We start from the raw sequence: 144179 nt of genomic DNA on the forward strand, positions 1-144179 counted from the left end.
GCTGTCTGGCCCTGAGTAGCAAGGCTTCTAGCTGGCTTTGCCAACATTTGTTACCAAGTCCAAGCTGGTACTGCTTGCCACAGGACAGGCCAATAAATTGAGAGACGAGTTGACATTATTCCTTTTTGAGGCAAAGGAATATAGCAACTTTCATCAGACAGCTAGCAGACCCAGTCACGTCTCAAAGAACCATCTTGCCTGCGTTAGAATTCGGGCATCTTTTATACCAAAAGGGGAGGGAGTAAAGTCAAACATTTCCTGGTTCCCATCAGCCTCCACATGTGATGTGTTTAATTCTTCCTCCCTGCAGTCATTCACAGGTGGGCCTGGTCAGGATGTTTGCTGTGAGCTAAACAAAGGTATTTTAGCTTAATGCTCATTACCTGGGAGGCAGGGTTCCCAGATACCGGTCACGATGTGTAATTAAAGCATATAGGCAACATCCCTTTAGTGATTAACTTGTAATAGAATACAAATGTTCTTCACTATTACACTTTTAATTGAATGCCCAACAGATATTTCTAGACATATGTCCAGGTCTTCCAAGAAATAGATGACAAGTTGGGATTAAACATACAAGGATGTGAATAACGAAGTGCTATGAAAGAAAACTGGGAAGGAGGCAGGAGAGGCTGGGAGATCCATCAGACTGCAGTGTAAGTCTGACCCCAGTGAAGCAGAAAGGGAAGTAAGGTGGGGTGAAAGCATCCCAACTGCCGTGCTGTCTAAGAAAGGTTCAGCTGGACAAATGGGAAGTCCTTGTGTCAAAGTTGCCCAGGGAAGTGTGAATCCACGGCACAAATGCAGCGATGGAATTCAGAGTGCAGCTACTGGGGCTCCGGTCTAGGTTCCCTGTAGATGGAGTTCTTCAAGCCCCATTCTCATGGCTACAATGACATGCTTAAGAGTTTGGGGCTTTATTTTAATCATGAGGTCAAGGTAACACTTCTGCTTACACGATTGCCATTGATTCTAATCGCTTGATGTATACATTGTTAGGAATGCTGACTGGCCGTCCCTGAATAATTTTCTCTGCCTATCTCAGTTGTTTTTAATGCATGATATGTGACCCAGTATACAAGGATCTATATGATCCTACGGAAGGAAATGTGGAGCATGACGACAATTCTGCCAATAGTAGCTAAGCTATGAAAACTGTAACCTAATTGTTAGAATTAATTGGTACCAATAAAATGTATTCAGCTTCTGAAGCCAAATGTCATAATCACCTGGTAAGAGAGTTTTCCATTATCACAGATAGGTAATGGGTGATTCATTGAAAATCTTGAAAGTAGTTCTATATATGCCATATTTCACAGCAAGCTTTGAAATCGTTAGGGGTGTTGCCTTGAATTAATTTTTTACATGAAAGAGGTCATCAACCAGAAGACTGCAGACAGGCAATGTAGGCAAAGTGGCTCCACTGAACATAAAACAGAAATATCAGATTCCAACTTCATAAACAGAGCTTTTCAGCCTGAGAAACATTATTATTATTATTTTTTTCACTCAGTGTCGATGCCTGCTGTGGTGTGCAAAAGCCAGACATTTTATTTTGGAAACATGAAGGCTTATAATAAATAACTTTAATGTGCTGGATATTGGCAATACCAAAACTCAGATAATGGCTTATCTATAAACTTAACATTCATTTCAGTCAAAACTTTAAAAGAAGCTACCCTCTGGGTCACCCTTTTCATAATTCTTATTATTTGAGAGGAAAGTTAAGAGAGACACAATTTTCCTTGAATTTTGAGAAAAATAATTTTCTCTTACTTGTAAGAGAAATTACCTAGGAGTAATTCTCCTAGGTAATTTCTCCTAGGTAATTTCTCCTAGAAATTACCTAGGAGTTAGATAACAAATATATTAATTAGTTGATCTCTAATTAAATCAAGTTTCTTTTCATTTAGAAGAATGGTTAAAATGTCTTATATTACAAATGAAATTTTATTTGGGGACATTTCATATGACTCAGGCTTTTTGGCATAGTATATATTGTTACAGTTACAAATATAGATTTTAACTTTTGTCACTAAGGAGCAGCTGGAAAATGTCAAAAGACATAAGGTTATATCATCTGCTCACTTCCTATTTACTTCTCCCTATTTTACTTACTATTTTACCTAATGTCAGTTTTTTTCCCCCCAAATCTAAGAAATGCTATTTTTTTACTCGTTTGACAGAAATCATTGAAATATTGCTAGAAAAAAGAAGGAGCCATTCCATTTAACTAAGTCTTAGTCATTCTCATCACTTTTTGATCTATTTTATCTTTAAACTCTATTTTATGTTTTATTTTAAATTCTTTTATTTTCCCCAGACTTATTAAAGTATAATTAACAAATAAAAATTGTATATATTTAAGGTGTACAACATGATAGTTTGATATACACACTGTGAAATGATTACCACAAATTTGCTCATACGTCCATCACCTCACATAGTTATCTTTTTCTTTCTTTGTTTTTGGCGTGGTGAGAACAGTAAAGATCTACTCTCTTAGCAAATTTCAAGTATACAACACAATATTATTAAGTAGAACCACCATGCTCTATGTGAGGTCCCCAGAACTTAGTCATCTCATAAATGAAAGTTTGTACCCTTTGACCAACCTCTCCCCATTCCCACCTCCTCCGCAGCTCCTGGAAACCACCACTCGACTGTCTGAGTTTGACTTTTTTAGATTCCACATGTAATAAGTGAGATCATACAGTATTTATCTTTCTTCCTCTGTCTTATTTCACTTAGCATAATGTCCGCCAGTTTCATCCATGTTGTCACAAATGGCAGGATTTCCTTCTTTTTGGTGGCTGAATAATAGCCCCTGGTATATAGGTACCATATTTGCTTTATCCATCCGTTGATGGGCACTTACGCTGTTTCCATATCTTGGCTATTGTGAATAATACTGCAATTAACATGGGGGGGGGTGCAGATATCTCTTTGAGATAATAATTTCATTTCCTTTGGATATATACCCAGAAATGGGATTTCTGGAACACGTGGTAGTTCTGTTTTTAATTTTTTGAGGAAGCTCCATACTGCTAAACTCTATTTTAAAGATGCAATCACCTCCATAGTAATAACATTTGTGCCATCAATCATGTTTCACAGTCCATTGTATACCAGTTGTATAATGTGCTTATATAGCATGCATATACATGTGCTCGTAGCGGCATTCTGAGGTATAAACATCCAAATATCTGTGAAATAGATTGCATGTATTGTATGCAAGTGTATACATGGATATCACATTTTTGTTTAACAAATAAGGAGCCTGAATGCTCTCTAATATCTTTTATTCCTACATGTTTGGTGGCTGCTTTCTTCCTACGTTCTTTGGCTGTTTCTTCATACGACTGTAATTCTGTAATACTTCCAAGATTTACTCATGTTTTACACAAGGTATAACCCATTCATTTCCACTTACGTATAATATTTATTGTGTGAACATCACAATTGAACCATTCTGTTTGCCATTAGACATGGTGGTTGTTTCCAGCCTTTTGTTGTTATTAACAACCCTGCTACGGACATCATTTCCTGTGTTTGCTTTTGTCCCTTGACAACCCATCCCCTGCACTGTTGCTGGTGGTGTGCGTGTGTGTGCGTGTGTGTGTGTTCAGTAAATCCAATTCTGATGTTACTCTTTCACTTAAAAATCCTTCAACCTAGAGGCTTAGCAGAACCACCTGGAATAATATTCCAGATGACCTGGAATGATCTCGAGATAACTCCAGTAACTGAAGCAATTCCTTTTAAGGATAAACATCAAAGAACGACGTTGCTCAGGTTGCTACTCCTCTTTCTTTCTGGCAGCGGAACCGACCCTGTCCCTTTGTACTCTGGCACTACAGATGCTCTAAATCTGATCAGAGGTGAAAATGAATCTCTTATCACCAAAGTTTTCCAGGAAGAATCAAAAGGAAATCTTTCTTTGGGAGGCTGTCCCAGAAAAAGCTACGATGGTGAAAAGAGCCCAGGGGAGTCAGATGTTCCTAGTCTGGAACATGCACTGCCATTTATGAACTGTAAAGTCACTCGACTTTCTGGATCTCTTTGCACATCTAAAAACAAGGCAGTTACGATTTCTGAATGGCCCTGCCTTCTAGACTGGTGTAGAGGATCAAATAAAACCTCCATTCATTCCACAAACACCTACTGCGTCTCAGTCACTGTGCTAGGTCCAGAAGCATGGATGGCCCCCCTTGTCCTAAAAGACCTCACAAGCCACACAGTGATTCTCAATCATGGCTGCATACGGGAATCACCGGGAGTGTAAGTTTAAAAAATATGGACGCCTGAGTCCCCTGCATCCTGGCCATGCGAGATGAGACACATTTCTTAAGCTCTTAGCCTATGCTGCATGTGTATGATGGGAATAACAGAAGCTCTTTCATAGGGTGGTTGTAAGTATTAAATAATTCATAATACCTGCTTAGCCCCGTGCCTGGTACAAAGTAGCAGGTGATGAACTGCTGGGAGTGGGGTGGGGAAAACCGGTAACTACGTAACTGGAGTAGCGATGTTTGCTACAATGGAGAGAAACATGCAGGTGCTCTGAGGGTCGTCTCACTCTGCTGGCTGGGATGGCAGTCCTGGAGGATGTGATGTTAGAGGCGACTTTTTAACACAAAGGTGGTAAATTAGCCAGATAAGCCTGGTAGGCATTGGGGGTGGGGAACATCGCAGAGAAGGAGTCTGGAATTCTTCTGGAGCGCGCGAGGAGAAGGAGGGGTGAGATTGCGGAGAGCACAGGGGTCAGATCTTGAGGGGCCTTGAAACCACGCAAGGGGGGTGGCTAATGCTGCTGGCCACCAGGAGCCACCAAAAGGTTTTAAGCTGGGAAGAAGGCGATCAGAGTTTGGGTCACTGCATCCTGGCGTGGCTTTGCGGTGATTTGAGACCGGAGGAGGGTGATCAGTAGGGACGGTGGCTTGGGATCAGGCAGCTGCAATAGAAACGGAGTAAAAGGCCTGAGAAGAAAGGGCGCAAAAGAGGCAAAAACCACGGCCCTTGCCGGCGTTAGGAGGGTGAAGGATGCGGAGGACACGAAGGCCATCCTGACCTTTTGCGCGAACAGTGGGCAAAGCAGGGAAATGGCACGGCCTAGGGCTGGGGGTCTCAGCACGAGCCGGGGGCTCTGGGTGGACTACGGCAGATCCCGCCGAGGGCCGGTGAGTCTGAAACGCCGGAGGCCTGCAGGCCGAGGTCGCGCTGGCGCGGCGCCTGGGAGCGCGAACGACCGGGCGGAGCGCGGGGTCCCAGCGCAGCGCGCCCCCAGCAGCCCTGCCCACAGAGCGCCCGCCCGGGGAGCCGACCGCGGGGACGGAGCGCGTCGCCCCGGGGGCTGATCCCAGCCCGGGAGGGGCTCTCCCGGCGCGCCGGCCGGGATCCCGGCTTCCCCGGGGGACAGGCCCGCGCCGCTCCGTGTGGATGGAGAGCCCGCGTCGCAGCGCGGGGACGCCGGGGACGAAGCGCGGGCGGGGCCTGGGCCTCCGCTCCGGGACTGCTGGACGGTAACCGGATTGAGGCGGAACCAGGGCGAGGGCGGCTCCTTCTCCTTCGCCTTGCGTCATTTTAGGTGTTTTGGGGTCGAGGAAGAAGGACCTGGGGGAGGGCAAGTGTTTGTCGAGGTTAGTTTTGGTTTGGTTTGTCCTTTGTCGTCTGCATCTTTCTCTCTCTTTTGTTTGATGTCATGTTTCCTCCTTTGCTATCACCCATTCTTCACTTTCTTTAGGTATCTTGGAGATGTTACACAACCTGTCTACCCCTGTATATTTATGATTCTTCAAACAGTAACTATTGACTTTACCAGAAGTGGATTTTTTTTTTTTTCTGTCAAATGTTGTCACCAAACTAACTACTTTACATGAATAGTTTACTCAGGCGATTATGTTCTGATGCTGATTCATGAGCTAAATTCTGGGATTTGTATTTCTCTAGAATGTTCCATAATGCCCAGGAGTGTGGTAGGCACACAGTTGCCTTTCAATATATTCTTGATAATCTGTCACTTTTTAAAATTCATAATGTAATTCTTTTATTTTTATTTATCTCAAAAGATTCTGTGTTCTGACTCAACATACCATTTTACCTTAGAAGTTTTCAACACTATTAATGAAAATCTTTTATATTCCTTCACATGCAGTCATCTGCAGCAGCTAGCGATTAAGATAATGAAGTTAAGTTGGTTTAACAAACCTATCTCAATGAATAGGTGAAGATCATTTTAATTGATCTGTCACTTTTGTATGCAGAGAGAAAGCAGTATCCTCTTCTCATTCCTCTTGTGACCTGATTAGAAAGCCCCCACCCCCAAGCATGCCCTCATGCCCTCTCACAGATCCTGCCCTGCCTCCTAACTGGCAACTCCAGTTTCTCGCATTATGGTCTAGCAACCCCTCTCCCGAGAAACTCCTCAGTCCCATCCTTAGTAGCACTTGGATAAATGTCAAGGTTTTGGCACCTGGCTTTTCAGCCTGCCTTTCAGACTCTGCATGTCCATCGTTTGTGACCCACCCAAGCCTTCACATTCTTTTCGTTCTCTTCTCTTGTGTTGTTACTGGAAACAGCATGCAGTAATGGAAAGATGCCATTTCAAACAACCATAGTATGAAAAAGAGCAAACACATAGAAATAACATCAAACATCTGGTCAGTATTTAAATTTCCAAATGTCTCCCGCTCTAGTTTTGTTTAGTTTGTTTGAATCAGGATCCAAATAAGCTCCAAATAATTGGTTAATATATCTTAAGAAATTCCTAAGTTCCCCTCCATCTGGACTTCATCTCAGCCTCTGGACCACTTTCTGCCGTTACTGAAGTAAATTATTAGCTTTTTAAGGACCTTTTCCTAGAGAGTGAAATGGACTCACCAGTGATGTCTGGACTTCGAGTTGTGGAATTCCTCGGCATTTTGTATGCCTTTAAAAGCCCAGCATTTTGGCTTGGAATCAGAAAGTGGAAGAGAGCATACAGAGACAAACCTCATTCAGCGGCATCCTTGATGTACTTGAAAAACATACACATGTGGGACTTCCCTGGTCCAGTGGTTAAGAACGCGCCTTCCAATGGAGGGGACGCGGGTTCAACCTCTGGTGGGGGACCTACGATCCCGTATGCCCAGGGGCAACTAAGCCCGCGCGATTTATAGCCTGAGCGTCACAACTAAGACCCGATGCAGCCAAGTAAATAAAAACAAAAACAAAACACACACACACACACACACAGTGGATTTGCTGCGAGAAGCTAGGTTAGAATCTTTACATTGCAAGGATGTGCAACCCCTCAGCCAGTGTGTTACTTGACTGCTTCCCCTTCTTAAGTCAGTAGTTTTCCTCCTCTTCAATATACACTTTTCCCTCTTCCCATTTCATACTTTCTCTCTCGTCCCCAAACTGGCCTTCATGCTATCATTCTTTCTAATTTTCTACCAATGCCCTAATACCAAAGACTGGCTGACCACTCATCAGAGATGCTGTAGAAGAAGATTGGGTTTAGGTAGAAAGCGGACCCAGAGTTGACCTCTATGGTCCAGCTCTAGAGTGCAGGTAAATCAGGAAACAAACCTGATGCGGGGAAAGAAATTGAAAGGAAGAAAAACCAGTCAGACCTCTGTCGGTGAAGAGTCAGCAGATGGCGGCTTAAAAATTTAGTGCACATTGTTTCTGCCCCACGACGTGTCGAAATCCAGAAGTTCTTCTGGTAGATGTACACACTGCAGTGGTAACGTAGGCACCTGCATTCCACTGATCAACAAGTGCTAACTAACTCAGACTGAGAATAGCCCAATTCAGCAAAAAAGTCCAAATTAGGCTATCTCAATATTCTTTTTTCTGTATGTGTGTGTTCTACACATACACAAAAGAAACATTCTCAGTGCCAACTTCTAACCTTTTATTGTTTTAACTGTGGATTACATTGGTCTTAGGAATTTCAATTTACCCTTAAGAAAGGATATTCTTTTCCTACTGAAGGAAGCTTTTCTTGCAGTCTAAGATTTCTCTTTAAGCTACTTGTACCAAGTTTATCATGTGAGCTTTTATCTGGGCTCACAAATGTAAGAAACCTGTTAAATGAACCCAAGTTTTGTGGAAAGTCGGGTGCTTGAATTAGGGGAAATACATTATGCTATTTATCATTCATTTTCAGAAGAGTAGTTGTAGCTGGCAAGAAACCTAATGACCTGGTAATGCTTCTAGCTAGCTTTCAATCCAATATCCCAAAATAAAAAGTAGTAAGTTATTGAGTTCAGAGGTGGTAATTAAAAAACATCTAGTGTTTCATATGTAAATCTTGCTAAAGGAGTTTGCACAGTGAAGGTGAATGAACATAGTTTTCTTTTTGCCTGATATACTACATAGAGAAGCATCCTGGCAGACTTCTCACTGTGGAGATTCCTGAAGATGGTGTACTGATGGTTCTGTAGGCTGAACGCCACTAGAAACTCTACTGACTCAGGTATGCCAAGGGTCCTGCTTAGAGTCTTCAAGGAATCAGAGGGTTGTACTGTACTGTAATTCTTGTATTTTCTTTCATCCTTAAAAAAAATAGCTACCGTCCTTGAGGGGAGAACTTTACACATCATTTAAGATAATATTTTGGGATTGTGGGAGCAGAAAATGGGTTACTCAATGTAGTGTCTTTTGGCAAATAAAAGATATTAAACAACATGTGCACAAAAGTGTTGAAAAGTAAAGTCCAAGAATAGAAATCCCTTAACACAATGATATAGTCATCCTTCTGTAAATATTAAAAAAAACCAAAAATGAATAAAGATCAGTACGCATTCTCCTTTTGTAGTGGAAGCTCCGTAATTAAATCTTCCCTCCTTATCTTCTTCTTGGAGGGGGGGATTGGGAGGGTGGCTTAATAAATTATAACACTACCTCTACTTATTGAGATTAGCACGGTACTTTTCAATAACATTTGGTTGATAAGAATACTTGAAAATTGCAATTAGCTTTAAGAACAAACAGGAACTCTTCTTAAAATCTTTTTTGAAAACTAGCTTGAGCACGGATGGGCAAATGGGGGCTCAAAACAATTTTGGAGAAAAATAAAGTCAGGTGGTTACCTTGGATGACAAAGTGTAACTTCTGAAAAGTATTTACTTGTTAGCTTTATCTCAAGGAAAATGAAGCAAGACTATGAGGGTAATGGAAACATGATCTTAGTCTGTTCTTTGCCCACTTTCTTTCACATATTTCCCTATATAGTTGGGAAAGAAACCAGATTATTCAGTAAAAAAAGAATATTTAGCATTCCATATACTCGAGGGTAGTTTATTGCAGCACACATGTCTTACTCTCAGCTTTTTATTGGTGTATACTCTCCTTACCTTTTGGGGGAAAGAAATTACTGAGTTACTCTCCCTATTTCAGACAGACCCTGTATGTCACATCAGTGAGGGCTGAGGTGGGGATTGCAGTCAGTTTTTTGGCCTCGCCAAATCTGGATTTTACCCTGAGTTTTCTTTTGCTTTCTTTCTTTCTTTTTTTTTCTTTTTTTTTTTTCCAGTTTTGTGAACTCTTGGGACATCAAAGAACTGTAGTAAAATATTATTATAAAATCACATATCAATGCTGAATATTGGTATATAAGACTTTAGAATTCCTTTTTACTGTTAGCTCAATTTTGACCCTACAGGGTGAAAAGTTCCACAGTATTCCAGAGGTGACTGATTGCCCCATAAGGTATATTACACTTTTTAAAAATAGTGTGCTCATAAAAGTTTTTTTCTAAACAATAACTTTTGTCTGATGTATATTCCTTTTAAACATGTACAAAATGAGAAAAAGATCCTTTGTGGAAAAGAGAAATTGGCTCTAATGAATAAAAAAACTGTAATAAAAATGCAGAAAAAGACTATGTAGCTAGATTATACTTTTCTGATTAAAAAATTACATTCTTAAGATAAAATAACCTATAGTTCTGACACCTGATTTCTCACACAACAGAAAACTTACTGGGCATGATATGGACTGTGTGTGTGTGTGTGTGTGTGTGTGTGTGTGTGTGTGTGTTTTATGTATTTTAATACTCTCGTTTCATGGAAGAGGTCTATTTTCTCTAACTTTTATACAGATAAACTCAACATGGTTGGATAAAAGACAAGTTCCTCTCTCAGACGTGATAGCTAGACTTGGGTAACAAGAAACGTCATTTGCTATATATTAATATGCATGATGCCATTTGTTGTTTTAAAAGCATTTTCTTTCTTTCTTTTTAAGGCTTTCTGACTGTTGGAATGGTTTTAGATGGTCATCCCAGAGAATGAAGGCATGGATGGCTCACATGAAGCGCTGGTTGTTAAAGGCAAGGTGGGAGCATTTATAAATCTGCTTTCAAAGTTTGCCTAATCTGACTCCTGATTTGCACATACTCTTTCCAAAATATATTTTGGACTAAGATGCCGTGTATAAAATAAAGGAAGTTAGGAATGGTCTTTTCTGACCATCTAGAAGATTCACCAGGCTTCTAGTAATCTATGTAAAACTTATTAATTCCATGTTATTCCTGAATAAATATTTTAAAGGCCGGGGAGCTAAGAGTAGGGATAATTACTCCCTATTTAAAAAGAGGAGGCACATTCATTTTTAAAATAAATTTATGTATTTTATTTACTTTTATTTTTGGCTGTGTTGGGTCTTTGTTGCCGTGCGCGGGCTTTCTCTAGTTGCAGCGAGCGGGGGCTACTCTTCATTGCGGTGCGTGGGCTTCTCATTGGGTGGCTTCTGTTGTTGCAGAGCACGGGCTCTAGGCACGCAGGCTTCAGTAGTTGTGGGACTTGGGCTCAGTAGTTGTGGCTCATGGGCGCTAGAGTGCAGGCTCAGTAGTTATGGGCGCACGGGCTTAGTTGCTCTGCGGCATGTGGGATCTTCCCGGACCAGGGCTCGAACCCGTGTCCCCTGCATTGGCAGGCGGATTCTTAACCACTGCACCACCAGGGAAGCCCCTCATTTTTAAAAAAACTATACTGTTAGTAGTAATAGGGAAGTGGCAAAGGAGTAGTCCCTTTTATTTTGATAATTTATATATCTATGCATCTACATCTATATATACAAATGTTTATAAGATTTTTCAGATAACAGTGTAAAACCATGAATTTAAAAGCATCAAGGCCACTTGAGAATAAGAAGTGTTCTAAAAATAGTAATTGCCATAGGGATATAACTGACCACAGACATCTAGCAAACAGAATGGTTTAAGGGATTCTACAGGTGTAAGAAGATTATCCAAAGTTCATTTCAAACCTTGAAAATAAAAGTCATTTATTTTTGACATTTTCATGCTGATTCAATACTGATTTTTTTTTTTAATGAAAAAGAATAAGAAAAACTGTAAGAAATAATTGTAACTTGACATTTATTCGAACATTTGTCCTGGATTATTTTAGGCTTGGCTGGAAAGGGGATATATTTTGGACAGGGTATGAAAAAAGAATTATGATGCAGGTAGCAAAAGATACCCTAATACAACTGTTATTAAGACTTGATAAAAGTTTTTTTAACACAGAATCCACTTTTCCCCAAATAAGTCATGAAAACCTCACCATCCATGATAATTCGTCTTCTCAGTAGCAAAAATGAAAAGATGTCAGGCTTTATTTGCGATACGCAGACTCAGTTAAGGGCACTTATGTGCAAGATTTTGGGCTGTTTATCCTGACTACGTATGACTGGAGAGAAAGCATTCATGAGAAATAGCAGTTTGTATGTGAGACAGGGTAGGGAGGGGAGAAGAGTATTCAGAATTCTTTTTTTTTTTAATAGATAAAAACCTAAACAAAACTTTGATTTCTTATATGTTTTATTAATTTCAAGCATTTTAATTTTAGCTTTTGTCCCTTCTTCTTAAATGATGTTGCTTGCAAGTGTAGCATTACAACTACACACATTCCTGATCATGATTTTAAAAAATTCTTTGTATTCAGACTTTACATGTTTCTTTCTCGTCGTAATAAGCTCTGGCAGGTAGCAGGCTGCAAACTGCAAACTAAGCATTGAAGGAACTGCCTCCACATATACTTCTGGGAGTGATGGGACAGCCTCTATCATGCCTGCTATCTTCCAAGAAGTTCATTATTCTCTCAACCCCCATATTCCCTTCCTGAACACATAGAGAAGCAGTAGTTGGGTGGCTCTATAGATACTGCTGGGGTTTCTGCTCTTCTTGCCATCAGGGCTGCGGTGATGGAGTGAGGGCTAGAATCTCTCCAAGTCTCAGAGCTGCAGGTGTTCTCATATTTATTCAGTCGTGTGGTTATTGCAGGGTTATGTTTCCAGAGTTGTCACCAAATAATATGAAAAACCATTAGTTAATATTGGACAATGAAATGTCTAATCATTTAGATAAACATGTCTAAAGTGTTGGATCTAATGTTAGTGAGATCATCAATTCTCTGTTTCTTATTCAAACGAACAGTTGAATATTTTATTTATTTACTAAAATAAGTTTTATTTATTTATTTGGGTGCACTGGGACTTTGTTGCAGCATGAGGGATCTTCGTTGCCGCGTGCGGGATCCTCATTGCAGCATGCGAGTTCTTTTAGTTGCAGCATGCATGATCTTTTTAGTTGCACATGCAGGATCTTTAGTTGCAGCATGTGTGATCTTTTAGTTGTGGCATGCGGGATCTTTTAGTTGCAGCATGCAGGATCTTTAGTTGCAGCATGCGGAATCTTTAGTTGCAGCATGAGAACTCTTAGTTGTGGCATATGGGATCTAGTTCCCTGGCCAGGGATAGAACCCGGGCCCCCTGCATTGGGAGTGTGGAGTGTTAGCCACTGGACCACCAAGGAAGTCCCTGAATACTTTAAATGAATGTAACGTTTAAGAGTAGTAACATTTGGGGATGCTATGAATTCTCAACATTCCTACAGAATGAAACAAATATAGTCATTCCTCAAATATATGCCGATCTCTGTGGTTTGCAAAATTTTCAAAGGTTTCAGCTGCATATTCATAATGGATTCTTTGCAGAACACAACAGTCTATATCACTGCATCTTTATCATTTTAGGAATAGGTACAATGAAGAAGAAATCTGTGCTTTCCTTGCAGGTATTGAGCTAGTGGAACATTTGCTATATTAAAATAATTTTGTATTGTATTTGATTGACATTCAACTTTAAGTTAATTATACCTCACCTCCTACTCCAATATAGAATGTAATACTTTAGACCTTTCATCATTAGTTTAGCATAAACTAAGAAAAATTTTCTTTTGATGCTATTTACTTACTTGGGCTAGACTTGATTTATCTGAATCATTACACTCACTCTTTTTTTTTTTTTAACATCTTTATTGGAGTATAATTGCTTTACAATGGTGTGTTAGTTTCTGCTTTATAACAAAGTGAATCAGTTATACATACACACATGTTCCCATATCTCTTCCCTCCTGCGTCTCCCTCCCTCCCACCCTCCCTGTCCCACTACAATAAACATGGCTGATTTGGTAAAAAGAAAAAGCATAAAAACTGTTTTTGTATGAGATAAAAATTCATTATTGCTATCAAGTACAAATATAACCTTCTAAAATAGGTTTTGAAAGTAAAATTAATGGAAACATTCAATTTAAGCATCTGTTTATTAGAAGTTGTAAGTTAACTGAATTTATTAGATGCAGTTTTATAGTGGTTGCAGTCAGAATTTCAAAGAAAGCAACTTTCCCTGAGAGTTTGTCATGGCCTGTTGGTGAGCAATGTGTGGCACAAGTATAATCACTCTCAGTGGTGACAGGAGGGTAGGGCAAAGGTCCTCACTTAGAGCTGATCCAGTAGAAAATATGCAAACACAGCATGAACTCCATGTGGTAACTGGCCACTGAGAAGACCCTCCGCGGAAGAATATTGAACAGGATGGTCACCAACAAGGCATCTTTGCCTTAAGTTTTTGCTAATGTTGCTTGTCTGGGAGAAAGGTGGTTATGTAAATAAAAACAGTGAACTAGAGCCAAACAACAACAGAAAACAAAAAAACAGCCCATAGCACACTCTCAGGGAAAGTTGCTTTTGAAATTCTGACTGTAACCACTATAAAACTGCATCTAATAAATTCAGTTAAAACTTTTAATAAATAGATGTTTAAATTGAATGTTTCCATTACCATTAATTTTCAAAGCCTGTTATAGAAAATCATATTTGTACTTGACTCTGGAATCAGTGCCCTGCATTTCCCTTCCCCACGTCCATGTGTACCAACATTGAGGTACTCCGCTATGAATGCTATCCTTCTGATTTGGGAATAAAGCAGAATCACTGACAACCAGCTTTTCCTCCTCTTAGCCTTTTATTAGCCAGGTACTAGGAAAAGAAATGTTTAAGACATAGCCCTACCCTTGAGGAGTTCATAGTCTTGTATAGAAACTGATGAAAAATTAGGATGTAATGAATGTGATTAGTGTAGATTTTTCTGTTTGAAGTATTGGAACTATTTACCTGTTTTTGGGTCTTTTGTGCAAAATCGTTTGTAGAAGGGAAGGAGCAGAGAGGATGACAGAATCTCTATATTTAAAAAAATGGACACACACGCACACCCCCCCACTGTCACCAGATGGCAACGTGATATTTGGAGGATTTTTTTAAAATTCAGGGATTACTGCCTTGTTTCAGGATCATTTAGATTAGTACTTTCTCCTGCCACCTAGGCTTTTAATCTCTTAGTGTGGAAACTGATTTTAGTTTTTGGTTCACTTATTTGCCTTACTAATTGTATCAAGCATATGAAACCCTAATAAATCAAACTCTGTGTAGCAAATAATATGTTTTTGATTAGCTGTTTTGTTTTTTCACTGTTACGACAGTACCAACTTACATCTGAAGTCCAAAGCCAGCATTTGCTCACTCTGAGGTGGGACTGGTGAGCGTCCATAAGTGGCATGGCTGTTTGGGAGTACTTTTGGTTGGGACACTGAAGCCAGAGCTCCAGAGTATATCCCCCTGCTAAACAGGTTATAAAAGGATGTTATTCTTTTTAATAAAATAGTACAAATAATTCCTCTTGAAAAGTATCTATTACCTCACCCTGAGAAGTGTTTGACTTGGATAAGCCACTGTCAATTCTAGTCTTTTAACATAACTGAACATGTTAAAGTGATTTAGGCCACAGGAGATTTTATGGCTATTAGAAACCATTTGGCTGCAAATATAATATGAATAAAATAATAAATGTTTTTCATTTTGATTAAACCGATTTATATAGTTTTTTTCTGGAATGAATCATAATACATTTGTCTCCCACATAATTTTGTAATGTAGATAATACGTTAACTCCCACTTTTGACCTCATAATTCATGTTTTTATTGTTTGTAGGCCAGTGAGAAGAATTCCTCATTATCAAATTCTCATCAACAAGTCTGACAGAATTTGCATCTCCTAAACCTACATTTCCAAGGAGGTCATAACAATATTTATGGAATATGAGGCACAGAATCTTAAGTTAAAAAATATTTTTCCAGGTCTTATTTGCATTGAACTCAAATTAACTGTCAAATAAGAATACTGATATAAGTAAGGTAAATACTACAAAAAATGTAATCTTTAGCGTGTAGCTGAATGGAATCCTAAATTTTATCAGTAATATTCAGAAACCTTATTTTAATAGTATTTCCTTCTAAAAAGGAGCTTGGAACATAGTGGGTTTGTTTCAAACATCCTAATTAGAAAGAAATTTTCTTTCAGAAAACAGCAATTACAATTTTTTGCTTTCTTGAAAGATTTTCTTTAAAAAGGGGTTCAGAAGAAAGAAATTGTCAGGATTAAGGATTAAGTTCGGGATAGGTTTATTCTAGCAGGCTTTGTGGCACAGGTCCCCTAAGTAATTCATTGTGATACTCCAGTATCTGCCATGTGTCAGAAATTAACTTGCCATTAACTGACAACTAAATTTGATACCCTTAGTCTTAAAGTACACAGGATGTCATACATTAAACCAGTCCAATCTTTGAAGGATTACTTCTCTTAGATGCTCTACAGAATTGTAGGACTGTCCATTTTATAGGTTTTTTTTGAGGCAACATCTTTAAAAATGCCTGTAAATTCTAAAAAGTGTTTGCTAACTTAAAATTTGTTTTTAGGTATTTATTGCTAAGTTGAAAACCTTCTTTACCAAATGTGACGGAACCAAAGATACAACGAAGCCATGGCTAAGAAAAATCAGCCCCCGTGATTAAATTTTATTGAGTATGAACAATTTTTTTCTTGATGTACAGACTCAATAGTACTTTTCTACCCAACTGGATAAATAAAAGCTAAAATATAATTTATTTAACTCTTTTTGGAAATAAAACTTCAACATACCTTAAACTGGTTTTCTGATAAGTTTATTTTTAATATGACTATTTAAAAATTCATCTTAATGATAGATTTGGAAAAGCCAACTTTTACTTGGGTTGACAATAATCAAAGAATGCAGCTGGTATAGTGGCTACCATTTACCAAGTAACTGCTATGTGCTAGGCATTATTCTTGTGGTCTTACAGTTATCAACTTTAATCCTTATAGTAACACTGCAGGGTAGGTATTATTAGCCTCATTTCATTGGTGAGGAAAGAGAAGCTTAAAGAAATTAAAGTGCCTTGCCAAGTTTCTATAACCAGTACATTGCTCAGCAGATATTTGAGAGCCTACTCTGTGTTGGCCCTGTCACTATGCTAAGACTGAGAATGCAGCTGTGAATGAGAAAGACAAGATCTCCATTCTAAAGGAGCTTACGTTCTAGTAGTAAAATCAGGATTTTAAAATAGCGGTGTTGGATTCTAAAATTTTTCTTCTTAGCTTCCACACTCCTTCCCACCAAGGATACTGCAGAAGAGATGGATTAAGCGGTTTTAGTGCCACTTAAGAAAGTGGGTGGGGATGAAAACTACATACTGGAATACGTTATAGGAAAGAAACATTGGTATATGAGTGTCAAGCTCTATCAAAGGAAAAACCCTAGGGCTTAGCTGTATGGCAGGGAATGGAAAGCCTGTGCTGCATAACAGACTTGGCTTATGTAGACACACCTGCAGATGGTGTATAATGCAATAGCAATGATATGTACTTGCTCAGATAGCCTTAAGGATCAGTATTTTCTCCGTGTATGGCCCTGCACTGTCCAACACGGTAGCCATTGCCTACTTATGGCTTTCGAGTCCTTGAAATGTGGCTAGTGCAACTAAGGAACTGAATTTTAAATTAAAAAAACATTTTTAATTTAAAAACTGACACGTGATCCAGTTACTAGATCTTTCAAGAATGTCTGGAACAACTGGGTGTGTGAATCTATTTTTTCCACCTATATTTTAAGAAACTTAAATACAGATCAAGTATTTCTGATGAAAATTTAGCATCTGAATTGAGATGTGCTGTAATATAAAATACACACTGGATTTTGAAAACTTAGTATAAAAAAGAATATACAATATCCATTAATTATTTTAAGAATAATTACGTGCTGAAATGATAATATTTTGGATATACTGGGTTAAGTAAAATATTAAAATTAGCTTCAACTGTTTTTCACTTTTTAAAAAATGTATCTACTAGGAAATTTTAAATTACATATATGGATTGCATTATATATATTTGTACTGGAGAGTGCTGGTATAATCAAAGGAGCCCTAGTGAAGAGAGTCTGGTCAATATATTATCTTTTATTTCTGTCATCAAAATATTTTCTTAGTATATCTCATTACCCTTTTATCAAGAGTTATGTATTGCTCATCATTCTTTCTATGAATGTTAACAATCATGTTAATAACTGTGTCAATATTTTGTCCTGTAGTAGGAATATAAAATTATTTACACATACACTTATATGAACTGTCACTATGCAAGTGTGCACATATAACACATTTATTCCCAAAGAGTATTTCCCATAGTAAGTTTTCAAAAACAGAAAGTAAACATAAGTATTCTGTGGAACTATATTCAAGGATTGACAGGCTTGAGGGAGAAACACCTTATATACTACACAATATACATATATTCAGGACAAAAGCAAACATTATAAAAAGTATAAAAATAGACAAAAAGAAACAAACACAATATATTTTGGTCAGAATTTCAGGTATGTTTTTTTTTCTTCTCTCTCCCCTTTACTTCAAAAGTTACAAATACTTTGGAAGCAGCGTGTATTGTTGCACTTTTGATTTTTTGTTGTACAGTTAACGAACCTGAGAGTCTGGATGACTGGTGATCATCTATTTGGCCTTCCCATTCTTTCATTTCTTCTTCTTTGATTAATAAAGGTTTTCCTAGAGTTTGGCCAACAAGATTACAGACTTCTTGAGCTTTGCGCCATGCATTTTCTACAGCAACGACACAGGCTTGCCGTCTTAGGAATTAAATGCAGAGCTTATTAATACGACAGTCAACAAACCGCAGCACTGAATAGTGTTGTTTAATTGGTTGATAATTAATTTAAAGATGTGCTTAACTTACCGAAGATTCTCAATAGAACCTGGAGTATGATAGAACTGGGGTTGGCTGATGACAACAGAGCTATCTAGCTTTTCAACAAGAAAGTTACAAATATTTTGCATTTTTCCAAATTCAGTAAATGTAATGCAGACCTGTAAATGAAATGACAATTGAAATTATTTTCATGTCTGATGCATTATTTCAAATCTTTCTCTAAATGTGAGTTAAAAAAAGTAAAGCCAGGTTACAATGAGGTCATTTTATAGTATGTAACAGATATGAAAGACCTACTTGGTACTTATAACTAAATTTTGTTATTAAATTTATTTTTGCTTATGAATTTTGTAATTTATCTAATGTTGACTTGAACATTTAAAACTTCATTTTAAATCAGTCAGAGACTTTTTATGAAAGAGAACTGGAGGGTTTCCTCTTCAACTTTATTATTCAGCTAAATTCTAACCCTGATAAATGTTTCATGACTCTTTAGTCATCTATGCCATTAGTTAGCTTCCTGATTAGCGGTAATTACTTCATACTTCACTGCTGTCATTTGAGGTATGTTTCTTCTTCCAAAAGTTATTTTCAGATCTACATGCAGAATTTCATCTATTTCACTATGTCCTCTGCCTTTAAATATGTGGAAGCAGCAAAGAGAAAGAGAGGGATGAGGTAACCTCCTGAGTCATCTTATACACTGAAGAACAGTTGCCTTTAATCATAAATGTTATCCAGGGAAGACTGATGTTCTATCTGGTTTCAATACTAAGTGAATAATGTCTTTTATAATCAGTTTGTCAATTTCATTTTTTTTTTTTAAAGCTGACTGGGATTTTGAGTGGGATTGCAATGACTCTAAATATAGATTAAGGAAGACCTGATACCTTAATGATACTGAGTCTTCCAAATCAGGAACAAGGTATGTTTCTTCGTTTATTTAGGTCTTCTTTAATTTCTCTTAGCAATATTTTGTAGTTTTCAGCATACACAGTTAAAAGATCAGATTTATCCCTAGGTATTTTATATTTTTGATGTTTATTAGTTCTAATAGTTTTTTTGTAGATTCCTTTAGATTTTCTACACTGATGGTCATACTGTCCATGAATAAAGACAGTTTTACTTCTTACTTTCCAGTATGGATGCCCTTTATTTCTTTTTCATGCCTCACTGCACTGGCTAGAACTTCAAGTACAATGTTGGATAGAAGTTGTGAGAGTAGATACGTTTGTCTTGTTCCTGATCTTAGGCACAAAGCAATCAGTGTTTCATCAATAAATATGATGGTAACTGTAGATTTTTCATAGGTTCCCTTCATCATTTTGAGGAAGTTTCCTACTATTTCTAGTTTGCTGAGAATTTTTATTAGGAATGGATGTTGGACTTTGTTAAATGTTTTTCTTCATCTACTGAGATCATCATGTTTCTTTCTTGTTAATATGATAAACTAGATTGACCAGTTTTTGAATGTTGAAACAACCTTTCATTCCAGGGATGAACCATACTTGGTCATTATATATTATCCTTTTTATATATCACTGGATTTGATTTGCTAAAGTTTTGCTTATAATTTCTGCACATAAGTTTATGATGGAGACTCGTCTGTAGTTTTCTTTGCTTGTAATGTCCCCCTGCCCTCCTCCCACCCCCACCGGTTTTGTTATCTTCTGGTTCCAAATAATGAGTTGGAAAGTATTCCAGCTTCTTCATTTTCTGGAAAAGTTTGTACAGAATTGGCATAAATTCTCCCTTAAATGTATGCACTTTTTAATTTCTCTTTTAACTTCTCCTTTGACCCATGGGTTATTGAGAAGTATGTTATTTAAATTTCAAATATTTCAGTTCTATCATTTTTGCCTTAAGTATTTTGAAGCTTTAATATTAAATGTATAAATGTTTAAGACTGTTATATTCTTGATTGACCCATTTATCATTATAAAATCATCTTTATCTGGGTAATACTCTTTGCTTTGAAATCTACTCTGTCTGATATTATCATAGCCACTACAACTTTCTTTTGGTTATTGTTAGCATGGTATATCTTTATGCACCCCTTTGATTTTTTTTTTTTTTTTTGCGGTACACGGGCCTCTCACTGTTGTGGCCTCTCCCGTTGCGGAGCACAGGCTCCGGATGCGCAGGCCCAGCGGCCATGGCTCACGGGCCCAGCCGCTCCGCGGCATGTGGGATCTTCCTGGACCAGGGCACGAACCCGTGTCCCCTGCATCGGCAGGCAGACTCTCAACCACTGCGCCACCAGGGAAGCCCTGGTTTTTTTTAAAGTCAGGTTTATTAAGGCATAACTTATAGAGAGCAAAATACACTCCTTTTAGTATATGTCCTATGAATTTTGACAGATGCATTTACTCATGTAGCTACCATTATGATCAGTCCCATCAACTTCCTCAAATTCCCCTGTGCTCTCCACATCCCAGCCCCTGAAAGCCACTGATCTGTTTTTTTTAAAATAGTTGCACTTAATTTTTTAATTTAATTTTTTATTTTTTGGACAACTTAAAAGGTTACTTTCCACTTACAGTTACTACAAAATATTGGCTCTATTCCTCGTGTTGTAACTCTATGTCCTTGAGCCTATCTTATACCCAATAGTCTGTACCTTCCACTCTCCCACTCCTATATTGCCCCTGCCCCCCAACACTGCTAACCATTAGTTTGTTCTCTATATCTGTGAGTCTGCTTCTTTTTTGTTTTATTCACTAGCTTTTTATACTTTTTAGACTTCACATGTAAGTGATATACAGTATTTGCCTTTCTTTGTCTGACTTATTTCACTAAGCATAATGCCCTCCAAGTCCATCCATGTTGCTGCAAATGGCAAAATTTCATTCTTTTTTTTATGGCTCAGTAGTATTCCATTGTGTACACACACACACACACACACACACACACACACACACATATACACCATAGCTTCTTTATTCACTCATCTGTTGATGGACACTTAGGTTGCTTCCGTATCTTGGCAGTTACAAATAATGCTGGATGAACACTGGGGTGCACGTATCGTTTTGAATTAGTGTTTTTGTTTTTTCCAGATATATACCCAGGAGTGGAATTGCTAGGTCATATGGTAGTTTTATCATTTGCAAATATTTTCTCCCATTCAGTAGGTTGTCTTTTCATTTTTTTCAATGGTTACCTTTGCTGTGCAAAAGCTTTTAAGTTTAATTTGGTCTCATTTGTTTATTTTTACCTTTATTTCCTTTACTTTAGGAGACGGATCAAAAAATATTGCTGTGATTTATGTCAAAGAGTTTTCTGCCTATGTTTTCCTCTAGGAGTTTTATGCTATCCAGTCCTACATTTAGGTCTTTAATCAATTTTGAGTTTATTTTTGTACATGGTGTTAGAGAATGTTCTAATTTCATTCTTTTATATGTAGCTGCCAGTTTTCCCAGCACCACTTATTGAAGAGACTGTCTTTTTTCCACTGTATATTTTTGCCTCCTTTGTTGTAGGTTAATTGACTATAAGTGCATGGGTTTATTTCTGGGCTGTCTATCCTGTTTCATGGATGTGTCTGTTTTTGTGCCAGAACCATACTATTTTGATTACTGTAGCTTTGTAGTATAGTCTGAAGTCAGGGAGCATGATTCCTCCAGCTCTGTTCCTCATTCTCAAGATTGTTTTGGCTATTAGGGATCTTCTGTGTTTCCATATAAATTTTAAAATTATTTGTTCTAGTTCTGTGAAAAACGCCATTGGTATCTTGATAGGGATTGCATTGAATCTGTAGATTGCCTTGGGTAGTACAGTCATTTTCACAATATTGATTCTTCCAATTCAAGAACATGGTATATCTTTCCATCTGTTTGTGTTGTCTTCAATTTGTTTCATCACTGTCATATGGTTTTCAGAGTATAGGTGTTTTTCCTCCTTAGGTAGATTTATTCCTAGGTATTTTATTCTTTTTGATGAGATGGTAAATAGGACTGTTTCCTTAATTCCCCTTTCTGATATGTCATTGTTAGTGTATAGAAATGCAACAGATTTCTGTGTATTAATTTTGTATCCTGTAACTTTACTAAATTAATTGATGAACTCTAGTAGTTTTCTGATGGCATCTTTAGGATTTACTATGTATAGTATCATGTCATCTGCAAACAGTGACAGTTTTACTTCCTCGTTTCCAACATGGATTCCTTTTATTTCTTTATCTTCTCTGATTGCTGTGGCTAGGGCTTCCAAAACTGTGTTGAATAAAAGTGACAAGAGTGGACGTCCTTGTCTTATTCCTGATCCTAGAGGAAATGTTTTCAGCTTTTCACTGTTGAGAATGATGTTAGTGGTGGGTTTGTCATATATGGCCTTTATCATGTTGAGGTGTGTTTCCTCTATGCCTGCTTTCTGGAGGGTTTTTAATATAAATCGATGCTGAATTTTATCAAAAGCTTTTCCTGCACCTATTGAGATGATTATGTGGTTTTTTTATTTATTTTTTTTTATTTTTTATTTTATTTTTTTTTGCGTTATGTGGGCCTCTCACTGTCGTGGCCTCTCTCGTTGCGGAGCACAGGCTCCGGACGTGCTGGCCCAGCGGCCATGGCTCACGGGCCCAGCCGCTCCGCGGCATGTGGGATCTTCCCGGACCGGGGCACGAACCCGTGTCCCCTGCATCGGCAGGTGGACTCTCAACCACTGCGCCACCAGGGAAGCCCGATTATGTGGTTTTTATTCTCCAATTTGTTAATGTGGTGTGTCACATGGATTGATTTGCAGATATTGAAAAATCCTTGCATCCCTGGGATAAGTTCCACTTGATCATGGTATATGATCTTTTTGATGTACTGTTGGATTCGGTTTGCTAATATTTTGTTGGGGATTTTTGAATTTATGTTAATTAGTGATATTGGCCTGTAATTTTCTTTTTTTGTGTGTGATATCTTTATCTGGTTTTGGTATCAGAGTGATGCTAGCCTCACAGAATGAGTTCTGAAGTGTTCACTCCTCTGCAATTTTTTGGAATAGTTTCAGAGGACAGGTGTTAACTCTTCTCTAAATGTTTGGTAGAATTCACCTGTGAAGCCACCTGGTCCTGGACTTTTGTTTGTTGTTAGTTTTTAAATTACTGATTCAAGCTCGTTACTGTAATTGGTCTGTTTATATTTTCTATTTCTTCCTGGTTCAGTCTTGGGAGATTGTGCCTTTCTAAGAATTTGTCCATTTCTTCTAGGTTGTCCATTTTATTGGCATATAGTTGTTCACAGTAGTCTCTTATGATCCTTTGTATTTCTGTGGTATCAGTTGTAACTTCTTTTTCATTTCTGATTTTATTGATTTGGGCCCTCTCCTTTCTTTTCTTGATGAGTGCGGCTAAAGGTTTATCAATTTTGTTTATTTTTTCAAAGAACCAGCTTTTAGTTTCATTGATCTTTTCTATTGTTTTCTTCATTTCTATTTCATTTATTCCTGCTCTGATCTTTATGACTTCTTTCCTTCTACTAACTTTGGGTTTTGTTAGTTCTTTTGCTTTAGATGTAAGGTTAGGTTGTTTACTTGAGAGTTTTCTTGTTTACTGAGGTAAGCTTGTATTGCTGTAAACTTCCCTCTTAGAACTGCTTTTGCTGTGTCCCATAAGTTTTGGACTGTCATGTTTTCATTTTCATTTGTCTCTAGGTATATTTTGACTTCCTCTTTGATTTCTTCGGTGATCCACTGCTTGTTTAGTAGCATATTGTTTAGCCTCCACGTTTGTGTTTTTTTGCAGTTTTTCTAAATAGTTGATTTCCAGTCATATAGCATTGTGGTCAGAAAAGATGCCTGATACAATTTCAATTTTCTTAAATTTACTGAGACTTGTTTTGTGGCCTAGCATGTGATTTATCCTGGAGAATGTGCACATGGAACCATGTGCACTTGAAAAGAATGTGTATTTTGCTGCTTTCTACTGGAATGCTCTGTATATATCAATTAAGTCCATTTGGACTAATGTGTTGGAGAAGATATAACAATTGTAAATATATATGCACTCAACATAGGAGTACCTATATATATAAGGCAAATACTAACAGACATAAAAGGAGAAATCAGTGGTAACACAATAATTGTAGGGGACTTTAAAATCCCACTTACATCAATGGACAGATAATCCAGACTGAAAATGAATAAGGAAACACAGGCCTTAAATAACACATTGATCTGTTTTTCTAAAACTTTATTTTTTTAGAGAAGTTTTAGGCACACAGCAAAATTGACAGGAAGGAACAGAGGTTTTCCATATATACACTTCTACCCCCCACACACATAGTCCCCCCCCCACCATAATCAACATTCCCCACCAGACTGGTACATTTGTTACAATATGTGTACCTACTGGGTTGACCAAAAAGTTCTTTCAGGTTTTTCCATAACACCTTTGGCCAACCCAATACACTGACACAGCATAATGACCAGAAGTCCACAGTTTACATTAGAGTTCATTCTTGGTGTTTTATATTCACTGGGTTTGTACAAATGTATGCTGACATGCATCTATCATTATAGTTTCATACAGAATACTCTCACTGCCCTAAAATTCCACTGTGCACCCCCTATTCATCCCACCCTCCCCCTAACTGCTGGCACCATTGATCCTTTTACTGTCTCCATAGTTTTTCTTCTCCCAGAATGTCATATAGTTGGAATCATACAGTTTGTAGCCTTTTCTGATTGTCTTAGTAATAGGCATTTAAGGTTCATACCTATTTTCATGGCTTGAGAGCTTATTTCTTTTTAGTGATGAATAATATTCCATTTTCTGGATGTACCAGTTTATGTATCCATTCACCTACTGAAGGACATCTTTGTTGCTTCCAAATTTTGCGATTATGAATGAAGCTGCTATAAATATCCATGTGCACGTTTCTATGTGAGCATACATTTTCACCTCCTTTGGGTACATACTAAGGAGCATGATTGCTGCATCATGTGGTAGGAATATGTTTAGTTTTATAGGAAACTTTGTCTCCCAAAATGACTGCACCATTTTGCATTCCCACCAGGAATGAGTGAGAGCTCCTCTTGTTCCACGACCTTGTCAGCATTTGGTGGTGTCAGCATTCCAGACTTTGGCCATTCTAATAAGTGTGCAGTGACATTTCATTTTTGTTTTAATTTGCAGCTGCCTAATAACATATGATGTGGATCAGCTTTTCATATGCTTATTTACCATCTATATATCTTTTTTAGTGAGGCATCTGTTAAGGTCTTTGGTTTATTTTTAATTTTTTTTTTTCTTACTGTTGAGGTTAAGAGTTCTTTGTGTATTTTGGATAGCAGTCCTTTAAAATAAGTGTGTTTTGCAAATATTTTCTCTGGGTCTGTGACTTCTCTTATTATTCTCCTGACATTGTCTTTCACAGAGCAGAAGTTTTTAACTATAATGAAGTCCAGCTTACCAATTATTTCTTTCATGGATCAATGCCTTTGGTGTTGTATCTACAAAGTCAGTGTGATACTCAAGGCCATCTAGGTTTTCTCATATGTTTATAGTTTTGTGTTTTACCTTTAGGTCTATGATACATTCTGAGTTAATTTTTTGAAGGGTGCAAGGTCTGTATCTAGATACTTTTTTTTTTGTATGTGGATGTCTTGTTGTTCCAGCACCAATTGTTGAAAAGATGATTGTGCCCCATTGTACTGCCTTTGTTCCTTTCTCAAAAATCAGTTGATTATACAGGAGTCTATTTCTTGGCTCTCTATTCTGTTCCATTGACCTGTTTGTCTGTTCTTCAAACACTACTACACTATCTTGATTTTTGATGCCTTTTAGTAAGCCTTGAAGTCAGGGAATGTCATTTCTCCAACTTTGTTCTTCTCCTTCAATACTGTATTGGCTATTCTGGTTCTTTTGCGTCTCCATATAAACTTGAATTATTTTTTTTTCAATATCCCCAAAATAACTTACTGGGAGTTTGGTTGAGACTGCATCAAATCTATAGATAGATCTATAGATCTATAGACCTATAGAAGAAGAACTGACATCCGGACCATATTGAGTCTTTCTATCCATGAACATGGAATATCTCTCCATTTATTTGGCTCTTCTTTAATCTAATTCATCAGAGTGTCAAAGTTTTCCTCATATAAATCTTGTACATATATGTTGTTAGATATACACCCAAGTAGTTCATGTTTTGGGGTGCTATGGAAAATTGTTTTTAATTTCAAATTCTACTTGTTTGTTGCTGGTATATGTAGGAAATATTTTGTTGAAGATTTTTGCCTCTATATTCATGAGAGATTGGTCTGTAGTTTTCTTATCTTGTAATGCATTTCCATAGGATTTGTGGTGATGTCTCCTTTTTCAGTTCTGATATTAGTAATTTGTTCTTTCTCTTTTTTCCCCCCTTTAGTTTGGCCAGAAGCTTATCGATCTTATTGATATTTTCAGAGAACTAGCTTTTGGTTTCACTAATTTTCTCTATTGATTTCCTGTTTTCAGTTTCACTGATTTCTGCTCTAATTCTTATTATTTTTCTTCTGCTTACTTTGGACTTAATTTGCTCTTCTTTTTCTAGTTTCCTAAGGTGGAAACATTATTTATTTTAGATTTTTCTTCTTTTTACTATATGCATTCAATGCTAAAATTTCTCTCTAAGCTGCTTTCACTGTATCTCACACATTTTGATAAACTGTATTTTCACTTTCATTTAGTTCTAAATATTTTAAAATTTCTCTTGAGATTTCTTCATTGACCCATGTTATTCAGAAGTGTGTTGTTTAATCTCCATGTATTTTGGGATTTTCCAATTACGTTTCTGTTATTGATTTCTAGGTTAATGCCACTGTGGTCAGAGAGCAGACATTATATGATCTATCCTTTTAAATTTGTTAAGGTATAAGTTTTGGCCTAAAATGTATTTTTTGGTTGGGGGGGCACGGGAAGTAAAGGTTTACTGCAGGGCCAAGCAATGAGAATGGGTGGATTGTGCTCAAAAGACCCAAACTCCAAATGTGTTCTATCTTGGTGAATGCTCCATGAGAGCTTGAGAAGAAGAATACTGTTTTTGGAGGAAGTAATTTATAGATGTCCATTCTATCCAGTGAATTGATGGTACTGTTAAGTTCAACTAGGTCCTTACTGATTTTATGCCTGCTGAATCTGTCCCTTCTTGATAAAGGGAGTTGGAGACTCCAACTATGATAGCAGACTCATCTATTTCTCCTAGCAGTTCTATTAGTTTTTGCCTCATGTAGTTGGGGAATGCACGTTAAGGAGTTTTTTTTTTTTTTGGCTGTGCCACCACGCAGCATGTGGGATCTTAGTTCCCCAACCAGGGATCGAACCCATGCTCCCTGCACTGGAAGTGCAGAGTCTTAACCACAGGACTGCCAGGGAAGTCCCCAAGGATTGTTATGGCTCTGGGAAAATTGCCCCTGTATCGTTACCTAATGCCCTTCTGTATCCCTGATAACTCCTTGTTATGAAGTCTGTTGTGTCTGAAATTACAACAGTGACTCTTGCTTTCTTTTGATTAGTGTTAGCATGATTAATTTTTCTCCATGGATTTACTTTTAATCTATATATGTCTTTATATTTAAAATGGATTTCTCACAGATAACATATAGTTGGGTAGTGTTTTTTGATGCACTTTGACAATCTCTGTTTTTTAATAGCTGCGTTTAGACCACTGATGTTCAAAGCATTACTGATATAGTTGGATTAATATCCACCATATTCTTTACTGTTTATTTGTTGCCCTTGTTCCTTTTTCTAAGTTCTGTCTTCTGCCTTTTGTGATTAAAAAAAATTTTTCATTTATTTATTTATTTAGGCTGTGTTGGGTCTTCATTGCTGTGTGTGGGCTTTCTCTAGTTGCTGCAAGCGGGGACTACTCTTTGTTGCAGTGCATGGGCTTCTCATTGCAGTGGCTACTCTTGTTGCAGAGCACAGGCTCTAGGTGCACGGGTTTCAGTAATTATGGCACACGGGCTCAGTAGATGTGGCTTGTGGGCTCTAGAGCGCAGGCTCAGTAGCTGTGGCACACAGGCTTAGTTGCTCCGCGGCATGTGGGATCTTCCTGGATCAGGGCTGGAACCCATTTCCCCTGCACTGGCAAGTGGATTCTTAACCACTGTGCCACCAGGGAAGCCCTTGTGATTTTAACTGAGCATTTCATGGTTCCCTTTTTTCTCCTTTCTTAGCATATCAGTTATATATTTTTAAGCTTTTTTAGTGGTTTCTCTAAAGTATGCAATACATATTTACAGCTAATCCAAGTCCACTTTTAAATAACACTATACCACTTTATGGGTTGTGTGAGTACCTTATAATAACAAAATAATCCTAATTCCTCCATCCCATCTCTTGTATCATTACAGTCATTCATTTCACTTATATATCAGCATACACAAGTATATATATAAGAAACATGCATAAGCATACAAAATTGAATATATTGTTGCTATTACTTTAAACAAACTGGTATTCACTAGATTGATTAAGAATAAGAAAAATATCTATAACACAGGGAACTCTGCTCCATATTATGTAACAACCTAAATGGGAAAAGAATTTGAAAAAGAAGAGATACATGTATATGTATAACTGAATCACTTTGCTGTACACCTGAAACTAATGCAACATTGTTAATCAACTATAATATAAAATAAGAAGTTAAGAAAAAGAATAAGAAAAATAAAAGTATTTTACCTTCACTTACTCCTTTTTTGATGTTCTTCTTTTCTTTACATAGATCCAGGTTTCTGATCTATATTATTTTCCTTCTTTCCAAAGAACTTCTTCTAACAGTTGTTGCAAGGCAGCCCTAATGGTAACAAATTCCCTCAATTTTTGGACTTCCCTGCTGGCCTAGTGGTTAGGAGTCCAGGCTTTCACTGCAGTGGCCTTGGTTCAATCCCTGGTTGGGAAAGATCCTGCAGATTGCATGGTGCGGCCAGAAAACAAAAAACACCCCCACCCCCCGAAAAAACAGTCTTAGTCAAATTCCCTCAATTTTTGTCTGAGAAAGTCTTTATTTCTCCTTCAATTTTGAAGGATACTGTGTAGAGAACTCTAGGTTGGAGTTTTTTTTTCTCTCAACACTTTAAGTGTTTAAACTCCACTCTCTCTTTTCTTGTATGGTTTCAGAGGAAAAGTCAGATATAATTCTTGTTTTTCTTCCTCTATAGGTAAAGTGTTTTTACCTCTGGCTTCTTTCACGTTTTCTTCTTTATCTCTGATTTTTTGTAGTTTGAAAATAATATGCTCACCAGTAGGGGTCTTTTTGGGCATTTATTGGGGAAATTCTCTGTCATTATTGCTTCAAATATTTCTTCTGTTCCTTTCTCTCTTCTCCTTCTGGTACTCTCATTATGTGTATGTTATACCTTCTGTAGTTGTCCCATAGTCCTTGGATATTCTGGTTTTTTTTTTCCCCCAGTTTTTGTTCTCTTTGCTTTTCAGTTTTTGAGGTTTCTATTGAGATACCCTCAAGCCTAGAGATTCTTTCCTCTACTGCATCCAGTCTTCTGCATCCATCAGAAGCATTCTTCATTTCTGTTACAGTGTTTTTGATCTCTAGTATTACTTTTTGGGTCTTAGGATTTCAATCTCTCTGCTTATGTTGCTCATCTGTTCTTGCATGGTGTCTACTTATCCATTAGAGCTCTTAGCACATTAATCATATTTGTTTGAAATTCTCAGTCTGATAGTTCCAACATCCCTACCATCTCTAGTTCTGATGCTTGCACTGTCTCATCAAACTGCATTTTTTGCCTTTTGGTGTGCCTTGTAATTTTTTTCCTTGATAACTGGACATGATATATTGAGTAAAAGGAACTGCTGTAAATAAGTCTTTAGTAATGTGGTGGTAAGATATAGGGAGAGGGAAAGTGTTCTACTGTTTTATGATTCTCAGTTTTTTAGTGAGCCAGTGCCTCCAGACTGAACTTCACAAGTATTTCTGAGTTGTTGTTGTTTTCTCCTCCTCTTTAGGTAGAAGAAGATGGCTAGAGTGGATTGGATTTCGGTATTTCCCTTCCCTCTGGTTAGTTAGGCTCTGATAATATACCAGCAGGTTAGGGTCTGCTTAACTAGTTTCTCCTAAGGACAGACTTTCTTAAGAAGAACAGAGTACTCTGGCATATTTCAAAATGGTTCCTTTTCCCCTCCCTCTGCCAGACACACTAGGGAAGTTTTTTCCCATCTTCACAGTGAGAACCTAGTCGAGCACGTGGAGGTAAATCTCACAAAACTGTGGGTCCCCCTCTATGACTGGATCCTCTAGAGTTTTAATTCTCAGAGTTGTCCACACTGAGCCTCCAGGAATTTGTCAATGATAGTTCAGAGTTTCCTATCCGGGCACCGTTTCTGGAGGTGGTTTCTGTTGTCTCTGCTCTAGTAAGCTGTGACTCACTGTGTCTGCCTGTCTGTCTCTCCAGTTTGGGGGGTAGCAGTGTGCCCTGTATGCTCACCTCTCTTATGGATCCTAGAAGAGTTGTTGATTTTTCAGTTTTCTTTCAGCTTTTTACTTGTTAGGATGCAGTGGTGACTTCTAAGCTCCTAACACGTAGACTAAGAAACTGAAAGTCTGCCATTACTTTTAACCAGTTGGTGCCCTCATATTTAAAGTACATTTGTCCTATGCGGCAGCTTCCCACTAGCCATCCATTTTACATTTGGTAGTGCATATATGTTAATGCTACTCTCTCACTTCATTGCAGCATAGCACAGGCAGATCAGCTCGGTGCTTTGTGACCACCTAGATGGGTGGGATAGGGAGGGTGGGAGGGAGATGCAAGAGGGAGGAGATATGGGGATATATGTATATGTATAGCTGATTCACTGTGTTATACAGCAGAAACTAACACACCACTGTAAAGCAATTATACTCCAATAAAGATATAAAAAAATAAATTCTATTAATAAAAGAAAAAAAATAAAGTATGTTTGTTGCAAGCAGCTTACAGGTGAGGTGTGTTTTTTAATACAATCTGAAATATAAGCCTTCTAATGGAGGTATTTAGAATATTTATATTTAATTTGATTATTGATATGGTTACATTTAAACCTCTGATCTTGCTATACTATTTGTCTCATATTTTCTTTTCTCCCCCTCCCCACTTTCTGCCTTTTTTTGGGGGGATTGAGTATATTTTTATTATTCTATTTGATATCCTTCATTGGCTTCTTTGCTATAACTCTTGTTGTTGTTGTTAATTTAGTGTCTGCTTTAGAGTTTATAGTATATACATGTTTATCACAATCTACCTTCAGGAGATATACCATTTCATATATAAGAAACCTACAATATTCTACTTCTATTTCTCCCTTCTTGACCTTCCTGCTATTGCTGTTGTATGTTTTACTTTTACATATGTTAGAATTCCTGAAGTTCGTCATTGTCATTTTTGTTCAAACAATTATCTTTTATATAGATGTAGAGAAATAGAGATGATATAAGAAAAATATCATATCTACCTGTGTAGTTACCATTTTCAGTGCTCTTCATTCCTTTGTGTAGATTCCTATTCCTTTTTAGTACCATTTCATTCCACCTACCTAATTTCATTTAGCATTTCTTGTATTGCAAGTCTACAGGTAATGAATTCTTTCAGCTTTCTGAAAAAGTCTATAGTTGGCCTTCAATTTTGAGCAGTATTTTTGCTGAACACAGGGTGATAATAACAAACTATAAGATAGGAGAAATATGATTTAAAAGCCCCAAGTGAGAAAGACACTTTTTTAGTTGTAATCATTGTTTATGACTGTAAGCTCAACAGAAGGGAACAATGTGATGCAAGTGCCAAAATGTTCAGGCGTATATGTGTTATTAGAAATAAACATTCCAGAATAAGGAAGATAATCATCTTTCTCTAATATGGAATCACAATTAGGACACTATAGTTGTAGATGCTTTAGGAGGAAATTGGTTAACAAAAGAGAGAGCTTGTCATCTAAGAAATGACCAAAGAAACTGGGGATCCTTACACTTGGAGAAGAAAAAAGTAGCATTAATATGATACTGAACCTCAAGTATATACTTCTAGGAAGAAATATTTGTTTTGTCCTTGGAGAGGTACATAATTAAAATGGATAAGTACTAGTAAGTCAATTCTTGGTTTAATGTTAGAAAATTGTATATTGATTAGATGTCTGAAAATGGAATTGGCCTTTTATATTCATACCTATCTATGTATAAAATATTTCACAACAAAGATGAAGAGTTAAAAGAAAATTAGATGAGATAACGTATGGACAACACCTGACACACGGAAACATGCAAGGAAAAGGAGGGGGGCAACTGGTTATACTATTTTTTCTATTTAATAGACTTTTATTGAATGCCTACTATATCCCAGGTTTTTAAAATCCCTCCAACACTGAAATTGTAACAGGAAAACAACATGAGAAGTGGAAAGAGTAGAGATATAAGAATTGCAAAGCCAAGGTTTTACTCCAACCCCAAACATACAAACACCCACCCACCCTTAAAGAACTCACTTAGATAATTTCTAACTTTCAATATCTTATCTTTAAAATAAGCTGAAGCAGCAGGGTAGGCGGGAGGTTAGAAAAAGAATCTCTGAAGTGCCTTTCAGGATGAAGATTTCAGATATTATGTGAAAAGTCATGTTCTACCATCTAATCTTAGTCTGTATAACTATCTGAGAGAATATTGGTATACATCAGATATTAGGTTTTGGTGTTCACTATAGCCATAGCCATAAAGCCACACATTGTTCTTTATGCACAGGTTGGCATACTTCATACCTCATGACCCTACCATCCTGGTCTCTGCTGATGCTGACTTAAGGGCAATCATGTATTAGACTACACTATGTGAGAGTTCTGGCTACTGGGGAGCCCTGTACAAAATATAATCAGATTCTCTCTTAAGAAATTCAAATACAAGACATTGAAAAGGTAAGTACAGCAAAAGGACGAGGAGTAGAGTTTAGCCAAGTCCTCACTTAGCCGTGTCTTACAACAAAATAAGCAGCTCTAAAGCACACTCTGTATGTGGCGGGTCAGTCCCTAGAATAAATCAGTCTGAAAAACTGGCCAGTTTTCCATGAAGCCTGGCTGAATGTTTGCTGGGACTGTTCCTTTTCCTGCTCGTGTACTTACTAGTGTACCCTCACAACAAACCCCATTAACTAAGATAACCAGAGCCCATCTATGTTCACTACAACCTGAAGTCCAAACAGGTAATAACTACTGGAGGATGCTAGAACAACTCCCAGTCTTTGACTTCCATAATATGGAATCTTACCAGACCACTCTTCATCCTGTTTTGAAAGGTATGTTTTGGTCCCCACTACTACAGAATAACATTTGCCAAATGGATCCCTAAAATCATCATAAGATGGTTAAATTTTAAGTGAAGAAATTATAAATTTATTAAAGTAAGTATAGGGACAGCAGTGTGTTATGGAAATTACTATCTCAAGAGGTAAGAAGCCAGGATCCTAATTTCCATTCTAATTCTTATAATATGATCTTTGAAAAATCTGAGCCTAAGCTATCTAAGCCTAAGGTCACACCCTTAAAATTAGAAAAAATAATTTATCATCTGCCTGAAGGTAGGACTAGTTGATTTCTTGAGGTATTTTACACCTCTAATGGCAAAGATTCTCTGATTAGGTAAACAATATTCCATTCAAATCTCATTCCTGTTTGTTTCCTGGGGCAAAGGAGGCAGCCTGACTGCCCCAAAGTACCCCAAGATGTTTGGAGCCAGGAAGAGAGAGCAGTCTTGTAACCTAGCCACAAGTACATATAACATACTCTGGTGTCATAAAATCCTGATCATACAATCTTTAAAGATAAGTAAAAAGCTCGACAGTTTTAGGAACTAAATGTTTTCATTAATTGAGTGTACAAAAATATTTTGTTCTTTTTAATTTGTGCAAAGGTTGAGTAGTTTTTATTTTTAAATAAACGTGAACACAAAACAATAAAATTACATTGTGAAACAAAAGAATGTTGAAAAGTCTTTCAATCCTTTATTCTATGACTATTAATTTGCTATTTATCAGAGGAGAAGAAATTTTTCTTTTGTAGTGCTTCCTGCTCACTAGATGATAACATTACTAAAATTTTATTCACGTGGCAATTAAATGCTACTTCCCTCTGCTATTTTTATTCCACTTCAAAACAATTTCTCTTAAATCTCATTAAATTTATTTTAAAAGCTCACCCAGACATGTAACACCAAAAATGATTGAGAAAAATGATCTTTTATCAATACCATGAGAAGCATTTCTCATATACACTGAGTTTCAAGAATAAAATTAAATGCAAACTGTCCCCACAAGTCGTGCTGTTTCCAATTATTTAAGATAAGTACATACCTCTGCTTCCATGTGATAAGCATTTTCTACCCTTTGAAAATCCTTTGTCACAGTTACATTTTCTGACTGAAACAGAAAGTACAAGAGTATGATTACTAAATGTTTGGTTACTAAATGCAATTACTCTAAAACATAAAGCATAAACCTGAACTTATTAAAATCAGAATGACAAAATATGCAGAAAGAACTGGTTTGCCTGGTGTTTTAATACTTTCCTAAAAGTAACATATTGCTGAAATTTCATTATAATTGTTTCATCATAATTGTCACTACACTTGTAGTAATTTTTACATTAGCTAGTACAAAAAGTATGAACTTAGGGTAGTGTATACATATATATATGAAGAATTATTTGTACATAAAGCATTCTGAATGTTGTAGGAATGTTAGAGTTTTAAAAATGTTTAATTTACAAATAATACAAATTTACTGAACATATCGTACACAACTTTGGGCAAGTTACTCAACATTTTTGAGATTTAGTTTCCACATTTATAAAATTAGGTTACACTACATGTGAGGTAGGAGGTCCCAGGCTGAGCAGCTGGAGTGTGTCAGACTGAGCAATTGGAGCTTGTCTCCCTACCACACCCTGGCCCCTGACGACATTTCAAGGAAAAAGATAACAGCAGGAGCAGAGAGGAACTAAGCTCTGCTGCAGTAAAAGGATAAGATGACCACGTCTTCATTCTTCAGGTCAAGGAGACCTCCCCAACTTCACATGTACAGAAAAGTTCCTAGGGGATCAAAAAGGGAGGGGGGGGCTAACCCATAATATGTTCTGCCAGTCTCCTAGAGACCCTCACACTGGAATCCATCTTGGCCAAAAGATGCGCATGCACATTAGACAAGACCCTGAGTCAGATCGGATATGGGGAACAAGCAAGATGATTGGCCAGAGGAAAACAAAGACCTGGAAGATGGCCCCTACATAAGCAATTTAAACCACGCCTTTAGCGCTCTTTATTAGCGAAGATGCCCACACTCTTCTCTGAGTGTGTAGCTCTGCTTTGCTTCTGTCCTAAATAAACTGCTTTTCTTTGTGCTCTACCACACGTGCTGTGCTTCTAATAAACTCTGTGTCTGCTTTACAACCTTGGTCTCTGTAAAATTCGTTTTTCAAAGAGGTCAAGAGCGAGGGCTCTGCTTCTAGCCACTAGCCCCTGGTGGTCTAGTGGTTAGGATTCCTCGTTTTCACCCAGGCAGCCCAGGTTCGATTCCCAGGCAAGGAACTAAGATCTTGCTTCAAGCTGCCATTCACTGCTGTTACCCCAAGATCACATGGGACTGTTTTGAGGATTTAATGAAAAGTTGTAAATAAAATGCTTGACACAGAAGGCACTCAGCAAACACACATGCTATACCATTATGATATAAATATTTCCTGAAATACTGGACCCAAGCCAGTCTGTTCTTAGAAAAGTAATATTAATGCTTTTTGATTCTTTGGGTAAGTATAGGTTATATAATTCTGGTTAAAAAGTTAAATTTCTTATTTACATTTCAAAAGGGTTTTAAAATTTAGCGAAATGAATTCTTGACCTACTCCCATCCTTGGGGATAGACAGAACTTATATTTTATAAATTTTTGCATCTTTTTTTTTTTCCCACTATTGCATTGCTTTATTTGCTGACCCCTAATAAATTGAACAGGTTATGATATTTGCTACAATCATACAATGTTGGAACTTCAGGGATGGAGCTATGGTCAACTCCTGGGCCCCACTGGTCTTTAAATGCAGTTTGTTTCTTAGATCATGGGTCCTTTGTGGCATTGGTAAGGTCACTGCCAAGAGTGACACATAGGAATTATTCAGTGCATGTTGGCCAACCAATTTCCGCTTAGGTGGATTATTTTTTTGGCTTAATCATATCAAATACATAAAATACATATCAAAAGTTACATAGAAAATACATTAAAAATAGATACGCCCCTCAATATTATTGCCAATGGTTGTCATGAAGCTTTCCCTTATGTTTTCTTTTAGTAGTTTTATAGTTTCAGGTCTTACATTTAAGTCTCTAATGCATTTTGAGTTGATTTTTGTATATGGTATGAGATAAGGGTCCAGTTTCATTCTTCTGCATGCGACTATTCACCGTTGTGAACATTCGATAAAGAATCCACTGTTGAAGAGCCTATCCTTTTTTTTTTTTTAACATCTTTATTGGGGTATAATTGCTTTACAATGGTGTGCTAGTTTCTGCTTCATAACAAAGTGAGTCAGTCATACATATACATACGTTCCCATATCTCTTCCCTCCTGCGTCTCCCTCCCTCCCACCCTCCCTATCCCACCCCTCCAGGCGGCCACAAAGCACCGAGCGGATATCCCTGTGCCATGCGGCTGCTTCCCACTAGCTATCCACCTTACGTTTGTTAGTGTATATATGTCCATGACTCTCTCTCACCCTGTCACAGCTCACCCTTCCCCCCAATTTTTGTATCTTTAAAAATATATGCTAAATAAAGAATATTATGCCCAATAATGATTTAATTATAAGTTATTTGGTAAGGGATTTAGCTGCACCTGAATTTTAAGGTATACACTAATTTCAAGCCATTATATGACCTAGAAAATTCTAAAAAGCTTTAACCTGAAAATGTGAACTTAAGTTCTAATTATAGCTCTGATGTCTGTTACCATGAAAATATTCATTTTTTATGATGAACGTAATATTTACTCATTGTAGAAAAATTACAATATGGATATAGATAAAATAAACCAGTACTGTATACATTGCTTGAAGTTGAAAACATGAAACATGAAACATAAAGCATTTCTGTCATTTAATATTCTCTTATGACATGTAAACATATCTTCTATTTTCTTGGATGTCTTTTTTTCATTTTTTCCCCCACTTCACTTAATAAATACATATAAAACTTCTGATTAAAAAATTATTAGAGAAATAATTTTAGGAAAGGTAGCTGAAAAGAAAGTAGCTTTTACTGTTGCACTTAACAATGTTATTGCTTTTATAAAAATAATATATGCTAATTAATGAATATCTAATACTAGAGAAAAGAACAAAGTAATGTCTCTAAACCCAGTAGTATTAAAGTTTCAGGGCTTCCCTGGTGGCGCAGTGGTTGAGAGTCCGCCTGCCGATGCAGGGGACACGGGTTCGTGCCCCGGTCCGGGAAGATCCCACATGCCGCAGAGCGGCTGGGCCCGTGAGCCATGGCCGCTGAGCCTGCGCGTCCGGAGCCTGTGCTCCACAACGGGAGAGGCCACAACAGTGAGAGGCCCGCGTACCGCAAAAAAAAAAAAAAAATTTCAGTAAACATTTTAAGTCATCTATCAATGCATATAAACATATCTATGTATAGTCTATCTATGTATAGACTTTTCCATAAATGAAATTATACTCTACATGCTGTTCTGTAACCTTTTAATAACCTTTATTTTAGAAAAAATTAAAATCTACAGAAAAGTTGCTAAGATAGTATACAGTTCCATATAGCTCAGTTTCAGATTTCTCTGATGTTATCATCTTTTATTACCATGGTGCATCTGTCAAACTAAAAAACCATCATTGGTATATAACCATTAACTAAATTCCAAACTTTACTTGCATTTCACCAATTTTTCTATTAATGTTCTTTTACTATTTCAGAATCCAATCCGTGATACCACATTGCATTAATTCATCATGTCTCCTTAGTCTCCTGTAATCTAAGAGAATTTCTCAGTCTTCTCTTGTTTTCATAACCTTGAAGGTTTTGATCAGGTATTTTGCAGGATGTCCCTCAATTTGGGTTTGTTTGGTAGCTCTTCCTCATGGTCAGACCACGGTTATAGGCTTTAGGAAAGAATATCACAGAGGTGAAGCGACCTTCTCATTGCAGCATATCGGGGGTACATGATATCCATGTGACATTACTCATGATGTTAACCTTGATCACTTGGTTAAGGTACTGTCTGATAGGGTCCTTTACTGTAAAGTTACTATTTTTCCCTTTCCATGCTTTATTCATAGAAGGCAAGTCACTAGGTCTAGCCCATATTCACTCAATAAATACTACATTATTTATTTTGTTGCTCAAATTGTTCTAGCTTTGGCTATTGAGACTTCTTTCAGGTTGGATCTTATATCCCTTTGACATCCATCCATCCTTTTATTTTTTGAGCACTTCCTTACTTTCTGGTTCAAGATGCTATAGGCTCATGTTGTGGTTTCCCTCCCCAGCCCTAGAATCAGCCACTTCACTAAGAAGCTTACCATCTTTTCTTTGAGATTGCTATTTAGAACCAAGACCTGGGTGTTGAGACTGCTCATCACTACTCAAGTGTCATTCTGTGTAGGCCCTCTCAGTGGACAGAGTTTGATAATACATTTATGTGTACAAACTCACATATACACATATATCTACAATTGTTTCTGTATCTATCCATCTGCACATATTCCAAGCTAAACACGAGTTCATCCTGATGTTTCCAACTCTCATTAAGAACCACAGAGTTCATTCTAACCTTCCTTTCTTATCTGTAACTTTCCTCTACAATAGTGAGAAACCTGGCTCCCATCACCCACCAACCACTTACTATTTTTCAAGCCTACTATACATATAAAGCAGTTTCAGAACTGTTAACCAGCATCCCCTTGGAAAACAAATTTACTAACTGGAGGATAGTATTTACGTATCTTTCATCTTTATCCTTAGTTTCTAGTAAAAAGCAATTTTCCAGACTTACTTAGGATACTCCTCTCACCTCCCACCCCCATGTTCAGTGCAGTTATTTCACTCATTTGTAATAGAGTTAGGTTCATCTGTCACAGTCTGGATTTTGTCCTGGAACTAATCTTTTTTCGATGTCTTTCTTTTTTTCAATTTGCATACATTCATGTTCACTCTTTGTGATTTACAGTTTTATGGGTTTTGACAAATGTATTCACCACCCCAGAACCACAAAGAATAGTTCTTTCCCTTGAAAAGTTCCTCTGTGCATCTCCTTTATAGTCAACAACTTTGCCATCCAACAACCCCTGTCCACTGATTTATGTCCCTATCGTTTTCCCTTTTCCAGAATGTCACATGAATGGATCATAAAATATAAACCTTTTGGATCTGGCTCCTTTCACTTACAATATCTAAGATTTGCCCATGTTCTTCTGTCAATCAATAGCCTGTACCTCTTTACTGCTGAAAAATTTTCCAATGCACGGATGTAACAGTTATCCATTCCCCTGTTGAAGACATCTTGGTCGCTTCCAAGTTCTAAAGTTTTAGTTTTAGCAATTGATGAATAAAGCCGCTATAAACTGCTTGCACAAATTTATATGTGAACATAAGTCTTTGATTCTCTTGTGGGTTAATTGTTCCCATGGTAGTCTAACTTTATAAGGAACTGTAAGACTCTTTCGAAGTGGCTGTACCATTTTGCAATCTCACCAGAAATGAATGAAAATTTCTGTTGTTCTACATCTTTGCCCGCATTTGCTATCATCAATGATGTTGGATTTCAGTCATTCTAATAGGTGCATAGTGCCATCTCATTGTGGTTTTAATTTGCATTTCTTTAATGACAATGTCGAGGATCTTCTCATGTGTTTACTTGCCATCTGTATATATTCTTTGGTGAAGTATATGTTCAGATATTTTGTGCTTTTTAATTGAGCTACTTGTTTTTTTATTATTGAATTGAGTTCTTTATATATTCTTGATGCAAGTCCTTTATCAGATATGTAATTTACAAATTATTTTCTCCCAGTCTGTAGAATGTCTTTTTTAAGACTTTATTTTTTTGGCGCAGTTTTAGGTTCACAGCAAAATTAAGTGGAAAGTACAGAGATTTCGCATACGCCCCCTGCCCCCCACATGCACAGCCTCCCCATTATCAACATCCCCACTAGAGTGGCGCAGTGGTCACAACTGATGAACCTACACTGACACATCATGATCACCCAAAGTCCATAGTTTACATTAGGGTTCACTCTTGGTGTTGTATATTCTGTGGGTTTGGACAAATGTATCATAATATGTATCCACCACTATTGCAGCAAACAGAGTATTTTCACCATCCTAAAAATTCTCTGTGCTCTGACTCTTTATTCCTCCCTCTCTCCCAAACCCTGATCTTTTGAATGTCTCTATAGTTTGCCTTTTGTAGACATGTCATATAGTTGAAACATTACCATAGGTAGCCTTTTCAGATTGGCTTCTTTCACTCAGTAACATCCATTTAAATTTCTCCCATGTCTTTTCATGGCTTGATACCTCATTGCATTTTGGCACTGAAAAATACTCCATTGTCAGTTTATTTATCCAGTCAGCTTCAGAAGGACATCTTTGTTGCTTCCAAGTTTTGGTAACTGGATTGTCTTTTCATTTTCTTAACAATTTCTTTCACAAAGCAAAAGTTTTTAATTTTGATAAAGTTCAATTTACATTTTTGTTTTTTCATGGATTGTGCTTTTGGTAATGTAACTAAAAAGTCATTTTCAAACCCAAGGTCACATAGATTTTCTCCTTTACTTTCTTCTTCTTTATGTTTTACATTTAGGCCTATGATCCATTTTGAACACATTTTTGTGTAAGATGTGAAGTACTTGTTGAGGTTCACTTTTTGCATATGGACATTCAACTGTTATGACACCATTTGTTGAAAAGACTCTCCTAACTCTACTGAATTGCATTTATACCCCTAGTGTTTTCCTCTCTGAGGAGGAAAAAATTCTTAGAAGCAATTTCGTTTAGTTTATCCCAGTGACTCTTAAAGCAAATGTGTGTAGTTTAAAAGCAATATATGTAAGATAGTTACCTTGCTTATAAATGTAGTAACATATTTAATAAACATTGAAATTCCAAATATTATAGGGAATGAGGAAATAAAAATTGCCTCTTGGCAATCAGACTGAGAAGTTCTAAGCAGAATATAAACAGTTTTCAACAGGACACAGACAGAACCAAAGTTTCTAACAGAAACTAACTGAACTGCAACAGCAAAAGTGATTAACATTCTTTCTCTGCTTGATTGCTGCCTTTACAGAAGCCAACTCTATCCTAACTTTAATCCTCTGGGTTTCCTGTGAAAAAAATAGCCAATCACCAAACTGCCCCTTCTTCACTGATCCTTCCTTAGAACCACTCACAGCACAAGTCCAAAACCTATAAGAGGTCTCTCCTTACTCCCCCTTTTTGAAACACTCTTAAGGTCCTTTGAGATGCATTCTTGTTTGCTACATCACGCTAAATAAACCTAAATTTGTTTCGCTACAGACATATTCCTGATGTGTTTAGCTGGTGGAATCCCACACAAAGCATGAGATTTTTTTGTTTATCTATAGGGCAGTGGAACTCAACCAGAGGGTGTTTTGCTCCCCACAGGACATTTGCTATATCTGGAGATATACTTGATTGTCACAATGGGTTGGGAGAGTACATGGCTGTGATGCACTGATTAGACAAAGTGAACAAGTATCCTTGTTTACCAGGAACTGAGGAGATTCCTGAGACATAGGGCTTTCAGTTGTAAAACTGGGACAGTCCCAGGTAAACTGGGATAAGTTGGTCACCTTATAGGTAGTGGCCAGGAATGCAGCTAAAATATTCTACAATGCTCAGGACAGCCCCTCCCAACAAAGAATTATCTAGTCCAAGATGTTAATAATAGTGCCGACATTGGGAAATCCTGCCATACTGGTGATAAACTAAAAAATATTAAAATATACAAACCTAGTCCATTAAGTTTTCCCAAGTAAGCTACTGATATTTTATATTTAAATACAAAAGACAGAGTTTTAAAATACAAAATGGTCAATGTAAGAATAACTATTTAAATCTATGAAAGAAGCAAGGTAACATTCTAAATAGCCATAAAAAACCACATGTTATTATAGGAATAAACTTAAAAAGGGTAAACAAAAGAAAACCATAAAAGTTTACAGAAAAAAAGCTCGAATGGACTAGGAAAACTACTGTAAACTCAGCAATTCTCCTGAAATTAATATATAAACAATACAATATGAACAGATATTTTATTTATAGAATAAAATGTAGAATTTTCCATTGTCTGGATTTCCTGATAACGTCCCCATGGTGTCGTTTAACATGTCCCTTGCAGGAAACCTTTTCAGTAGAAGAGTAATGAGGGAAGAACTTGCCCTACAAATGTTTTACAAAGATGTAATAATTTAATGTGGTACTAACACAACAAGGTGACCAAAAGAACTACAATAATCTGAAATAAAGAATGTCTGAATACCACAAATATAATACCAGTAACATTTCAAAACAATAGGCACAACAAAACAATATGGAATCCTCATGTCTACATTCTGCCCCTACTCTCTCTGAGCAGCAACTATGTGGTTCAAGGTAAGCCCTGACAGGTCTAAACCATTCAGGATTACACATCTAACTTGCCACAGAATTACGTTAAAAAATGGGCAGAAATCAAATCTAATCTAATTAGTGTATAGCATTTCTCTGGCCACAAAGACAAGTTGAGGTTGTCCACTTAGAGTGAACTACAGGAATTTTTATTTTTACGTGGTTGCAGGAAATACGAACCATTGTCTTTCTCTTTATGGTACCGTATGTCATGAAAGCCTTGGGAGTGGGGCAGTCATTTTGGTATCATACAGAAAGCTGCAGGTAAAGCCAAGAGAACTACATCAAAATAGAGCCTTGACCATTGCATAAGTGAAAACCATAATACAACTTGACCATAAGGTCAAAAAAAGCAATACTTTTTATTTTTAAGGTCAGTTGAGTTACATTCTTGCACATGCAGTAAGGGAAAGATAGACTTCAATAAAAGATTTCGATATAGAAATACAGACTTCAATAAATGATTTCGGTAAGTACAGCAACTTACCCATTTAGGAGAAAACAAAACTCTTTTCCTTATACCAAAATAAATTCCAAATGTAGTAAATATTTAATGTACTACAAAGGGTCTCTAAAATTTCCAGGAAATATTAGTTAATGGTTTTATGGCCTCAGGCTTGGGAAGGACCCAATAAGCATTACACCAAAGTCAGAAAACATATTGAAAACATTAATGAATTTGACTAAATAAATCTTTAAAATTTTGAACGTTTAATACTGTAAACAAAGTTACATGGCAAATATGAAATTGGGAAAATTTTTGCACTATATGAGAGCTATTGATAATCTTAATTTTTAAAGTTCTCATAAATTAGTAAAGAAAAGATAAGAGAAAATCGGCAAAATATTATGAACTGGCAATCACATGAAAAAATTTTAACCTCAAATGTAAAAAAACCAAAGCATAAGAAATAACAACATTTTTTGGACTACTGAACTGGCAAAGTTAAGAAGAAAATAATGCCTACTGTGCCAAGGATATATTTCTAGTGAAGAATATATTTCTTCCTTGAGTGTAACTTTTCATAAGCCTTAGAAATATGCATAAGCCAGGAATTAATATCAAAAGAACATAATGAATAACATGTATAAATACCTAACAAGGATATTCAATTTGTCACCATTTTTTTTTTTTTTTTTTTTGCTGTACGCGGGCCTCTCACTGTTGTGGCCTCTCCCGTTGCGGAGCACAGGCTCCGGACGCGCAGGCTCAGCGGCCATGGCTCACGGGTCCAGCCGCTCCGCGGCACGTGGGATCCTCCCGGACCGGGGCACGAACCCACGTCCCCTGCATCGGCAGGCGGACTCACAACCACTGCGCCACCAGGGAAGCCCTTGTCACCATTTTTAATAATGAAAAACTGAAGCCAACTCATATGATATGTTCCGTCTATTCCTACCACTCCCTATCTTTATTTGGGTGCACCTAGAAAGACTCTGAGACAAGGATTTGAGTACAAGCAGTTAATTTTTAAGATGATTCCAAGAAACACCACAGCGGAGTAGGAAGTGAAACAGAGAAGGAAAGAAAGCCGTTGAAGGGTGTGTTGTCAAGCAGTCGCTAGTGTGGGCAACTGAAACTTACTCCTGCAGAGAAACTCTGGGAACTGGGGTAGAACACATGCCTTAGAGCTATCCTCCCCAAGGGTGAAGGAATCTGGAGTCTCTTTCCACTCACTACCCTCAGCTGTTAGTTGAAGGCTGCTGGAGCAGGGGGAGGGGCTGTTAATTTTCTGGTAGTGTTTTCCGGCCCACCTGTAGGTAGAGTGGCTTCCTGCAGCCAGGGAAAGCTGTCAGAGAATGCACAAGTGTTGGCAGACATAAGGCGGGCCTGCATGTGCACCAATGTGAAGAGCCAAGGGAAATAAATGTGGGGTATCAACAGCATCTGCTGCATCCTCTACCTGAAACTCAATCACCTGCTGCCAAGACAATAAAGCAGCAACATGCTATAGTGGTTAAAGAGCGTGGGCTCTGAGGTCAAAGTTCTTGACAGGAGTCTAAACTCTACCACTTCCTACCTGTGTGATCTTGGTCAAGCTACCTGCTAATAATCACTCTGGTCCCGAGAGTTCTCATCTGTAAAACAGCCACTGAGATACCAGTCTCATATAGCAGGAGTGAATATCAAATGAGATAACATTTGTAAAAAGTCTAGCAATAGTAAGCAGTTTTTTATTATCAATAATATCCAACCCCTCAGGATGGCACACAAGGCCTTCCTCCCTGCTCTGCCTACAGCTTTCTTCCTCAGTCTGATCTCTTAATTCCCCTCCATTTTCTCCAGGCACTCCTGGGTTCTAGCCATGCTGAACCGCATATAGTGCTTTGAACACATACACTTGCTGCATTCTAGGGTGGAACTGAAATGCTTTCCCTTCAGCCATTGTTTAAGACTTGATACAAGTGTCACTTCCACTATGAAATCTTTCTGGAATTCCTCAAGTAAAATGAACATTATTCCCTTTCTTACTCTGCTGTACTGTATCATGTACATACTTTCATCACAACACTACATATTAGTCTAGTCCTATAATGAGACTCCTTCAGCACAGTGCCTAAGTTTTACTCATTCTCTATTTCTGGTGTCTAGCAACATGCCTGAGGCATCCATTACACATTTATCAAAAAATACAATTATGAATAGGCAAACATTGGAGCTTACAGCCAATGGAGGGAACATACAAACCAGAAAACAAAATAATTACATGTTGTGTTAAATGCTATTTAAAAATGAAGTGATAGGGAATGTTTAATAAGTGTTTTATGGTTGAATGGTAAATACTGCTTAGAACTTTAAAACATTTTTCCATGAAAACAACACTAAAAATGAGGGTTATGCCTTCACATGTGAAACTATATATCACCATAAAACTATATGATCTACATGATTGTTGAACTAATAGTTTATTCATTTAGTGCTTCATTCATTTTTTTCTTTTATTCATTTAAAAACCATTTTCTAAGTACACATTATGTGATGTGTATGAAACATAATCCATCAATACAAAGCAACCAAGAGATAAAATGGCCTGTGCTCTGGAGAGCTTCAGAATTTGGAGGAGAGACAAGGAGAACAACAATTATAATATAGAGTGATACGTTTTATTAAAGGTGGGGAATGGAGTGTGGTAATGACAGGGACTAGTGTTACGTTAGGAAAAAACTGCTCAGGAGGTGAACTTGGGCTGGATTTTAAAGGAAAAAAATGGGAGTCAGTTAACGAGGGGAGAGAGATGACAGGAAATGACAGAAAGTTAGGCTCCATCTATTAAGCAAAAGAATTTGGAATATGAGGGGCCCTTTAAGCAGGGGAGTGATGTTTATAAACCCAGATTTTAAAGTTTAAAATGATTAAAGACTTTGTGAAGACACATTATAATTCATCCTGGAAAGTAATATAAATTAATTTTTGCATATCTACTGAACAAATTATTTACATGACTGCTTTCCTCCATCAGCAGAGATAACTGGGAGATTAATGACCTTTGTATGTCTTGTCTTGAGCACTAAGTCTAAATGTAATTATAAATTGGATGTAGTGATTTATGTGGTTTTACATATTAGAAGTTACAGCCATGTGAGCTCAGTATACATTTTAAGTAAATAACTTAAGAATTAGTTATATTATTCAAACAGGCCTGTAGACTGGCAGCAGCTTTTGTGAGAAAATATTTTTCTATATATTAATTCACTTTATTCACATAATTTATAATTAGCATTAGAATTCTTCTAAACTGTAAAATCATTTAGAGACATCTTTTCAAAATGTCTTTTTAAATAACTCTATGTTTATAAATGCAGTACAAATGTATTTTCTCCTTAAAATAAAGACTTGCTTTTTCAGGGTATGTCATTTCTAACAAAAGCACTTTTATGAATTCAATGTTGGGAGGGCATAAATCACAGCTCTGGCCTTTAGAGTCCTATGCTCTAAAATGAGTGAACTGAGACAATGACCCATGCTGTGCTTTCTCATTCTCTTTCATTCTAATTATCCGGAGCCTAGGCTAGTTGGAAGAAACATAGATTTTGGTTTCAGGAACACAGAAGTTCAAATACAGCCCTGGCTGAAGTTCACAGCATTACTTAACTTCCTTAAATCTGCAAAATGGGGATATTAAAACCTGCCTAACAGGGCTGTTGTGCTGATTAAATAAGGCTGGTTCATTTTTTTCTTCTTTTCTTAGAAATAGGCTTAAAACAAGATTTATTTAGCTATGTGTCTCATGGACATCTCTGGTAAGTAGAAGTATTTCATATATGTGGCATCTACAATATACTGGCTTAATTTTCTTTTTAAGCTACAAAAGAAAAAATTTGGAGAGATTTTTTGAGTCTTTATAAGAAATGAAAATGGGTGCAATTCCACACCCCCTTGCGGGCCCCACGTTATTGTTTGCATAAAAATACTGAAGTATCACTTCATGCAAAGCTTTACCAGGGGGAAGACCTTCAAGATGATGGAAGAATAAGACGTGAAGATCACCTTCCTCCCCACAAATACATCAGAAATACACCTACATGTGGAGCAACTCCTACAGAACACCTACTGAATGATGGCAGAAGACCTCAGACCTCCCAAAAGGGTCTTGGTGCTCCGGTGGGGAGTCAGCCTATGTCTCTGAGGTGGAGAGCCGAGTTCAGGACACTGGTGCACCAGAGACCTCCCAGCTCCACGTAATATCAAAGGACAAAAACTCTCCTAGAGATCTCCATCTCAAAGCTAGGACCCAGCTCCACTCAACAACCAGCAAGCTACAGTGCTGGACACCCTATGCCAAACAACTAGCAAGACAGGAACACAACCTCACCCATTAACAGAGAAGCTGCCTAAAATCATAATAAGGTCACAGACACCCCAAAGCACACCACTGGACGAAGTCCTGCCAACCAGAAAGACAAGATCCAGCCTCATCTACCAGAACACAGGCACCAGTGCCCTCCACGAGGAAGCCTACACAACGTACTGAACCAACCTTAGCCACTGGGAGCAGACACCAAAAACAATGGGAACTACGAACTTGAAGCCTGAGAAAAGGAGACTCCAAACACAGTAAGTTAAGTAAAATAAGAAGACAGAGAAACACACAGCAGATGAAGGAGCAAGATAAAAACCCACCACACCTAACAAATGAAGAGGAAATAGGCAGTCTACATGAAAAAGAATTCAGAGTAACGATAGTAAAGATGATCCAAAATCTTGTAAACAGAATGGAGAATACAAGAAGCATTTAACAAGGACCTAGAAGAACTAAAGAGCAAACAAACAATGATGAACAACGCAATGAAAGAAATTAAAAATTCTCTAGAAGGAATCAATAGCAGAATAACTGAGGCAGAAGAATGGAAAAGTGACCTGGAAGATAAAAGAGTGGAAATAACTACTGCAAAGCAGAATAAAGAGAAAACAATGAAAAGAACTGAGGACAGTCTTAGAGACCTATGGGACAACATTAAACGCACCAATATTGGAATTACAGGGGTCCCAGAAAAAGAATAGAAAAAGAAAGGGACTAAGAAAATATTTGAAGAGATCATAGTTGAAAACTTCCCTAATATGGGAAAGGAAACAGTCAATCAAGTCCAGGAAACACAGAGAGTCCCATACAGGATAAATCCAAGGAGAAACACACCAAGACACATATTAATCAAACTATCAAAAATTAAATACAAAGAAAAACTAATAAAAGCAGCAAGGGAAAAACAACAAATAACATACAAGGGAATACCCATAAGGTTAACAGCTGATCTTTCAGCAGAAACTCTGCAAGCTAGATGGGAGTGGCAGGACATATTTAAAGTGATGAAAAGGAAAAACCTACAAGCAAAATTACTCTATCCAGCAAGGATCTCATTCAGATTCAATGGAGAAATTAAAACCTTTACAGACAAGCAAAAGCTAAGAGAATTCAACACTACCAAAACAGCTTTACAACAAATGCTAAAGGAACTTCTCTAGACAGGAAACACAAGAGAGGGAAAAGACCTACAAAATCAAACCCAAAACAATTAAGAAAATGGTAATAGGAACATACATATCGATAACTACTTTAAATGTAAAGGGATTAAATGCTCCAACCAAAACACATAGACTGAATGGATACAAAAACAAGACCCGTATATATGCTGTCTACAAGAGACCCACTTCAGACCTAGGGACACATACAGAAAGTGAGAGGATGGAAAAAGATATTCCATGCAAATGGAAATCAAAAGAAAGCTAGAGTAGCAATTCTCATCTCAGACAAAATAGACTTTAAAATAAAGACTATTACAAGAGACAAAGAAGGACACTACATAATGATCAAGGGGATCAATCCAAGAAGATATAACAATTGTAAATATTTATGTACCCAGCATAGGAGGACCTCAATACATAAGGCAAATGCTAACAGCCACAAAAGGGGAAATCGGCAGTAACACAGTCATAGTAGGGGACTTTAATACCCCACTTTCACCAATGGACAGATCATCCAAAATGAAAATAAATAAGGAAACACAAACTTTACATGATACATTAAACAAGATGGAATTAATTGATATTTATAGGACATTCCATCCAAAAACAACAGAATAAAACTTTTTCTCAAGTGCTCATGGAACATTCTCCAGGATAGATCATATCTTGGGTCATAAATCAAGCCCTGGTAAATTTAAGAAAATTGAAATCATATCAACTATCTTTTCCAACCACGATGCTATGAGACTAGATATCAATTACAGGAAAAAATCTGTAAAGAATACAAACACATGGAGGCTAAACAATACACTACTAAATAACCAAGAGATCACTGAGGAAACCAAAAAATACCTAGAAACAAATGACAATGAAAACACGATGACCAAAAACCTATGGGATGCAACAAAAGCAGTTCTAAGAGAGAAGTTTATAGCAATACAATCCTACCTCAAGAAACAAGAAACATCTCAAATAAACAACCTAACCTTACATCTACAGCAATTAGAGAGAGAAGAACAAAAAAAACCCAGAGTTAGCAGAAGGAAAGAAATCATAAAGGTCATATCAGAAATAAATGAAAAAGAAATGATAGCAAAGATCAATAAAACTAAAAGCTGGTTCTTTGACAAGATAAAATTGATAAACCATTAGCCAGACTCATCAAGAAAAAAAGGGAGAAGACTCAAATCAACAGATTTAGAAATGAAAAAGGAGAAGTAACAACTGACACTGCAGAAATACAAAGGATCAGGAGAGATTACTACAAGCAACTACATAACAATAAAATGGACAACTTGGAAGAAATGGACAAATTCTTAGAAAAGCACAACCTTCCAAGACTGAACCAGGAAGAAATACAAAATATAAACAGACCAATCACAAGCATTGAAATTGAAACTGTGACTAAAAATCTTCCAACAAACAAAAGCCCAGGACCAGATGGCTTCACAGGCAAATTCTTTCAAACATTTAGAGAAGAGCTAACACCTATCCTCAAACTCTTCCAAAATATAGCAGAGGGAAGAACACTCTCAAACTCACCCTATGAGGCCACCATCACGCTGACACCAAAACCAGACAAAGATGTTACGAAGAAAGAAAACTACAGGCCAATATCACTAATGAACCCATATGCAAACATCCTCAACAAAATACTAGCAAACAGGATCCAACACCACATTAAAAGGATCATACACCATGATCACATTGGGTTTATCCTAGGAATGCAAGGATTCTTCAATATACGCAAATCAATCATTCTGATAAACCATATTAACAAACTGAAGGAGAAAAACCATATGATCATCTCAATAGATGCAGAAAAAGCTTTCTACAAAATTCAACACCGATTTATTATAAGAACCCTCCAGAAAGTAGGCATAGAGGGAACTTACCTCAATATAATAAAGGCCATATATGACAAACCCACAGCCAACATCGTTCTCAATGGTGAAAAACAGAAACTATTTCCTCTAAGATCAGGAACAAGACAAGGTTGCCCACTCTCACCACTATTATTCAACATAGTTTTGGAAGTTTTAGCCACAGCAATCAGAGAAGAAAAAGAAATAAAAGGAATCCAAATCGGAAAAGAAAAAGTAAACTTGTCACTGTTTGCAGATGACATAGAGAATCCTAAAGATGCTACCAGGAAACTACTAGAGCTAATCAATGAATTTGGTAAAGTGGCAGGCTACAAAATTAATGCACAGAAATCTCTTGCATTCCTATACACTAATGATGAAAAATCTGAAAGAGAAATTAAGGAAACACTCCCATTTACCATTGCAACAAAAAGAATAAAATACCTAGGAATAAACCTACCTAAGGAGACAAAAGACCTGTATGCAGAAAACTATGAGACACTGATGAAAGAAATTAAAGATGATACAAACAGATGGAGAGATATACCATGTTCTTGGATTGGAAGAATCAACATTGTGAAAATGACTATACTACCCACAGCAATCTACAGATTCAATGCAATCCCTATCAAACTACTAATGGCATTGTTCACAGAACTAGAACAAAAAATTTCACAATTTGTATGGAAACACAAGAGACCCCGAACAGCCAAAGTAATTTTGAGAAAGAAAAATGGAGCTGGAGGAATCAGGCTCCCTGACTTCAGACTCTACTACAAAGCTACAATAATCAAGAGAGTATGGTACTGGAACAAAAACAGAAATATAGATCGATGGAACAGGATAGAAAGCCCAGAGATAAACCCATGCACATATGGTCACCTTATTTTTGACAAAGGAGGCAAGAATATACAATGGAGAAAAGACAGCCTCTTCAATAAGTGGTGTTGGGAAAACTGGACAGCTACACGTAAAAGAATGAAATTAGAACACGCCCTAACACCATACACAAAAAGAAACTAAAAATGGATTAAAGACCTAAATGTAAGGCCAGACACCATCAAACTCTTAGAGGAAAACATAGGCAGAACACTCTATGACATAAATGACAGCAAGATCCTTTCTGACCCACCTCTTAGAAAAATTGAAATAAAAACAAAAATAAACAAATGGGACCTAATGAAACTCAAAAGCTTTTGCACAGCAAAGGAAACCATAAACAAGACGAAAATACAACCCTCAGAATGGGAGAAAATATTTGCAAATGAAGCAACTGACAAAGGATTAATCTCCAAAACATACAAGCAACCATGCAGCTCAATATCAAAAAAAGAAACAACCCAATCCAAAAATGGGCAGAAGACCTAAATAGACATTTGTCCAAAGAAGATACACAGATTGCCAACAAACACATTAAAGAATGCTCAACATCATTAATCATGAGAGAAATGCAAATCAAAACTACAATGAGATATCTTCTCACACCTGTCAGAATGGCCATCATCAAAAAATCTACAAACAATAAATGCTGCAGAGGGTGTGGAGAAAAGGGTACCCTCTTGCACTGTTGGTGGGAATGTAAATTGATACAGCCACTATGGAGAACAGTATGGAGGTTCCTTAAAAAACTAAAAATAGAACTACCATATGACCCAGCAATCTCACTACTGGGCATATACCCTGAGAAAGCCGTAATTCAAAAAGAGTCATGTACCACAATGTTCATTGCAGGTCTATTTATGATAGCCAGGACATGAAAGCAACCTAAGTGTCCATCGACAGATGAATAGATAAAGAAGATGTGGCACATATATACAATGGAATATTACTCAGCCATAAAATGAAACGAAATTGAGTTATTTGTAGTGAGGTGGATGGATGTAGAGTCTGTCATACAGAGTGAAGTAAGTCAGAAAGAGAAAAACAAATACTGTATGCTAATACATATATATGGAATCTAAAAAAAAAAAAAAAGGTTCTGAAGAACCTAGGTGCAGGACAGGAATAAAGACACAGACGTAGAGAATGGACTTGAGGACACGGGGAGGGGGAAGGGTAAGCTGGGACGAAGTGAGAGAGTGGCATGGACATATATACACTACCAAATTTAAAATAGATAGCTAGTGGGAAGCAGCTGCATAGCACAGAGAGATCAGCTAGGTGCTTTGTGACTCCCTAGAGGTGTGGGATAGGGAGGGTGGGAGGGAGCCGCAAGAGGGAGGAGATATGGGTATATATTTATATGTATAGCTGATTCACTTTGTTATAAAGCAGAAACTAACACCATTGTAAAGCAATTATACTCCAATAAAGATGGTTAAAAAAAAAAAAAGCTTTACCAGGTTGGAGGAAGCCCTGTTTTTCACTTGCTAATTCCGTGGTGCAGAATAAAACAAATGATTTGGTGTCTAGCACACTACTTAGGCAAGCATTTACATCTAATATTTCATGTTTAATACTTCGTCATTTCAACGTTAAAAACAAAATTATTGCAGCAAATATCGCCAAATAAAACCCCATTCAATTTGAATTCTTTTATTTTACAAGTCTCTGCAGCTGATAATTACTTTCATCAAGAAGGATGGACCAAAGATTCACTCTGCCAGGTCCTCGCGCCTTCTAATGCCACCGATGACACAAAAGTCCCAGACGCTCCCCACCCCCCAACCCCCGCCGCCGGGTTTTCTTGGGCAGGCTAGAAGCTCCTCGCCCGCGGAGCTCTCACCTGCACGCCCTGCTGCTGGAGGGTCTGCGTGATGTAGTCCAGGCGGCGGCAAACGCTCTTCTTGGCCTCGGCTGCCGCCTCCTTGGTGCTGCTCATCTGCACGACCACCTGCGCCCGGTCGGGGGTCGCAGACACCTCCGCAGTGCCGCTTACATGCACCTCGCGGGTGGCAGTCTGGGTCTGCGCTGAGGAGAGAGGGCGGCGGAGGCCGGGCAGCGTCTCTCCGCCCGAGAGCAGATAGTTCTCCCGGCCCCGGTCAGCCCAGGGAACCAGTTCCACGAATACCCGGGACTGAGGGGCCTGTTGCACCGACATAGTGAGGGCAGCTGGGTTTCCATAGCAACTCAGAGCCTACGGCGGCCGCAGGGGCCCAAGCGCGTCAGGGCTTGCTCCCGCGCGGCGCAAAGAATGCCGGGATGAGCTTGGAGGTCGAGGAGCTCGTGGCGCGAGGTACTTAAATCCTTGCGGAGCGTCTTAACGCGTCTCCTTTACAAGTTGTTAGCTGAGCGGGTCGCTCTGGTTTTTAACTTGTTTACCTTACGGCCTTTATAAACCGTAGCGAGGTTTCTCTGCGGCTTCCTCTCAGTGAGCTCCCATTTCCACGCGCTCCGTCGGCCTCGGCCGGCCACGTACCTTGCCTGCCTCGGAAGTTTCCTGATAGGCCCCGCGGCGCTTTTATCTTTCTCTAATGCCAGTCTGCGATTGTCACAGCTTTGTCTTTCCTTTTGTCCGACTTTACCATTTTACTTGGGCACAGCTTTTTGGACCGCGCAGCACCTCGGATCGCCAGAGATTTGTGTTGGAATGAACAGCTCTTTACTAGTTTGATCTTGGAAGTTTATGATACCTCGAATCTCAGTTTCATCGTCTATAAAGCTGTGTTGATAATACATTCACATTTGCAGTGTGGTTATAAAGTGTTTGCCATATGGAAAGCAGAAAATAATGGATAGTAGTAATAGCTAAAGCTTTGGCATGCTTTTCAAGTCTCTTGAATTTTCTCTAAAATTCCTGGAATGGTTCTGGCCTTGAATAAGGACAGGCGAAACTCAAGCGGTAGCAAAGCACATACAACATGGACATTACAGGGCCTGTACTACTTAGTTCTTGTCAATACCCTTTGCTTGGCACAACAGAATCCTTAACCCAGTGACCTGCATTAAGTAGGTTTTCTTCTTACCAATAAGTAATGATGTACAAAAATAGCCCTCCTATACCATGAGGAAAAAAATTTTTTTTTGGATAACTAATTTAAAAAAAAAGGACAACTATTCTCTTGAAAGGAGCCTGAACAAGCCAACTGACAATCTTCAGGTAGTTTCCTCTCTATCATTTTTCTTTTATTTCTAATTAGTATAATTCAATTAAATCAGATGGTACCCCCCCACCTTCATTTGGCTCATTACTGGGTGAAGTAGTTTTGTATATATTTATTTTGATGTTTAGCTAAAAACAATTATATGTTAGTATTTTAATTTAAAAACTTTCCCACCATAATTTTTTAAGTAATTTGGGTCACCCAAAATAATGTTTCTTGAATTTCGTAGAAAATTCTTTTTCTTTAATGATAAATGTGGAAAAATATAATCTCCAAAATGAACTATTGAATGAATGAATGTCATAAGTAAGAAGCAATAGGAGTTTTAAGTGCATATAAATATTTAGGGTATGATAAAAGTAGGTTTTAAATAAATGGGAAAATGAGTAGTGGTACAGGGATAATTGGTTGGCTATGTGAAAAAAGAATTGATCTGGATCTTACATCAGGCACTGAAAAAAAATTCAGATGACAAAAAAATAGTAAGAGAACATGGGTGAATATATATATAATTCTGGGAATGAGAAGAACTTTCTAGGCATGATTTCAAATGCAGCAACTGTAAGAAAAGGTCTGAAAAATTTGACTACACTGAAACAACTTCAGTATGTGAAACAAAACAAAAAGATGAGGGGGCAAATAAATTGGGGAAAATGTTTGTGTAAAAAGCGAATAGTCAATGTTTAGTGAGCTCTTACCAGAATAAAATGAAAGAAAACTGCATAATGAACACAGAGGCAAACCGCTGGTTAGTCAGGGCTGCCATAATAAAATACCATGGAGTGGATGGCTTAACAGAAATTTGCTTTCTCTGGAGGCTAGAAATCCAAGATGAAGGTGTTGACAGGTTTAGTGTCTCCTGAGGCCTCTCTCCTTGGTTTGCAGACAGCCTTCTTACTGTGTCCTCACATGCCTTTCCTATGTGTGCAAGCATCCCTGCTATTTCTTTATCTTCTTATAAGAATACCAGTTCTGTTGCATTAGAGCTCTACCCTAATGACTTTATTGAACCTTAATCTCCTCTTTAAAGACCCTGTCTCTAAATATAATCATATTGGGGGTTAGCATCTCAACGTATGAATTTGGGTGGTGGTGGGGACACAATTCAGTCTAAAACACAAGCTAGTAATGCAGAAACACCAGTAGTATATAATGAGAAAAAAAATTTAGTAGTTAAAAAATGCAGATTTTACAATAAATATCCTTTTTTTTGGACTGTCATTTTGGAAAATGACAAAGGAAGTAGGAATGGAGGTGGAATAGATAAAAGATTAATTTTGAAAGAAGAATGGAATAGTTCATGGTGAAAGAACTATATAGTAAATAAAAGAGAAGGATAAACCAAAGCTGACTAAGGTTTCTAGTCAGGAGAACTGGGAAAATGAGAATGATAAGAGTATGTCCATTGTTCAGCTAACAATGACCTAGTTCTCCTTTAGAGTCAATGCTGAGCCTCTAGCAATCATTTTTAATAACATGACTCTTGACTTTGTACTTTACACAATTTGATTAGATGTGCGTTACACAATTTGATTAGATGCAGAATAGGCACTTGATTCCAGCTAGGCCAGTTAGAGGTTTTTTGTTTTTATTATTCATGGGAATCTATATTTACACCAATTTTAAAAATTCAGTCTCTCAGATGGTGGACCATGACACACACACACACACACACACACACACATAACTTTGAGAGATAATAGATTTGCCATTTTTCACATACCATTTCTAGTAGAGAAGCAGAAAATGTCAGTGTGTCAATGTATAGAGAAAAGGAAAGAAAAGAGAGAGGAAGTCACTCAGAGAGGAACAGAGATGAGATTAAGAATCCAAATGCAGTTTCAATTTATGTTTATAGAATTTTCCTTAGTCCTGTCTTCATTCCTGGAGTTCTATAAAATATTCCTGTATCCTTATCGTAAAATCTCACCTGCCTTTTTTTTAATGCATAAGTAGGTTGATTGAGTTTTATGTTATCTTAAAACTAAGCATTTTGACTGATAACAGTGGATAATAGAGGAGGATTCAAAGAAGACTTATATAGCTTTCAGCCATAAGGAATTTATAGAGCACCACACAAAGTGGATCATTAGGTGCACGGTTCAAAGCTTCACTCTTGGAGAAAATTTTGCTTTTCACTGTCATTCAGTTGAATGATTGTCATGCAGCTATTTTGCATTTCCAACTAGAACCTGTTTATCTAGGCAGCCTACCCATAAACCTATCCATAAAACCACAGGCTTTTCCCTCTTCCTTTAGCATTTTATACAAGAAGCCCTATATAACCATTGGTATGAGCTGAGAATGGTGTTATAGTGCAACCTTGGTGAGTGGCATGGGAGTCTGAGTAACCTCTTCATTGAGCTTGCTTATGTCCTCTGGTCCTGCTCATCCTTCCTTTTGTTAATGTGATGTATCACATTGATTGATTTGCAATATTGAACCATCCTTGCATCCCTGAAATAAATCCCACCTGACAATGGTGTATGATCCTTTTTGTATATTGTTGAATGCAGCTTGCTAGTATTTGTTGAGGATTTTTGCATCTATATTCATCAGAGACGTTGGCCTGTAATTTTCTATTTTGTAGTGTCTTTGGTTTTGGTGTCAGGGTAATGGTAATTAATTAATAATAATTAATGATAATGTGGCCTTGTAGAATGAAAATGGGAGTGTTGCCTCCTTTTCAATTTTTTGGACTAGTTTGAGAAAGATAGGTATTAGCCTCTCCTTTTTATATTTGGTAGAATTCCCCTCTGAAGCTGTCTGGTCATGGAATTTGCTGAGAGTTGTGTTATTTATTTATTTATGTATTTATTTTATTACAAGTTCAGTTTCACTACTAGTGATTGGTCCGTTCAGATTGTCTATTTCTTCCTGATTCAGTCTTGAGTGGTTGTATGTTTTTAGAAATTTATCCATTTCTTCTAGGTTGTCCAATTTTTTGGCGTATAACTGTTCATAGTATTCTCATGACTTTTTGGATCTCTGATATCAGTTATTTCTCCTCTTTCACTTCTTATTTTGTTTATTTGGATTCTCTCTCTTTTTTTCTTGATGAGCCTGGCTAAAACTTTATCAATTTTGTTTATCTTTTTAAAAAACCATCTCTTGGTTTCATTGATATTTTCAATTTTTTTTGGTCTCTATTTTATTTCCTCTATGAACTTTATTATTTCCTTCATTCTGCTGACTTTGGGCTTTGTTTGTTCTTCTTTTTCTAATTCCTTTAGATAGTAAGTTAGGTTGTTTATTTGAGATTTTTCTTGCTTACTGAGGTAGGCCTATATCACTGTAAACTTCCTTCTTAGAACTGCTTTTGCTGTATCTGATAGATTTTGGAAAATTGTGTTTCTATTTTCATTTATCTTCAGGTATTTTCTGATTTTCTTTTTCATTTATTCATTGACCAAATAGTTTTTTAGTAGCATGTTGTTTAGTCTCTACATGTTTGTGTTTTTCCCATTTTTCTTTCTATAATTGAGTTCTAGTTTCGTATCACTGTGGTCAGAAAAGATGTTTGATATAATTGCTATCCTCTTAAATTTGTTGAGAATTGTCTTGTGGCCTAGCATGTGATCTATCCTGGAGAACACTCCATGTGCATTTGAAAAGAATGTGTATTCTGCTGTTTTTGGATGGAATGTCCTGTAGATAGCTATTAAGTCCAGTTGGTCTAATATGTCATTTTTAAAAACATTTTTATTGGAGTATAATTGCTTTACAATGGTGTGTTAGTTTCTGCTTTATAACAAAGTGAATCAGCTATACATGTACATATATCCCCATATCTCCTCCCTCTTGTGTCTCCCATCCTCCCTATCCCATCCCTCCAGGTGGTTACAAAGCACCCAGCTGATCTCCCTGTGCTATGTGGCTGCTTCCCACTAGCTATCTATTTTATAACATGTCATTTAAGACTGCTGTTTCCTTATTGATTTTATGTCTGGATGATCTGTCTGTTGACATAAGTGGGGTGTTAAAGTCCCCCACTATTATTGTGTTACTGTCAATTTCTCCCTTTATGTCTGCTAATATTTGCCTTATATATTTAGATGCTCCTATATTACGTGCATATATGTTAACAAATGTTATATTCTCTTCTTGTATTGATCCCTTTATCATTATATATTTCCCTTCTTCATCTTTTGTTATAGACTTTGTTTTAAAGTCTTTTTTGTCTGTTATGAGTATTGCTCCTGCTTCTTTCTTGTCATTTCCATGAAATATCGTTTTCAATTATATCACTTTTAGTCTGTGTGTGACTTTAGTTCTGAAGTGAGTCTCTTATAAGCAGTGTGTAAATGGGTCTTTTAAAAAAATTTATCCAATCAGCCACCCTATGTCTTTTGATTGGAGCATTTAGTCCATTGACATTTAAAGTGATTATTGATAGGTATATGTACTTATTGCCCTTTTGCTACTTATTTTCTAGTTGTTTCTGTAATTCTTTACTGTTCTTTTCTTTAGGTTCTTGTGGTTTGATGATTTTCTTTAGTGCTATGCTTGTGTCCCTTTCTGTCTTGTTTTTGTGTATCTATTGTAGGTTTTTGATTTGTTGTGATTATCATGGGGTTCATATACGTTGACTTATAAATATGTCTACTTGTTTTAAACTAGTAGTCATTTTAGTTCAAACACATTCTGAAAGATCTACCATTTTTACTCCCTTCCCTCACATTTTTTGTTCTTGATATATTTTAACCTTCATGTTTATCCCTGTATTATTTGTTGTAGTTATAGTTGATTTTTACATTGTTTGTCTTTTAATACTAGCTTATTTATCTGATTCATCCTCAGCCTTTACTATATATTTGCCTTTGCTAGTGGGATTTTTCCTTTCCTATAGATATTTCTTGTTATAGCCTTTTCTTTTCCACTTAGAGTAGATCCTTTAACACTTCTTTTATGGTAGGTTCAATATTGATGAACTCTTAGTTTTTCCTTGTCTGAGAAGTTCTTTATCTCTACTTCAATTCTAAGTGATTATCTTGCTGGGTAGATTTTCCTAAGTTGGAGGTTTTCCCTGTTTAGCACTTTAAATATACCATGCTACTCTCTTCTGGCCTGCAAATTTTCTGCAGAAAAATAGCCTTATTGGGCTTCCCTTGTATATGACTCTGTTTTTCTCTTGCTGCCTTTCAAATTATCTCTTTATCTTTTGTCATTTTAATTATGATATGTCTTTGATGATGTCTGTTTGGGTTCATCTTGTTTGGGACCCTCTGTGTTTCCTGTACCTCACTATCTGTTCTTCAGGTTCAGGAAGTTTTCAGCCATAATTTTATCAAATGCATTTTTGGCCCTTTATCGCTTCTCCTGTTGGGACCCCCTATAATGTGAATATTGGTACTGTATTGTTGTCCCAGAGGTCCCTTAGACTATTTTTAAAAATTTGTTTTTCTTTTTGCTGTTCTTATGGGTGATTTCCATTATTCTATCTTCCAGATCACTTATGAGTTCTTCTGTATCACCTAGTCTGCTGTTAATTCCTTTTCATGTGTTTTTCATTTCCATTATTGCGTTCAGTTCTGAATGGTTCTTTTTTATATTTTCTAGTTCCTTGTTAAAATTCTCATTGTGTTCATCTATTATTTTCCCTTATTCAGCTAGCATTCTTATTATTCATGCTTTGAACTCTTTATATGGTAAATTTTTCATTTCTGTTTCATTAATTGTTTTTTCAGGAGTTTGCTCTTGTTCTTTCAATTGAAAAATTTCTCTGTCTTCTCATTTTGCTTAACTTTCTCTGTCTCTGTGAAATTTTTTGAAACAGTTAACCTATTGTGGTCTTGAAGGAGTGTCCTTGTATGGGAATATACCTGTACTGTCTGTATGTATCCAGTGGCTTTGTTGGAAGAGCTGGTTCTGACATGAGCATGAGTCAGTCTTTCCCCAAGGTTTGCTGGAAGCTGTCACCTTGGTAGGAGGTAGGGCTGGAGATGAAGGGGCAGAGCCTCTTGTCCTGCTCATGCTTGGTGTCCCAGATATACTATTTTTATCTTTTGATGGATTTCTGCTGGACTGATTGTATGTTTTGGAGTGTCTGACAGGACCCATCTTTAAATGGGCAATTCTGTACATCTTCAAAAAAAATCTGTTAGAAGAGAATGGAGCAGTATATTCTAAATGCAGAGGTAAAAATGAAATTGAACATGAAGTGTGTATTAGTTAAACTGTCCCTCAAGAATGAGGAAAAAAATAGAGATTTTTTCAGACATACAAAAACTTAGGGAGTTTACCAGTTACAGTCTCTCACTAAAATATTATCATAGAATATGCCTCTGTAGTATTAGTAATTCCAGGGACTTCCCTGGTGGCGCAGTGGTTAAGACTCTGCCTGCCAATGCAGGGGACACGGGTGTGAGCCCTGGTCTGGGAAGATACCACATGCTGTGGAGCAACTAAGCCCATGCGCCACAACTGCTGAGCCTGCACTCTAGAGCCCGCAAGCCACAACTACTGAGCCCATGCACCATAACTACTGAAGCCCATGTGCCTAGAGCTTGTGCTCTGCAACAAGAGAAGCCACCATTATGAGAACCCCGAGCACCACAACAAAGAGTAGCCCCTGCCTGCCACAACTAGAGAAAGCCTGCATGCAGCAAAAAAGACCCAACACAGCCAATAAATAAATTAATTAATTAAAAAAATTAGTAAGTCCAAAGGGAAGGCATGGCATAGAAGAAACAACAACACAGAAATTGATAACATATGTTGAGAAACTTAATTAATTACTTATTAAAAAGGATTTCTTATCTCTGTGTGAGTGGAACCACAGGATATAAAATTTTCAAAAAGGGAAAGGTGCTTAATAATGTCAAATGATACAGATGGGAAAAAAATTTGAGAATGGAGATAAGTCTATTGAATATAATATTTAGAAGATCATTAGTGACTTTCAAAGGATTGTTTCACTAGGAACTGAATGACAAGGGTTAAGGGATGAGTGAGTGACTAGAAAAAGGTAAATATTTGTTAATACTATCTTAAGTTAATACTGCCTTCTGTTTTGCTTTTTTAAGAAAAAATAATTGTATTCAGGCTTTCCAGAAATGAAGGGAGATAATATCCTATTTTATCTCACAAATACCCCAGACACTTCAAATAGCTCTCCTTTTTGTCTTTTTTCATTATTTCCATGTTTGTTTTTTGCTTTATTAGAGGTTGCAGATGTTTATCTTCTGGTACCTGAAATGATATATGTAGAACAGGATAGTGGGCATAGTGTGTGCTGTGTCCATGGAGATTACTGCCAGTCATATTTATTTACTTGTCTCCCCTGCCCAACTTACACAGAGTTCCCAAGTCTAATGATTATATTTTCACCTTGAAAGTTACAAATTAGAGCCACCCCAGGACCAAGCCCCACCCACCAGTAGGCCAGCACTAGCCCCAAGGTGCCCCTAGCCAAGCTGTGCCAGGACCAAAGCCTTCCCACCAGTGGGCCGGCAGCCACTGTACAAGGCAGGGCCTGGCAGCCAACTGGAATGTGGGACAGCCACCTACCAGCCTATTTGTAGTAGTTGGCCCTGCCACAATAAAAGGGCCCACACAGCCCACATAAAGGGCACCCCTAGAGCATGTAGCACTGGTGACCAGAGCAGAGTGTGCTGCTGGGATCCACAGGACATCTCCTATATAAGGCCACTTCTCCAAGATCAGGGAATGTAACTGACTCACCTAATACATAGAAATAAACACTGAGAATTAGGCAAAATGAGGAGACATTGGAATATGTTCCAAATGGAGAAACAAGACAAAACCTCAGAAAAAGAACTAAACAAAGTGGAAATAAGCAATCTACCCGATAAAGAGTTCAAGGTAGTGATCATAAAGTTGCTCACCGAACTTTGGAGAAGAATGGATAAAAATAGTGGGAATTTTAATGAAGAGTTAGAAAACAGAGCTGAAGAATACAATAACTGAAATAAAAAAAATACATTGGAAGAAATCAAAAGTAGATTAGATGATATAATGGAATGGATCAGAGAACTGGATGACAAAGTAGTGGAAATTACCCAAGCTGAAGAGAAAAAAGTTTCTAAAAAATGAGAACATTTTAAGAGACCTTTGTGACAATGTGAAGCATACTAACATTTGCATTATTGGGGTCTAAGAAAGAGATGAGAGAAAGAAAGGGGCAGAGAACTTATGTGAAGAAAAAATAGATGAAAACTTCCCTAACTTGATATAGGAAACAAACAAATTCATGTCCAGGAAGCACAGAGAGTCCCAAGCAAGATGAACCCAATGAGGGCTACACCATAGTACATTCTAATTAAAACAGCAAAAATTAAAGGTAAAAGAGAATCTAAAAAGCAGCAGAGGAAAAGCAACTAGTTACATATAAGGGAACACCCATAAGAAAACCAGTTGATTTTTCAGCAGAAACTTTGCAGGTCAGGAGGTGGAGAACTCCAAAGGAGTTCTTCCAATCCAAATTGGAAAGGAAGAAGTAAAACTGTCACTGTTTGCAGTGATATTATTTGTAGAAAACTGTAAGTACATACCAAAAAAAACTATTAGGAATAGTGAATGAATTAAGTAAAAGAGCTGGATACAAAATCAATATACAGAAATCTGTTGCATTTATATACACTAGTAATGAACTATCAGAAAGAGCAATTAAGAAAACAATCTCACAATTGCACCAAAAAAGAATAAAATACCTAGGAATAAATTTAACCAAGGAGGTGAAAGACCTGTACTTAGAAAATTGTAAGACGTAAATAAAAGAACTTGAGGATGACACAAACAAATGGAAAGATACAATGTGCTCATGGATTGGAGCAATTAATATTTTTAAAATGTCCATACTACCCAAGGTAATTTACAGATTCAGTACAATCCCTATGTAAATACCAATGGCAGTTTTCATGGAACTAAAACAAATAATTTAAAAAATTGTATGGAATCAGAAAAGACCCCAAATAGGCAAAACAACCTTGAGAAAAAGGAGCAAAGTTGGGTGTATCACACTCCTTTATTTCAAACTATACTACAAAGCTATAATAATCAGTGGTACTGGCACAAAAACAGACACATATCTCAATGGCACAGAATAGAAAACCCAGAAGCAAACCCACACGTCTATGGTCAGTTAATCTATAACAAAGGAGGCAAGAATATACAGTGGGGAGAAGACAGCCTCTTCAGTAAATGATGTTGAAAAAACTGGACAGCTACATGTAAAAGAATGAAACTGAACCACTTTCTTGCACCATATAAAAAAATAAACTCAAAGTGAGCAAGACTTAAATTTGAGACCTAAAACCATAAAACTCCTAGAAGAAAATGTAGGCAGCACCCTCTTTGATATCAGCCTTAGCAATATTTTTTTGGATGTGTCTCCTCAGGAAAGAGAAACAAAAGCAAAAATAAACAAATGGGACTACATCAAACTAAAAAGTTTTTCACAGCAAAGGAAACCATCAATAAAATATAAAGGCAGCCTACTGAATGAGAGAAGTTATTTGCAAATGATTTATGTGATAAGGAGTTAATATCCAACATATACAAATAATGTATGCAACTCAACATCAAAAAAAGAAACGATTTGATAAAAAAATTGGTAGAGGACCTGAATACTGAATAAACATTTTCCCAAATAAGACATACAGGTGGCGAACAGACACATAAAAAAATGAGCAGCATCACTAATCATCAGGGAAATGCAAATAAAATGCAAATAAATGCAAATAAAAATGCAAATAAAAACCATGAGATAGTACCTCACACCTGTCAGAGTGGCTTTTATCCAAAAGACAACAAATAACAAGTTTTGATTATGATGTGGTCAATCATTAGAGATCTAACAGGGCACAGTGAGGTAGATGCTAAAAAGTCATCACAATTATCAAAGAAAAAAGATGTAAAAAGTTTGTTAAAGTAAGAGAGAGAAATACCATGGGAAAGAAAACACAGAATTTGGAAGCTAGAAGAAGCATAGTCTGATTTTACAGATGGACATACTAGAACAAACCAAAAAGTGTTTAAATTTACATACCCCAGATTATGGGGTGGAGGCAATCTAATGATCTTTCCACTGTGCCTTGCTGCTGCCCAGCGATCATAGAGGCCTACTGCTATTGTAAAAGCTCTTTTTCAAAGCAAATGAACAAATAATCTGCTTTATCTCTAACCTTTCTTGACTTCTATAACACTCTATTCTTCTTGTTTTACTTCCTTCTCTGGTCATTTTTATACTGTATACTTTACTGACTTCTTTTTCTGACTGACTCAGTCCTCAGCCTACTTCTTCTGTCTAAATTTGTAACTATTTTCATGTATTCAGTTTTCACTTTTACTGACTCAGTTTTCTTATTTGTAAAATGAGAAAACCGGAGTAGCTTCTTTTTTACTTTTAAAAGCCGGGTCAATGACAATATAAAATGATGGATGTCATAAATTTTTATCTTAAAAGCCAGCATTGTCTGAACAGACACTTCACCAAAGAAGATGTACAGATGGCAAGTAGGCATATGAAAAGGTGTTCAATATCATATGCCCTTAGGGAGTTGCAAATTAAACAACAATGAGATACCACTACATCCCAATTAGAATGGCCAAAATTCAGAACTCTGATAACAGCACCAAGGGTTGATGATCATGTGAAACAACAGGAGCTCTCATTCGTTGTTGATGGGAATGCAAAATGGTACAGCCACTTTGGAAGGCAGTTGGGCAGTTACTTCTGAAACTAAACATTTTTTATCATATGATCCAGCAATTGTGCCCCTTGGTATTTACCCAAAGGAGTTAAAAACTTAGGTCCACACAAAAACCTGCACATGGATGTTTATAGCAGCTTTATACGTAATGCCAAAATTTAGAAGCAAGCAAGATGTCCTTCAGTACATGACTGGAAAAATAAACTGTGGTACATCCAGATAATGGAGCACTATTCAGTGCTAAAATGAAATGAGCTACCAAACCATGAAAAGATACAGAGAAACCATATTACTAAGTGAAATAAACCAATCTGAAAAGCTACATACTGTTTGATCTCAACTATAGGACATTCTGGAAAAGGCAAAACTATGGAGACACTAAAAAGATCAGTGGTTGCCGGGGATTAGGAGGGAGGGAGGGAAGAATAGGCAGAGCTCAGAGGATATTTAGGGCAAACTATCCTATATGATAAGACAATGGTAGATACATGTCATTATTCATTTGTCAAAACCCATAGAATGTATAAAACCAAAAGTGAACCCTAATGTAAACTATGAACCTTGAGTGATTGTGTTGTGTCAATGTAGGTTCATCAGTTGTAATGAATCTACTACTGTGGTGCAGGACGTCGATAATGGGAAGGTTGTGTGTGTGTATGGGGACAGACTTTCTATGGGAACCCTGTATGTTCTGCTTGATTTTGCTTTGGGCCTCAAACTGCTCTAGAAATACAGTTTATTAATTAAAATAAAAAACAGCGTTGTGTTGACAGTATTTTAAAAGGCAAAGGTATTTAGGGTAAAGTGACATGTATTGTCAGGATATGAACTGGAAATTTATGTCCTCTGAAGCTTAGTTGCTTTATATTTAAATGAATTATATGTATAAATATATGTATATATTTCAGAAAATATTAATAACCACTGGTACTAGAGTTCCACTTAGGGAACTGTCTTCATTTAGGAAAATGCCTTGATAAACTTCCATGACTGTGGAAGGTGAGGCCTTTTCAGTGAGGTGTAGAAGGAGGCTGCAATACAAAGAGAGAACTAAACAGTTATGCATAAAGAAGTGAACATAGATGTGGAGGAGGAATGCCAGGAAGAAAGACAAGGGAGGATGGAGTTAGAAAAAAGGCCATAAAACATAGGTAGCAGGCTGAATCTGTGGAGAAAGATAGAAAAATTCCTATGCCACTATGACGGCATAGTAGCTGAGAACTTTAAAGGCCTTTTGGCAATGTAACAACTCATGGCATTGCAGTGTCTGTGTGGTTTGGGGGAAATCAAGGAAAGAAGCTCTGTATAGAACAAAGAGAAGCAATCATCTCTAAGAGGTGAGGTGTGTGTCATCAGTACTTCAGCAGAAGTAAGAGCTATGGTTGACCATGAGAAAGCAAGTACATGGGACTAAGGGCACTGGAATTTCTCATAGGAGCCTTTCTCAGAGGATGAGGTTCCAGTTGACAGATCAGATGACTGGATTCACAGGACGATTATGGGGATATTTGAAGGTGTGCAGCACACATGGTAGTAAAAATTTAAGTAAACACACAACTTCCAATGGTCTCCTATAGTCCTGCCTCACTTTTCAAGCTGAGACAGACTTGGCTTTGAGGATTATCTCTGAGTAAGGTAGTAGGGAAGCTCTGATGGAATAAAACTCTTACCCAGTACCTAACAGAGCATGGCAGAAAACTGCCTATCTGAAAATGCCATTCACCGAGATTCAGAAAAAGGTCTAACCCAAGTCATGTCCCCATAAGAATAGAATTAAGATATGTAATCTTTTTTTTTCCAGATTTGTAGAAACATGGTAGAGTCACATGAAGTTTAGAAAGTATCATATTTTTGAGAACAGTGAAAGATTGTCCCAAGGAGGGTTAAGGTTAGATAAGTAACCTTCTGAGAATGGCAATAGAACTGAAAAAGGAAACAAATTATATTCTCTCAGAAACGTGTTCATAAGATTTAGTAGAGTCAGGAATACTGACTAACATGATATGGAAGTGCTCCTAAGATGCAATGAATACAGAAACAGAGAAAAAAAACATAGCAAATGACTAGCACCATTGGCTCTTCCCTTTTTCTTTATCATAGTTACCATCCTTTTAGATAACTTTCCTGTCTGTTTGCTTCTAGACTTTCGCACCCAAACCAATTGCATAATTCAATGGCCACTAAAAGAAATTTGTTCACTTGCATCAGTAATTTAGAGCCCAACGTGATCTTTCATATCAAATTCAAGTTTCAAGTCTTTGAACCTCCATGTTTCTTATTTGTAGTTCTAGTAGTTTTTGCCTATCTAATCTTTTGATGTGTCTTGATTTCTATCTCATTTATAGCCAAATTAGCTTAATGATTTCCATATATATCTTTTTATATATGGAAATATATAAAAATTGTTATACGGAGACAACAATTTTATCAACCCTTCATAGCCAGCTCACTAGGCATCTGCCTATGAAGAAAATACTCCGCTTTCATCTTAATCACTTCATGTTCTGTCCTTACCATTTGCTTGATCATCCCACTGAGGTCAGTATACTGAGGTGGTGACAGTTCCTGTGAGTTCTGCAGTGTTACTTAGAAAGAGCATGGGCTTTTGGGTCCTACAGACCTGTGGTTGAATGTTGTTTTCTAGATCTGTGACCTTAGGGAATTTATTTGAATGTTTCAGAGACTCAGTGTCCTTATCTGTAAAATGTGCCTGCTGCAGAGACTGCTAATGTTTCCCTTTTATTCTTGGGCACAATAAATATTTTCAGCCTCTCTTGCAGACTGGTGTGTCCAGGCCTGAATTCTGGCAATGGATTGCTGGTTGGAAAGAAAAAGCACCACTTCCTGCTTGGCTCATAAAAATCCCCCAAGTGCGCTCTTCTCTTCTTTTCTCCATCTGCTGGCTTACTGGGGAGGACTCCAGAGACCTATGAGAAACAAGAACTTTAAGACAGAAGAAGCCTTGAACAGAGTCTGCTGCCACTCCTTTGCCACCCCATCAGATGTAAGCAAGAAATAACATTTATTTTGGTAAGTCACTGAAACTTGGAGGATGTTTGTTTCAGCAGTTAGCCTACCCCAACTAATACACCTTTAGGATTATTATAAAGATTACACGAGGAATCTTTATAAAGTATCTGACATAAATTAAGCGTTCAGTAAATGACAGTTATTGTCACCATCATCCTTTACATGTATAAGCATGTGAGTATTCAGGCATTGCAGGTACCAGGATTCCCCCAAATGATCAGACCGACAGGATCTGAGTTGGCAGGACTGACTTCTTGCTGCTACTCTTACAGTTAGACCCATTGGTATTTCTCAGATTCCTTGGAATTATAAATGATTAATTCATTTAGTTATAGATTTTTAAATTCAGTTATAGTTGACATATAACATTATATTAGTTTCAGATATACAATGTAATGATTCGATATTTGCATTTATTGAAACAATTACCACGTTACATCTAATCAACATCCAGTTATAGATTTTGACATCACATATTTAATCCTTTTGTTGGCCTGTTCATTTTATTCTCTGTCATTGTACCATGTGATACCCCTAACTTAAGTCACATGTTTCATACTGTGATTGTGTACCATTTAGGATCCAGGGGAGAGAGACTAGACTAGTGCTGTTCAGTAGAAATGCAATGCAAGCCACAAATATAATTTAAAATTGTCTAGTATTGATAGTTACGTTAGAAAAGTTTAATAAAACCCAGGTGAAATTAATTTTAATAATTCATTATCTAACCTAGTATATCCAAAACATTAAAATTTCAACATGTAATCAGGATTCTTTGCATTCTTCTTTTCATGCTGATTCTTTGACATCAGTGTGTATTTTACACCAACAGCCTGTTTTGATTTAGACTAGGCTGATTCCAAGTGTTCAATAGCCACATTTGCATAATGGCTGCCATATTATACAGCTCAGGAATGGGCAAATGAAAAGACCTATCACCACTTCTGAAAAAAAATCTTCAAAGTCATGTGCTACATTTTCTTTGTAGAGAGAGGATAGCATTATTCTTATTGTTCTGGGAGACTAGACGTAGGAGGGCAAACATTCAGATCATCAGGTTCAGGAGATGGACATTTTACTTATAGGTGTCATTTATCTGGAGATACAAGTCAGGAACCTTCTTTGTAGCTCTATCTTCTGTGGTACTTTGTACATAGAAGGCTCTTACTGAGAGTCTTCAATGGGATGATCAATGTTCATACAATTATGTATTCAACATTCATAAATTTATAATAAAAATATTTATAACTTTTACAGGAAAACTAACATTTTGAGCTTGTGTGCTAAGGGAAGCCATGCAAGATCCTGGTATATGGTAACCCCAATGTCTAAGTTAGCAATAAAATGTTTATTTTTCTTAAGGAAAAACTAATTACTCCTGGCCTCAGTTTTCAAAGGAAATTTAACATTTTTGTATAAAGCATAGACTTCAGAAATCCATTACTGTATATTGAAATGCACGTCTATCCTTGTTTAATGAAAGCATAGGAATTAGTCACTTTCCAGTGTATAAAAAAAGAGTTTAGTTCAAAGACATTGGATTTACCAAAGTAAACAGTATTTGAATAGAATAGTTACTTTAAAGATGTCAGGCAGTCCCTCCTAGGAAGGAAATAATATGTTGCAAGTTTGAAAGAAAATGGTTTACATAAGATGTCATTTCATGAAAAGGAAATAATGTCTTTGATATTCAAATCACCAAAAAAGAATTTAACACACTGTGCTAGAGAAACCAGAGATAACATTTGATGGTTAGAAAAGATAGGGTTTTAAGAAAAAAATGTTACCTCGTTTTCCTCTTCCATCACAGAAGGGAGATTAGGTATATGAGGAGTTAGATATTAGATATATGGGGGAGTTAGGGGGAAAGTAACATATACAAATCAGATGGTATAAGGAAAAATTAATAAAGCTAAATGCAGATTGTTAAATGGTAATGGAAAGAGGTCATTTTTTTAAAAAGATTTATTTTATTCTTTATTTATTTAATTAATTTATTTTTGGCTGTGTTAACTCTTAGTCATGGCACGTGGGATCTTTCGTTGTGGTGCACGGGCTTCTTTCTTGTTGTGGCATGCAGGTTTTCTCTCTAGTTGTGGCATGTAGACTCCAGGGTGCATGCGCTCTGTAGTTGTGGTGCACGGGCTTAGCTGCCCCATGGCATGTGGGATATTAGTTCCCTGACCACGGATCAAACCCGCATCCCTTGCATTGTAAGGCAGATTCTTTACCACTGGACCACCAGGGAAGTCCCAGAGGTCATGTTAAACATAACTATATATATTTAAAACTATAGTCATTATGTTGTATAATATATCCCCAGTACTTGTTTATCTTATAAACACACTGTATATTAAAATTAGAGTGCACTGTCGGTGGCAATGTAAATTGGTACAGCCATTATGCAAGTTTCTCAAAAAATTAAAAATAGAACTACCATTTGATACAGCAATCATACTTCTCCACTGTCATTTCCAGCTACTCCTTACCCACCACACTACAGAGAACTGAAGACTAGGCTTGCTCTTAATGCAAAAGGCATGGCTTCACAGTCATAAACTAGGAATAGAGGACTAGCTCAGCTGTTTTACTTCTGGTAGGAGACAGAGGGGCTTTAGATGAACTCTCCAAAAGCAAAGCCATAGGTTTGGGGAGATGTTCTCTGGCCTTCAACTTGCATGTAGCTATCAATTTAGTAGTTGGCTCATTAGGTGACTTAGAATACATTTTGCAATGTTTTATTCTTGGAAAATTTATCAAGAAGTTACATTTATTAATTTTTTAAGGTCAGATGATTCTGACCTTAAAAAAAACTGCTGATTACAATTATTACAGCCTTGCTTTATATCATTGGATTGTTTACTTTCAAAATTGATTCTCTCTCTCTCTCTCTCTTTCTTTCTCTCTACTTTTGAAGGGGCCAGGAAAAGAAAGTTTTGGGTAAGAAAATTTTAAACAAGTTTTTTGTTACGTGAACTTAGGCCTTAAGCACTGTAGTTATAGTGCCTGATGGGTAAAATTGCCTTGCCTTTAAGGAAGATTCATAATAGTTAAAAAAAAATTAACCCTTATAAGAAAATTTCAGCATAAATTGTTTGAACCAATGAAAAATTCAGTTCTTTAATTCATCTTTTTGTATCTTCACTGGCTTTAACTTAAGAAGAATAAAGATATGTAGAAAATGAAGCAATATGATTTCTTAGAAAGATATTGATAGTTTCTTTTACTTTCATTATCAAAATAAGTACTTTTCTTAAGTAGGATGAAAATACTGATTCACCTCTGTAAAACTTCAATCCCTACTTTGGGTGACTAGTACCCTGGATTTGCTGTGGGTCTCTTGGAAGTTTGAGCTATAATGGCCCCTTGACACAAGGAGCAGCAGACTGTACAAGTCTCCTGACAGACAAAGTAGGGAGAGCAGTGAAAAACTTTGATTTCTAGAGAGAAGACAGCAATGGAACTGTTCCTTGACTTCCGTGGTTGTTTGCCACAACTCTTCAAAAGTTTACAGTCAGAACATTTATTTATAAAGCATGAAATATACAGTCATGCTTTTTACTTCTAATTGTGGATACCTAAATTATGCATTTTTGGCCTATTATGGCTAATCTGGAAAATAATAGTTTCATTATATAGTATCATCTACAGACTCCTTGGACTGTTCTAGAATTATATGACATGAATGCTAAATTTCTATGACATTTAAGTATGGATGCTCCCCATGCTATTTAAAGCTAATAATAATAATCCCCTAAATTCACATTTTAATGAAGCAAAAAAAAAGAAAACTGATTAGGTTCAAGTGCATAAAGTTCATGCTGCAGGAAATGTTGTTTACTAAATTCTTCCGTTTACTAAAAAATTAAAAATGGCTCTTTTAAGGAGCCATTTCTGTACTGAGTATGGAAAGGCATAGACACTATATTAAAATTTAGGATAATGCATATGTTTAAGTTTTGTTGTCTCCAAAACACTTTGGTATTGACTGGTTCGTGTATGAAAAACATGAGTTTCTATGCCATCATGCTGACTAGAAACTTCTTCAGATTGTCCAGTGGCTTGAGAGAACTTGAAGTAACATTTTAAGCAGTAGCTCCCAAAAATGTACATTACTTAGTAAGTTTTGTACTTAAATATTACTGTTTTTCACATGATTTTAATAGGTATGTTTTAAAAGACTTGCTCCCCCTTATTCCCTGTCCTCGGTTGTATTATTTTTCCCAGCTATTCACGGCCTTTCCTGCAGGAGAATTGTACTTCCCAGCCCCAGGCTTGGCCATGTGCTTTTCTTCGTGAGCATGAATGATAGATACATATTGGCTAAGCAGAAACATTACTTGCCATCAATCATTCCACTGTTGTTCTTTTCCCTCTGTCACAAGAAGTGTGCATCATGGATAGGGGTTGTTCCTTCAGCTTGGATCCTGGAAAGATGTGTGGGACAGAATCACAGCCAATCTGCAGTCAGTTTATGATGTGATGTGGGCCAGAGATAAACCTTCATTCTTGTAAACAACAAGATTTGAGGGTTGCTTTTTAACCACAGCAGAAACTAGCAAAAGCTGACTTCTCAGACTGTAGTTATAGCCCTTGTTGAAACAAAAAAAAGGGGGAGGCTAGGAGGTTATATAACTCAACTCTGTTCCACCAACCTCCACTTCAGCCTACAATTGCTTGGGTCCAATCCACCTTTTTTTTTTTTTTCTTGAGAATTTGAACAAAGAGACATAGACTGTTGTGTTCAGTTATGGCGTACTTGAGTTGAAAGGTCTTGTAGAGCAAGGGTTAGAGTTGGCTCCACAAGCTAAAGTTATGAGGCAGCAGAAGGTATTAGTGGAAGCTAATGCAGATTATTATAACAGTTAACATTTACTGAGAGCTCACTTTGGGCCAAACGTTACTTCAAGCGCATTCTATCTCTTTTGATCCTCATATCCATGCTATGAGCAGAGCCATGTTGAAACTTACAATTGCAATAAGCACTGAAAAGATTATGGTGCTTTGTCATCCCTCCCCTAATGCAAGCACACACCAAATGGAATTTCAAATAACTATTAGTTGTTAATATCACTACTTTGATGACCATTTTGATGCTTTTTCATATCCATTAAAAATGTTTTATCATTTCGTCTTGACAACCCTGCTTTACTGGTACAATGAGTACATCCTTATTCTGCCTATGGGGTAACATATCACTGCTTTTGAGGTAGGTACTAATTATTATTCCATTTTACAAATAAAAGAGTGAAAGCTTCAAGAGGTTAAAAGTTTGTCTGTGGTCTTATAGATAGTAAGGGTTAGAACTGGGTTTAGAATTGAGGTTCAAACTCAGATTTATTAGGTATCAAAATCAGTGTACTTAGCCATAGCAGGAAAAAAAAGAGATTAGTGGCTAGGCAGCTCCTGAGAGACAGCAAGAAGGATCTATGCTCTTGATTTTCCAGTTTCTAGTTCCCAAGCAGCCTGGCTCTACTTAATATACTGCCCTTATATGTAGATGGGGGTTAGGGGATGGGAGGGGGAAGGGAAGCCAAGAAAAGTGCCCTCATCCATTTGCTTTTAGTGTTACTCTCCATTAGAGGTATCCTTAAACAGTACTGTACTTTACTAGATTTTAGTGAAATGACTGTGCAGTTTTTGCTAAAGCCTCTTTCACATTAGGCCACAGACACGAGTGCAAACAGCTAGGCTGGGGCAGATGGAATGACAGCTACTCAGAATGTGTAAAAATTTGGCAAATAAGACTTTGTTACTTGATCAAACTTATTGTGCCTGGTTCTTCTACTTCTTAGAATAAGTCCTGTCTTCTGTTGTTCCTCAGTCTCTCATGTAAAAACTTCTGTCTTGTGTAGTGACTCAGTTTCCCAGATATGCCTGTACATTTCTGACCCCAGATGGTAGTGGTAAGAGTGTTTATTCTCTAATCAGACTGCTATCAATAGCATCACGTGCTAGGCATGACCTTGGGTAAGTTACTCTTCTAAGTCTCTGTTTAACAGTACCTACCACATTGGGCTATTGAGTGAGTGAATACATAGAAGTTTCTGGCACAGGCTGAGTGATGAATGAATGTTGCCTGCTTGGTTATTTATTGTCTACATACAGTGCCTAGTGTGCTTACCAGCTGATAATCCTTTGAAATTACTTTGAGGCCTAGAGTTTCCAATCCTATAGTTTAGAAAGCGCAGAATCTAAGTTCATCAAAATGGAGTAAGCCTTTAAGGTATTTGGGGTTTTCTCTTAAAAGGGAGTTGAAATATTGAAAGGATCTTCCAAAGTCAAGTCTTCCCTGAAAGCCCCTGTGTTGCTGCTCTCTCTGGTCAACATTATTCAGTTTCACTGCCAAGCATGGTGCAAAGGAGTTCCTTACACTAATTGTAGCTGGATTGATCCTGGTTAGGGATTCCCTATAGGGACTAAAATTCAAGACCTTCAGCTGTTTAATTATGATCTGATGTTTTAAGACTTGAAGTTTTGCTGTATCCTTCCCTTCTGCAATTTATGGACTTTTGGTAATTGGTGGTGTAGTAGGGAGCCTCTCCCTGTAATCACAAGGCATGGACCAAGAATTCTCCGTTCTCTATCATCCGTAGGCACAGCGCCTCAGCTGTTAAGAAGTTTCAGCTAGGGGTATCTATAGCATGCAATCATATTGACTAGAGTTTAGACCAGTGATTTTCAAACTTCAGCATACATCAGAATCACCTGGAGGGCTTGTTAAAATGTAATTTTTGGTCTTTGTCCTCTGAATTTCTGATTCATTAGCTCTGGGGAGGGTCTGAAAATTTGCATTTCTAACAAGTTCTCTAGGACATGATATTGCTGGTCCAGATACATAGAAATATTCCTATAATTGTCACGCTAAAAAGTGTTTAAAAATTTAAATTGTCTTCTCTTCATAGGGATTTTGCCATTGAAGAATCTTTTTATAAACCAATATCATATCAGATATGGATATATTTGACTGACAGACACAACTGTATAAAAATTATTGAAAGGGACATACTGAATTTGCTCTCAAACCAAGGTATATAGTTACAGCATTCATTTGTATGCTGACTGCTTTTTATTTTGTAATTATAAAAGTTAAACAGAAACATATTTGGGTGAAGTACAAAGATAAGAAAAATTGGATTTAATAACATGAAACAGATTTTTTTTAGTGATTGAAATTTTTTATTTAAAAGTATTTTTTCAACTTTACTGAAGTATGATTGACAAATAAAAATTGTATTTATTTAGGTTGTACGAGTTTTTATTTATTTATTTTTTTGCGGTACGCGGGCCTCTCACCGTTGTGGCCTCTCTGTTGTGGAGCACAGGCTCCGGACGCGCAGGCTCAGCGGCCATGGCTCACGGGCCCAGCCGCTCCCCGGCATGTGGGATCTTCCCGGACCGGGGCACGAACCCGCGTCCCTTGCATCGGCAGGCGGACTCTCAACCACTGCGCCACCAGGGAAGCCCATGTACAAGTTTTTTAAAGGTATACAAGGTAGTATAGTGAAGTGATGACCATAATCCAGTTAATTAACATATCTATTATATCACACAGTTACCTGAAACAGATTCTCAAGAAGTATAATGCAGTTTTACTTTTGGGGGCTATATTTTTATAGAAATCAAAATAGGTTATGACCTAATTTGAAAGGCCTAAAATAACACTGATGAAACTTACATTCTTTGCTGAACACTGATGAATGAGACTTAAACATATTTACTCCTAACAAGTCAATGTGCTCAAGAGGTATGTGAACTGATATTAAGAACAAACATGTATTAACTGTTTATTATATGCCAGCCATTGTGCCAGATTCTTTCAATATATTAACTCTTCATTCTCACACAGTCGTTTAAGATAGATATTAATGTACTCATTTTAAAGATGAGAGGACTGAGGCTCAGAAAGTTTGAGTGACTTGCTTTGGTCATATATCTAGGTATTATTTGAGGGAAATTCTCACTCTCAGGTTTTAGCTTCTAATCAGTATTTGATATAGATTTTAGATCAGGGCGGAATTGAGAAGTCTCTGCATTGTCACTTTTTAACAACCTTTCCTCCTTCAGAAAATACACTCTTACCCTTTAAGTACGCAGGTTCTTCCTGATTTCTAGTCATTTATCTCTATCAAGAGGTTTCATTTTTCATTTGCATGTGAGAACACTCACACTAATGTGTTCACTCTGGCCTTTTAATCTTCTGTTAATTAAAGGCTCTGTTTCCTATTGAAATTTTAGGCAATATTGTGCAGGAGACTTGTTTTTTGAACAAAGTAAAATTCTTATCTCTGAAATCACGTAATTCCTGAGGTTATGTCTAAAAGCTGACCTGCTTGTGTTATATTAGGATTCTTTGGAATTTAGGAAAGAAACAGTGGGATTCTTGGTTCTGTTGCATTCTTTCTTCTAGCTGTACTCCTGAGGAGCTCTATGAAACTGGCCAAGTCACCTATCCTACTTACATTGCAGATTCCTCATCTACCTTTTATTCTGTGCCTTCATATTTTGATATTTCTGTAGTATGATCTTCTCTCTGAACACAATATTTAAAAATCAAAAGTGCCAATGCTTTCAATCATCAGACTTATTTAAAAAGCAAAGAGACAGTGTTGAGGACTAGAGTTGCTTTTCATGCATCTTATGCATGCCTCTAACTTACTTTAGAGCCTAATTTATTGTGTTTATTTCTTATTGTAGGGAGGTAGTTTTTGTAAGAACTATTCTGTTCTGGTGTTTCCTTTTTTCTTCTCACCAAGCATTCTATGAACATTACTCTTGAAATGCTTGATCTGAGCTAAGTTGACAAGTGCATACTTTCTTTCCTGAAGCAAAAGCCCAATAACACTTCATAAGGTTTCAAACCATAAAATTCCCAATACTCCAAATATTCTCTCCAATTCAGATTGACAGGTTTCCCACTCCATCAAATGCTTGGTAAAAGTGCATGATCATCCGTGTCTTCAGAAAAGTATGACACAGAAAGTGTAAAGCAATACATATATAAGTTTTATTTCCAGAGTAGAAAAAACCAAAAAACAGGAAAATTGCATTTTGTGTTCTTTCAGTAATCAATTTATTCATGAATTCCACATTTATTGAGGGCCCACTATAGATGGGACACTGATGCTGCGAGACTCAGACCATCTGTTATAACATTTGAATGTACACGATTTTTACCTTGGCTTTCTTGGTAGCTATACAGATATTTTCATCAGGATAAAAAAGTGAAAAATTTATCAAAGTAGTTTGAGATAATATTCTCTCCTTGTATTGCAGTCTCCTTCTATACCTCACTCTAAAGACCTCACCTTCCACACTCATGGAAGTTTATCAAGGCATTTGTCTAAATGATGACAGTTTCTTAAGTGGAACTCCAGTACCAGTGGTTACTAATATTTTCTGAGATATATACACATATGTATACCTATATTTCATTTAAAATATAAAGCAACTGGGCTTCCCTGGTGGCGCAGTGGTTGAGAGTCCGCCTGCTGATGCAGGGGACATGGGTTCTTGCCCCGGTCCAGGAAGATCCCACATACCGTGGAGCGGCTGGGCCCGTGAGCCATGGCCGCTGAGCCTGTGCGTCCAGAGCGTGTGCTCCGCAACGGGAGAGGCCACAACAGTGAGAGGCCCGCATACCGCAAAAAATAAAAAATAAAAAAATAAAGCAACTGGTAAAATCCTCTTTGTTCTGCCTATTCATCCCTCCCTCCCCCCAACCACTGATCTTTTAACAGCAGTAAAAATTATGGAGACACCATACTTTTGCCTTTTCCAGAATGTCGTATAGTTGAGATCATACAGTATGTAGCCTATTCAGATTGGCTTCTTTCACATAGTAATACCCATTTAGATTTCTTTCATTTTTTTTTTTTTTGGCTCAATAGCTCATTTTAAATTAGTGCTGAATAATATTCCATTGTCTGGATATACCAGTTTATTTTTCCATTCACCTACTGAAGGATATCTTGGTTGCTTTCAAATTTTGACAATTACAAAAAAGTTACTATAAACATCTGCATGCAGTTTTTAGTGTATATTTAAGTATTCAGCTCCTTGGGTAAATACCAAGAAGTGTGTTACTGGATTGTATGGTAAGAGTATGCATAGTTTTGTAAGAAACCATCTAACTGGCTTCCAAAGTGGCTGTGTATAATTTTGCATTTCTGTCAGTAAGGAATGAGAATTCCCTTTGCTCCACATTCTTGTCAGCATTTGGTGTTGTCAGACTTTGGGATTTTGCCCATTCTAGTAGGTGTGTAGTGACATTTAATTGTCATTTTAATTTGCATTTCCCTGATGACTTACGACTTGAGCATCTTTTCATATGCTTATTTGTCTTCTGTGTAACTTTTCTGGTGAGTTCTCTGTTAAGGTCTTGGGGCCATTTTTTAAATTGAGCTGTTTATTTTCTTATTGTTGAGTTTTAAGAGTTCTTTGTATATTTTGGATAAGAGTCCTTATCAGATGCATCTTTTGCAAATATATTCTCTAGGCCTGTGACTCATGTCTTGCTGCCTTAGCATCGTCTTTAGCAGAGCAGAAGTTCTTAACTGTAATGAAGTCCAGCTTATCAATTGTGTTTTTCATGGATCGTGCCTTTGGTGTTGTATCTGAAAAGTCATCTGCATACCCAAAGTCATCTAGGTTTTCTCTTGTGTCATCTTTTAAGAGTTTCATAGCTTTGCATTTTGCATATATGTCTGTTTTTGTGAAGGGTGTGAGGACTGTGTCTAGATTAATTTTTTTGTATGCAGATGTTCAGTTGTTCTAATACCATTTGTTGAAAAGACTAGTTACTATACTTTTGGCTTTACAGTCCCTGAAGCTTAAGTACCTTTGGGTTTTCAGTAAAAGTGGACATGGTAGCATGGATGGTAATAATAATGATGAAAATATCAATATAAATAATTAGAATAGTCAACATTAATATAAATGGTAGGAATAATTATAATGATATTAATATCTAATATTATTATAATAGCTAATGTTAATGGTATTAATAATTAGACCTATGTATTAATAATAAAATAGCTGCTATCAATAGCCCTTACCATATGCTAGGCAATGTTCTGTGCATTAAACATGCATTCAGTCATATGGCTTAAAAGCAAAATGCAAGGGAAGCCAGATGGAGAGTTCTTGAGAGGCATACTGAGGAGTTGTAAGGCATATTTTTTACCTTTTAAATAAAGCACCGATGATGAGCACTTGTGAATTTTTGAAAATGAAAGGTTTACTTTTAAACTTTTATTTTTATATATATATTTTTTGCGGTACGTGGGCCTCTCACTGCTGTGGCCTCTCCCGTTGCGGAGCACAGGCTCCGGACGCACAGGCTCAGCGGCCACGGCTCACGGGCCCAGCCGCTCCGCGGCATGTGGGATTCTCCCGGACGTGGGCACGAACCCGCGTCCCCTGCATTGGCAGGCGAATTCTCAACCACTGCGCCACCAGGGAAGCCCTAAACTTTTATTTTTATACTTGAGTTATATAGGTATAGCTTTGGTATCAACTAAATGTCATCCCATATGGCAGTACAACTAGGTTGTTATCACATTTGATTCCCTTTTGTCAATAATATATCAAGAAAATAGTGAGAGAGAATATAGGACATTTGTCAGTAAATTGTATTTGCCTTTCACTGACTGATTTACTGAAAGCTTAGCTTAGGAAAATATTAAGTATTTTAATTTAGATTTCACTTGGGGGCTTGAAGAAGTATCACTCTCCAAAATCAAAGTTATTGCATCAAGTCCTTTTCTTAGATTAAGTTATCTACTATACAAAAAGTGAGTTGTAATGTATTCTTATTAAAACTGCTTCTTCTATCGCAATGTTATATTGTTTTTATAACATTTAATTGTTAAAATATACATTGTATAAGAAAGGTGAATTTATAGTAAAATAAATTTTTTTCTATTTTTTCCCTGATTTTTTTTTTTTCAGGTGAATCTTCTGTCTTATGTATTTACTGATAATCACTGTTGTGGTTCTTTTGCTTTATTGGTAATTGACCACCTGTTCATGTCTGCATGTTGGAGATATGCTTGCTTAGCTACCTAAGTGTAAGACTGAGTTAGGCACTCAGGAGTCCAGTGGTAAATCATCTGAGTCATTTACAGTTTGGTGTGAATGTGCTTATCATATCCTTCTCTCAAAGAAGGTTTTTATAAGGGAAAGAGGAAGAAGATCCTGGATATCTTTAAAGGGTAAATAGAAGACAGCAGTGGAAGTGGTGGCTAGAGCTGAAGCCAGAATTAATCTTCTTTGTAATTTTGTTTAGCACTCACTGTACTAGAATGTTAGTTTTGGATGAGTCTGCCATTAAACCATTAGGTAACAAAGTGATTCACAAATTCTGAATTTTCAGAAAGAGTATTTTAAAACATAGTTTTGATTATTTTGAATTCTGCTCAGTGTCTCTGCATAGCTTAATCTGCATCTGCTATTTTGAATAATCCATTGCCTCTCTGATTATTTAAATATTTAACTCTGGTTTATGTCTAATAGCATCGTAACCAGGATTCTTATCATTCATGCTATTATTTTTTCTGCTTTCAAACATTCTTTACTGTAGATTTTTCTTCAGAAATTTTAGAAAGTACTTTTCAGGTAAAAGACTGAATTCTTTTGTTTTAACTTTTTATTTTGGAAAATTTAAGATGTACAAAAGTAGATAGAATATCATAGAGTATATCCATGTACCATCACCCAGTTTCAACAGTTACCAGCTCATGCCAATGTTATTTTGTTTCTACCCTCACCAACTTCCTCTGTCATATTATTCTGAGGCAAAAGCTAGATATGTTATAGTTTCATCGACACATATTTCGCTAATAGAGGCCAAGTAGTTTTTAAAATCATGATGAAGTCCTGATTTTAACATATTTGATGTCTTTTAGTCCACTACAGTAAGTATCTTATTGAGGCTTAAATTATTCTATATTTGACTGGTAGGTGCCTCTCTTTGGGTTTTCAAGCTTTTTTGGTAAATAGTCCCCCTTTTCAGAGTCGTTGATCATTTCCTTGCTATCTGTTATGACAAAACGTATAGACTCATCTTACACATTTCCTACTCCATACTTTTGGTCAATCTTTCCTTCACTGAGTTCTGGTTCTTTATAGTGAAGAATGGAATTTCAAGACAAGAATTTGGGTGCAAAGGGTGCTCATTGTTCCAAAAAAGACTTTCATTTTGATACTTGTAAGCTTTACTTTTTGTATTCTCTGATTTATAGTATTTATTTTACATATTTTTGTATAAATGAATTACTGTGTTTTTTCTGTTATGTGAAGCCATGATGTATACTATGAACTACCCAGTTAATGGCAGGTTTTTTGGAAAAGAAAATCACCTAAAAATATTAAATGTCTGTAGAATAAATATCCATTTAAAATATTCATGGTTCTTTTTTCAGTATCCCAATGAAAATTTGAGTTAAGGGAGTCTTCACATTTATACTCTAAAGATTCTTCTCAATTAATTTTTCCTGTTAGCAGTTATGCATAGCTTTGTGGTGTCACATTGTTCTTCATAACTTCTGTTCATGATCTTGCCATCTTTTTACCTTGCCTCCTTACCAGCACTCAGAATTTTGAAGAACTGGTTTGAGGCTCGGAGCTAGGCAAGTCTATCTGTTTGAATAGTAGGGAGGAGACATGGGAGGTAGAGGCAGAGATGCTAATAGAATCTAGGTCTGCTGATCTGCTGGTCTGGTGTCTGAGCCACATCAGGGAGGACTCTTTGCACCTCCTTCTCTTTGCCGTATCCTGTCCAGTGCTAAATGAGGTGTAGAGGCAAGTAAACACTAAAATGTAAATAGATGATGAAGTAGTTGGCATGGGATGCAAGTCCAAACAGTGCCACTCTCCAGCTGTGTGATTGGGTAAGTTAGTCTCTCCAAGTCTTAGATTGCACTCTTTACCCCATTACTCTGTAATATTTTCTTTAGAGCACTTCTACTACATGAAATCATCTTTTTGAAAAAGTATATGAGGTGTATCTTCTGTTTATAAAATTCCACGAGAGCAGGAATCTTTTCCTCTACTGACTCCTCCGTGCTTTGAACAGTCCCTGGCACAAAGTGGGTGCTCAATAAACATTTGATGAATTATTGCTGAGTTTTTGAGAAGGTAAAATAAAATAATGAATGTAAAAAGGTTGGCACTATGACTACCACCCAGTGAGTGCTTGATAAATATTAAGAAAAGACTCTGGAGGACATATAGATACTTCCATTCTGATTCATCATCATAGCTCTATAAATCTAGCTTATGACAACATAAAATAGTTAATAAATACTTTTAGTAAATGAATGGCAAGATGAAATAAATGAATACTGTTGTTGCTATTGGAGCTGATTTATGGAATAAGCAAATGATATTTAGAAATATAGAAAGATGTCCCAGTATTGATCCAAGCATCTGGTATTTTTCCTTTCTAAATATGATCAGTAGGTCATTATAAATAATAGGAGGAATCCCTTTATAGTGGACAGATTTCTCCCTTTATAATAGTAATTTTCCATATAAATATTTCAGAATTGAAAAAAATTATAGTCTGAATTGTGTAACTTCTGCTCGTTTACTATTTATACTTGTTGATTTTTCCTTATGGATTACATTATTTAATGGATAAAGGACAACAAACTCCTTTTGCCTTAGCATATTTTCCCATTTTGATATATCAAGGGGAAAAAAGACCAAATAAAACAAGCCTCTGTGGCTCAAGTTAGCTATAAATGAAGTCCCTCTCATTCTCCTTATAGAAAATGCTCTAGTAGATCTAGAATCTCTGTGTCAAAGTATGGCCAATACTTATGGCTGTGAATGGAAGAGGGGTCAGGTGGTTCCCTCACTTTATTCAGTTGTCAGGCGACCTAGTTGCTCAGAGAAGCCCGAAGCCTGCTTGTAGAGACAAGATTTCATTGGTGGAAGACAGGATTGTTAGAATCCTTACTCCTAGTTGAGTTAAGATGGAGAGGGGAAAGAATTTACATTGAAAAATCATGCTTCAACCTAGTTGTCCTGTGGTACTTGAAGATTGCCCTGCCACTGTAACCTGAATAGAGAAGATTGATGACACTGATAAAAATTAAAATTAAAAACTTAGGTACATCATAAGACACCATAAACAAAGTGAAAAGAGAAGCCACAGACTGGAAGAAGATATATGCAATGTATACAATAAACAAGTGAGTAGTATTTAGCCCAAGTAAAGAATTCTTACAAATTAATAAGAACAAGATAATCAACCTTAATTAAAAAGTGAGCAAAGAATATGAATAGGCTATGATGGAAGAGAAAATCTGAATGGCTAATAAACATATGAAAACATGCTCCATCTCACTATTAATCAAGGAGTGGCCAACTAAAACAATAGAGAAATACATTCATACTATTATATTGACAAAAGTCATGGTGTCTGACAATATCCAGTGTTGGTAAGGATGTGGGGTGGAGCAATTAAGTCTCTTGCAGATTACTTTGAGGATTATAGACTGGTTAAACTGTGTTGGAGAGAAACTTGGCAATAGGTAGCAAAGTTGTAGACGTGCATGCCCTTCAAGCCTGCAATTCCACTTCTAGGTATAAAACACCCTAAAGCAGCGCTTCTGAAACTTTAGGAGAGAAACAAATCACCTGGGGATGTTGCTAAAGTTCAGGTTAGGATTCATCAGGTGGAGCCTAAGATTCTCCATTTCTAAAGAGTTGCCTGCTGGTCCTTGGACAACACTTTGAGTAAAAAGACTCCAGAGCAGTGCTGTTCAGTAGTCCAAATTTATGAGATGATGAGAGTGTTCTCTGTGCTGTCCAATAACTACTGAGCACTTGAAATATGGTTAGAGTGGGTGAGGAACCACATCTTTTATTTATATGAATTTAAGTAAGTTTAAATAGCCACATATGGCTAGTGACTACCATACTGAACAGGGTAGCCTAGAGCATATCCTGAGAACTTGTTAGCAATGTAGACTATCAGACCCAATCTCAGACCTGCTGAATCAGAACCTGCATTTTAACAAGATGCTCAAGTGATTTATATGCACATAGAAATTTGAGAAGCACTGTCTGGAGAAATTTCTGCTATTCCAGAGTCATGTGTGAGAATATGTATTTCAATATATTAGTAGTGTTACAGTGGACAAACTGTGGTACTATTTAACTACTATACAGCAGTTAAAATGAATTACTATGTGTATGAACATGGATAAACCTTATAATAATACAATATTGAATAAAAAAGCTATCTTTATGTGAGAAAATACGTATATTATGATACTATTTTTATAAAACTTTAACATAAAAGAAATCATGCTATATATTGTTTAGAGATTTATACATACATGGTTAAATTATAAAAACATTCTTGGAAATGATAAGCACCAACTTTAGGACAGTTCCATTCATTTAGAAAGGGTTGGTAAGAGTGGGAAAGGTAATGGGAGAGGAAGAATGCTGAAGACTTCCTTGTATTTTACTGAAGCTACATAATGAGTATACAAGTGTTTGTTATTCTTTATACCTTGTTGTTTACCTGAAATATATATTTTATATCTCCACCCATAATGGTTAAATTTTAATTTTGCACTGTTGATCCACTCTAAGTTTGGTGATTCTTAGGGTCATCAGAAAGTTGAGAAAACTTTTTGTGAAAGTTCAGTCACTAAAGTTCTCTTCCTAATTTTTCAGGCTAAAAAATAAATCTTATTGGCAAACAGATTTAGGGTTTCCATATGACCCGAATTTGGATGAATGCCTTAAAAATTGCTTATATAGTTGATTCCAAGGCTTTTTACTTTGAGGTTGGTAACAACACCCAAAGAACAACAGATGTATTAATTCTGGAAATACTTTTTTTTTTTTAACTGCTGATTCTTCCTAGCACAGAAGTACCCGGAGCTTAATAGCTCCACTGCTTGATTTTATTAGCTATTTGTACTCACAGCCCTTGAAGAGTAAGGGCACCAGAGCGAATTTTTGCTTTATTTGCTTTCAGTATTTCAGCAATCAGCCCCTCAGATAATTTCTTGGTGCCCTGGCTACTATAAATTGTCATCTTTGTATTCTGGAGGTTCAAAAAATGTCATTTATATTATTCCCTTTGGAGTTGACTCTTGGTTTGGAACACAATTCTCTGTTTCGGATGCATTCAATCTGAATATATTGTTTTCTTGATATCATCTATCGCTATGCTTTTTAATACTTTCTCTGTATTAGAATCATCTGGTGATTTTTTTTTTTTAAAGCATGGGCTCAAGTTTTAAAGATTCTGCTTTAATCGATCTGGTACTTTAAAAAAAAGGCTCATGAGGAGATTCAAATTTGTAGCCAGGTAGAGAGGCACCAGTTTCTTGTATGTATTTTCTTCTTTGTTGCACAATATTTATTAACTTTCCATCTCTGAATTCCAATATCTGTGTCCCTTAGCACCATGAATAGGATGACATCAAAGTAGAATTTCCTCAGCCTAGTCCTCTGATTTCAGTACTCTGAATTGAGGTTAGGAAGTTCAGGCCAACCTTGCAAAACATAGAATTAGAGGAATGACTTGGTTTATTTAGTAAGTAACCCTGTTAGCTCTAGGAAACTAAGGGAGCCTTATGTGGCTTTAGGCCTAATTTGGTTTAAATTGACTAGGTCATTAAAATTGATTTAACAGTAATTTGTATAGTCACTTTTATCCTAGGAAACCAGGCTGAAAACTGATCTGTTATGTATATGTATTCCTGTATGTGTCATTGTCTTAGCAAGAAATGTTATATATCACTATGACTAAACTTTTTTAGTTTTTATGTGGTCTATTGCTATTTGTGGAAGAGTTATTTTATTTATGTTCCTTTGTAACTTTGTTGATGAATTTTTATAGTTTACTATATAATGAAGAACACGGTCATTGTTCAGAATCTATTCCTATATGTTCAATGTCTTACTTCTCTCTATAAAAAAAATTATTTAAAAACTTGGAAGGTGAGTCTGTGGGACAATTGTTATTATTTTCCTTTTCTTTTTTTTCCCCTGAAATGATTAGTACAATGTGGTCTTTTCTTTTTTGGACTTTTTCTTTTGAAAATTTTTATTCTGAAGGGCGAAACTGCGGCTCCTACCTTCTCTACCATCCATACCTCTTGCTAAAGAAGTTAAGTAACCGTCAAGTGATTGAACAGTTAAGATCTTAAAAATTATCACTTAGATGTTGAAGAACTGATTGAATATATTAACATTTCTAGATTTTGTATTAAGATAATTAATACTCTAACAAAAATTATTGACACAGAACCTAATTTGTGGAAGGACTTTTTCCTTATAGAATAAAAGACCTAGAGGGACTTGCACGTTTTCTCCACCCTCATTTTTCCAGCAACCGACGATCCAAACTATATTAGTTAGCATTTCAGTTTTTACTTTTTGATATTATTTTATTTTAAAAGGTAGTACTGACTTAGACAATCCAGCAAAATACAGAGAAGAAAATGAAAATCACCCATCATCCCATCAGGGGTTACTCTTAATAGACGTCTAGAAATGGAAGTTAGTTCCTGACCTGATTTCAGGCGTTATTATCTTCAAAGTCATAGATTCTACTTTTTGAGTATCATTCCTGTTCCAATTTTGATCTTTTTTCCTCACTGAGAACAATAACTTAATTTCCTCTTAAAACCTTAAATAGTTTGAAAGAAGAATTTAAACATGACACTCGTGTATGTCCTATGTGAAATGAAGCAAATCCATTCAATCTTTGCTCCTAATATGGATATTCCCCATCTACTGGGCAAATCTGTACATCTTTTGGATCTTTCCAGTTTCTCTAAAACACATTTAAATTTGTGATACAATGAAATTCGGACTGGACACAAGCCTGTGGATAGAGAAAGATGAGTCAGCAGTATTCTGATAATTTGTGTCCCTTCCCCAGCCCTACATATCTTTCAGAATTCAGTTGAAAATTCACCTTGTTGAGGATGCTTTCCTTAGCTGATGCCCTTATGGGGTCTACTACACTCATCTTTGTGAGGATGTTTTGGAGAACTGCAGGGATAGGGAGTGTGTCTGCAATTTTCCATTGTACGACCTCTGCTCTTTACACCTTAGCTCTCTAAAATTCAGTTGGTTTTATATTGATTTGTTCTTGTAAATGACTCTGTGTCCTTTAGCCCTTTCATTTTTTTTCTCTGAAGGACATGTAAGCTCATTTTAGGGCCACGGGAGGAAAAGGGCAAGTCAAGTGTTCTGTTTCTTTAATATTTTTTCTTGTTCCCCTTTCTTAACTCCCCAGGAGCTAGTGTGGATTATGTTTTTGGTGCTTATTTATTAAAGTTGAAAGAGTCTGACAAAGACCAGCCTGCTCTATTAACAGTGGCTCCCTGGGCATGATTTCTCCCATTTGTTGTGCCACTCATGGCATTTCCTTGTGTGTTTTTCCTTATTTGCCAGCAACTTCATCTTTTGCAGCAATTATCTTCTGTGTGCTCTGGGTTTTGGAAGTGTTCCTTTGAAGAGGTTTTACGGATGCCAGTTACAGTGTACTACAAGGTTTACCCGTTCTAGACCATTCCCATTAGTTATCTACTTGGGATTTTTACTCTGGGTGGGTTGTGTGAGAACTCAGGCTCTACATCTGCATGCAACACAGGCCAGGTGCTCTGATTTCTTACAAAAGATTCTGGTTTGACCTGGGCCTGGGATACACTGCCCATATCTGTGTGGGTCTTTACATTGCTGGGAGATGTTCTCCTGGCCAGGCCTCTTCTTGCCTGTGCATTGGGTCTGGCATCTCCACTTCTGCCTTCTGGGTATATTCATTCCAGTTACTTCTGTGAAGTGCTCATAAGCATTATTATTGGTTCTCTGTCTATGGCACTTGAAGATTTCCCTTACTTGCTTCAAGTATTTATTTTCTTCTCTAACATTTTACCTAGTATTATTATGTGTTTGGAGAGGGAAGCTTCCACTCTCAGCTTAACCTACCATCTGAACTTAAAGTCTTAATTATAGATCAATGTTAATCTCATTCCTTATGGTAGATATTGTTTGTTTCTTCCCACTACAGATTTCTCCCTTGTATCTTGCTAATTTTGTTCACAGTGACTGTGCTGAACTAAAAACTCTTCCCCAGCTTCCCTTGCAGCTAGAAATGGCCATGAGACTAATAATGAGAATATGGAGAATAGATGTATCTAGCACTTTCTTTTTTTACTTTGTTCCAATCTTGGCGCTATTTTATTGTTTGGAACTATAGCAACAATTTTGTGATCATGATGTGACAAGCATGAGGACGAAGGTCAGTGTACCAAGGATGGTGAAATGGAAATCTAGAAAGAACTTTAGGAAGTGATGACATTGTTGAGAAATAGAATCAAAGGCAATATATCCTGCTTGTGTAGACAAACTTTTAATTGTTTAAGCCACGGTTAATTGGCATTTTTATTGTTACTTGTGGATAAACACATTTCTACTTGTTATATTTCTCTAAGAGTTGGGATATTGGCATTAGATAGTCAAATAATAGTGGGGAGACTCTCCTACTGACAACTTTCTAAATTGCACTGCGTTATATGGTCTTCTGAATAGTAATTGACTAGTGATGTAATAAAAAAGAATTGTCAGGATTTATAGAAAAAAATACAAATTTGCCTACTTGCATTGTTATTTTTATATTAAAATGCTGGCAGATGTTTGTAATTACACATTAAATTAAAATTCTTCTATATAAAATTGGCAGCTTATTACTTGGCTGGTTTCAGGATAAACTTGTTAAAGTCTGTTGACTTCTGTTGCTTTAAAGGGTAGAACTGTGCTTTGTTTCTGCTTTATTTATACAATTTAATTTCCATCTTTTGCATTACTCATGCATTTGAATAATATATAATGCTACATAGCATTTCAGTTTACAATAAACTATATATGAGATAATAAATATGACCAGAATAGAAAGTTTAAGAAATTAATAGGAAAGGAATTATAAATAATTTGCTAAATGACCAAACTTAAAAAAATCCTGCTGTAAATAAATGGGAAATGGAAAAATAGATATTTAATTTTTATGTGGAAAATGTGGTTGATATACAACTTCCAGAAAGTGCTTTTATTTTTCCTTAATGTATATTCCTCCTTTTGTGCAGTGACAAGACATTACATAAGATGGCAGTAGGAGATTATAAATGTTCCCACTCAGAGAGACACGAATCAGCCAGTGAAGTATAATAAACACAATTATATAATAGCTATGTTGGATTGCCAATTTTCTCACAATTATTATTTTCCTTGGCTGTTCATCCTCCTTTTTAATGGAACGTTATTAAAGGAATCGTATACTGTGTTATATTTTCGTTCACTTTTCTCTGCCTAACTCTCTAAAAATTAAAATTTTGCTGAATTTTGTGGAGCTGTGATTTACTAGAGTAAATCAGGATTTCTTAGAATATTTTAGCATCTTAAAAATATGAGTATTTTATTGCCCACTGTAAACCCCACTAAAAGGGTATATTTCCAGAGATTAACCATTTCCTTTTTGTTTTTTTCCCAAGCGTTACTGGATTGGATTATTTTTTAGAGTATACCATTATTTTAAATCTTAGAAAATTAATATGAGATGAGCTAGGTTTTCCAGGGTGTAGTTAGGTATAGATTGACAATAGGCTTGATGTCCTTTGCTGCTTTCCAAAAGGATGAACAAATTGCTTTGTGCCGCTCTGCATCTGAGAAGCCCACATGTGAAGATGATCCATAATGATTGTGTACTGATAAATAGTGAAGAAAAGTTGGAGGGAAATTTTCTAATATTAAATTTGCACTTATCTTTTCTGAAACAACTTCAGTATCCCTAACATCAATCTGTAAGCACCAGGGCATCATCTGAACATGGACAACACTGCACATTTGTCGATAAGCCAAGTTGGGAATGGAAACATTGTATCTATCTATGTAGAATCTTTATGTGGATTTGTTGTCATCCGTGGAGAACTGAGATCCACAATCCAATGAATAAATTACCATGGGAGAAACACTTCATAGGTGACAAATGTGATCTTGTTCAACTCTTACTTTTTGATTAAGCAAACTGCCTTTCAATTCTCCGTATTAACTTTCTAGAATACTAAGGAGTATGGCATTTCTTCTAAAATAATAAACACTGAGGATTTGGGATTCGGTGGACTGGTGCATAGCTTTGTTTTACCACATCATGTACATTAAACCCAATAAAATGTGCAATTAAACATATGAATTTATGGCATATTACAAACCTGATATATAGCTGGAATTTTTAAAATAGACTTTATTTTTCTTAGAGCAGTTTTAGGTTCACAGCAAAATTGAGCAGAAAGCACAGAGAATTCCCATTACCCCCTGGTCTCTTACACAGAACCTCCCCCACTATCAACATCCTGCACAACAGTGGTGTATTTGTTACAATTTATAAACCTATATTGGCTTGTCACGGTAACCCAAAGCCCATGGTTTACATTAGGATTCACTCTTTGTGTTGTATGGGCTTTTTGTTGTTGTTGTTCTACGGGTTTTGACAAAAGTATAATGTATAATAACATGTCGTTATAGTATCATACAAAGTAGCTTCACTGCCCTCACTAGGCTCTTTGCTCCGCCTATTCATCCCGCCCACCTCCTCAACCCCTGTCTCCAAAGTTTTGCCTTTCCCAGAATGTCATAGACTTGGAGTCCTATAGTATGTAGCCTTTACAGATTGACTTTTCTCATCTTAGTAATATGTATTTAAGTTTCCTCCATGTCTTTTCATGGCTTGATGGCTCATTTCTTTTTAGCGCTGAATAATATTCCATTGTCTGGAGGTACTACAGTTTCTTTTCCATTCATCTACTGAAGGATATCTTTGTTGCTTCCAAGTTTTGGCAATTATGAATAAGGCTGCTCTAAACATCTGTGTGCAGGTTTTTGTATGGACATAAGTTTTAAACTCCTTTGAATAAATACCAAGGAGTGCTATTGCTGGGTCATATGTTAAGAGTATGTCTAGTTTTGGGAGAGATCACCAAACTGCCTTCCAAAGTGGCTGCACCATTTTGCATTCCCACCAGCAGTGAGTGAGAGTCCTTGTTGCTCCACGTCCTACTCAGCATTTGGTGTCAGTGTTCTGGTGTTTTGTCATTCTAACAGTGGTCAGACTGAACTTTGAGACCTGCAAATTGGCAGTTATTAGAGCGTGTCAGTAAATAACTATAACAAGCCATAATTTAAGATGAAATTGTAGGGTATGATTGCTATTATTATTTTAAATTTGAATTTTGTAGTTTTATGTTCATTGCTTTCTGACCATTTAAACTTTATTATTAACCAATTAAAAAGTATAATAGAGTTTATTTCTATTCATTACATGTTTATTATTTCAAGTGTATGTATTAACATTTTTTGATCTTTTCTTTCCCTAGTTAATACTTCTTTAAATATTTCGTAGTGTTACAACAAAAATTTATTTTTAATTCAATAGTATTATATTAACATTTTACCAGATTTTGTTAAAGAGTTAGCAATAAAATATTCTTGAAGAGGGGTTTAAAAATATTTTTAAAAGAAAATGCATTATTATTCTGCTTGTGGTCCTAGTTTCACAATCTTTATATTCAGACCCCTGTCTTTTTCTATTCGACATACCCACAATGTACCAATACTTACCCGTGCAGCCTCAATGAGCAACGTGGCTCCACTCACAGTTCCCCAGCAAGCTTCCCAGTGAGTATCGTACAGTATCATTTATAGTTCTTTCCTGGGCGGCTTCTCATAGTGGAGGAATCTATCAATATTGCCTGTTACTTCAGTCTTAAACTATTTCCACAAATTCCGAAGGAAATCACTGATATTGGACAGTTTCAGCAAACTAATTATGCTTTCATTTTACTAGCTTTAAAAAAAGCAATTTCTCATATAACTGTGGAAAAATCTAAAAACTCAGTTTTTTGAGGTCTGAAACTCAAACTCAGCCAGTGCTATCAACCCTGAAAATATGTGAAATGATTAATGTGGTGTTTCCACAGAGTTTGCCTGGGAAGTAAGTAACACTAGGATGCCCCATCTGAAAAGGGCAATGATAAGTTGGTGGTTTGGGGAAATGACCCAGTGGGTGTTAAATGCCAGGTCCTTGATGTGGATCTGAGGTGCAGAAAATTCCTCAGGCTTTTGGAACTACAAGGAATTGGGAATACTCCTGCTTCCTCAGTCTTCTACTAAGGATATTTCACCTTCTTTATGAGAGAAACCCAACTTAGGGAGCCATTTCATTGAGATCACAGGAGTCCTTTCTTGGGATTTTGATCCTTAGTGGACAGTTTTCTCTTTAGCTTCTGTTTACTTTGCTATACCTACCTCAGTGGGGACACTAATTTGAGTTTTGCCAAAGGAAAAACCAGTGTAATCAAAAGACTTTGATTCAATTCAACTGTCGTATTTGGGTACTTGGCCTTCAAGGAGGAAGAGGTGTTTTCAGGCACAGAAAACAGCCTAAGGAAAAATTTGGAGACTTGAAAGAATATTCTATGTTTGATCAATGGAAAATAGTCTGGTTTGTCAATAATACTGGGGCTAGGGCCTTGGAAGGAGGCCAGTAAAAGGAAAGATGGACTTCTAGATCTCAAAAACAGAAGTGTCTTTCAAGTAAAAGGCACCTCCAACTCAAAGACCTTCTCAGCTGTGTACACTTTTGCTCTTCTTTTTCTTCACAATTTCTTCCTGTCAGTTCTATGCAGTTGGTAACTGAATTACTGTGGTAACTCTGGCCTCGAGGGACAGTCTTGACACGGGCCAGAGTCCTGTAAATCATGCCTACACCTGCCTTTCTGTTCCTGTTGCTGTATCTTTCTTTTACTCTTTTACTTGAGACTCTCTTGACTGAATTCCACTTTGCTCCTCAGATACTTTGATTTCTTCTGGCTTGGCTCCTAATGCCCTTCTGTTTGCTCACTAATGTCTGATTGTGTATACTAGATGGACTTTCTTTCCCTGGCTCTCAGCCCTGTCTGGACCAGATTCTGTCTCCACTCTACCTGTACCTCCCCCGGTGCTCTAGCCATAATTCTGTCAGGCAGAACTAATTCCTCACATAACTTGCTATTGACTTCAACTCCCCGTTTCCTGTCTTAGAGTATAATTTCTCCCTCTCCTTCTCTTTCTTAATTTTTCTTTCTCCCCATTTTCTCTCAGTAAGTTTCTCTATGGCAAGACCTAATTTATCTTCATACTTTACAGGATTGCATATAAAAATATTCAGTAAGTGTTCATAGAGTTGAGTTCTATTTAACAGTTGAAATTTTAATTTCCTGTTCTATACAGTAAATTAAATTACCGCATTGCTTTTTTCTCCTCAGGTTAATTAAGATATTATTAACAAATAAAAATTGTATATATTTAAGGTGTGCAACTAGATGTTTTGATATATGTATGCATTGTTAAATGATCACCATAATCAAGCTAATTAGCCTATCTTTCACTTCATATAGTTACCTTTTTCTTTTGGTGATAACACTTCAGGTCTATCCTCTTAGTAACTTTTAGGTATAAATACAATATTGTTAACTGTAGTCACATTGCTGTACATTAGATCTCCAGAACTTATTAATCTTGCATAACTAAAACTTTGTGCCTTTGAGACACCTTCCTATTTTCCCACCCCCCAGCCTCTGGAAACCACTATTCTGCTCTCTACATCTATAAGTTTGACTATTTTAGATTCCACATATAAATGAGATCATAAAGTATTTGTCATTCTACATCTGGCTTATTTCACTTAGCAGAATGTCCTCCAGGTTCATCCATACTGTTGCAAATGGCAGGATTTCATTCTTTTTTAAGGCTGAGTAATATTCCATATTGTATGTATATATCACATTTTCTTTTTTTTCTTTCCCAGTCTTACTGAGATATAATTGATATATAACACTGTATTATTTTTAAAGTATACAACATAATGATTACCACAATAAGTTTGGTTAACATTCATCACCTCTTGAAGTTACAATTTTTTTTGTTTGTTTTTGTTTTTGTTTTTTGCGGTACCTCTCACTGTTGCGGGCCTCTCACTGTTGTGGCCTCTCCCATTGCGGAGCACAGGCTCCGGATGCGCAGGCTCAGCAGCCATGGCTCACGGGCCCAGCCGTTCCGTGGCATGTGGAATCTTCCCGGACTGGGGCACGAACCCGTGTCCCCTGCATCGGCAAGCGGACTCTCAACCACTGTGCCACCAGGGAAGCCCCAATTTTTTTTTCTTGTGATGAGAGCTTTTAAGATGTACTCTCAGCAACTTCCGAATATACAATACATTATTGTTAACTATGGCCACCATGTTGTACATTACATCCCCAGAACTTAATTATCTTATAACTGGAAGTTTGTGCCTTTTGATCATCTTCACCCATTTCTCCCACACACCACCCCAATTCTCTGGCAACTACCAATCTGTTTTATGTTTCTATGAGTTCATTTTTTTTATTGATAGATTCCACATGTAAGTGAGATCATACAGTTTTTGCTTTCTCTGTCTGACTTATTTAACTTAGCATAATGTCCTTAAGATCCATCCATGTTGTTGCAAATGGCAGGATTTCCTTCTATTTCATGACTTACTAATATTCCATTATGTATATAACATCTTCTTTATCCACTCATACATGAATAGACACTTATGTTGTTTCTGTGTCTTGGCTATTGTATATAATGCTGCAGTGAACATGGGGATGCACATAGCTCTTATCGCTTGTCTTTTGGATGATAGCCATTCTAATAGGAGTGAGGTGATATCTCATTGTAGTTTTGATTTGTATTTCCCTTATGATTAGTGATGTTAACACCTTTTCAAGAACCTGTTGACTATTAATATGCCTTCTTTGGAAGATTGTTCAGTTTTTCTGCCTGTTCTTAAATGAAATTGTTTGATCTTTTGCTATTGAGGTATATCCATTCTTTATATTTTGGATAGTACCCCCTTATCAGATATATAATTTACAAATATTTTCTCTCAGGTTGCTTTTTCATTTTGTTGATAGTTTCCTTTGCTATGCAGAAGATTTTAAGTTTGATGTAGCTCCACTCATTTATTTCTTGCTTTTGTTGCCTTTGCTTTTGGTGTCAAATCTAAAAATCATTGCCAAGTCCTATGTCAAGGAGCTTACCCCTGTGTTTTCTCCTAGAAGTTTTATGATTTCAGATCTTATATTCAAGTCTTTAATTCAGTTTGAGTTGATTTTTGTGTTTGGTGTAAGAGAGTGGTACAGTTTCATTCTTTTGCATGTGGCTGTCCAGTTTTTCCAACACGATTTATTGAAGAGACTATCCTTTGCGTGTTGTATATTCTTGGCTCCTTTGTCATAAATTAATTGACCATATATATGTCAAGTATGTTTATTTCCAGGCTCAATATTCTATTCCATTGAGCTATGGGTCTATTTTTATGCCAATACCATGCTGTTTTGATTACCATAGCTTGAAAATATAGTTGAAATTAGGAAGTGTGATGCCTTCAGTTTTGTTTTTCTTTCTCCAGGTTGCTTTTGTTATTCTGGGTCTTTTGTGGTTTCATAAAAATTTTAGGATTGTTTTTTCTATTTCTGTGAAAAATGCCATTGGAATTTTGATAGGAATTGATTTGAATCTGTAGACTGTAAAATGGACATTTTAACAATATTATTTCTTCCAATCTTGTTAATCTCTTGCTGTGTGCTAACATGCATGGCTTGGCCCAACACACTGTAGTGATACCACTAAATTATCCTGGTAGCCATCTAAACTGGTACCTAGATCCTTCAAAAAGCCTTTTTTCAGCCTCCTAGTTTCAGCTAGTCATGCTCAAAATGCCATTTTTATGTTTCATTATGAACATTTGTCTCATTGCTTTGCAGTAATTTGCATACACGGCCACCACTGGACTTCTGAGGCAGGAGTCACAAACAGCCTGTCCATCTTTGGCCATCAATAACTCTTAGTTATCTGAAGTGTCAGACCTGCTGATTTTTTATTATCTGGGAAAGCTGATAGCTCCTGCATGTCCCCCAGGATCAGTTTTTGATGCTCAGAGAATATGAACCAATATGAACATTTACATAAGCTACACTTGATAAAATGATTCTTTTGGGAATCCTAGGCATGGTATTTTATTAGCCACGTGTAAATGGTATCTAACTTGTTTATTTTAATCACCTTATTTCTGCTCCTCTTTTATGATTTTGAAAAGGAAGGAATAGATCTCTATGTGAAATTATAAATATGTTTTCTTCTTGGCTTAAATTAAACAAATGCAATAGGAATTTTCTACTAATAAACTATGACCACCTTTGAGTTCTCAAGTAACATAAATGTGACACAAGAATTCTCTAGAACAGAGGGCTTCAAACTTTGTTGACTGCATACACATATCTGTAAAAATAGTTGAGCATATATCCCAAATATAAATTTCTTAAAATATTAATGTTTTAATTTAATTTAATGGTACTTATATAGAATTTACTATGTTGAATGCACTGTTAGAGTTTCACAAATTTTAACTAATTTTTCTTCATAACAATCCTGTGAAATAGGTACTATTATTATTACCATTTCACATATAAAGAAGTTGAGGCAAAGAGAGATTAAATAAATTGTCCACGTTAAAACAGTAGTAAGTAGCAGAGCTTGGCAGTCTGGTTCCACGTTCATGTTGTTAATCAATCCATTAACCTGCCTTTATAATAAATAAAAAACTATAATGAATAATGCTATTATCTTTCATACATTAAAAAACAAAATAAAAATTTAAAAGCATAAGGCAAAGGGGAATGAAAATGTTTAAAAGTGTCAGGTTAATTGTAAGAGCTGTATGTTATCAATGACTAAATATCATAAGAAAGAATATATACACAAAAACATTTGTAATTGAATGTGGATATAATTTAAATTGTTGATTGTTAATTTCAAATTTTTTGACCAACTCTTTATCTGATCTAATTATGTCATCTTTGTTTTTAACCTCATTATATGGGCAATGAAGAACTTATACCAGGAGTAGAACTTTCCATGATGCCATTTTCTTGTTCACTTACATCTTTGTATCACTAGTATTATCTTTAACATGTAGTGCCTTCGTGAGAATATTTTAAGGTAATTTGTCCTTCTTGTGAAGGTTAGTTTAGATAAAACTCAACAATATAATCTGCAAATCCTCCTAACTGGTCTGTTGTAAACCATTCTAGGGTGTGCATACTTAAATCAGAGAATAAATGCACGAGGGCACCACCATTTAGCCCTCTGTGCCTGGATCCTTCCAGGACATTTTGCTCACTGTATGAGATTTGAGGCCTCTGACCCTACTTACTGAACAAGGATGCAGTGATAATCCATATATTAAATACAGACTCATTTTAGTTTTTATTTTTAGAAAAAATAGAAATTCTAATATTTTTCTTTACATATCCTCCAAAGGATTGTCTTGTGCTTTTCCTGGGGGTATGCACATCCTCCTCTTGGTTAGAAAACCCTTTAATGCAGATAAAGAGTTTACCTAAATGTAAGGACTCAAATATGAAATCATCTGAATATAAGGACTCAACTATGAAGATACTGTTATGGCTCAGAGAGGCAAAGGAGGGCTTGTAAACATGAAGTACAGTAGAGCTGCAGCAGAAGTCTGGCCTACAAATAAAGATAGATATTGTTAACCTACAAAAAGTGAGAAAAGTTTAAGTTGCCCTAGCTCTTTCTGGTAAAAAATCTTTTTTTACTTCCTCCCTCCCTCCCTCTCTCCTTTCTTTGTTTGTTTCTTTGTTTCCTTCCTTTCTCTCTTTCTCTCTCTCTTCCTTCCTTCCTTCCTTCTTTTCTTTCTTTCTTTCTTTCTTTCTTTCTTTCTTTCTTTCTTTCTTTCTTTCTTTCTTTCTTTCCTCCCTCACTCTCTCCCTCCCTCCCTCCTTCTTTTCTTCCTTCCTTTTTTCCTTGTCTGTCAATTCCTTCATGGTTATGTTTAATCTTCAATTCATATCTTTTGGTTGAGCTCTACAGGCACATTGTGGAGTTAACAAAATTGGACACACCCCATTGCTTCTCTCTTTACATTACTGGGCTGGGATCCTTCACTTACTTCCATGCACTAATGAGTCATGAAATATTAACTTCTGCTCATATAATGCAGGGAGGCCATTGGGGATTTGTCTGAACAATTGAGAGAGGAATGGAGTGCTTGGCTTACAAATTAGTTCACTGAAATACATAAGATTTTTCTTCAGGAAAAAAAAAAAAACCAACAGTCAAAAAAGTTGTATGACAAGAAATAATTGCACAGTTTAAACAAATAATTTTTAGATAAGTATGATATTATTTAGTCACTATTTAGATAAAGAAGATACCATGTTTTAAAAAATAATAAAATGCTAATTTCTCTGTAAATTGCATGGTCTCTATAGTTTTTCTCTTTCTCACCAATCTGAGCAAAGAAATTTCTCCCTATCAGTTTGATGTTTTTCACTTTCCTAACTGAAGACTTTATTCTACCTTTTTGTTGTTCAAGAAATTTATCTCAGAGCAATGAATAAGTCTGTCATTATCCAAATGTAAACATATTTGCATCTGTTTGGATAAATCAAAACTGAAAGTATCACAGGGAAACTGAAAATTCTCTTTTGTTTGTTTAAATTTAAATATGGGTAGATAAAATATAATTTCAAAAGGACACTTCCTTAAATCTGAAGTGTTATTACATCCTCTATAGTGCAAAGATACTTTTGATAGATGTTGACCAATGCAGAATGAGTGGCACAATTGAATAAAGTCACAAGTTATACTGTTTTTGTAATGTGTTCATCATCCATTTTCACTAAGAGCAAATGGCACAAATATTCCTTGAAAATACAGAGTTTGACTGCTTGATTCATACTCACATGTTTTTCAAAATAATTCATGCATGTGAAAAATCAAATAGTATAATGAACTGTTGTCCTCTGCCTGCCCCCTCAAATTCCCAGTCTACTTTTTCAGAGTCAAACATTTTTATTTTTCTTTCAGCTGTTTCTTCTGGCATTTTCCTCCATATTATCTGTTGATTTCCCATCAAGCTAAGGCTCTTAGAATTGGTGTCTTAATTTTTTTCCCCATGCTTTATTTTCCAGCTCAATACCCTTCTTTTTTTTTACATCTTTATTGGAGTATAATTGCTTTCCAATGCTGTGTTAGTTTCTGCTGTATAACAAAGTGAATCAGCTCTATGTATACATATATCCCCATATCCCCTCCCCCTTGCGTCTCCCTCCCACCGTCCCCATCCCATCCCTCTAAGAGGTCACAAAGCATGGAGCTGATCTCCCTGTGCTACACAGCTGCTTCCCACTAGCTATCTATTTTACATTTAGTAGTGTATATATGACAATTCTCCTCTCTCACTTCATCCCAACTTCCCCTTCCCCCCACCACAGTGTCCTCAAGTCCATTCTCTACATCTGCATCTTTATTCCTTTCCTGCCCCTAGGTTCATCAGAACCTTTGTGTGTGTGTGTGTGTGTGTGTGTGTGTGTGTGTGTGTGTGTTCCATCTATATGTGTTAGCATACAGTATTTGTTTTTCTCTTTCTGACTTACTTCACTCTGTATGACAGACTCTGGGTCCATCCACCTCACTACAGATAACTCAGTTTCGTTTCTTTTTATGGCTGAGTAATATTCCATTGTATATATGTGCCACATCTTCTTTATCCATTCATCTGTCAAAGGACACTTAAGTTGCTTAGATGTCCTAGCTATTGTACATAGTGCTGCAGTGAACATTGTGGTACATGTCTCTTTTTGAATGATGGTTTTCTCAGGGTATATGCCCAGTGGTGGGATTGCTGGGTCATATGGTAGTTCTATTTTTAGTTTTGTAAGGAACATACATAGTGTTCTCCCTAGTGGCTGTATCAATTTACATTCCCACCAACAGTGCAAGAAGGTTCCCTTTTCTCCACACCCTCTCCAGCATTTATTGTTTGTAGATTTTCTGATGATGGCCATTCTGACTGGTGTGAGGTGATACCTCATTGTGATTTTGATTTACATTTCTCTAATGATCAGTGATGTTAAGCATCCTTTCATGTGTTTGATGGCAATCTGTATATATTCTTTGGAGAAATGTCTATTTAGGTCTTCTGCCCATTTTTGGATTGGGTTGTTTGTTTTTTTGATATTGAGCTGCATGAGCTGCTTATATACTTTGGAGATTAATCCTTTGTCAGTTGCTTCATTTGCAAATATTTTCTCCCATTCTGAGGGCTTTTTGTCTTGTTTATGGGTTCCTTTGCTGTGCAAAACCTTTTAAATTTCATTAGGTCTCATTTGTTTATTTTTGTTTTTATTTTCATTACTCTAGAGGGTGGGTCAAAAAGGATCTTGCTGTGATTAATGACATAGCATGTTCTTCATATGTTTTCCTTTAAGAGTTTTATAGTGTCTGGCCTTATATTTAGGTCTTTAATCCATTTTGAGTTTACTTTTGTGTATGGTGTTAAGAAGTGTTCTAATTTCATTCTTTGACATGTACCTGTCCAGTTTTCCCAGCACCACTTATTGAAGAGGCTGTCTTTTCTCCATTGTATATATTCCTGCCTCCTTTGTCAAAGACAAGGTGACCAAATGTGCATGGGTTTATTTCTGGGCTTTCTATCCTGTTCCATTGATCTATATTTCTGTTTTTGTTCCAGTACCATACTGTCTTGATTACTGTAGCTTTGTAGTGTGGTGTGAAGTCAGGGAGCCTGATTCCTTCAGCTCCATTTTTCTTTCTCAAGATTGCTTTGGCTATTCAGAGTCTTTTGGGTTTCTACACAAACTGTGAAAAAATTTTTCTCTAGTTCTGTGAAAAATGCCATTGGTATTTTGATAGGGATTGCATTGAATCTGTAGACTGCTTTGGGTAGTATAGTCATTTTCACAATGTTGATTCTTCCAATCCAAGAACATGGTATATCTCTCCATCTGTTTGTATCCTTTTTGATTTCTTTCATCAGTGTCTTATAGTTTTCTGCACACAGGTCTTTTGTCTTCTTATGTAGGTTTATTCCTAGGTATTTTATTCTTTTTGTTGCAATGGTAAATGGGAGTGTTTCCTTTATTTCTCTTTCAGATTTTTCATCATTAGTGTATAGGAATGCAAGAGATATCTGTGCATTAATTTTGAATCCTGCTCCTTTAACAAATTTGTTGATTAGCTTTAGTAGTTTTCTGGTAGCATCTTTAGGATTCTCTATGTATAGTATCGTGTCATCTGCAAACAGTGACAGTTTTACTTCTTTTCTGGTTTGAATTCCTTTTATTTCTTTTTTTTTTCTCTGCTTACCATGGCTAAAACTTCCAAAACTATGTTGAATAACAGTGGTGAGAGTGGGCACCCTTGTCTTATTCCTGATCTTAGAGGAAATGGTTTCAGTTTTTACTGTTAAGAATGATGTTGGCTGTGGGTTTGTCATATATGGCCTTTATTAAGTCAAGGTAGGTACCCTCTATGCCCACTGTCTGGAGAGTTTTTATCATAAATGGGTGTTGAATTTTGTCGAAAGCTTTTTCTGCATCTATTGAGATGATCATATGGTTTTTCTCCTTCAATTTGTTAATATGCTGTATCACATTGATTTGCATGTATTAAAGAATCTTTGCATTCCTGGGATAAACCCCACTTGATCATGTGTGTATGATCCTTTTAATGTGGTGGTAGGTTCTGTTTGCTTGTATTTTGTTGAGGATTTTTGCATCTATGCTCATCAGTGATATTGGCCTGTAGTTTTCTTTCTTTGTGACATCTTTGTCTGGTTTTGGTATCAGGGTGATGGTGGCCTCGTAGAATGAGTTTGGGAGTGTTCCTCCCTCTGCTGTAGTTTGAAAGAGTTTGAGAAGGATAGGTGTTAGCTCTTCTCTAAATGTTTGATAGAATTCACCTGTGAAGCCATCTGGTCCTGGCCTTTTGTTTGTTGGAAGATTTTTAATCACAGTTTCAATTTCAGTGCTTGTGATTGGTCTGTTCATATTTTCTATTTCTTCCTGGTTCAGTCTCAGAAGGTTGTGCTTTTCTAAAAATTTGTCCATTTCTTCCAGGTTGTACATTTTATTGGCATATAGTTGCTTGTAGTAATCTCTCATGATCCTTTGTATTTCTTCAGTGTCAGTTGTAACTTCTCCTTTTTCATTTCTAATTCTACTGATTTGAGTCTTCTCCCTTTTTTTCTTGATGAGTCTGGCTAATGGTTTATCAATTTTGTTTATCTTGTCAAAGAACCAGCTTTTAGTTTTATTGATATTTGCTATCATGTCCTTCATTTCTTTTTCATTTATTTCTGATCTGATCTTTATGATTTCTTTCGTACTGCTAACTTTGGGTTTTTTTTGTTTTTCTTTCTCTAATAGCTTTAGGTGTAAAGTTAGGTTGTTTATTTGAGATGTTTCTTGTTTCTTGAGGTAGGATTGTATTGCTATATACTTCCCTCTTAGAACTGCTTTTGATGCATCCCAAAGGTTTTGGGTTGTCGTGTTTTCATTGTCATTTGTTTTTAGGTATTGTTTGATTTCCTCTTTGATTTCTTCTGTGATCTCTTGGTTATTTAGTATTGTTTAGACTCCATGTGTTTGTATTTTTTACAAATTTCCTCCTGTAATTGATATCTAGTCTCATAGCATTGTGGTCAGAAAAGATAGTTGATACGATTTCAATTTTCTTGAATTTACCAAAGCTTGATTTGTGACCCAATATATGATCTATCCTGGAGAATGTTCCATGAGTGCTTGAGAAAAAATTTTATTCTGTTGTTTTTGGATGGATTGTCCTATAAATGTCAATTAAGTCCATCTTGTTTAATGTACCATGTAAAGCTTGTATTTTCTTATTTATTTTTATTTTGGATGATCTGTCCATTGTTGAAAGTGGGGTGTTAAAGTCCCCTACTATGATTCTGTTAAGCCAATTTCCCCTTTGTGGCTTCTAACATTTGCATTATATATTGAGGTGCTCCTATGTTGGGTGCATAAATATTTACAATTGTTATATCTTCTTCTTGGACTGATCCCTTGATCATTATGTATTGTCCTTCTTTGTCTCTTGTAATAGTTTTTATTTTAAAGTCTATTTTGTCTGAGAGGAGAATTGCTACTCTAGCTTTCTTTTGATTTCCTTTTGCATGGAATATCTTTTTCCATCCCCTCACTTTCAGTCTGTATGTGTCCCTAGGTCTGAAGTGGGTCTCTTGCAGACAGCATATATACAGGTCTGTTTTTTGTATCCATTCAGCCAGTCTATGTCTTTTGGTTGGAGCATTTAATCCCCTTACATTTAAGATAGTTATCCATATGTATGTTCCTATTACCATTTTCTTAATTGTTTTGGGATTTTATTTTGTAGGTCTTTTCCTTCTCTTGTGTTTCCTGCCTAGAGAAGTTCCTTTAGCATTTGTTGTAAAGCTGGTTTGGTGGTGCTGAATTCTCTTAGCTTTTGCTTTCTGTAAAGGTTTTAATTTCTCTGTCGAATCTGAATGAGATCCTTGCTGTGTAGAGTAATCGTGCTTGTAGGTTTTTCCATTTCATCACTTTGAATATGTCCTGCCACTCCCTTCTGGCTTGCAGAGTTTCTGCTGAAAGATCAGCTGTTAACCTTATGAGGAATCCCTTTTATGTTATTTGTTGTTTTTCCCTTGCTGCTTGTAATATCTTTTCTTTGTATTTAATTTTTGGTAGTTTGATTAATATATGTCTTGTCATGTTTCTCCTTGGATTTATCCTGTATGGGACTCTGTGCTTCTGGGACTCGATTGACTATTTCTTTTTCTATATTAGGGAAGTTTTCAGCTATAATCTCTTCAAGTATTTTCTCAGTCCGTTTTTTTTTCTCTTCTTCTTCTGGGATCCTTATAATTCAAATGTTGGTGCATTTAATGTTGTCCCAGAGGTCTCTGAGACTGTCCTCAATTCTTTTCATTCTTTTTTCTTTATTCTGCTCTGTGATACTTATTTCCACTATTTTATCTTCGAGGTCAGTTATCCATTCTTCTGCCTCAGTTATTCTGGTATTGATTCCTTCTAGAGAATTTTTAATTTCATTTATTGTGTTGTTCATCATTGTTTGTTTGCTCTTTAGTCCTTCTAGGTCATTGTTAAACATTTCTTGTATGTTCTCAATTCTATTTCCAAGATTTTGGATCATCTTTACTATCATTACTCTGAATTCTTTTTCAGGTAGACTGCCTATTTCCTCTTCATTTGTTTGGCCTGGTAGGTTTTGCCTTGCTGCTTCATCTGCTGTGTGTTTCTCTGTCTTTTCATTTTGCTTAACTTACTGTGTGTGGGATCTCCTTTTCGCAGGCTGCAGTTTTCTAGTTTCTGTTGTTTTTGGTGTCTATCCCCAGTTGCTAAGGTTGGCTCAGTGGATTGTGTAGGCTTCCTGGTGGAGGGCACTGGTGCCTGTGTTCTGGTGGATGAGGTGGGATCTTGCCTTTCTGGTGGGCAGGACCACATCCGGTGGTGTGTTTTGGGGTTTCTGTGACCTTATTATGAATTTAGGCATCCTCTCTGCTAATGGGTGGGGTTGTGTTCCTATCTTGCTAGTTGTGTGGCATAGGGTGTCCAGCACTTTAGCTCACTGGTCGTTGAGTGGAGCTGGGTCTTAGTGTTGAGATGGAGATCTCTGGGTGAGCTTTTGCCTTTTGATATTACATGGAGTCAGGAGGTCTCTGGTATACCAGTGTCCTGAACTCGCTTCTCCCACCTCAGAGGCAGAGGTCTGACACCCAGCTGGAGAACCAAGACTCTGTTAGCCACACATCTCAGAAGAAAAGTGAGAAAAAAAGAAAGAAAAAAAAAATGAAATGAAAGAAAGTTATTAAAATAAAAAAAAATTATTTAAAATGAAAAAAAGGAAGAAAGAAGAGAGCAGCCAAACCAAAAAACAAATCCACCAAGGATATCAGGCGCTAAAAACTATACTAAAAATACAAAAAAAACAAAAGAAATGGACAGACAGAACCCTAGGACAAAATGGTAAATGCAAAGCTATACAGACAAAATCACAGAAAGAAGCATACACACACACACTCACAAAAAGAGAAAAAGCAAAAAAATATATATAAAAAGCAAAAATATATATATGTCTATTTAGAAAAAAAGAAGGAAGCGAGCAATCAAATCAGTAAACGAATCTACCAATGATAATAAACTCTAAATACTAGACTAAGATAAACATAAAATGGGAAACAAATTAGATGTAGAAAGCAAACCCCAAGTGTACAGTTGCTCCCAAAGTCCACCGCCTAAATTTTGGGATGATTCGTTGTCTCTTCAGGTATTCCACAGATGCAGGTACATCAAGTTGGTTGTGGAGATTTAATCTGCTGCTCCTGAGGCTGCTGGGAGAGATTTCCCTTTCTCTCCTTTGTTCGCACAGCTCCCAGGGCTCAGCTTTGGATTTGGCCCCGCCTCTGCATGTAGGTCGCTGGAGGGCGCCTGTTCTTCGCTCAGACAGGACGGGGTTAAAGGAGCAGCTGATTCAGCGGCTCTGGCTCACTCAGGCCGGAGGGAGGTAGGGTTACGGAATGCGGGGCGAGCCTGTAGCAGCAGAGGCCAGCGTGACGTTGCAACAGCCTGAGGTGCACCGTGTATTCTCCCGGGGAAGTTGTCCCTGGATCCTGGGACCCTGGCAGTGGCGGGCTGCACAGGTTCCCAGGAGGGGAGGTGTGGATAGTGACCTGTGCTCGCACACAGGCTTCTTGGTGGTTGTAGCAGCAGCCTTAGCATCTCATGCCCGTCTCTGTTGTCTGCGCTGATATCTGCAGCTTGCACCCATCTCTGGACCTCATTGGGCGGTGCTCTGAATCCCCTCTCTTCACGCACCCCAAATAATGGTCTCTTGCCTCTTAGGCAGGTCCAGACTTTTTCCCGGACTCCCTCCTGGCTAGCTGTGGCGCACGAGCCTCCTTTAGGCCATGTTCATGCAGCCAACACTTCTGGCTTGCAGTGTCCTGGGACCCCTCTCCCTGTGGTCTGACCTCCGAAGCCCGAGTCTCAGCCCCCAGCCCCTGCCCGCCCCGGCGGGTGAGCAGACAATCCTCCCGGGCTGGTGAGTGCTGGTCGGCACCGATCCTCTGTGCGGGAATCTCTCCGCTTTGCCTTCCGCACGCCTGTTGCTGCGCTCTCCTCCGCGGCTCCGAAGCTTCCCCCCCGCCCACCCCCCATCTCCGGCAGTGAAGGGGCTTCCTAGTGTGTGGAAACATTTCCTCCTTCACAGCTCCCTCCCAGAGGTGCAGGTCCCATCCCTATTCTTTTGTCTCTTTTTTCTTTTGCCCTACCCAGGTACATGGGGAGTTCCTTGCCTTTTGGGAAGTCTGAGGTCTTTTACCAGCATTCAGTAGGTGTTCTGTAGGAGTTGTTCCACGTGTAGATGTATTTCTGATGTATTTGTGGGGAGGAAGGTGATTGCATCTTACTCTTCCGCCATCTTGAAGGTCTCTCAGGACAACTTTTAAAATTTAGTGCATATCCAAATTTCCCTTTCCCCTCACATTTGAGTAACACTTTTGCTGGATATTCTATTTTAAGTTAAAGTAATTTTTCCTCAACATTTTGAATGCATTGAATTTCATTTTAAATACAGGTGTTCTGTATGTGACCAGATTTTTACTCTGGAAGATTTTAGATTCTTCTCTTTATCTTTGGCACTCTAAAACGTCATCAAGATGTGCCATAAATAGGTATTTTCTCCTTTATTGTATTGAGTAATCAGTGGGACATTGTAAACTCATGTCCTCAAGTCCTTGTATATTTCCTTATATAATTCTCTTTTGATGAATTTCTCCTCTCCAGTTGTTTCTGTTCCACCTTTCTGTAACTCCTATTATTCAGATGTTAGACCTGATGGATTAATCCCGTAGGTCCCTTTTCTCAAATATTTCCCCTTTGTCTAATCATTTTTATATTCTGAGAGATTTTGTTTACTGTGTCTTCTAGATTTTTAATTGGACTTTTTTATGACTCCTATTTTTTAATTTCCAAGTGGCTTTCTTATTTTTGGGTCATTCCCTTTCTTGGTGGTTTTTGTTTTTATGGATGGAATAATTTATCTTTCTGCTAATATTAATAATAAAATTTTCTACCTGATTCCAGGTTTCCTTCTTTCTGTATGTTTTGATCTCTCTCTTTCAGAGTGAAGGCTTTTCTCAGATGTTAAGTGATCCCTTGCTGTCTGTTCATATTTAAGAGTGCAGCAGTAAGGAACTGATAAGAAATGGCATGTGAGTCAGTGGGGCTGAGTGATTAAGTGGTGCTTTAGGCTTTTCATGAGGGGATCCTTAAATGTAAGTATCCTTAGATGTAAGTCTTTCCTTTTGGTTGATTGGTTTCTCCAGAGAAAGATCCTCCAGTCTGGTACTTGGGAAACACTTGGTTGCTTGCTCTGGAGATGGATAGAAGATGACTCGGTGGGGTGGGGGTAGGGCATGTCACATCTTTGCCCTCTATTGCATTTAAGTTCCCCAAGTCTACAGCCTTTTCCCAGAGAATTAACCTCTGCTGTCCTGCATAGTGTAGAGGTGTGGTGGCAGTGGGACTGTTCTGTTTGCCTGGTTAAGAAAGATGTTGGAAGGAACCGGTATATAGACTTAACCAGTATTTGTATTCAGCTTGTGTATTATATCTACCTTCTGATATTTCTGAAGTATCAAGTGTGGTGCCTCCAAGTCTTTGGTGTCTCAGGGGTTCTACAGATGAATTCACTCACTCAGCTCTCATCAGCTGCCATCTCTGCAGAGACTTTGGATTGGGTCTTCTTTTCCCCTGTTAGATCAATTACCATTCTCCATGTGCTTTCCACCTGCAATATATTTGTTAAAATATCTCATCTACTGATGCATCTCCTGCTGTTCTTGTCCTTGTGCTGTTTTCCCTTTTTATTCCTTTGCTGTCTTTTTGGAGGTATCTCAGGAGACAGAGAAGAGTACTGCATGTGGTCATTCCATTCTGTTTAATTAGACTTTGACCCTTTTCAAAGGCTCTGAACTTTTCCCCTCACTATTACTGTACTTGTTAGAGCCAAAGTTAGTGCCATTTTTTAAGTTCTAAGTTCTCCCTCAGTGGTCTCGCTCAGAAAGTTCATTATCCTATTTTTAAATTCCCTCAGGGTTTATTACTGTACCCGCAGTGCAATCTTAGGCTCTTCGAAGACAAGAATACAGTTTCCAATTATGCAAGATAAGAGCTCCCTAACTGGTGTGCTGGGACATACTGGTATACCACAGATGAATATGGATGTAAGGTGTCTATCCTCTCAGTCCTTGGGAAGCCAGGCTGTTTCTGGGCCTGTGGCCTCATGCATTCCATGTATTGCTATTTGTCATACAAACAGTACCATTTTCTATGTGAGGTATGGACTGAAAAACGTTGGGAGCACTGCTATAAAGAAATCTAGTTGGTGTTTTCATTTTAGGATTTGACATTTTGGACTATTCAGTCCATCTTTACAGACTATGAGGTTTATTCTTTGGTTAATGCATTAATAGAAGTGAAAAGACTCAAAGTATTCATAAAAAATGTATATATTTAAGTGGATTTTTTGGAGTGCATAACTAGATGAAGTTAACATTGATTTACTCTATAATCTTCTGTTTATTAGTATTGGAAATTCACTACAGATAAAGGACATATTTTAAGGAATCACGCTATGTCTTTTTTTTTTTTTTTGCGGTACGCGGGCCTCTCACTGTTGTGGCCTCTCCTCTCCCGTTGCGGAGCACAGGCTCCGGACGCGTAGGCTCAGCAGCCATGGCTCACAGGCCCAGCTGCTCCGCGGCATGTGGGATCTTCCCAGACCAGGGCACGAACCCATGTCCCCTGCATCGGCAGGCGGACCCTCAACCATTGCGCCACCAGGGAAGCCCACACGCTATGTCTTAAATCCCAAAGCTGGAAGTCTTTCCAGCCTGTATAGACTGGATCCAGGAACTGGAAAGTGGGGGAAAGACTGCCTTTGGTTCTTCTAGACCAGTCTTCTGCCTCTGCTGTTCTTTCTATATATACCCTAACTTTTCTGTCTTCCATAGTCCTAGTTCAAGTGCCCAGTGGGGACTGGTAATCATCAACCATCTTTCAATGCCAAATTCAATCTCCCAGGAGAGAAACTGACTGGCCTGGCTTAAGTGGGTTTCCAAACAATGGCAGTAGTTTCTCTGCAGAAAATGATCAACCCAAAGTCAAAGAGTATGAACATGGCTGGGTGGTTTACCCCTTTCCATAGGAAAAGAGAGGTTCTCATAGTGGACATAAGGATCGGGCAAACGCTCCAAACATGGCCACTACAAGCATGAAAGCAATTATCTTTTGCTTTATGACGTGTAGGGTGTTGTATCACCACAAATTTCTCACCACAGTTGCCTCCGGATTTGCATTTATTCATTATTTTCATAGTATCAGAACTGGAAAGTATATTTTTGAAAAAAAAGATTTTTTGAGAGGAGAACATATTAAAGCCATTGTTGCAGAATGTGGGTGATCAGTCTGTGTGAAACAGTTTCTGGTTAAGTTGTAGTGTGGCTATATACAAGGAAACTGATTATCTGTATGTGCCTTGTACAGGGCTCTGAAAGCAGTGGGCTGGATAGATTGGAAAGTGGTGAGATGAGAGGCAGGGGAGCCTTACATTGCAATCACCCATAACAAAAATAATGAAGTACAGGAATAAGCCAGAGAAGTGGGGAATGGAGGATAGGGGACTAAAATGATGGTATTAAAGAGGCAACTTGGTAGGAGATAGTGTTTATTGGTTTGGGCAGTAAAGAAAAAAGAAGAGGCCATGTTTTTGACTTGGGCAAGTGAGTGGATGGTGGTGTCATTTGTTGAGATATAGAAAGTAGGAGGGGAGGAGGTAGGTTTTGGGTGAACAGTGAATTTAGTTTTAGACATTTTCAGTTATAGATTCCTGAAGAGAATCTAGGTTCCAACTGTGTAGTTAGGAATATATATTTATAGCTCAGGAAAAAAATTTTCTACCAGAAACAGAATTAGAATAAGTTATATGTATTTTTATTTCTAAGAATATTTGGAATACCCTATTTTCTAAGTGTCCTTTATTTAAAAATTGGTTAGCTATAGATTTAAGCAATGACATGTCAATAGCATTATTATTTTCACAAAACTTTTATTGATGTATAGCATATACTCAGAAAATTTTCAGTGGATTTTCAAAAATTTATACATCCATGTAACCAGAACTCAGATCAAGAGACAGAACATTGTCACTACCCTGTCCCCCAGAAGACCATGCCTCCCCCTTCCAGACATGATATCTCCCTAAAGAGTAACCACCATTCAAGATTAGTTTGGTCTGTTTTGAATTTTAATAAATAGAATCATATAGTTTGTGCCCTCTCATGTCTGGTTTCTTTTGTCCAACCTGATGTTTTTGAGAGTCAGCCATGTTTTTGCATGTAGCTGAAGTTGTTCATTCTCATGGCTATAAAATATTCCAGATAAAGTTGTGACTATACCCATTTTATTTATCCATTCTACAGGTGATAGACAATTGGATGAAGCAGCATTACTTTTAGGGAGGTAGGTTTTAGGGAGATAGGGAGATAAGTTGAAGCTACCATACTAACATTTTTGAGTGAATAATGGTAAATGGTGGGCTCTGAGTGTCTTTGGAGTCACTGGAGAAGGGGACTGGACTTCTGCAAGTACGGAGGGTGATAGGTCAACCAGGACATGAAAGAAAAGCTGACTGAGAAGGATTTAAAACCTGGCAATACTCTTGTTACTGTAGTTTACATTTCTGAAATCAATGCCAAGGGGTAAAAAGTCTATCAATAGATTTTCTCTGTCTCGAAACAGTAAATAAGCAAACCACAAATAAAAAAATGTGAAGAGGCTCTGTTGTTCTCTTGTCATTTGGGACTCAATATTCCCCATGACTGGATAAAAATGAATTCATTTTGAAAAATAATTAAAAAAAATCCATCTGCTAGGTCTGGTGATAGACATCAGGAGGCCTAAGACAATGATAGTTTGGAATTAAAATAACTTTGGATGTCTCTTTACTATTGGTCATAAAATCATTAAAGGCCTGAAGGGATCACTTAAGCACTTCAATTTTACTACATTGCATTTTGTGGGGGATATTATAAGCTATAACTGTAATTGTGGATTGGGAAGTTGCAAAGGACTTGAATATCCCTCACACATGTAAAGATGTAAAGCACTAAAATCAACTTCTCTGGAGAGACCTCCCACAAAAAACCCCAAACCCTAGAAAGGATATGCCCATCTTTGTCAATCATGTCTCCTACAGGTATCCGTTGCTCTATTTACTGGTTGATGCCATGAATTGATTCAGGTCTGCCTGAGTCCTTGAACCATTCCTTTCCAAGGCAAGATGTATAGCCACAGTTCCAGTTTACCATCTGGTTGGACCTGGAAGGAGAGTCTTGCGTTCTGATGAAAACGTTTTCACTGCCCCAGCGATGATCATGGTTACCTCTGTAGATTTTGAGTCCAACGTTCCCAGCCATCTGTGTCTTTCTTCCCTCTTGGCATAGTGTTTGTGGGGCTAGGTAACAGTCTAGTTCAACATTACAATAGAAGCTTTGCCTGAGAATCTGGTAGTCTGTCTGGTTCTTTCCCAACATACACAATGGCCAGCATCATGCTGAGAGTAGACAAATTGCCTGGATCCCTGAAGCTACTATCCACATAACTGACTACTAGAGGGCTGGGACTGGAGTGAATGAGTGAGGTACTTGCTTCAGATGCCAAATCTAAAGAGGCCTCAAAAAGTTCAGATATCAAGATAAACAGTATTTTAATGCAATATTTGAATGATCAAAATTTTGAATAATCAAAATTAAAATTTTAAATATCCATAATGAACAAAATATTAAAATTTTAAATAATGACAGGATCATTATTATTTTATCTTTTTTTTATCTTTTGCCTTAGGCTCCAGTTGACCTTGATGGGGTACTGTTCAATGGTGTGAATTTCCCTTCCGTGAGGTTCCATCTGTCAGACTGAACTCTGCCTGCTTGGAGGTAAGAAATGTCCTAAATATCCCTTTTGGGGGATTAATTTCTTTTATTTTTATTTACTTATTTTTATTAATGTAGAGTTGACATACAATATTATGTTAATTTCAGGTGTATAACATATTGATCCAACATTTAAATACATTGTGAAATGATCACAAGTCTAGTAACAATCTGTCCCCATGCAAAGTTATTACAATATTATTGACCATTTTTCGTATGCTGTATATTATATCCCTGTGACTTATTTATTTATTGTATTAATTGGAAGTTTGTAGCTCTTAATGCCTTTCACCTATTTCACCTAACCCCCACCCCTCTGGCAACCATCAGTTATTCTTTGTATCTGTGAGTCTGTTTCTGTTTTATTTAGTTTTGTTTGTTTTGTTTTTTAGATTCCACATATACATGAAATCATACTATGCTTTCTCTGTCTGACTTGCTTCACTTGGCATAATACCCTCTAGATCCAGCCATGTTGTCACAAGCGGCAAGATTTCATTCTATTTTATGGCTGAATACTATTCCATTGTATATATATGCCACATCTTCTTTATCCGTTTGTCTATTGATGGTTGCTCCCGTATCTTGGCTATTTTAAATAATGCTGCAATGAACACAGGGATGCACATATCTTTTCAAATAAGTGTTTTTATTTTCTTCAGGTAAATACCCAGAAGTGGAATTGCTGGATTATATGGTAGTTCTATTTTAATTTTTTGAGAACCCTCCATACTGTTTTTCATAGTGGGTGCTGCAGTTTACAGTATCACCAACAGTACCTGAGGGTTTAGTGGTGCTGAACTCTTTTAGCTCTTTCTTTTCTGTAAAACTTTTTACCTCTCCTTCAGTACTGAATGATAACCTTGCCAGGTAGAGTATTCTTTGTTGTGACTTTTTTCCTTTCAGCACTTGAAATATATAGTGCCACTTCCTACCGGCCTGCTAAGTTTCTACTGAAAAGGCAACTGATAGTATTATGGGAGTTCCCTTGTACATAACTAGTTGCTTTTCTCTTGCTGCGTTTAAGATTCTCTCTGTTTAAATTTTGACATTTTAATTATAATGTGTTTTGTTGTGGATTTCTTTGAGTTCATCTTGTTTGATGCTCACTGTGCTTCCTGGACATGGATATCTGTTTCTTTCCCCAGGTTAGGGAAGTTTTCAGCTATTATTTCTTCGCTTAAGTTCTCTGCCTTTTTCTCTCTCTCTTCTCCTTTTGGTACCCCTACAATCAAATATTAGTATGCTTGATTTTGTCTTACAGGTTTCTTAAACTATCATCATTTGTTTTTTACATCTTTATTGGAGTATAATTGCTTTACAATGTTAGTTTCTGCTTTATAACAAAGTGAATCAGTTATACATATACATATGTTCCCATATCTCTTCCCTCTTGCGTTTCCCTCCCTCCCACTAAACTATCATCATTTAAAAAGATTCTTTCTTCTGTTCGACTTGGGTGATTTTTGGTACTCTGTCATCTGGATTGTTGGTCCATTTTTCTATATCATCAAATCTGCTGCTGATACTCTCTAGTATATTTGTCATTTCAGTTATTGTATTCTTCAGCTCTGACTGGTTCTTCTTTATATTTTCTAACTCTTGAAGTTCTAACTGTGCTCATTCATTCTTCTGAGTTCAGTGAGCATCTTTATGATCATTACTTTGAACTCTTTATCAGGGTTTTCTTATCTTCATTTTATTTGGCTCTTTTTCTAAGGTTTTGTCTTGTCCCTACATTTGAAGCATATTCCTCTGTCTCCTCATTTTTCCTAATTCTCTGTGTTTATTTCCATGTATTAGGTAAGTCCTTTATGTCTCCTGATCTTGGAGAAGTGGCCCTGTGTAGGAGAGGTTCTGTGCAGCCCAGCAGCACGCTTCCCTCTGACCATCAGAGCTGGAAGCTCCCGGGGTGTCCTTCACATGGGCTGTGTGTGCCCTTCTGTTGTGGTTAGACCAAGCACTGAGAACACACTGGTAGGTGGGACTGGCCCCCGGCCCACCTGACTGTAGGCCCCCGCCTCGTGTGGTTGCTGCAGGTATTGTGGTGGGTGAGCCAGGACCCCTGGCATCACTGGCTGTGAGGCCCAGCTGTGTGTGACTCCTGCGGGGCTGCTGGTGGGCAGGTCAGGCCCTCAGCACAGCTGGTTGCGAGACCTGGCCACTTGTCACTGCTGCGGGTGCTCTGCTGGGTGAGCAAGCTCCCCACACGGCTGTGTGTGAGGCCTGGTTGTGTGTGACTGATGCAGGTGTGCTGTTCGGTGGAGCAAGTCCCTGGCACTAATAGGCTAGAGGGAGGAATCCAAAACGGTGCCTTCCAGTGCTGGTGTCAGCATGGTAGAACAAGATCACAAGACCAGCTGCCACCAGCTTCTCAGTCCCCAGGGGGAGTCCCAGCTGCCTCCTGCCTCTCCAGGAGGCTCTCCAGGATTAGCAAGTGGGGCTGAGCCTGGCGCCTTTCAAACTGCTCCTTCTGCATTGGCACTCAGAGTGTGTGAGATTTTGTGTGCACCCTTTAAGAGCAGAGTCTCAGCTTCCTACAGCCCTCTGGGTCTCCCTAATGTAAGCTCAGCTGGTTTTCAAAGTCAGGTATTTTGGAGCTTGAATTCTTGGTACAGGCTTGGGAAGCCTAGCGTGGGGCTCAGATCCCTCACTCCCCAGGGAGGGCCTCTGTAGTTGTGATATCCCTCCCCCTTGTGGGTCAACAACCCAGGGGTGTGGGTCCTGGCTAGACCCTGTCTCCGCCCCTCCTACTCATTTCATTGTGGCTTCTTCTTTATATCTTTAGTTGTAGAAATCTTTTCTTCTAGTCTTCAAATTGTTCGCAGAAATGGTTGCCCTGTAAGTAGTTGTAATTTTGGCGTGTCTGTGGGAAGAAGTGAGCTCAGGGTCTCTCTAACTCCGCCATCTTTAGGGATTAATTTCTGATTCAACAAATACTAGTTGAGCATCTAATATGTGCAAAGCATGATGCTACGTTATATAAAGAGCTAAGAAAAATCTGTAAGTCATGATTCTTGCCTGTAATTGCTTATAATCTAGCAGAAGAGATATGTATTATAGACAGGACCCAAAGTCTTACACACCATGTGAAAAGTACAGAAGCAATGCTATAGTTCAGAGGGTGGAGAGTAAACTTTGAGCTGGGACAATCAGGGAAAGCTTTTTAGAAAAGGTATCATTTCTAGGGACTATGTAGATATGGTGAAATTTGGACATACAAAGCTAAGGGCAGCAGATATTTCTGTGGAGAAAAATACAACTATGGGAATACTTAAGGTATACTCAGAAGTGGTGAGAAGCTCAATTGTTTGGAGTTGTGGGCTTGGAAAAGGAGATGAAGCTCAGGAGGTGAAATGACACAGTTATCTGGGACTTTGACTGGCTTTAGCTTTTAGAATTCCACACGCACATTTTTGAAGGCTGGCATTACCTCCTGATACGACATGTCTTAGTCTGTTTGGGCTGCTATAGACTGGGTAGTTTATAAACAAAAATGTCTTTCTCACTATTCTGGAGGCTGGGAGTCCCAAAGCATGTTCTGGTGAGGACTCTCTTCTGATTTGCAGACTGCTGACTTTTTGTCGCATCCTCACATCAAGGAAAGAGGAGTGAGCTAACTCTCTGGGTGCTTCTTTTAAGGACAATAATCCCACTTATGAGGGCTCCACCCTAATGACCTAATTATGTCCCAAAGGCCCCACCTCTAAATACGTTTTGGATTAGATTTCAAGATATGAATCTGGGGGGGAACACAAACATTCAGTCCATAATGGGACACTTTGTTCTTTAAGATTTTGAGACTAAATATCACAGCTACCAACAAGACAAATGGTAGATACAAATGAGTGTTATAAAGATCAATTAAATCATGTGTTATATCAATGTCTCAATGGTTCAAATAGCTATTAGAAGTAAAAGCAGTGCTAAACAAGATGATAGAAATGAAGAATTAGCCCAAAGTCCCTTGGGGGTCTCTGGCAGTCCCTAGCTGATGTGGAGATCAAAGAAGTGGATGCACAGCATTATAAGCCCCATAATGTCTCAGCGTAAAAACCAGGATTCCCTATTCTGTTCTTTATTTGCACTTTGATACCATTAGCCATACAGACATGTCTTTGTTTAAATGCTGGCTAATAGGTTCTGACTAAAGCTAGGGACTGTAAGCCTCTAATTAGCAAGCTTAGTGAAAAAGCATTTTCTGGTATAATGCTTATTTGCTCAAAGGCTTCATTTTTTTAAAATAAATTTATTTATTTTATTTATATTTATTTTTGGCTATATGGTGTCTTCGTTGCTGTGCACGGGCTTTCTCTAGTTGCGGTGAGCGGGGGCTACTCTTCGTTGCAGTGTGTGGGCTTCTCATTGTGGTGGCTTCTCTTGTTGCGGAGCACAGGCTCTAGACGCGTGGGCTTCAGTAGTTGTGGCACGTGGGCTCAGTAGTTGTGGTGCACAGGCTTACTTGCTCCATGGCATGTGGGATCTTCCTGGACCAGGGCTTGAACCCGTGTCCCGTGCATTGGCAGGCGGATTCTTAACCACTGCTCCACCAGGGAAACCCTCAAATGCTTCATTTTTAAGCAGTACAGCAATTAGAATCTCCTGTGATAAAACTGAAGTCTGAGCATATTCTTTATAACGATTGAAAATAAATCCAGATCCAGTTTTAGGAAAGGAAACTGGTTGTCAGATTTAAATCTGTGCCGTATCTTGTGACTCTCCTGTTGTTTTTCCTGTAACCATAAAAAATGCCTTTCTATATATTATTCCCCAAAACCTCTTGTAACACTCAGACTCCCAAAATATAACACTATCATCTGGGAAGGGCTTTTTATCAATATTTAAGCTCTACTCATTAATTTATGTAAAATAGTGTTCAACCTTGGGTTGGTATCCCAGCTGTAGCTTTTAAACATATATGTTTAAAAATCTTTTTATTTGAAAGAGGCATTGTCAGACTCTGCTGGCTTCTCAATCCCTTGGTTAAGAATTTATAAAATCACTGCTTCTAGCAAGATTTTTTTTTTTTTTGTCTTAAATTTAGTCTGTTTTTGTGTCTGGATATTCGGCTCTGGATATTCCACATGCCAACACTCCTTAAGAAGAAAACAGAAGGAGAGCAGTGAATGTGCGCTGCAGACAGGGCAGCGGGCAGTGTGGGTCTGCCCCCAGCCCCATGTAGGAGCCAACAAGAGCTTTCTCCCTGGGTTATGAGTTCCTCAGTGTGAGTCAACTCTCCTGAGTGCCCTTAGGGACAGACTAGTTACATGAAAGGGGATTTCACACAGAAATCACCTTGTAGTCCAGTAAACAGAGAAACTCAGCGATGGAAGCATTATTTTCCTTTCTCAGCTAGCTATTCAGAAGATAACTTCACAGTTAGGAAGGAAACTTTATTATCAGTTTAAACAAAGTCATCCTTTTCTATTCTATTCTCTTACACATTCTTCATTTCCCACTACCTCTGAAGAAATAAAACGCCACAGAATACATGAGGAAATAATTTCTTATATTGATAATTTCATTCCAAATATGGAAAAGAAAAATTGGACATGAAAACAACACTTCCCATCCTAATGTACCTACAAGGCCCCATTGGCAGGTTGCTAGGCCCTTAGGCCCCGGGCTGGGGAGCAAGAGAACTGTGAATATTTCTCTTTTGTCAGATGGTTTAATGGTGAGCTCTGTCTGTAGGGGGTGCAGGAGGGGCGCAGGAGGAGAAAGCATGCCCCTCCTGCCGGGCTTCTGTGGGGCAAAGGGGTTCTCCAGCACCTTGTTCCTGCAGTGTGGGTGGTTCTCCCGGCCTGGTTCTGAAAGTATGGACAGCGTCTGCAGCATGCAGCTTCTCCAGACAATCCCACAGCACCAGTGGCTCCTGCAGTACCCGTTGCCAGGCTCCTGGAGTATGTGGCTTCTCTGGTGCCTGGCGCTGACCGTGCACCACTTCTTTGGCACTTGGCTTTTGTAATACCTGTTGATCAGCAGCACCCAGCGGCCAGCAACTTCCCCTGAGTACTCTTTGGGTGTCTTCTCAGTGTAATGCCACCAGCAAGACACCTCCCCCATTGAGTGGCTTCTCCTGGCGCTCTCTTCGGAAGCTTTGCGGTGAGTTTGAAGGCATAGCACCTCCCTGTGGATAGTCTTCCCAGAGGGTGGATTTTCAGCAGGTTCTGCTTAGTGTTACTTCTCAGTGACTGCAACATCCCATGAGCCATGCTCACGTTATGTCTTTTCCAACGAGGTCTGGATTTTAGTTCTGGTGCAGGGTAGGGAGGGTGCCTCTTCCTACCTCAGCCCTAAGGGTAGGGCCTGCTCTTTATAACTGCTATTCCTGTTTTCTTTAGAGTTATCTTTACTTCTTACGTGCCAATTCCTTATTACCTCAATCTTCTGTTATATTCATAATTCCCTGTATGAAACTTTCTGTGATCAAATTGTTGCATGGATTCTGTCCCTTGATGGACTCTGACTGATGCATTTACTAAGATAAATCTTGGCGGTGATCATTTTGTGTTATTTTTTCCAGAGATGTAATGTACTTTTTCGGTTTGTAGATTCAAGTCTTATTTTATTTCTGCAAAGCTTTTTTGAATGATACTTTAATGTTTCCCTATTCCCTTTATTTCCATTCTCTCAGGAATATCAATTATATGTATGTTGAATTTCCTTTGCCTTTCATAGCTCTCATTTTCCCTCTGATCTTTAATCATTTTCACTTAAGTTTTTTAAAACATGTATTCTTTCAATCCTGCTGTCTATGTGCCTGCATTTTTTTCATGACTCCTGTGGTCTTAATTTTTGGAAGGACTTTATTTTTTCTTTCACTTTTTTTTGTGTTTTTGCAAACTTATCTTTCACTAATTTTGCTGTTTCACTGTATCTTCCTTGATCTTGCATCCTTCTGTTTTGAAGCTCTACTTTATACAGGAATTTGTTTACTAAGTGTTTTATATCTATGGCTTATATTTGGTTACATTTTTCATCTATTCACTGGCAACATTGATATGAATATTCTTCATCTGTCATATGTTTTTCATGCTTCTTTCCTCTATTTTTCTATTATATATTTATATGAATCTCATGCTGATTCTCATTTAATTTTTACACACCTTTAGATGAATTGAATTTTCCCCAGACCAGGACGTTCTACTTAATTTCCTTATAAAAGAACTTTGAATGTGACAGGGCGAGAGAGAGTCATGGACATATATACACTAACAAACATAAGGTAGATAGCTAGTGAGAAGCAGCTGCATGGCACAGGGATATCGGCTCGGTGCTTTGTGACTGCCTGGAGGGGTGGGATAGGGAGGGTGGGAGGGAGGGAGACGCAAGAGGGAAGAGATATGGGAACATATGTATATGTATAACTGATTCACTTTGTTATAAAGCAGAAACTAACACACCATTGTAAAACAATTATACCCCAATAAAGATGTTAAAAAAAAAGAACTTTGAGTGTATATGCCTTCTATAAACCTTTATTTTACTTCAGGCAACAGAGCCAAGTAACTTCAGATATGCGCATGATATAGAGTATATGTCTTCTACCCTGCCTTGTCATGAGGCTGCTTTGTATGAGTATGTGATTCCTCAGTCATCACTCTCTGTTGCTCTTCTCTGGGTGTGCCACTAACTTTGAACTACCAAGATTTTTCAACTTTCTGAAATTTACAGACATAAAAGTACTTTCTTGAAAGCTTCCCACATTCCAGTTTATCTTGTGCTGAACTTAGCAGCCATTTCTCATATTGGAGATGGAGATGGAGTTTGCATTCTTGGAATGACTTCCATTGGTAAACAGGTCTGTCTTTATGCTGATATTTTAATACTAAAGATTTAATGGGATTTATAAACTAAGAACTTTATGAAGACAACCAAAGTTTGTTGTCTTATATTTAGTCTCTGGAACAAGTAAAAATATTAATTTGAGCTAATTAACATGCTTTAATGTAAAAAATACAAATATTATTCAGTTGTGTTATCATCTTTCAGTTCATTCTAGATAGATGTGACCCGAGGAACAGTCTCTGTTCTGATCTGTTGTCCACATGTTACTGAACCGAACCTGGGTCCACTTGCCCTCAGGCAGTAAAGCCAATCTACTGAACTGGGTTGTGGTGAAGGAAAGTACAGCGTTTATTGTAAGGCACCAGACAAGGAGTCCAGGACAGTTAGTGCTAAAAAAGCCCCAATTCCCCTGTAGGTTTCAGCAAAGCATTTTTATTTATTTATTTAATTTTTATTGGAGTATAGTTGCTTTACAATGTTGCGTTACTTTCTGCTGTACGGCAAAGTGAATCAGCTATACATATACATATATCACCTCTATTTTGGGTTTCCTTCCCATTTAGGTCACCACAGAGCACTGAGTAGAGTTCCCTGTGCTATACAGCAGGTTCTCATTAGTTATCTATTTTATACATAGTAGTGTATATATGTCAGTCCCAATCTCCCAATTCACCCCAGCTCCCACCTTCCCCTTGGTACCCATATGTTTGTTCTCTACATCTGTGTCTCTATTTCTTCTTTGCAAATAAGTTCATCTGTATCATTTTTCTAGATTCCACATATAAGTGATATTATATGATATCTGATTTTCTCTTTCTGATTTACTTCACTCTTATGACAGTCTCTAGGTCCATCCATGTCTCTGCAAATGGCACAATTTCATTCCTTTTTATGGCTGAGTAATATTCCGTTGTATATATGTACCACATCTTCTTTATCCATTCTTCTGTTGATGGACAATTTGGTTGCTTCCATGTCCTGGCTATTGTAAATAGTGCTGCAATGAATGCTGGAGAGGGTGTGGAGAAAAGGGAACCCTTTTACATGGTTGGTGGGAATATAAATTGATATGACCACTATGGTGAAGAGCATGGATGTTCCTTAAAAAGCTAAAGATAAAGCAAAGCATGTTTAAAGGCCAGGTGAAGTGCGGGAGTTGCAGGGTATGTGGTCAGCTCACGCACAATTCTCTGATTGGTTGATGGTGAGGTAACAGGGCGGTGTCACATTATCAATCCTTAGGCTCCAGTAGGTCTGGGGGCTATGAGCTCATGGTCATCAAGTAGTTAACAGCTTCCATTTGGTGGGTGTTTTAGCACCTGTAAAAAAACTCAGGAAATGTATATTGGATACTGTTATCTGGGTACTTCAGAGAGACGCTAAAGCAGAGTATATGGGCAAGGCATTTGTCCCGGGAAGGCACTATAGGGTCCTGCTTGGTTACACACATCTTGTGTTGTCTCAGTTATTCTGATATCCTCTGTGTATTACATAAAAGTTTGCTCTGTGATGCTTGCACTGGGTTTTTGTTTTCTCATTTTAGATCCCTTACTGTTTGCAGTCATCCCTTGGACTATGATTCTGTCAGTGATCAAAATTCATGCTAAAAAAAGGCTTTGCTTCTTTTTGATATGGTCCGAGAATTTCAGGCAGTTAAATTCCCTGTTAGTGTAGAAATAGATTTTACAGCTTGCTTGGCCCTTCAGTTTTCTCTGTAGCCCAAGATTTATTGTAATAGAGAACCAACCTGACTCCATATTGGATCTATTCCTTTAGCTCTAACCTTTGTGCTCTGTTGCCTGTGCTTAGTCATGCTGGCTCTGTACCTTTTGTAAAAGAATTCTGCCTATAACCTGAAATATACATAATAGCACTTTCTCAAGGCTCTGCCTCCCAGGCTTGACCTTTAATGGTGTAACACTTATAACAGAGAATAACATTTGTCTTGTTGGAGGTTTATAGGAGCATCATGATCAGACCTAGTGGACAGCTGCAAGAACAAAGAATTATCACATACCTTCTTGGCTGGGATGAAGAAGTTTGTAATAATCAGTCACACCCCCTCCCGTTTTAGTATAAAAGAAGCCTGAATTCTAACTCCGGGAAGATGGTTCTTTGTGACACTAGTCCACCATCTTCTTGGTCTGCTGGCTTTCTGAATAAAGTTGCTATTTCTTGCTCAGCACCTCTTCTTTTGATTTATTGGCCTGTCGTGTGGCGAGCAGTATAAGCTTGGACTTGGTAACATTATCTTTGTCTTGATCCTTCCTTCTCTCACTAGTGGCTGCATTTTCTGTGTTCTACCACAATCTGCATTGTCTGCTACAATTGGGCCCTGCAGGGGCTGCATCAATGGGAAGATTATTTAAACCCCTCTTGGTGGAAATAGTCACTTCCTGTTTGTTATGTGAATTAAGTACGTGATCCCTCAACTTGCAGCAAGAAGATACACCCCTAACATCATTGACCTCTTCTGATTATCTAAGAGAAACTCAGGAAAGAGTGGAGGAGATCTTACTACTTAACTGTTTCCTGCTCAATATTACATAGATTATATTGTCTTTTCCAGGTATCAGTTTTACTTTCACAATCATTCTGATGATAATTCCTACTACAAAGGTATGACTCTAGAAGTTGGAATTTCAGACTCTTTAGCAGGTTGCGGTAGAAATATTTTGAGAAGAATGGGAGTTTGTGTGTCATTTTATTATACAGGCAGGTAGTCAGCCACATCCATTTGTAAGTAGGAGGAACCAAAGTCCAAGGGTTGGATTTTTCTCCCTTATATTGATGGGATGTGAATGGACTGTGGGGGAATGTTTACATAAGAGAGGGAAATAAAACAAGTACAAGGAGAAGCTATGGAAAAAAACCCAGTGAGCATATTTGTTGTTGCCTACCAGCAATAATGACACTTCCCGGAAATTCCCTTCCTTGGGCTTTATAGCCCCAGGAAGAGTGACAAAAATATTACACCAAGAGGTATAGGCATACCTCATTTTATTGTGCTTTGCTTTATTGCACTTCGCAGACACTGTTTCTTAAAATTGAAGCTATGCGGCAACCCTTCATTGAGCAACTCTATTGGCACAATTTTTCCAACAGCACTTGCTCACTTCGTGTCTCTGTGTCACATTTTGGTGATTATCGCAATGTTTCAAACTTTTTCATTATTATTTTATTTGTTATGGCCCTCTGTGATCAGTGACCTTTGATGTTACTATTGTAATTGTTTTGGGGTGCCATGAACCATGCCCATATAAGATGACGAACTTAATAGATAAATGTGTGTGTTCTGACTGCTCCATTGACCAGCTGTTCCCCCATATCTCTTTCTCTTCTTGGGCCTCTCTGTTCCCTGAGACACACAATATTGAAGTTAGGCCAATTTATAAACCTATAATGGCCTCTAAGTGTTCACGTGAAAAGAGGAGTTTCACAACTCTCACTTTAAATCAAAAGCTAGAAGTGATTAAGCCTAGTGAGGAGGACATGTTGAAAGCCAGGATAGGCTGAAATCTAGGCCTCTTGTCCCAAAGAGTTAGCCAAGCTGTGAATGCAAAGGAGAAGTTTTTAAGGGAAATTAAAAGTGCTACTCCAGTGAACACATGAATGATAAGAAAGTGAAATAGCGGGACTTCCCTGGTGGCGCAGTGGTTAAGAATCCGCCTGCCAATGCAGGGGACATGGGTTCGATCCCTGCGCCGGGAAGATCCCACATGCTGCAGAGCATCTAAGCCTGTGCACCACAAGTACTGAGCCTGCGCTCTACAGCCCGTGAGCCACAATTACTGAGCCTGTGTGCCACAACTACTGACCCTGCATGCCACAACTACTGACGCCCACGCGCCCTAGAGCCCATGCTCCGCAACAACAGAAGCCACCATAACGAGAAGCCCGTGGACCGCAGTGAAGAGTGGCCCTCGCTTGCCACAAGTATAGAAAGCCTGTGTGCAGCAACGAAGACCCAACGCAGCCAAAAAAAAAAAAAAAAAAAGTGAAATAGCGATATTGCTGTTATGGAGGAAGTTTTAATGGTCTAGATGGAAGATCAAACCAGCCACAACATTTCCTTAAGCCAAAACCTAATCCAGAGCAAGGCCATAACTCTCTTCAATTCTGTGAAGGCTGAGAGAGGTGAAGAAGCTGCAGAAGAAAAGTTTGAAGCTAACAGAGGTTGGTTCATGAGGTTTAAAGAAAGAAGCTATCTCCTTAACATAAAAGTGCAAGGTGACACAGCAAGTGCTAATGTAGAAGCTGCAGCAAGTTATCCAGAAGATCTAGCTAAGATAATTCATGAATGTGGCTATACTAAACAACATTTTCAATGCAGATGAAATAGTCTTCTACTGGAAGAAGATGTCATATAGAATTTTCATAGCTATAGAGGAGAAGTTAATGTCTGGCTTCAAAGCTTCAAAGGACAGGCTCTCTTGTTAGGGTCAAATGAAGCTGATGACTAAGTTGAAGCCAGTGCTCTCTTTTCTTTTTCTGTTTTCTTAAAAAATTTTTTAATTATTGAAGTATAGTTGATTTACAATGTTTCAGGTGTACAACAAAGTGATTCATTTATACATATATACATCCATTCTTTTTCCGATTATTTTCCATTATAGGTTATTAAAAGATATAAAGTATAGTTCCTTGTGCTATATGGTAGAACCTTGTTGTTAATCTATTTTATATATAGTAGTCTGTATCTATTAATACCAAATTCTAAATTTATCCCACCCCCCTCCCTTTCCCCTTTGGTATCCATAAGTTTGTTTTCTATGTCTGTGGGTCTATTTCTGTTTTGTAAATAAGTTCATTTGTATCATCTTTTTTTTAGATTCCACATATAAGTGATATCATATGATATTTGTCTTTCTCTGTTTGACTTACTTCACTTAGTATGATAATCTCTAGGTCCATCTATGTTGCTGCAAATGGCATTATTTCATTCTTTTTTATGGCTGAGTAATGTTCCATTGTGTATATACATATACCACATCTTCTTTATCCATGTATCTGTCGATGGACATTTAGGTTGCTTCCATGTCTTGGCTATTGTAAATAGTGCTACTATGAACATTAGGGTGTATGTATCTTTTTGAGTTAGAGTTTTCTCTGGATATATGTCCAGGAGTGGGATTGCTGGATCATACGGTAACTCTATTTTTTAGTTTTTTAAGGAACTTCCATACTCTTCTCCATAATGGCTGCACCAATTGACATTCCCACCAGTAGAGTAGGAGGGTTCCCTTTTCTCCACACCCTCTCCAGCATTTATTTGTAGACTTTTTGATGATGGCCATTCTGATTAGCATGAAGTGATATACCTCATTGTAGTTTGACTTGCATTTCTCTAATAATTAGTGATGTCGAGCATCTTTTCATGTGCCTGTTGACCATATGGATGTCTCCTTTGGAGAAATGTCTGTTTAGGTCTTCTGCCCTTTTTTTTTTTTTTTTTTTTTTGCGGTACGTGGGCCTCTCACTGCTGTGTCCTCTCCCGTTGCGGAGCACAGGCTCTGGACACGCAGGCTCAGCAGCCATGGCTCACGGGCCCAGCCACTCCGCGGCATATGGGATCCTCCCGGACCGGGGCACGAACCCGTTTTCCCCTGCATCAGCAGGCGGACTCCCAACCACTGCGCCACCAGGGAAGCCCCTTCTGCCCTTTTTTGATTGCATTGTTTGTTTTTTTGATATTGAGCTATATGAGCTGTTTGTATATTTTGGAAATTAATCCCTTGTTGGTTACATCTTTTGCAAATATTTTCTCCTGTTCTGTACACTGTCTTTTCGTTTTGTTTATGGTTTCCTTTGCTGTGCAAATGCTATTAAGTTTAATTAGTTGTTAAGGGCTAATGCAGCTGGTGACTTTAAGTTGAAGCCAGTGCTCATCTACCATTCCACAAATCCTAGGGTCCTTAAGAATTATGCTAAATCTACTCTACCTGTGCTCTATAAGTGGAACAACAAAGCCTGGATGATAGTACATCTGCTTGCAACATAGTTTACTGAATACTTTAAGCCTGATGTTGAGACCTGCTGCTCAGGAAAAAAATATTCCTTTCAAAATATTACTGCTCATTGACAGTGCACCTGTTCACCCAAGAACTCTGAAGGAGATGTGCAATGAGATTAATGTTGTTTTCCTGCCTGCTAATAGCCCACGCGCCAGGGTATAATTCTGACTTTCAAGTCTTGTCATTTAAGAAATACATTTTTTGATGCCATAGCTGTCATAGATAGTGATTCCTCTGATGGATCCAGGCAAAGTAAGTTGAAAACTTTCTGGAAAGTATTCACCATTCTGCATGACATTAAGACTATTCATGATTCATGGGAAGAGGTCAAAATACCAACTTTAAAAGGCATTTTAAAGAAGCTGATTTCAACCCTCATGGATGACTTTGAGAGTTTAAGCCTTCAGTGGAGGAAGTAACTGCAGATGTGGTGGAAGCAGCAAGAGAACTACTATTAAAAGTGTAGCCTGAGGATGTGACTGAATTTCTGCAGTCTCATGATAAAACTTGAATGGTTGAGGAGCTGCTTCTTATGGGTGAGCAAAGAAAGTGGTCTCTTGAGACACAATCTGTTCCTGGTGAAGATGCTGTGAAGATTGTTGAAATGACAAAAAAGGATTTAGAATATTATATAAACTTAGTTAATAAAGCAGTGGCAGGGTTTGAGAGATTTGACTCCGATTTTGAAAGAAGTTCTACTGTGGGTAAAATGCTATCAAAAAGCATTGCATGCTACAGAGAAATTGTTCTCCAAAGAAAGAGTCCATCGATGTGGCAAATGCTGCAGCCATTCCACTTCGGTGACCACCACCATGCTTCGTCAGCAGCCATCAACATCAAGGCAGGACCCTCCACCACAAAAAAGATTACCACTCGCTGAAGGCTCAGATGATGCTTCACATTTTTTAGCCATAAAGTATTTTTAAATTAAGGTATGTACATTGTTTTTTTAGACATAATGCCATTGCACACTCAATAGACTCTCATGTGGTGTAAACATAACTTTTTTTTTTTTTTTTTTTTTTTTTTTTTTTTTGCGGTACGTGGGCCTCTCACTGTTGTGGTCTCTCCCGTTGCAGAGCACAGGCTCCGGACGCGCAGGCTCAGCGGCCACGGCTCACGGGCCCAGCCGCTCCGCGGCATGTGGGATCTTCCCGGACCAGGGCACGAACCCGTGTCCCCTGCATCGGCAGGCGGACTCTCAACCACTGCGCCACCAGGGAAGCCCCTAAACATAACTTTTACATGCACTGGGAAACCAAAAAATTTATGTGACTCGCTTTATTACGGTGGTCTGGAAGCAAATGTGCAATATCTCTGAGGTGTGCCTGTAATTTTAAAAGGCTATTTTAGAATGAGGTCATTTTTATGTGTTCTTTTAGATACCTAACACACAATGTAGGTCTAATAAATAGTACATAATTACCTCTAGGGAAAAATTGCATTTTAGATATTCGTTTTCTCTGCCACAGAACAGAATGTGAAACTAAAGCAAGAAAGACAAGGATTTATACAGCAGCCCCAGCTGTGCACTTACCATGGTGCTGGAGTATTACGATAAATGTCTTCTGTTTTGCGGGAGATCAAAACAGTCCTATCAGAGATCATTTTCAGACTATTAGCAATATTCTATTTCAGCTCTGTTTTTAAGGGTGTACGTGCTGTTATATGGTTGATTATGGAGAAGCAGAAAAAATGAGGTTTAAAATCCCAGAGGATTAGACTTTGGTAGCTTATTAAATCAATAGCACCCGGAAGACTGTACATAAAATGATTTCCATACGTAAAACCTGTTGTGTTGTACAAGGTGGAACGCATCTGGTGAGGAACAGACCTACCTGTTACCTCTGGATGGACGTAGCTACCTAATGTGTGGGGCCTTGTGCAAAACAAAAATGCAGAGCCCTTTGGAAGCGTTACAGCAGAGCATGACACCAGGTCTGCAGGGCTCTGTGTGACTGAATAGGTCTAATGCCCATGAAGCCAGTCCTTCCTCTGGCTGTGCTTGCCCAGGGTGCCAGGGAAGTGTTCTAATCCTCCAAGTGTTACTCATCTTTCTCCCTGTTTCACTAATGATGCCCATCAGTCTATCTTGTGCACTTATATCCTCTCCCTGGTAAGATACCATTGCCCCTAAGGTATCAGTCACTATAACCTCCATGGGTATGAGTTTTGTAGATGCTTACAGTTGAGAGCAGGTTTTATATATGGTAAGATGGAGAGAAACTAGGAGTGGGAGAGAGAGGAAGGGTGGGAGGCCACAAGAGGCTGCCTGGGCATGGCATGAGGATCTTGAGTACATGTGGAAGGAGGTACCCTGTTGAGGGGGATCCCTGAAATGGCCTAGTAGGAATGGAGTGAAGAAAAAATGTTTTTATATTCACTGTTTTACATGGATTTTATGTTAGGTCCTTTTCAGATTGAGAAGGTGAGTTTGGGTGTCTGTATGCATATGCTAGGTGGTTGTAAACTGCAGGGATTAAAGATGAAAGGAAATTCTCCTTTAGCTACAGATTCTGGGTTCTTCTTTTATGCTTCAACAGAACCTATAGCAGTTTGCTCACTCTCATGCCTAGCAACTCCAAAGATGGTTCCTGGGAAAAGCTTTCACCCTGCCTTACAATACACCTACTCATTACTTCAAAGCAGACGTTGGATGTTTTTAATGTGGGAAAACAGGGAATGACCTCAAATTTTGTAGTGAAGCATCAGTTATCCATATACCTGTGGGATATACAAATCATGTTGATCTTTTCTGTTAACACATAGAAAGGCAGAATATCAGTCACCTGTTATCACTGTAATGCTATATAACAAGCAACCCAAAACACCCCAGTATTTTGCAACAATAAGCATTTATTTAATGCACGAATCCGTGATTTCCCTGGCCTGGGCTGGGCTTCGCAGGGCTTACTCATGTGTCTGTTGCAAGCTACGCAGGGCAATTAGGCAGCTCTGCTGTGTTTGGTTAGTCTTGCCCCCGTGACGGGGTGTTGGCAGACTGCTGGTTGGTATGGATATTCTTATCCCAGTGGCTAACTTGGCTTGATTCCACGTGTCTCCTGTCCTCTAGTAGACTAACCTGGATATTTTTTCATGGCAATGGCAGAGGACAAGAGGTGGGCAGAGTCATAAAAGTACTTTTTCACGCTTATGCCTGTGTCACGTCTGTTAACATCCCATTGGCTCAAGCAAGTTGCAAGGCCAGCCTAGATTCAAATGGTAAGGAAATTCATTCTTCCTTTTTAGGGAGCAAAACTGTAAAGGCACATGGCAAACGATGTGGATAAAGAGAGTGAAGAATTGAAATCATTTATACAATCAATTTACCACAGTTGCTAATTTGGGCACTTACCAGTTAAACTAATAGTCTATCAAAAGTCTTGCCAAGACTATTAATATTTAGAGTAAAAGGACATGCTAAGTTTTTTTTTTCCTTTGTATTTTTTAAGGTTTACCTTCGAATCAAGTTGGGTCACTCAGAAATATTATACCTGTACACCAGTTTTAAATACATTGTCTCTTAGGCCCAATCCACCATTCTGTGCCCTGCTTTGTGAAACTGTGGTTGAACCCTATAAACATTTCTCCTTTGACAGCTGCCTTGATGCTAATCTGTCAATACAAGATTCTGGAAGGACCCTCTTGAAGTTATGGTGACAAAAAGACCCTCCCTTTCCAGGCTCCAGTGCTCAATCCATTGTATTCATCGTGGAACTCAGTGGGTCAGCCTGTAGATGGCCCGTGGGACTGGCCTCAGGGGCCCTCGTGGACTGGCTCCTGCCTCCCACCTAATGGCTGTTTCTGTGGCAACTCTGGCCACATCCTGAGGTATCTACCTCCTTACCTGGCTGGGACATTTGTACGGACCAGATCCTCTGGCAGGTTTCCTCCCCTGTGATGTGGTAGCTCTACCCTCTTCAAAGTCCTTAGTTCTTCATTGCCTCCTTGCTTGCATCTCCTCAGCCTAGTAGTTTCTTTTCTGCAAGTGCTATATCTGAATCCCTTAAACCAGAGGTTGGCAAACTCTGATCAGTGAACAAAATAAGGGGATGTCTACTTATCAAATTAGTTAAAAATTCAGAGTTAGGATAATAGCTAATTATGGGAAAGCTGTGGGGAGGCAAGTACTCTAATGCAAGGCTGTCACGAGTGTGCTGACTTTGGGAGGTCAGTATGAAATATATTATATGTAATTATATATGCAATATGTAAGGAAGCCCTTATAATGTGCATATACTCCTTAGCTCAGAAATTCATAAAATAATGAGGATGTTTGAAGACTTACATACAGGTCTGTTTATTGCAGTTCTACAAAAACTGGGAAAGCTTTAAATATCCAACAGTTGGGACTGGCTGAATAAATTGTAGCATATCCATGAATTAGACTACTTATGCTCATGTTTGAGAATTATATTTATTAACATGGAAAAATAGTCCTAATGTGTTTTAATTCTTGTGCTTGTAACAAAATATATTTTACAATATTTACAAAGCTGGGATTGGAGAGATTTTGCTGTCTTCCTCCATTTCTTCATGAGTTTTTCAGGTTTAAATATTTTTTAAGCTCCCTGTTATCCAGTATTAAGTGATGTCAATCCCTCTATCAGTAGGTCACCCAGTGAAACCCTACCTTTTCTTATTGTTAAGAAGGCTTTTCATCTTCTCCAACTCAATATGTGGTCTTTATTTAATATTTGTTTATATCCATTGTACTGGTCCTGCTCATGGGGTAGAATCCCAGGTATCTCCTTGGCATTGAGTTATCGTTAAAGCCTGGCTTTGGTGTTTTGGGAAAGATGCTAAACATCAATGGATACCAAGAGCTCACAAGAAGATAGAGGTGATGGTCAAAACACAAGCATCTTCAAATTGGGGATGAAGTTTCCCGACTTCTTTCATTTCTCCTGATAAAGATCCCACCCCTGTTATATAATATAAAATACAGAGTTATAGGGGTGGAGGTGGTATGGACAAGACTTGGGAAGATTGGGAAATATTATTCTGTGGGAGGTGGTTTCTTGAGATACATGTATGTCATGGTCAAAAACCACATCCCTTGAGATTGGCTGATGGTGTCACTGTCTGCCTTCTGAGGCCTCTGTAGTATCTCCTAGTCTTCCTCACCTCAGCCACTACAGAAGCCACACCTACTAAGGGAGAGAGATCCAGTGTGGGTGATGGTGTATACTATCTAAAGGCCGAAGAGGCCTCTTTTAAGTGATAGAATTATGGATTTTTTTCCTTTGTGTTTTAAAATTTTTCTACCATAAATGGGTAGTGTTTGTGTAAGTGTTAATAATAATAAAAGTAATAAAAAGGTATTTGGGGTTAAAAAAAGCCTCCATTCAAAGGAATATATCTGAGGTAGAATTTCATGCCTTCTGAATTGCCTGTCTTCCTTCCAAAAATCACAGTGCTTAACTGACTACCTTTCCCATCTATGGACAAGGACAGAGTTTATGAGTATGAAAGGCAGAACAGTATGCAGTCCTGAAAAATCTTGTTTATCCTTGAACTGTCAGGGACACAGTAATGCTCAATTCTAGGGGTCACTACTCACATGTCTTTCACGTGAGCAATGCCGCATTGGGAAATGTAGAGCTGCTGTGCTCTCCCGTATATTAATTTACTTCTAAATTATTTATTTAATCTGTCGAGAAGAAGAAGAAGACCTAGGGGACATTCTAGATTGCTTCATAGTTTAATGGGTTAAAACAGTTTCTCTAAGAGCTATATTAACTTTGACAATTGACTAACTGTCCAAATAGAACAATTTAGTTCTCTAAACCATTTTTCAATTCTTGAAGAAGGTCAGGGTCATTTATTTGATTTCTTACAAACTGGGACTCCTGGTATTAAGTTAGGGGAGGCTCATTAAAATAAATTGATTTAGAATTGTTTAAAGTTTTTGATATGTGTGGTTGGCTCTAGTGTCTTCTAGGTATTGGATTAAATATTTTAAACGGAAAATTTTGGTTTTAGTCTGTAGGGTATATAGTGGACATATCTTTGGACAAAGCAAGATTAATTAAAATACTGTTGTTATATTTTTTCAATTCTAATCCTTGGAGTTTTGAGAGTGAAAATGTGTATGACTTCCTTATCAGAAAGCCACAACTTGTTACAAGTCTGAGTCTCACTGCTTCTAATTTCTTTGTGTCTCATATTGACATTAATCTGCTCACACAGAGAGAAGGCTGGCTGGCACTGTGGAAGGAACCCTGGCATGGAGCCCTAAGATTCCTGTTTTATTATCTGTAAAATGAGAACAATGATACACCTCTTTCTCTGACCCTCATTCTTTTGCTTCCCTCTTTCCCTTTTAAGGACCCTTGTGAATACACTGGGTCCAACTGGATGGGTAATCCAGGATAATCTTTCTATTTTTACATCAGCTAATTAGTAACTTTACTTCCCTCTGCAATCTTAATTCCCCTTTGCCATGTAAACGGACATATTCACAGGTTCTGGGGATTAAGGTGGACACTCCGGGAGAGCATTATTCTGCCTACTGCATTCAAACTGCTTTATCTACCGATCTGAGGTTCTAGAATCATGTGAAGAGGCAACAGCTTCACAGAGACAGTCTCCCATAATTTCGTGAGGGCAATCAAATTCATATAATAAAATCTTTCTCTCTTTCTCTCTCTGTCTACACACACAAACACACGCACACGCACATACAGATACACATCTCCTAGGGGCTCTGTTTCTTAGATTAAGCCCTGATTGATGTAGAACCCTTTATATATTCTTAATACCAGTCCTTAGTCAGATCTGTTTTGGAAACATTTTTTTCCCCCCAGTCTGATTGTCTTTCCATTTTCATAATGATGTTTTTAGATAACAACAGGTTTTTTTTTATCTCGGTGAAGTAAAATTTATTGGCCAGTGATTTTTTTGGTCTGGTCTAAGAAATCTTTGTATCAAAGTCATGAAGATATTATCCTACCTTTTTTCAACATGGTATAAGCTACTGGTCAAAGTTTTGTTTTAAATGGATTTTCAGTTGTTCCAATACCATTTATTAAAATGACCTTTCTTTCTTCATTGGATTGCTTTAGTATCTTTGTTTGTTTGGGCTTTTTTGGTTTGTCTGTTTTGGCTGTGCCATGTGGCATGAGGGATCTTAGTTCCCCGACCAGGGATTGAAACTGTGCCTCCTGCAGTGCAAGCGTGGAGCCTTAACCACTGGGCCACCAGGGAAGTCCCGCTTTAGTATCTTTGTTGGAATTAATTGACTATATCCACATGGGTTTATGGCTGAACTCTATTCTGTTCCATTGATTTGCTTGTCTACCCTTAGGTCAAGATCACACTGTAATGACTACTATAACTCTATAGTAAACCTTGAAATCTGGGAGTGTAAATCTCATAACTTTGTGTTTTTAGAAACTGTTTTGGCTATTCTAGATTCTTTGAATTTCCATATGAATTTCAGAACGAGTTTGTTAATTTCTTTAAAAAAATCCTCCTGAGATTTTGATTGGACCTGAATTTGATATGCAGATCAATTTAGGGAAGTATTGGTGTCTTACTAATGTTGCTATGCTATAAACATATAAACATGTATCTCCATTTATTTGGGGTTTTTCTTAAATATTCTCAGGAAATGGTTTTTAGTTTTCAGTGTAGAACTTTCACACATCTGTTATTAAATTTATTCTTAAGTATTTTAAAGCTACTGTCAATAGTATTTTAAAATATTTTCTAATTGTTTGTTGCTAGTACATATAAATGCAATTTATTGTTGTATACTGACCTTGAATCCAACAATCTTGTTAAATTCATTTGTTCTAATTTTTAAAAATAGATTCCTGGATAAAATCCAAAACACTGACAACACCAAATACTGGCAAGGATATGGAGCAACAGAAAAACTCATTCATTGCTGGTGAGAATGCAAAATGTACAGCCTCTTTGGAAGACAGTTTGGCAGTTCTTTACAAAGCTAAATATAGGCCTACCATATGATCCGGCAATTGTGCTCAAGCCTGCACATGCATGTTTACAGTAGCTTTCTTTAGAACTGCCAAAAACTGAAAGCAGCCAAATAGACTCCAACAGATGAATGGATGAACGAACTGTGGTACATCCATACAATGGAACATTATTTAGCAATACAAAGAAATGAGCTATCACCCATGAAAAGACATATAGGAAATGTAAATTCATATTGCTAAGTGAAAGAAGTCAATCTGAATAGGCTGTGTTTTCTGTGATTATGACTATGTGACATTCTGGAAAAAGCCAAGCTATGGAGACAGTAGAAAGATCAGTGGTTGCCGGGGGTCTGTGAGAGGAAAGGGGCATGTGCCATGCAGACCTCAGCAACGTGATGGCAGCGGGTGGCCGGGGGAAGGGGTGAGGGTGGAATGGTGGCCATGAGGTGGAGGGAGGCGGCTCATTAACCTCTGACCAGAAGTAATAGAGTCTCAGGCCTCGTGGTGTATAGCTGTTGCAGCTTAATTTTGAACTATAGAGGCTGTGGTTTTAGCAGTGTGTTTGGGCCAAGTGGAGCCTTGTCGGATGACAGCAAGCCCCAGAAGGTTCAGGAAGTAGGTGCAGCTGATGCAAAGGAGGAGGTTTTTTCCCCTTTCAGTATATAGGACTTTTAGATATTAAGGCCTAGAAAAATTATGTGATGCTTGTTCTGTAAAAGTCTACAGGTCAGGACTTAAAACTACAACTAAGCTTCACGAGTGGCTTAGAGCACTGATATGTGTATTTCTAGCAGCTGAGGCAGGTGGAGAAGAGAGGTGACTTCAAATCTGTTCCTCTTTATGTTGTTTTCAAGTCATTCTGGGCCAAGGGAGGATCATGCAGAGAGACTGACTGTGTTGTGTGTGCCTTGTTGACAGTCTTGTAGGGGATATTCTTCCTATCACATGGCCTCAGTCAACTCTGGGTTTGTTAGTTACATAAACCCTGATCATTACTTTAGAATTTAACACAAATTGTAGCTTCATCCATAAGTGTGGGATTAAGTAATAAAGAAATAAGTAACATCAACGTTTCTGCTTCTTAAGAAGATGATGAATGAGCCAGGGTGGTTGGCTCCCTCCCCCAAATCAACCTTGGAGAAACTACAAAATCAAGAGGTAAAAATGAATTCAAGGAACTAAAAACAATGAAACCCCATGAAGAAATCCTTGTGAGACTGAAGTCTCTGTTCACTTACTATGTATATAGAAGGTAGATGGCTGCAGCCCAGGGTGGAGGGTGTTAGTAAAAGGATTTGTGGGAGGAACACAGTGGATAAGATAAACAATAGAAATCGGTGGAGGGTGATTATACAGCCTAAACAAATGTGGGGAGATAGATTCCATAGGCCTACCTGGTTTCATACCCTGAGGCAGAGGCTATAGCACTGGACTCAAGGCTCCTGGTCACAAGAGTGTAGTAAACACAGGGCTCAAAGGGGAAATGGAAATGAAGAGGTTTTGAATGTACAAGAAAGTTACCTCAGATAAGACCTGGTGACTAAGGCTGACACCACTGTAAATTTCTAAATTTTGCAAGAACACAGTAATATCTCAAATGCAAGTTCTCTGAGAAACAGGTGGATTTTCTCTCCAGGTATAGTAAACATAATGTCATTATTATTATGAGAATTAAATGCAAAGATGCAACTACAGTGCTTAGCCCAGCGCTAGGAAAACAGGGCTCAACAAATATTAGCTGTCACTTAAAATTATTTTCAAGTTTAATCTGGGGGGTAGCGTACTCCGTGAGTGGTCAACTGAACTCACTTGATAAAACCTCTATTTTGCCAGTGTTTTTCTTCAATATGACTCTCAAAAGAAAAAGTCTTATTATAAGGCAAGAAGAAATATGATACCTATGAAAATGATATATTCTTGTAGAAAAATCTATGAACCTACAAGCAGAAGTACCCAGGAAATCCTTTTGGGATTTGGACATAAATGATACTGTTGGAGAGTAGCAGAGACTGCTTGGGCAAATGAACGTGTGTGATGTATTCTTGAAATAGATCACAGAAATTGCACAGAGGCAAGAGATAATGAAGGCAGATCTTTTCCTTATCTGGACATCTATTAGTTGGCTTATTTAGTTAAAATCAGACACTACTTTGACAATTCGTTTTTGAAGGTATAAAAGTGATAAAGTGAATTGCTTTGCTGGGCCTAATTCTGGCCAACAAGTAGCTATTTGCTGGTAAAATGGAAGTGATTGAAACCTTAGGATAAAGCTGCTTTTTATTATGACAATTTAAAAAACTACAGAAAAGTGAGTGATTAAACAAACATCCATGTACTTATCACCTGGATTTAATAATTATTCACATATTGCCTAGGGATCAGTTCCTTCTCTGGGTTTCTAATACTGCCAAATGCCAATATGGAAAACATTAAGTTAGCAATAATAGTTTGATCAGTCAAAACTAAAGGAATGGAGCTATTTATCAGGATAGTACCTCTTCTTGATGTTATGCTACACCTAGTATTCATTTTGCAATTCTTTTGCCCATTATGAGTGAATTCCTTTCTGAGTTTTTCATGAGTAATCTTCATGTCTATAATTTCCCCCTTTGAAAAAAGTGGGTGGTCATTCATTCTCAGTGGGATGCACTATTTTTCAATATAGGGAAAAGAAAATTTCAATGAAATACTTTGGATCTGAGAATTCCATACAGAGAAAAGTGAAGCAATCGATGGTTTGACTTATTGATATGGAAAGTAATGATTCTGAGAAATATCTGTCTATATACAGTGCAATGGTAGGGTGACTTCTACTTCAAAATAATCTTGAATTTGTAAATAAAATAGTATTTCACCTTTATATGATACTATTCCTTCCAAGAGCTCAAAATTTTTTCAAATTTATTTCTCCATTTATTTTCATCATAGCTCTGTGATGTAGATAAGAAGGGATAGATATAACTTAATGATTAATATTCTGAAGGGAAAATGTATTTTGGGGATATTTTATTTGAAAGTCAAGAGAATATATCTTATTGTTTCTTACCAAGAATTGTAAAGACCATAAAATATATTGAAACATATAAATATATGTTTATAGTGTAGGTATCCCTTTTTTTCTTGAAAATTTATATATTGATGCTTGTAACCCATAGGGTAGAAAAATGAAACACATAAAAATACTGTATGCTTTGTTTAATGACTGTAGATGATATATGTCACTATACCTCTGAAAGCCAAGCATTTGTCTATCAAAAATCCTGGAAGCATAAAATCAGCTTAAATATATGCCTTGGTAAGAGTAGTAGAGAGGGAAGAACATTAGCAGGCTTGAGGAAGTCCTGTTAGATACTAACAAGAAAGATCATTAAAGCTGTTTCAGACAATACTCTTAATAGTTTCTGACAATTCGAACCCTGTGCATGTAATTCTCATTGAAATGTGTTTGAAATCATATCTTTCACTGAAGGATATACACTAAAGTATTATTAGGTGTAATCTATTCTTATAGGGATTATAGGTAATTTTATTTTCCTGTTTATATTTTCTAGTTATTTATTCCTTATTTTTTTACAATAACATTAAGAAAGAGAAGAAATACGTTATTTTTAAAGTTTTTCAGTACAATTTATTCTTCCTACATTTTAATTTACATTTATTAAGTATCTTAGAAATATTACAGTCAAAGTAATAGAGCTCCAGAGAGAGGCCATTAACTAAGAGGGGAACAGTCTCAGTGTGCCAGCTTCCTAGTTAGCCTGCTCGCCTCCCCACTACACATATTTGCCTTCTGGTGGTTATTACTATGTAATTATCTTCAAGATGTGGCTGAAACTTGAATCTACATCTGGCATCAGGCCAAGTCTGTGAATCCATGAATATAGGCCACCAAATGCATTTAGGGTACAGCCTGCTGAAGGTTCTTTCTTGACAGTCAATGATGATGAATGTGGAAAGACTGGCTATTCTCTTGGGAGAAGAAAATATACTCCACCTTAAGTGACAGCTACAGTTTTCTAACAGAAAAAATAATCAGCAAAGGGAGAGAGGATCAATGATAAGGATAGGGAAAATACTCTGAGAATAGAGTAAGTACAATATATACATAATGGAATAAATAGTGAGGCTGCTCCTGAGTCCAAACTCTTATTTTTAAAAGTCTGATAAAAATTTACTCAATTACATTTTATACAGTAATATTTAGTGAGCTTTGTCCAAAAAGGCTATGTTTTAAGTTTGTTTGTAAAAATAACAAAAGCTTTATCACTCAGTCTCCGGTCAATAAGAAAGGAAGAAAACCTGGCTAGAAATAACAATAAATAATTTCACACAAAAGGCCAGGTGATATAAGAATAGTATATTAATTAATATATTTTCTTTGTATTTACAATAAATCAATTTGTTAATACTGTGATAGAGAAAATAATCAGTCCACATTATGTAGTAGAAACAGGCTTTGAGGCTGATCAGACCTCTCACAATAAAAACATACAAGGATTCTTCCACAGCTAAAGTACTTTTCAACATGACAGTGTTGGGTGAAGGTAAAACTGACAGAGTACTTTACTTTATGTCCTAGAATCAAGGAATCGAGGATATCACCAACCATTAAGCAAGCAGCAAAAAGCTGTTTAGTTTTTCCAGGACTATTTAAATATAGTAGTTACCATATGAGAATTTAATTTTACTTTGAGATATAAAAAGTAAAAACCCTAAATAGGGAAACTGCACTAATCAAAAGCAGCCCCAAACAAAAAAGCCATCAACAGAAATGAAACAAGGCATTCTTACATATCATGCATAAGAAGGATAATTACATAATACATGCTTTAATGACCAGACTAATAATAATAAATGAGGTAAATTTTACAGTCATTGGAACAAATAAACTATATTCAACCACTTAAGTGTTGTACCGACACTGCTTTTGTTTCAAAATATAAAGGAATCTAATTAATCTAACATCTAAAAACTGCATACTTTGAATGTTTGCTTTTTTGATCCCCTTTTGAGATAGTAAAGGGGTACTGTGTAACAAAATATTATCTGAATATTAATTATCAACACCAATATACAATTATCATGTAATTGCCATTCTGTATATGGAAATATTTTGAAAGCTAGGAAACAGATGAAAACAGACTGGTCAGAATTTTAAATTTCAGACTAATCCATGATAATCTAGAACAGAAGAAGACAAAAATAAAATTCACTAAATAGATATAACTTGATATCTTTTCCAAATTCAGTAGTCCACTAAGATGCAACTTCTAAACAAGTCTATTACCTCAAAGGTAAAAAGGAAGAAAATGTAAATCTCTTTTGAGCTTTAGTTTTCAAGTTTATGCTCTGAAAGAAGGCCAACAACAGTCAGAACAGCAATATTGTATCTTTGCTTTTGAATTTTGTATTTGTTCTATTTTAGTTATAGTGTGGAATAGAGAGAAAAATATTAAATTATCAAGTAAAGGGTAAGTATTTCTGGCCAGTTCATGAAATATATTGGGGTAATCAGTTGGGTCAAGAATTTCCTACTATGCTGCTACATTTATTATCTATGGCCTTGGAATAGTAATTTAGGAGATGTCTATCATAACTACTGATGGCACTTTTCATGGTATACCAATTTCCATTTTTACTTCTTTCCTTTGCCACTTAAATGCATTATTTTAACCACCTGATAGGAAATTTTATTTTACAAATTCCTGTTTCATTTACTGAAGAAGTGATTTTAACACATAAATCTGCCAATCCTGAGAGATGATGATGTTGATGATGATAGGAAAACTAAAACCCAGAGGATTATTCACTCAAATTTCTGATTTAGTTTTTTTTGGAAGATCGCTGGCAGAATAGAAAGAAGAGCCAAAATCGTTAGAACAAATACTGAGTTCCAGGAAACAGCTTCCCCTGCTGTTGTAAGCTGGTACAGTGTTCCTGCCTTAATTGCTACGAAAGAGGGAGATGCAACACCTCGAAAAGTGCCAGTAAAAAGAACTTTCAATGGCACGTTTATCACAGGAGACATGAATAAACCAATTAGGCAGAAATGGTGTTATTCTAAAAAATATAATGTAGTTAATGAGATGTTCTCTGTGACGTTCAACCTACTGTGACCATTTTACTGCTTTCTCAGTTAGGTATTTATATACAACCGGCCTCCCGACTAAAGAGGGGAGCATATAGCAGAATGAGGCACTGAGTCCAGAACACAAACAAACAAGAAATAAGGCTAGTGGAAAGGGATAAAGAAACCCTGAGAGTGTATTGAGAAATACAGAGCCCGGAATAGCAAATATTCGCAAGAAAATATATGTAGCAAAATAAGCTTTTTAGAGAAAACACACATATGAAAAAGTAGAGAACAATCAAGTGCTAAACTGTCTCACTGAGAGTGCAGAGAATGGAGAGATCAGGATGGAGCAGCCTGAGATTTTATGAAAGAGATGAGATTTGAGCTTGGCTTTGAACGAAGTGTGATTAAGGAGCCTTGAAAGTCAGGACATAGAGGAACTGATTTTATTCATCATCAGTCTTGACTGGGAATATTATGGGGGAAATTCTGTCTTAGAATTCGTTTGAATATTCTCCGTTGAATAGGGGGCAAGACTTGGGGAAGAGTAGTAGAGGAGACTGGTTGTCCCTGATTTCTAGTCTTTATCTCTCTCTATAGCAGGAGAACCCTGGGATTTTTTTTAGCTGGGCACATGGCCATCCATTTCCCAGCTTTCTTTCCACTGAACCATGGCCACATCATTATGTTCCAGCCTGGAAGTTGTGAGGGAAAATGATTTGTGATACTTCTAAAGACATGTCCTTAAGGGAAGGGGCTGTACTGTTTATCCCTCCTTCTTCTATCCTGCTGCTGCTCTATGGGAGAGGGAAACTATCTTCTATCTTTTTAAAGGTATGTTAGCTCAGGTTTGTATTTCATGCAGCTGAACCTATACCCTAACTAATAAAATTTGGTATGTGAAAGTAGAGTACTATATGTAACAGAAACGTAACTAGGTGCATTTATTTGATAGTTTCAAGGATACAGACATTGCAGAATGTAAAAGGGGGTCACATTTTTTATGGTGTGGCAAAACAGTGGCAAATGTACCTTTGACACTTGGATGGGTAGATTATGGGCCAAGTGAGCCAATAACACCAGCAGAAATGGTGGGGAAAAAAAATAAATGTCTGTTGGCTGCTTCTGACCTCTTTTAAAAGGCCTGGCAACAAAGAGAAGAGCTCAGGCTAGAATTAGCTGGTTTGCAAGTAGAAATGGAGGGAAATACAACTTTGATGAAGGAATTGGTGCCTGAGGCAATCTCAGATGACTGGGGTTCTGGTGATTTGGGGCCTCACAGGGCTGAAGAAATAAACTGATTCTGTAATACAAATTCAAGCAATTATAGAACTGTCAGTTTTAGCAGGAGATAGGAATAGGGCCACAAACATTTTCAAGCACCCCTGTTAGACTATGGGAACCAGTCTGGCTGTGAAGATGAGATTAAGGGTGTTGCCTTGTCCCCAAGTCTCAGCTGGCTTCCAGTAGCTGCCACTGCTCTAGGCAGGGTACAGAGGTTGTAAGTGAAATGTCAGTCCTCAAGTCTTGAAGCAATTTTTTGATGAAATCTTTGGCTGAGTTCATCCCTTGAAAACTAAAAGATTAGAATCCTAGTAAGTTTTTGAGGGAATGTTATTACCAAATTATCCACATGTCAGGGCTGCAAAAGCCTGTGATTTTCTTTTTAACCTCTAAAGCAACTTGCAAATCTTCAAACCTGCATTGATGGGAAGTAGGTTGTGAAAGCTATGTAGCCTCACTTCAGAAGTGTCTAAGGAGGATAACGGACAAGAAAGAAAACCCTGGAAGGCCAAACCAGAGGCCTGTGAGAAAAATGGACAAGCAGACAGAAGAACTGAGGCCTTCTAGATTGGCTAATGGAGACACTTGTGAGCTCTGGGAATTTGTACAATATAGGCTCACTTTTTTTTTCAAATTTAAGATTTGTTTTTTAAAGTATACATATCATATAAAAGTTTTATCTCATGAAAATATGCCCCATATTAAATAATTTTTAAGATATATAATTACTTATGGGTAATGTTTTCAATCTAGTTTATCCATTATCATAGTCCCTGAACCTGCCTTTGTTTCCTCTCCTAAGGCTCAGTGCAGAATATAACTTCCCCCATGATGAGGGGCAAGAAATCAAGGATACTAGGAAGACCAGTCTCAGTTATCACTGATGATGCCAAGAGGCACTTAACACCATGACCATGTTATTTAAACGTAAATTAGAAGATAAGCTATATGAGTGAACTTCATGAAGTTTTTCATGTAAAGTGTATTTTATGTCATCAAAGATATTTGATAATTGGGTAGCTTTTATTGTGATTATACTGTACCTCCCCTACCACTGAGTATATTGGGTAAGACAACTGCTTTTGATTTTTTGGTAAATAACTAGACCACATCTGGACCTGATATAAAGGAGGGCATATCACTGAAAAACAAACAAACAAACAAACAACAAAACCTGGATTTTGAGCTGATGCAGTAATTGGACACAGCCTTGAGGTGGTGTCCTTTGAGGTCTAGGTGAGTGTGTTGCATATATTGGAAGAAGTATACTATGCCAGTCAGGTCTCCTTTTAAGAGAGTTTCTCAAGCAAGAGGTGCAGTCAACAGCAGCACCTTTGAGATCCACCAAACTCTTGGAGCAGAGGACACGCTCTCCCTCACTCTCTGTGACTCTAGCCAGTGACTGAGCATGGTGGGGTTCTAGGTGTGGCCATTGCTGCCCAACATGAAACTCATGCAAAGGGCAATTTTTGCTTTGTAACTTCCTGTGGGGCTGGCTAAGAGTTTTTCGAGTGGTGCCATAGTCTGGGCTCTTCCTATCCAAGCCTCCTTCTTTTTTCCTTTCCTTTCACAGGCATCAGATCTACACTGAGCACTGAAAGCTTTTCGTGCCTACTCCTACACCCTCTCCTCTTTGTCTTTCACAGGCTTCTCCACCCAAAACATCTCTTGCCCTTCTAACTCTGCCTTGACCACTGTTTCCCGGAGGGCCAGGGCCAACACAGGCGCATATACATGTTCGTTCACTGTAGAGTCAAGTAACAGCCAGTATTACATGTCCTTGTCTGTGGGATACAAGTTATTACTACTCCGCCACTCAATGGAGAATGTTCTTCGTATCACGTTAAATAGATTTTCCTTTTTACACTTCAAGTGCCTTTGTTTTATCCTCAAGTTTTTCCAAACTCCCATCCATATTATTTATTCTATGTATTCTCAAAATTTCCCTGAGTCTTTCCATCCCAACCCTCTGTCTCCTGGCTCCCGTCTCTACGAGGACTCTCTAGGACAGCTAGAGTGTGGCCATCACTTTGCTTCACTGCTCTCTTGAGTTGGGAATGACTATTTGGGGGGGGGGGGCATGGCCTTCTTTCTTTCTTTTGATGGTATACTTTCCTATTTTCTTAAAATACATTTTCATGCCTAAGAAAGATTGCATTTAAGGTAAACTTCCGGGTCCTCGCATGTTTGAAAACGTCTTTACTCTGACCTCATGAATGATTATTATGTTGGCTTTAGAAGTCTGGGGTAAAAATCATTTTCCCTGGGAATTTTTAAGGCCTTCCTGTATTGCCTTTCCACATCCTGTGTTCTGATGAGGTGGCTAATATCTTTGATTTTCACTCCCTTGTCTTTTCTCCTGGGTAGCTTTTTGGATCATCTCTTTATACTCAGAGCTATGACATTTTACCAGGACGTGTCTAATCCTGGGTGCAGAATGAGTCCTTT

The 144179-nt window shown here is 37.5% G+C and overlaps 1 protein-coding gene, 2 long non-coding RNA genes and 1 pseudogene across 3 annotated transcripts; 2 read left to right on the plus strand and 2 right to left on the minus strand.

The window, feature by feature from the left end:
- The first annotated feature begins 8266 nt into the window (after window positions 1–8266).
- On the plus strand, window positions 8267–16197 carry LOC113612289 (uncharacterized). Its single transcript, XR_003429797.1, has 3 exons — window positions 8267–8464; window positions 10237–10326; window positions 16086–16197. It is a non-coding gene; the product is annotated as an uncharacterized LOC113612289 (long non-coding RNA).
- A 1632-nt stretch (window positions 16198–17829) lies between these two features.
- Window positions 17830–53958, minus strand: IRAK1BP1 (interleukin 1 receptor associated kinase 1 binding protein 1). Its single transcript, XM_027092061.1, has 4 exons — window positions 53601–53958; window positions 34711–34776; window positions 18436–18566; window positions 17830–18328 (listed from the first exon to the last, which is right to left on the minus strand). The coding sequence occupies exons 1-4, from the start codon at window positions 53913–53915 to the stop codon at window positions 18058–18060; spliced, it is 783 nt and encodes a 260-aa protein (XP_026947862.1). The 5' UTR covers window positions 53916–53958; the 3' UTR covers window positions 17830–18057.
- A 48-nt stretch (window positions 53959–54006) lies between these two features.
- LOC113612313 (uncharacterized) lies at window positions 54007–82011 on the plus strand. The gene is made up of 4 exons (XR_003429806.1): window positions 54007–54050; window positions 68372–68621; window positions 75527–75651; window positions 80574–82011. It is a non-coding gene; the product is annotated as an uncharacterized LOC113612313 (long non-coding RNA).
- A 57553-nt stretch (window positions 82012–139564) lies between these two features.
- Window positions 139565–144179, minus strand: part of LOC113613204 (transmembrane protein 41B pseudogene) — a 10062-nt pseudogene continuing 5447 nt past the window's right edge.

Source organism: Aethalodelphis obliquidens, unplaced genomic scaffold (assembly GCF_003676395.1).
Source record: "Aethalodelphis obliquidens isolate GAN/ISIS:26980383/991018 unplaced genomic scaffold, ASM367639v1 scaffold3, whole genome shotgun sequence".
Classification (NCBI taxonomy): domain Eukaryota; kingdom Metazoa; phylum Chordata; class Mammalia; order Artiodactyla; family Delphinidae; genus Aethalodelphis; species Aethalodelphis obliquidens.

Excerpts from the sequence above, each read along its gene's own strand:
- IRAK1BP1 (XM_027092061.1), bottom strand. The coding sequence starts at position 53,915 with ATGTCGGTGCAACAGGCCCCTCAGTCCCGGGTATTCGTGGAACTGGTT. Across the intron at positions 34,777-53,600 it reads TCCAGCAGCAGGGCGTGCAG|TCAGAAAATGTAACTGTGAC; the intron begins GTGAGAGCTCCG and ends TTTCTGTTTCAG. Across the intron at positions 18,567-34,710 it reads CTTATCACATGGAAGCAGAG|GTCTGCATTACATTTACTGA; the intron begins GTATGTACTTAT and ends TTTCATTTACAG.